At 44.3% G+C, this 139,229-nt stretch overlaps 21 protein-coding genes, 1 long non-coding RNA gene and 1 pseudogene across 23 annotated transcripts in view; 13 read left to right on the top strand and 10 right to left on the bottom strand.

Annotated features, from left to right (window-relative positions):
* The window catches only part of LOC102454723 (histone H3), a 6,803-nt gene extending 935 nt beyond the window's left edge, over positions 1-5,868 (bottom strand). The window contains exon 1 of the mRNA XM_075934928.1: positions 4,993-5,868. Coding sequence (XP_075791043.1) covers positions 5,410-5,820 — 411 coding nt within the window. The 5' untranslated portion in view covers positions 5,821-5,868 and the 3' untranslated portion in view covers positions 4,993-5,409. The remainder of the gene's footprint in view (positions 1-4,992) is intronic.
* On the top strand, positions 3,023-4,993 carry LOC102452489 (histone H1.01-like). The gene has a single exon (XM_006125915.4). It carries the CDS (start codon positions 3,073-3,075, stop codon positions 3,736-3,738), a length of 666 nt encoding a protein of 221 aa, XP_006125977.2. The 5' UTR covers positions 3,023-3,072; the 3' UTR covers positions 3,739-4,993.
* Positions 5,869-10,890: 5,022 nt separating the features above from the next.
* LOC102452232 (histone H2A.J) lies at positions 10,891-13,011 on the bottom strand. Its single transcript, XM_006125914.4, has one exon. It carries the CDS (start codon positions 12,857-12,859, stop codon positions 12,470-12,472), a length of 390 nt encoding a protein of 129 aa, XP_006125976.1. The 5' UTR covers positions 12,860-13,011; the 3' UTR covers positions 10,891-12,469.
* Positions 13,012-13,753: 742 nt separating this feature from the next.
* On the bottom strand, positions 13,754-14,268 carry LOC142830393 (histone H3). Its single transcript, XM_075934921.1, has one exon. The coding sequence runs from the start codon at positions 14,219-14,221 to the stop codon at positions 13,811-13,813; it is 411 nt and encodes a 136-aa protein (XP_075791036.1). The 5' UTR covers positions 14,222-14,268; the 3' UTR covers positions 13,754-13,810.
* A 3,969-nt stretch (positions 14,269-18,237) lies between these two features.
* On the top strand, positions 18,238-18,758 carry LOC102451988 (histone H2B 8-like). The gene has a single exon (XM_006125913.4). It carries the CDS (start codon positions 18,326-18,328, stop codon positions 18,704-18,706), a length of 381 nt encoding a protein of 126 aa, XP_006125975.1. The 5' UTR covers positions 18,238-18,325; the 3' UTR covers positions 18,707-18,758.
* Positions 18,759-23,977: 5,219 nt separating this feature from the next.
* On the bottom strand, positions 23,978-24,733 carry LOC102451747 (histone H2B 1/2/3/4/6). The gene has a single exon (XM_025186055.2). It carries the CDS (start codon positions 24,663-24,665, stop codon positions 24,285-24,287), a length of 381 nt encoding a protein of 126 aa, XP_025041840.1. The 5' UTR covers positions 24,666-24,733; the 3' UTR covers positions 23,978-24,284.
* A 210-nt stretch (positions 24,734-24,943) lies between these two features.
* LOC102451028 (histone H2A type 2-C) lies at positions 24,944-25,454 on the top strand. The gene has a single exon (XM_006125909.4). The coding sequence runs from the start codon at positions 25,004-25,006 to the stop codon at positions 25,391-25,393; it is 390 nt and encodes a 129-aa protein (XP_006125971.1). The 5' UTR covers positions 24,944-25,003; the 3' UTR covers positions 25,394-25,454.
* Positions 25,455-25,898: 444 nt separating this feature from the next.
* On the bottom strand, positions 25,899-26,696 carry LOC102451269 (histone H1.01-like). Its single transcript, XM_075934867.1, has one exon. It carries the CDS (start codon positions 26,651-26,653, stop codon positions 26,000-26,002), a length of 654 nt encoding a protein of 217 aa, XP_075790982.1. The 5' UTR covers positions 26,654-26,696; the 3' UTR covers positions 25,899-25,999.
* A 2,971-nt stretch (positions 26,697-29,667) lies between these two features.
* On the top strand, positions 29,668-30,183 carry LOC102451513 (histone H3). Its single transcript, XM_006125911.3, has one exon. The coding sequence runs from the start codon at positions 29,704-29,706 to the stop codon at positions 30,112-30,114; it is 411 nt and encodes a 136-aa protein (XP_006125973.1). The 5' UTR covers positions 29,668-29,703; the 3' UTR covers positions 30,115-30,183.
* Positions 30,184-41,572: 11,389 nt separating this feature from the next.
* On the top strand, positions 41,573-41,978 carry LOC102450788 (histone H4). The gene has a single exon (XM_006125908.4). It carries the CDS (start codon positions 41,609-41,611, stop codon positions 41,918-41,920), a length of 312 nt encoding a protein of 103 aa, XP_006125970.1. The 5' UTR covers positions 41,573-41,608; the 3' UTR covers positions 41,921-41,978.
* A 5,548-nt stretch (positions 41,979-47,526) lies between these two features.
* On the top strand, positions 47,527-50,840 carry LOC102450562 (histone H4). The gene has a single exon (XM_075934851.1). The coding sequence runs from the start codon at positions 47,573-47,575 to the stop codon at positions 47,882-47,884; it is 312 nt and encodes a 103-aa protein (XP_075790966.1). The 5' UTR covers positions 47,527-47,572; the 3' UTR covers positions 47,885-50,840.
* Positions 50,841-61,698: 10,858 nt separating this feature from the next.
* Positions 61,699-64,135, top strand: LOC102450334 (histone H1-like). Its single transcript, XM_075934838.1, has one exon. It carries the CDS (start codon positions 61,711-61,713, stop codon positions 62,362-62,364), a length of 654 nt encoding a protein of 217 aa, XP_075790953.1. The 5' UTR covers positions 61,699-61,710; the 3' UTR covers positions 62,365-64,135.
* Positions 64,136-70,113: 5,978 nt separating this feature from the next.
* Positions 70,114-70,533, top strand: LOC102450092 (histone H4). Its single transcript, XM_006125906.4, has one exon. It carries the CDS (start codon positions 70,174-70,176, stop codon positions 70,483-70,485), a length of 312 nt encoding a protein of 103 aa, XP_006125968.1. The 5' UTR covers positions 70,114-70,173; the 3' UTR covers positions 70,486-70,533.
* Positions 70,534-71,645: 1,112 nt separating this feature from the next.
* Positions 71,646-72,176, top strand: LOC142830376 (histone H3). Its single transcript, XM_075934798.1, has one exon. It carries the CDS (start codon positions 71,706-71,708, stop codon positions 72,114-72,116), a length of 411 nt encoding a protein of 136 aa, XP_075790913.1. The 5' UTR covers positions 71,646-71,705; the 3' UTR covers positions 72,117-72,176.
* Positions 72,177-72,301: 125 nt separating this feature from the next.
* LOC142830377 (histone H2B 5-like) lies at positions 72,302-73,622 on the bottom strand (annotated as a pseudogene).
* A 144-nt stretch (positions 73,623-73,766) lies between these two features.
* Positions 73,767-74,308, bottom strand: LOC142818228 (histone H3). Its single transcript, XM_075934804.1, has one exon. The coding sequence runs from the start codon at positions 74,243-74,245 to the stop codon at positions 73,835-73,837; it is 411 nt and encodes a 136-aa protein (XP_075790919.1). The 5' UTR covers positions 74,246-74,308; the 3' UTR covers positions 73,767-73,834.
* A 1,109-nt stretch (positions 74,309-75,417) lies between these two features.
* Positions 75,418-75,844, bottom strand: LOC102449848 (histone H4). The gene has a single exon (XM_075934829.1). It carries the CDS (start codon positions 75,775-75,777, stop codon positions 75,466-75,468), a length of 312 nt encoding a protein of 103 aa, XP_075790944.1. The 5' UTR covers positions 75,778-75,844; the 3' UTR covers positions 75,418-75,465.
* A 499-nt stretch (positions 75,845-76,343) lies between these two features.
* Positions 76,344-89,385, top strand: LOC142830382 (uncharacterized). Of its 2 annotated transcripts, none has more exons than XR_012905576.1 (3): positions 76,344-76,587; positions 86,727-86,835; positions 87,784-89,385. It is a non-coding gene; the product is annotated as an uncharacterized LOC142830382 (long non-coding RNA). The 2 variants fall into 2 exon arrangements; XR_012905577.1 differs by lacking the exon at positions 76,344-76,587 and adding an exon at positions 77,791-77,927.
* A 19,374-nt stretch (positions 89,386-108,759) lies between these two features.
* LOC102449374 (histone H1.10-like) lies at positions 108,760-110,460 on the top strand. The gene has a single exon (XM_075934748.1). The coding sequence runs from the start codon at positions 108,806-108,808 to the stop codon at positions 109,448-109,450; it is 645 nt and encodes a 214-aa protein (XP_075790863.1). The 5' UTR covers positions 108,760-108,805; the 3' UTR covers positions 109,451-110,460.
* Positions 110,461-110,878: 418 nt separating this feature from the next.
* Positions 110,879-111,485, bottom strand: LOC102449128 (histone H2B 8). Its single transcript, XM_006125903.4, has one exon. The coding sequence runs from the start codon at positions 111,421-111,423 to the stop codon at positions 111,043-111,045; it is 381 nt and encodes a 126-aa protein (XP_006125965.1). The 5' UTR covers positions 111,424-111,485; the 3' UTR covers positions 110,879-111,042.
* Positions 111,486-111,699: 214 nt separating this feature from the next.
* On the top strand, positions 111,700-112,359 carry LOC102448896 (histone H2A.J). The gene has a single exon (XM_006125902.3). It carries the CDS (start codon positions 111,760-111,762, stop codon positions 112,147-112,149), a length of 390 nt encoding a protein of 129 aa, XP_006125964.1. The 5' UTR covers positions 111,700-111,759; the 3' UTR covers positions 112,150-112,359.
* A 20,137-nt stretch (positions 112,360-132,496) lies between these two features.
* Positions 132,497-134,044, top strand: LOC102448654 (histone H4). Its single transcript, XM_075934790.1, has 2 exons — positions 132,497-133,639; positions 133,822-134,044. Exons 1-2 carry the CDS (start codon positions 133,433-133,435, stop codon positions 133,939-133,941), a joined length of 327 nt encoding a protein of 108 aa, XP_075790905.1. The 5' UTR covers positions 132,497-133,432; the 3' UTR covers positions 133,942-134,044.
* Positions 134,045-135,178: 1,134 nt separating this feature from the next.
* LOC102448415 (histone H4) lies at positions 135,179-136,019 on the bottom strand. The gene has a single exon (XM_075934785.1). The coding sequence runs from the start codon at positions 135,488-135,490 to the stop codon at positions 135,179-135,181; it is 312 nt and encodes a 103-aa protein (XP_075790900.1). The 5' UTR covers positions 135,491-136,019.
* Between the last annotated feature and the right edge of the window lie 3,210 nt (positions 136,020-139,229).

The raw sequence follows: 139,229 nt of genomic DNA, 5'->3' as shown, positions 1-139,229 counted from the left end.
TATTAAATTCTCACTCAGACTGAACCAAACTGTCATTACATGGTATTATAGTACCAGGCAATGTACCATACTGTTCAGGAAATAATATAAACCATGCATTGTTACTGAAACAAAAAAATAGAGATGTGATATTTATTTACATAGTAAAAACATTTGTTATATTGGATGCACTAAATAAATGTGGGGTACATTACCATCTCTCTTCTTTATTATACAAATCATTTATGAATTGTGCATTATTATTATAATATATTGGCTGTAACCATTCCAATAACCCCCTCCCACCCTCATTGGGAGTGAGAAGTCCATGGGATTGGTAACGGACAACAGAATCCTTTCACCTCTAAGTTGCTCTTGCCAAGCGAGCTTATGTTAGTAGCAATGGAAAGCTTCTTCTCTCTGGTGGCTGCTAGCACTCTCAGGGGATTTTGCATTAGCAATCCCCATCCTTATATTGCTGTGGTGCCCATGGAAAGTGGCAGAGTGGAATACCATAAGGAGGTTAAGCGTTTTTGTTTATTTTTTGTGTTGTCTGATCACCTCTGCACCACTAAGAGCCTTTTAGGATAGAGATATGAACTGTGTTACTTTTAGGACCAAGCATGCCAGCTTTCTTGTGCAGAGAAGGGCTTTGGGAGACCTCAGGCCACATCCTCCTAATTGGCCTCTGCATCACAGAGGAATGTGCATTGTTTGAGTTTCTATTTCCATACATGTCAACCACAGAATGGGCAACCTCCCTGTGCTCTGTCTATTAAAGCTGAAAATGCCCACATCTCCTTGTTACACTGCCTCATGACTGAGATACAAGCCATCATATATGCCCACAGACCTGCTGAGTTTTTCCATGACACAAAACAGAACGGCTGCATTTGAAAAAAGACATTGCTGCCTTTTGCACACTTTCATAAAAGAGGAAGTGTTGTCTGTCTATTGGTTTTCCCTCCACTACTTAAGAACCCTTCCCAGCCCCTGCTGTTTCTTCTGAACAGATCATTCATTTATTGTAATAATAAATAACAAAAGTGGAACTTTCCGAATTGGCTGTTTTTTAAGGGATGGGAACACTTATACAAATGTGTGTTTGTCAGAAAAAAGGAGTGTGTTTTGGGGGAGATTTGAATCAACATTGATGAGATTTCCCAAACTGGTTCATTAACAAATATACTCTCTTCCATAGCTAGGCTGGGGGCTCCATTGATGAAAGGAGAGGGGGAAAAGGAAAAAATGAACAAGAAAATAGAGACATGGAAGAGCAGAATGCTTTTAACTAATTGCATTATACTGTGAAAATAGAGGGGGAAATTGATTTATTTCAGTTACACTAACCCAAACCTCCTATACACAACCTCTTAAAAATCCACAGTTTGAAGACAACAGCTCACTTGAGACTTCAGGGCACTCCAAGTGCTTTCCTTACCTAGTTTGATTGGGATAAGAATAAAGAAGAAAAATTCTGCCTTGGTTTAAAGAAACCCTTCTCAGGCCTACTACCATTTCTGGCCCCACAAGCTCAAGGAGTGTTACACATTTCTGAAGAAGCCATTTTGCAGAAGCAAAAATAATAACTGGCCATGCAAATAATATGCACACACTGCTTAGGCATTGAATGAATGCAATTCTTTTAAGCACAGCTTTTGATCCTCATGGATACCACACTACTTTATTACATTACATGGGTCAGGCACTTGAGCCGATTATGAATGAATAAATAAATATATTTTTTTCTTTAAGGAAAGAAGTATGATTAATATTGCTAGTACAATTTACTCAGATTCACTTGAATACAATTATTCAGTTTCTACAGCTTGGTACTATTGACACAGACTTGACCTACAGAAATCTCCCTATTCACTGATCTGAGACCAAGCAAACTGTATTGTCCTGAAATAAGCAACATTTCTCCCTATTTTGGAAGCTAAAGGAGGATAGTAATTGTGCTTTTAGATCATTTTAATAAAAGAGGTCATGCACCACACACTTTCACATTTACCACTTTGTTCAGATTAATGGATGTTTTCTAGTTATTTTACTGAAAATAATCTTTTTTATCTAAAGCATGATTTTTTCTTTGTAATTTAGAATTTCAAAAATAGCAAGTGATGATGATTTAATATTTTAATATCTCCATTGCTCATCAGGCTAACATATGCACCCCTGTTAGGGTTGCCAGGTGTCCGGTTTTGAACCGGACAGTCCAGTATTTGAGCTTTCTGTTCTGGAAACTAATTGAGAAAATATAAATGTCCAGTATTTTGTAAATAAGATGTAATGTCAATTATGATGTAATGTCAGGTGTGTCTGGTAGTTTTGTTGAAACTATCTGGCAACCCTAACCCCTCTCCTATTTTACAAGAACTAGAATCCAGACTTTGAACTTAGAGTAGCCAATTTGTGGGAGATAATATCACAAAGCACACATAATTTCCATATGGGAAGTAAACAGCCCCTCACAGAACTTTAATCTGGGTGGTATGGGAAGCTCCATTTAGTTAACTCAGTACTATTTCCTAGTAGTCTAGGGTTATAGACCTTGGTGAGCAAAGCTGAAATCTAGTTTGTGGGAATTTGTGCTACCTCTGTCCCTTTTAAATCAGTTTATAATGAGCACATTGATACAAACCACTTACTTTCTTATAGGAGGTGGAGAAGACCCTCTAAAGATTAGTACTGCGTTCTTTTTCTGACCTTACTGCTAAAAGGCTATTATTAATTTACAAAGAAAAACAAAACTTTCTCTCTCCCGAGGTCCATCAAGCACTAGGACGCAAGATTTATTGGGTCTTCTTTAACGCAGTATTGTTATTTGCAACAGAAAACACTGACAGATGAAAATGTCCTATTTCAACTTCTCTTGATTGAAAAATGGGGTGATTCGGTGTAAGATATTGTGCAAAAAATACATTTTATTTCCTCCGAAGAAACACAAACTGAGCGGGGAGAAGAGCTCTTTCTGCCTTGCAGCTGGGCGGGCTCTTTAACTCACCAATCAGAGAGCAGCTTGTCTCTATAAATACAAGGCGTCTGAGCCGTGCTGTACTCTTGTGGAGCGTTTGTAAACTGTCTGCGATCATGTCGGAAACTGCGCCCGCTGTTGCAGTGACAGCAGCTGCTGCTGCAGCTCCTGTTCCAGCTTCAAAGGCTCCTGCTAAAAAGTCGAGGAAAGCGGCAGGAGGAACCAAAGCCCGGAAGGCAGCGGGTCCTAGCGTGTCCGAGCTGATCACGAAAGCTGTGTCTGCTTCCAAGGAGCGCAAAGGGGTCTCGTTGGCCGCTCTTAAGAAGTCTTTGGCTGCCGGAGGATACGATGTAGAGAAGAATAACAGCCGCATCAAGCTGGGGCTCAAGAGCTTGGTGAATAAGGGCACCTTAGTTCATACTAAGGGAATCGGCGCTTCCGGCTCTTTTAAACTCAGTAAGAAGCCGGGAGAGACTAAGGAAAAGGTACCCAAGAGGAAGCCCGCGGCGAAGCCTAAGAAACCAGCTGCCAAGAAACCCGCCAGCGCCGCCAAGAAACCCAAGAAGGCTGCTGTGGCGAAAAAGAGCCCGAAGAAAGCCAAGAAACCAGCTTCTGCCGTCAAGAAAGCTGCCAAGAGCCCGAAGAAGGTGAAAGCCGCCAAGCCAAAGAAGGCAGCTAAGAGCCCTGCTAAAGCCAAAGCGGTGAAGCCCAAAGCAGCCAAGCCCAAACCAACGAAACCCAAGACCGTGAAGGCCAAGAAAGCCGCGCCTAAAAAGAAGTGAATTGGTTTGAAGACATTTGACATAAAAAAAAAACCCAACGGCTCTTTTAAGAGCCACCCATCCTTTCCCAAAAGGAGCTTGTAACACTCGATTTACTTACTAATGTGATATGAGTCACTAAAAGGGTAAATAAATGCTTGTGTATAATTATAAAGAAACATAGACGGGAAGGGGAGGAGGTAAAATTTTTGCCTTTTTTAAGAATAAAGAAAACTACTTGTAACAGTTGCAGTTACAGGGAAACTTAGACTTACATGGGGCGGCCCTATATAAATCGTGCTATTGCTGTAAGGGAAAACAGGAGTTTGTGTGGGAGGACATTTATGACCTTAATTCCTGTAACAGCTTGTCTCGGAGGAGAAAGGCTAAAGTACAGTGCGTTAAACTGCGATCGATTGAGAGTACAGTTGAACGAGTTGTAGTTTAAAAAACCCACTCTGTGCGAGGATTGGTCAGTAACAACTTTTTTTCTTAAGGGGGAGTTAGTGTTACATAGATTCTCCTTGACTTCTTTGGGGTAATGTTACATCGATTCTCCTTGGCCTCTTTGGGGTAAGATGAGTAATCTTAACAATCAGACCTTAATACAACTCTCGTAAATATTATAAGGCAACCCCTAAATGGTGGCGGTAATGGTTTTGAATGAATAATATCGGGGTACATTTGAATTAACATATTTTCACTATATTCGGGAGTCAAGTAGTGAGACTTTTTAAGCTTCATTTCCTTTATTTCCGTGGCCGGGTATGGTGACTTGTGCTCTAATACATAGCTATTTAGTAAAAGAGCAGTGACAAAAGTGGCATTCTTCAGCCCGCGCTCATACTAGTGTTCTCGAAAGTGAAACGAGTTATGATTGGCTGTTTGGACAGTAACAATTTTTCAACCTATGGTGATGCAGATCTAACTCTGACCAATAGAGCTGTACAAATTTCCCGATGAGACGGCGCTTACTTCTCACATCCAATAACAAAAGGAAAATGAAACGCCTAATTTGCATAAGGCGTCCATAAGTAGAGGGGTCGTCGCTTTTTAAAAACGTGCTCTTGTTAGGATTTCAGGGATTGAGGCAGAGTATATAGATACAGCGGATACTTTTATCAAAATGTCTGAACCAGCAAAATCTGTTCCCGCTCCTAAGAGAGGCTCTAAAAAAAGCTTGTTATTAAAACTCAGAAGAGCGATAAGAAACGAAGGAAGAGCAGGAAGGAAAGCTACTCTATCTACATGTACAATGTGCTAAAACAAGCTCACCCAGACACCGGTATTTCTTCCAAGGCCATGGTCATCATGAACTCCTTTGTAAATGACATTTTCGAGTACATTGCGAGGGGGAAGCCTCTCGCCTGGCTCATTACAACACGCGCTCAACCATCGCTTTCCGTGAGATCCAAACCGGTGCGTGTACTTCTGCCAGGGGAGACAGGGTGTCTGAGGTCACTAAGTACACTAGTTCTAAATAACCGTTCAGTTTTTTTCAGCAATAACTTAAAAGGCTTACGAGCCACCCACCTTTTCAGTTAAGAGCGATGATCCTGTGAACGAATAATAGGCATAAGACCTTAGAACACATTTCAATTACGAGTGTGCTACAACTCCTTTAAATGTACATTTAGTGGCTCTTAAAAGAGCCTTTGGGTCATTTGGAAGTTGCAGGACAGTGAGCTGCCTTTAAGCCCTCTCACCACGGATACGGCGAGCTAACTGGATGTCCTTAGGCATGATGGTGACTCGCTTAGCGTGAATGGCGCAAAGGTTGGTGTCCTCAAAGAGCCCCACCAAGTAGGCTTCACTCGCCTCCTGCAGGGCCATAACAGCCGAGCTCTGGAAGCGCAAGTCGGTCTTGAAGTCCTGGGCGATTTCTCGCACCAGGCGCTGGAAGGGCAGCTTGCGGATCAGCAGCTCGGTAGATTTCTGGTAGCGGCGGATTTCTCGCAGGGCGACGGTACCGGGGCGATACCGATGTGGCTTTTTCACTCCCCCAGTGGCAGGCGCGCTCTTTCGAGCAGCTTTAGTGGCCAGCTGCTTACGGGGGGCTTTGCCACCGGTGGATTTACGGGCGGTCTGCTTGGTTCTTGCCATTTTAACAGAATGAGATGCTATTAGCTCTGAAACAAAGCAGGAAAAAAAGCAATTGGAGTACTAGCTGTATTTATAGGCAAACTCTCCTGCTTGATTGGCTGATGGAACTAGTCATATTTCATTGGGTAATTTGAAAAGCCCGCCTTTGTAATATTGAAATACGATATTCCCGCCTCACAGACGTCCTCCCAGAATTTAAGGGTTTTCTGAAAGTGACTACATCATCGGTTAATTTCATCAAAATTTACAATTCTTCAGACTACCCGTCACCGAAACCCCCCCCCGTCTTCTCTCTGAAACATCATGAAGTTACAGATTCCACCTTTTCCTTTTCTACACGCTTCAGTTGCTTGTTTGAGGAGGTTCTATGTCTTGCTACTTCGCTTTCAAAATGGCGTTTCTGAATGTCATTCCTGCTCCCTATTTCTCTTACAACCGGACACCCAGGAAGAGCACTCATGCCCAGATACAGGGAAGAATAATAGCTAAACCACAGAACGTATAGAAAAATCTGCCTGCGATATAGCATTTTATGTTTCAGTTTGTGGTTCTACGCCCATTCCCCCTTTACACTGAGAGCACTGTACCCTTTATTTGCCTTTTTTTCTTGCCTGAAACCTTCATTAAATGTATGCCAGATAGAATATGAAATTCTTAAACAAGTAATCAATCACTTGCATTTCAATACTTACATAGTAAGAGTAAAGTTTCATTTTTACAGCTAACTTGTTTTTGTGGATTAAGAAGTAACAATAAAGGGTGGAAAAATAGGAAACAAATAATTAGACCCTACCTCCCCCTCCACACCACCTTTCCCCTTTTGTCTCTGAGGGAACATACACTATGTTAGGAGTATTGAAACCCCCACCTCCACTCCAGACTTGCAGGGGTAGAGACAGTTTAATAGTTATGAATAGTCTTTGGGAGGAAATAGTGGGGAGGGTTATTAACTCATCTGTTAAAAGGTATTTTAAAATTAATCAGTGCATCAGCTCATGGTCCTACTAGGCAGAAAAAGTATTTTGGTCTCTAACTCATCCGCAACTTCATTTCCCTCATTAAGTGTCCTTAGTATTCTTTGGAGGTGGAAATTGCTGTGTGAGGAACAGTCTTTACTAAGGAAAAAAATTTAGCCTGGAAGTGAAAGTGCTGGGCTAGTCTTTCCTAGAGATATAGCTTGCTATGCCTGCCCAAACAGAATTGGTCTGAAAGCACCAAGCCTACCTCAGTTCTCTAGAGATTGTTCAGAGCCAACTATCTCTTATTAAAATAACTTCAAAACTTTAATTTAATTCTATTATCTGAATATGGTATAGATCAGTGTTTCTCAACCTATTTTTAGAAAGTACCCCTTTAAAAATTATAAGTACCCCCCAGCACCTACAATTTTCAGAAACATAAATATTTTTTCTACCATTGCAACACATTTATTTGAACAACTTAAATCGTAGCTGGGCAGGCGATGAAAATTTTGGGTGCACAAAGTACAAAAATAATAAAACGCTGTAAAACTTAAAACAAAAATTCAGTTTTCTCCAAATTTCAGTAGTGTGGACGTACCCCTAGAGACTTCCTTTTAAGGGTACTCGTACCACTAGTTGAGAAAAACTGGTATAGATTAAAAATTAAGTATTACATGTAACAGGAAGGAAATTAATTAGACTTTATGCCTGTGTCTAGACTGGCAAGTTTTTCCGCAAAATTATCTGTTTTTGCGGAAAAACTTGCCAGTTGTCTACACTGGCCACTTGAATTTCCACAAAAGCACTGACAATCTCATGTAAGATTGTCAGTGTTCTTGCGGAAATACTATGCTGCTCCCGTTTGGGCAAAAGTCTTTTTCCAAAAAACTTTTGCGCAAAAGGGCCAGTGTAGACAGCAGAGATTTGTTTTCCACAAAAAAGCCCCGATTGCGAAAATGGCGATTGGGGCTATTTTGCGCAAAATCGCGTCTAGATTGGCATGGACGCTTTTCCGCAAAAAGTGCTTTTGTGGAAAAGCATCCGTGCCAATCTAGACGCTTTTTTCCAAAAATGCTTTTAACGAAAAACTTCTCCGTTAAAAGCATTGCGGAAAATCATGCCAGTCTAGACGTAGCCTATGTGTTTTCTGATTTCTCACACTTCTCAGCTAAAGTTTAATTTTCTGTTTCATATATATAACTAGAGAAGAGATGCTTTCATATAAAGCTTCTCAGATCAAGGACTGCACATAGATTGCTGGTAATGAATACAATATTGGGTGTTATAAAATAATAAACAACTTGAGGTAAAAGTATTTTCCCCCAATTTTGAATAAAGCTATTAAAAGTGATATTTCTTATTGTGAAAGTTTGGGGAGGCTCTGAGAAGGCTTTAGCATTATTGATGTTTTGAACTGATTGGGAGAAGGAAAAAATAAAGCTGCTTAATAAAAATACTTGCATCATGAATCATGTTCTTCAAGTCCAGAAAGAGATTTTATATTCTTAGGTCGATCTAAGCTTTGAAATACCGTAGACATTGTGAACTATCTTCTGATGGCCCTTCAACTGTTTCCCAAACCCTTACTACTGCCACTTTACACTGCAATTTGTGCAATGATTCATCATCACTTGTGATCTGTGGGAGAGGACCTGATTGAAAACTGTCAAGACAAAACAAGGGTGAGGTCTAGTCTGTGTTATCCTCTCCCACTAGCCTCTGACTTCCTGAGGCTTGAATTAGAAGAAAAGTGGCGGGTTATTAGCCTGGTCCTTCTGCTTGTCATTGTCTGAACATTGCTCTGTTTAGACTCTGATATATATAATATAGATCGATAGATTCGATTAGATAGATATTTGGCAGACCATGATTTTGTGGTAATTCCTGGTGTTTCTGTGAATTGTTTAAAATAAGAGCAGTAGTCAAATGGCATTTTTCATTTGCCATTACTGCATTTTGTCCTCTTGAGAATCTTCTGGTAAAACTCCTTCACATTTGTGCCTCTCTCGGTTTCAAAGTGCTCCTTAGATTTTTATGGATTCGCAATCTGCGGTAAAATCTGACCAATCAAGTTTTGTGACACATCACCTTTCTCTTGCTCCCCAACATTTGCTGCCATCCCCCCGGAGTACTCCAAGTGAGAACTAATGTGATGATAAGTGCACATTTACTGTAGATCATCCCAAGATAGAGCAGGGCCCTCCTGTATCATCAGATACTGTTGTCTTGTCTTTCGTTCATTACGGTTGTTCATAAAGGGGTATGTTCCTTTTCCATTATTACTCTTCCTTGCAATACATGCTGTAAATAGCCTGGCTATTGAGGTAAATAGTTATACAAATAAGCCTGCAGAAATCACAATTCATTCATATAACTGATAAGTAGAACTAATTATTTCACATAGGAAAGTCTTAAATTGCTTAAAAGTAAACGAGAAAGAGTACTTATAATTTGTTCTGTATACACGTGTGACAGCAAAAAATCAATATATCTTAATGCTAATTATGTTCTACTATTACAATTTAACGTTGTGTCTGCAGACCTATAGAAAGCATGGACTAAAACAGTAACTAAGACTAAGGGTTCTAAGAAACAGAAAAAAAAGTAATCTTTTATCATTTATTGTCCTCTGCTGCCATCTAATGGGCACTTCCTTTCAAGCTACAGAAGTTTAGAATACTATAGCATTGCAGTATTTACTATTTAACAGTATTTAACAAAAAAAGCCATAAAATCCATAGCAATATATTAATAACTATCATTTGTTCATATCTGTAACTCTCACATTAAGATTATTTGTAATTTGAATACCAGATTATTTTTCTCTGACAACAAGCAAAAAAGAGAACTTTCTTGCAGAAACTCAGGTTTTCCTATAAAGGTACTGGAAAGACAGCAAGTGGCAAGCTCCACTGTAAAAATGTCTAAAATGCAACATACATATCTATTACATAACAAATGAAAACAGCATGTTATACCTTGCCAAAATACAGCCTTGACATAACATTTGAACTGAACAAGAAGAAAAAAAAACTCTTGGAAATATTTTTATTTACTACACACTCTTCAGATCTTCCTCTGAACACAGAATTATTAATTTCTCTTGGTCTTTCTTGCATCACCAAAATATTATAATGCTCCCCAAATAGTACTTAATCTTCAAGAATCTTACTGTGTGTTGAAGTAACATGATTAATCCCATTTGACTGATGAGGAGTCAAATAACACAGATAAAAGAAAAAATAATCCATTAATTTTAGAGTGCCTGATTCCAGATGGCTAAGCCCTGATTCCTCAGAATACTTGTTATTATATATTCAAGCACAACTCCCATTGACTTCAGATGCAGTTATGAGCTCTCAGCACTTCTGGAAATCAGACCAAGTGGCTCAAGTGAGGCTAGAAAAAATAAGGAAGACACAATTCATGACCATCTCACCTAGCATCATATAGAAAATCTATGAGGCTATGTCTATCCTGGTGGCTTCTTGCGCAAGGGTTCTTGTGCAAGAACTCTTGTGCAAGAAAACATCCACATTGCCATGTACGAGCTGTGCTTTTGTGCAAGAGCATCCATGGCAGTGTGGATGCTCTTTTGCGCAAGAAAGCTCTGATGGCCATTTTAGCCATAGGGATTTCTTGTGCAAGAAATCCCTGCTGAGCATCCACACTGCCATCTTGTGCAAGAGCTCCTGCTCAAGAGAGCTTACACCTGTTAAAAAAGAGCATACCTCTTGCACAAGAAGCCCTCTCTTACCACGCCCTACTGTAAATCTTCTTGCGCAAGAATGGGTGGGCAGTGTGGATGCTTTCCAGAAGAACGGCTTTTCTTGTGCAATAACCCGCCAGTGTAGACATAGACTGAGAGAGGTAAAGATAAAATCTAGTTCTCCAGGGTAGTATTCAACCCTCTTAACCATGAGGCCTTCACTCCTCCTCTTGGAAGGGGGAGTAAGGAAGGAGGGACATGGCAAGCGGGGAACATCAACAGGGGAGAAGGTGGGATCCTCTGGTCAGGAGCTTGTCCTGGCTCTGTGGCCCGGTTGGTACTCGGTTGATTGGTAGCTTGACCTGGTGCTCAGAGAACAAAGCGCTCGACCCACTGTTGTGACTTATGGCTCTTGGGGTGGGGATGCTGGCATCTCAGCCCATACATGGGGGCAGAAGGGTCAGTCCAGTTCTGGGGCTGACATGGTGCTTGGGAAGGCTGGTTTCTCAGCACTGCACTGAGCCTTGGGGACTGGCTGCTTAGCACAGCACTTTGGCTCAGCACTGGGGCTCAGGACTTCAGGGTGGGGAGGTTGGGTCAGCCTGCACTCAGAGAAAGGGGCAGTGGGTTGATGATTTGTTCTGGTGCTGGAGCCAGCCCAGTACTCAGGGAGCCAGTTGCTTGATCTGGCTTGGTGCCTTCACCCATCACTGGCTCTTGGAGGCCAGTAATTCAGCCAGGCTTGGCTAAAGGGGTTTCAGGAGAGGCCAGTAGCTCAGCCTGTGCTCAGGGATAGGGGCTCGGGCAGTGCCGTGGTGCAGCGTGGCATGGTTGTGGGGTGGCCTGGTGCTCAGTTAGCTAGTGGATCAGTTCGGTGCTCAGGGAGCCAGTGTTCAGATAAGCACACGGGGAGCCAGTGGTTCAGCCCAGCACTGGAACTAGTCTGGCTAAGCTGGGGAGAGGAGCTTCAGAGGCAGTGGGCTAGTGGCTCGGTCCAGGGTGACTGGCGTGGAGAGGCCAGGGGCTGCTCTGGTTGCAATAAGGGCCTGCAGGGCTCCTCTATTAAGGGGGGATTTTTCAGTGTTCTGGTGTGTGTGAAGGTAGGGGGCAAGGGCCTCAAGCAGAAGGGGCAGGACCAGCAGGTTAACTTCCACAAACAGGGTTCACCTGCCACCCGTTTTGTTACTGAGATTTTAGCTGCACTTCTTTCCATACTGCCTCATCTGGGCACACTTCATCTGTGGTTCTGCAGTTATGAGAGCTCCTCCTGAATCTCCTTCTGGCACTGGCCCAAATGGCCATGCATATAGAATACAGAATATACTGGCATAGGTAATACAGCATACATTGTGTATACATTCTGTATGCATCATATTAGGAGAAAGCTGCATGGAGGGGAGGGTACTCTGCACCTAGGAGGGACCTATGTCACAGAATATACACAGAAAAATCACGAGACCATTAAAAATACTTTTGTCACCCAATGGGAACACGAAGCAGCCCCCAGAAAAAATGTCTTTCACACAGCAGGGCAAACAATCTTGTTTAGAAAGCAAATAGTTGCTTTGAAAGTGTTTTTACATGTTTAATGGGTTTTTTGCACTAACAAAACTACTAAGATACAATAGGAGTGTTGGACCCAACCATCTTTTATAAATTCTGTAATATGCTTGTTTTGACAAGGCATAGGAAAACAGAAGTGCATGAGAAGTATAACGACAATCACTACATTTCAAGATTCATTCTCTGGTATTTTGGTGAGAGGAGGGTTATTTAGAAAGCCTACTTCAGTGTCCCTGGGTTGCTCCTTAAAATTCTGCAGCTTGCTCTTTTTGGAGAAAATTCAACATTATAAATTTTTAGCCATTAAGAGGAAAAAAGTTAAAATGAGCAATAAAACTCTTTTTTGATCTTTGTGTGTGGCTCTAAAAAGAGCCTTTATGAAAGAGGAAAGAACCTAGTTTATTTTCGCCGGATTTTATTTGCTCTTAGCCTTGTGACTCTCGGTTTTCTTAGGCAGTAGCACTGCCTGGATGTTGGGGAGGACACCACCTTGAGCAATGGTGACTTTCCCCAGCAGTTTGTTGAGCTCCTCGTCGTTACGGATGGCGAGTTGCAGGTGACGGGGGATGATCCTGGTTTTCTTGTTATCTCGAGCAGCGTTTCCAGCTAACTCGAGGATCTCAGCGGTCAGATACTCCAGCACGGCGGCCATATAGACCGGGGCTCCTGCCCCTACGCGCTCAGCATAGTTACCTTTGCGGAGCAAGCGATGCACTCGACCCACCGGGAACTGCAACCCAGCTCGCGAAGAACGAGACTTCGCCTTAGCTCGCACTTTACCTCCCTGTTTTCCTCTGCCAGACATTACTAGCGATGTTTAAACGACACCCACCAGAATAGAAAAAGAAAAAGACTATTATTCAACCCACTCTTATATCCTTTCTGTTTGCAAAAGTCAGCGCTTTTTCATAGGCTGAAAAGGGAGTTGATAACCAAACAGCCAATGGTGACACAGATCCAACTTTGGCCAATGGTGGGATTCTATGGCGACCGCTTATGTGCATTCCACCCAATAGGAACTTACTGAGGAAAGTTTTCAAGTTTGCATAAACACTGCGGTAGCCGCGAGAGGTTCATGTATTTGAACTGAATAACAATAGTAGTTTTAGTGAAAGAAACTTGTACTTAAGTAGACGCTGTCAAAATGCCCGAGCCAACGAAATCTAAGGTCCAAAAAAAAGAGAAGTAATTTACATATACTAAGTGCTAAAACAAGTTGTCTCAGATACTGGCGTCTCTTCTAACGCTATGAACTGAAAAACCATCTTTGAACATATCGCTGGGAACCGTCTCGCCTGGTACATTACAACAAGCGCTTGAAAGAAATTCCCGGGCGATCCAGACTGCAGTGCTCTTGTTACTCCCGGGAGAGATGGCCAAATATGCAATGTCTAAGGGCACCCAGGCTGTCACTAAATACACCACCTCTTTGCAAATGTTTTACTAGGAGATCGCTAAAACTATAACCCACAAGGCTCTTTTAAGAGCTGTCAGGCTTTAAAGAGCCATGCTGTTATCAATGGAGCATAATACGGTAGTCTCCAAAACAGATTTCAAGTAACAAGTTCATCCTACAGTGAAAACATACTTCAAAACATGAGAAACGTCTGATTTTTACTGGAAGTGTTTAAAGGCAAACATGTAAATAATGTATCGTACCAAGTTCTGGGCGCATTACAGCTCCTTTCAATGTGAACGTAGGGGCCCTTAAAAGAGCCGTTGGGTCGTTTGGAAGGTGCAGGACAGTGAGCTGCCTTTAAGCCCTCTCACCACGGATACGGCGAGCTAACTGGATGTCCTTGGGCATGATGGTGACTCGCTTAGCGTGAATGGCGCACAGGTTGGTGTCCTCAAAGAGCCCCACCAAATAGGCTTCACTCGCCTCCTGCAGGGCCATAACAGCCGAGCTCTGGAAGCGCAAGTCGGTCTTGAAGTCCTGGGCGATTTCTCGCACCAGGCGCTGGAAGGGCAGCTTGCGGATCAGCAGCTCGGTAGATTTCTGGTAGCGGCGGATTTCTCGCAGGGCGACGGTACCGGGGCGATACCGATGAGGCTTTTTCACTCCCCCGGTGGCAGGCGCGCTCTTCCGAGCAGCTTTAGTGGCCAGCTGCTTACGGGGGGCTTTGCCACCGGTGGACTTACGGGCGGTCTGCTTAGTCCTGGCCATTTTCACACACGAAAAGCTTGCCTCAAAAATAACTAAAACGAGAATACCTCTAACCACAGTTTTCCACCGGATGTATTTATAGGCAAGCTGTCCTTTCTGATTGGCTGTTGGGGAGGAGCCAGACATCATTGGATATTTTGAAGATTTGAAAAGCCCGCGCTGTTGAAGAGTCCTGAGAGCCTTCTTCCTCCTCCACTGTTCTGCTTGCTCGTATCACTGTTTTTTATTTTGGGAAATAGCTTATTCTCTGAAATCCACTACCCTTAGACCACATCAACGTAGGTTTTTTTTAATGTCCTCCCTGTGAAATATCACATTACAAAATCATTCCTTATTCTCACGAACGGATTTTTTTTTACCTCCTCTTACTATTAGTCTTGTAAAATTTCCAGCCTGCAGGAAGTCTGTCTGCCAGGCACACTGTGATGAACTGGTCATACAGACTGTGATGCTGCATGTAAGACACCAATCCTTGTGAAGCTGAAGATTTTCTTACTGCAGAAAGTGTTCTGAACTGCCTGTCTTTCAGTAAAAGAAATGTAATACTGTACTTTTCATCGAGTATTTGCATATATAAAGTAAGTTATAAAGTGTCACATATTTGGAGCCAAATTAGGCTTTTATATATTTTCCTGAGCTCTTCCATGTATTGTTTAGCATTTTAATTGTTTCGAGCCAACAATGTTTTTTCAGACATGTGATGAAGGAAATTGAGAACACAAGTTTCCTACCTTTCTTATAAGTCAATAGACATTTTTGTAATGAAAAATTTAAGTTTAATAAGTGGGTAGTTTTGGTTGGCTGTTATTACTATGGAATGTGTCCAGTAGCTGAAAATCTCTTCTTTTCTTTTCTTTTCTTTTCTTTTCTTTTCTTTTCTTTTCTTTTCTTTTCTTTTCTTTTCTTTTGCCGGAGGGTGAGGGGTGGGGTTGGGTGGTTGAACAAATATACTTCATTTCTTCCCCTTTCAAATTTAGGGGCACTTTGCATTCTCCAGGACTTCTTTACTCTCCTTCCTTCCTGCCTTAAACTTTAATTAAGCAGAGGAGACACTGAAGGCATTCTTACATGGTAATCACTTGAAAAACTTTAGTAAAAGACAGTAGTTTTTCTGTCAACATTTCCATTGTGATATATCTTTGCTGACAAGGTTCTACCTGGATTAAAATGTTCTTTGAAGCAAAAGACAAATAGGACACAAATCAAGAGATACCAATTTCCCTTTCTTCCTCTGCTTTATATCTTATGGTTCTCCTGGTTGGGGCCCAGAGATATGTATGATATTGAGTAATCACCACCAACCTTATGGCTGTGTCTAGACCTGCAAGTTTTTCCACAAAATCATCTGCTTTTGCGGAAAAACTTGCCCGCTGTCTACACTGGCCACTTGAATTTCGGAAAAGCACTGATGATCTCATGTAAGATCGTCAGTGCTTTTCCGGAAATACTATGCTGCTCCCATTCAGGCAAAAGTCTTTTTCCGAAAGACTTTTGCGCAAAAGGGCCAGTGTAGACAGCACAGTACTGTTTTCCGCAAAAAAGCCCCGATCACGAAAATGGCAATCGGGGCTTTTTTTTGCCGAAAACCGTGTCTAGATTGGCCACGGATGCTTTTCCACAAAAAGTGCGTTTGCTGAAAAGCATCCTGCCAATCTAGACGTGCTTTTCCGAAAACGCTTTTAACGGAAAACTTTTCCGTTAAAAGCATTTTCGGAAAATCATGCCAGTGTAGACGTAGCCTAAGAGTATATGGATTATATTTTAATATTTTTTACAGATTAAAAATTTATCTTCACATCCCTCCCTTGCCATTTATACCCTGCACACATGCTTCATCCACTCTCTGATCAGTTCTATAGCCAATCTCCACTATATTACTGATGGCCTATATCAGGTTCACATTTTCCTTAATGATACATTGTGGAATCCTTATTCTCAATCCGTGTTCCCTTCCTAATGCCTTTATAGAGATACAGTAATTCCTCATTTAACACGTGTCCACTTAACACGTTTTCACAATAGCACGATTTTTTTTTTAGGGAACATTTTGAATTACATGGCCATCCCCAGAACAACACAATTTCCCCAGCTGGCCCGTTGCTGGCGGCTGTGTGGGGCTTCCCCCGCCACCCTGCAAAGTGGCAGAGGGTTCACCGCTCGCCGTGCCGTTCCCCGCTGACTCCCCCTCGCCGGACGCCTTGCCCCCTCTCCTCCCTGCTTGCAGGCCAACGGCTGGGTTTCCCCAGCCGGCTGGTCACCAGCGGTTGCGCAGGGCTTTCCCCGGCTCCCTGCAAAGCGGCAGAGGGTTCGCTGCTTGCTGCACTGTTCCCCAGCGACCCCTCCTCTCACTGGATGCAGTGCAGGTCCCAGCAGACCCGTCACAGGGGAATACTCCCAACCTAACCCCCCTTCCCTCTCCTCCCCGTCCCTTCCCCAGAGCCAAACACCTCCCCTTCCTGCTGTAACCCAGTCCCCTTTCTCCCCCAACCTCGTGTCCCAGTCCCAACAGACACCACCGCTTGAAACACAACCCCCACCTTTTCCATTATTTTCAATGGGAAAATTGACCCTGCATAACACGTTTTCACTTAACATGATCATTTTCTGAAACATATCTATAGTATTAAATGAGGGATTACTGTATAGATAGATAAATCATATGAAACTGTGATGGTACCTACAAAGCATGCTACAATGTAAAGGAAGCAGTAAAACGGACGATATAAAGATAAGTGAAACTTCCCACTTGTATTATATCTTGTGCAAGTCTTTAACTAGCTTTGTGTGGTGTTGAATGAGGAACTAGAGTATTTTCAATAGAATGTAGTGCAGTTAAAAGGTAAAAAGCCTGGTAAAAGAAACCATTTTAACCAGTGTTCAAAGCTCAAACATTACTTCCTTTATTCACAACCAATTTAGATTGATAAGATCAATTCAAATAATTTCTTTCTACTGTGATTCGGAGAAACCCCTATAAAGAAAAAAAAATGTCATTGTATATTTGATTTTGTTGATGATAAACCAAAAGGTTCCCTCTTCCCAGGTTTCTCCAGCCCCAGGATATAAATTTTACTGGTTCTTGATTAACCCACCATTAGTCTCTCCAAGGGAATATCTAATCGCTGCAAAATGAAGTAATTTGGTTGTAGCTACTGTGCAAAGGCGAGAGACCGAGAGTACAACGCTCAAGGGGAAATTATGGTGAGCTGTAGAAAAAAAATCAGTTCTGAGCCTGGAGGGAGGGCTTCACGCCATTTGATGTTTTGAAAAGCCCGCGCGGTGCCACGATTGGATAGTGATACGCACACATCTTTTCCTCCCATAACGGTTTCGGCATTACTCAGATTTTTGTTCCTCCAATCAGAGAATGGGACAATCCGAGATGCAGGTTGGGGATATTGAAGTCATTGTTACTATGCCCAACAGAAATTACTTGCGAAGAGATTTTTGTTTCCAGTGGGATTCGTCGGTCATTAGGGATTATTTGTAAAATCTACACACACAGAGAAAACATGCAAAGGAAGGCGAGAGAAGAGAGTAATTTATCATATGGCTAGTACACTCGTTAATATAATTCATTACTTGTTAGTATTCCAATTCACCCGTATCCCAATGGCACCGCTATATGTTGTTTTAAAAATAGGTAACATATATTTATTTACATTAAGGTTTCCGTTACAAGACTTACAAAATAGAATACAATTTTGGTTTGAAACTATGTTATTTCCCTGCTTTCTCCGGCCGGCCAGTGTAAATTGCATTAACAGCTATCCGTATGGGGGAAAAAAGGTAGAAAAAAATGCATCGCCCTTGCCTTCCTTCCATCGTCGGCGAGTTAAATGATTTTCGATAGGCTAAAAAAGATGTGACTGTCTGATCAGCCAATAGTAATTCGGATCTAAATCTGATCAATAGAGAGACAGGCTATGCAATACCGACTTTTCAAGTCCAATAGAAAAGCAGGAAAGAGAGCTTCATTATTGCACAAGGTTAGATAAAAGAGAGACACGACTGAGAGTTTGTTACCATTTTCACTGCTTTTGCTAAGCATAGGCGAAGCATAAAAGAGCTTTAAGAAACAGTGATCTACGTCACAGTCGGAAAATGCCTGAGCCTGCAAAATCTGCTCCAGCTGCGAAGAAGGGGTCTAAAAAAGCCGTGACTAAGACCCAGAAGAAAGGTGATAAGAAGCGCAAGAAGACCAGGAAGGAAAGCTATTCTATTTACGTGTATAAAGTGCTGAAGCAAGTTCACCCAGATACTGGTATTTCTTCTAAGGCAATGGGTATAATGAACTCTTTTGTAAACGACATCTTTGAACGTATCGCTGGGGAAGCATCTCGTTTGGCTCATTACAACAAGCGCTCAACTATAACGTCCCGGGAGATCCAGACAGCGGTGCGCTTGTTGCTGCCCGGAGAGTTAGCTAAGCACGCTGTTTCTGAAGGTACTAAGGCTGTTACGAAGTACACCAGCTCTAAGTAAAGCTTTGAGTAGATTACATAAATTTATAAATCCAAAGGCTCTTTTAAGAGCCAACCACCTTTTCATTGAAAGAGCTTAGCGTCACCAAATACATAATGTCCTTTTAAATTAAATTAGGTATCTGTTAATTACATAGCTGGAGTCGATGTATCTTAAACTGTGTTATCTTAAATTGTGTTTTTGGGTTGTCCACACTAGTGGAAGTCGACAGGAGCAAAGTGTTCCCATCGACTTCCCTTACTCCTCGTGACAAGCAGGACTACCTGTGCTGATGGAGGTGCCCTCTCAATTTGAATTAGTGGGTTTTCACTAGACTTGCTAATTTGAACAGTAGAAAATTGACCTCCAGAGGGTCCATCTTCTCCATAGTGTATACAAGCCCTTAGAGAATTGTATCTCCTCATTCATCTGCCTACACCACAACTACCCTTCATTGAGCTGTGGACAGCTGTTTTGACTGATGCAATGACTACTCCCAGAACATTGAAAAAGCTGACTCTCTGATAGGAACAAAGGTCACTTTGCATCAGAAGGAATAATAAGTACCATGTATAGGCGCTGACTGATTTATACGAGGTGTGAAAACAGAGGTGTACAAAGGGAGGATTTGCAGCTGCCTGGTAACATTGAGCATGGCATAGTGGGATTTAGAGTGTGTTAGTCAAAGGCTCATTAACTGAGTTAATTTAGGGCCTGATCTGATTAGATAGAAACATGCCTTTAATTCAGAAGTGGGTTCTCCCCGGACCCTATCGTATCTGCCACTGGAGGATTTTTTTTTTAGTCTCTCTATAATCACAGACACAGTGGTAAATTTAATCAATATATTATAAAGCATAACAGATAGAGCAATACAAATAATCCAACAATAATAAATCCAAACCCCGTTCCCACTGATATATGAAGAAGACAGAACAGATTAAACCCTGAATTAACAGCTGGATACTATAGTGGCTGGATACTGTAGTGGCTCAGGACCTACTACCTCGTGGCTTCAGTAGCCGAGAGGGAGGAACACTGAGGTGTCCCTGGTGGTAAATGAAGTGACTTAGAACAGTTCAGTCTTTTGGAGAAGCGTGCACCTTCGCAACATTGAATCGAACAGGACTGGCAGCGTTCAGGTCTGACATAGCAGGACAGGTATCTGCTGATTCACAATGTTGGGCATGCACCACAACCATGGATCAGAGAACCCTGGAAGCAGTAGAAGAAGAGCAGGTCTAGAAAAATAGAGATGATCCCGGCCTTCGCCATGGTATCCCGGTCCAGTGTGCCTCTCTTCCTCGTTGGATTGGAAAACTGCCGACTCGATCCTCTTACAGGTCAGGTTATTTATAAGTTCAAAGGCGGAAAACTTATCAGAGTCCTGTGTGCAATATGCAAGGTAACTTGTGCAAAAAGTTCATACCCGGTGCACAGGATTAGTGATGTGCTCAAAGCTTTAGTGCTGAGTGCATAGAGTCTTTTGGTGGCAACTGTCCCTGTCAATCACACAGCTTCCATTTTGACATCCTCACACACATCCTGACTCCATTTTGATTTAACACTATGATGTTAACAAGTGAGTCTGCTATGGGTAACAAGCCCAGATGCTGGCCCCCCTCGTCAAACACTGCATGATGTCAGGATCCCTCTCCTGGGCAATCCTAGTACCAAAGCCAGGAGCCAATGCCTAAGCTTCTCTACATTCCGGAGACTGAACTCCTCCAGCAAGAGCTGCTCTTCTCACTCTCCTAATGATGGAGGCTGACTGAGGTTACTGCAGTAGCTGGAGTTTGCTGCACAAGAGCCCTTTAGACCAGACTATCCAATCAAAAACTGGGTAATGCCAACCCTAGAGCAGAGGTCTGTGGAACACTTATGAGGGAAGAGCTGGGAAAGGAGCCAGAGAGAGGGTCCCCACTGGGAGACATTGACTGAGACAGACTTGTAAACCAGCACATTTCTATTTGCTTAAATAGAGATGGGACAGGGAAAGCACTAGCTCTGGAAAGCCCTGATCTTTGATCCGAGTGCCTCAGCAACTCAAACACTGTCACTTATACTGCTTCGTTTAAGCCTCTATAAATAGGGAACTTGCTACCTTTATCATCCCTGTCAGTCCTAGTAAAATAGCGTTTCCCTTAACCCCATGTCTGAGTAGTTATGAAAGCCACCAAGGTTAGTGCTTACAAGACCTCACTTCTGCTGATGAAGCACCTTCAGTATTTGCATCTGAGTAGAATGGCCACTCACTCATTCCCTGCCCTCACCAATGTATACCCACCCTTTGTGCATGACCTGGCATGCACAATAATTCAACAAATTGGTGGGTGGCGGTTGATAAAAAGGTGTCATTTGGGTTATACAAAGAGTGCTTTGCCTTTGTTTCTCTCCAGAATTTTGTATATGTGTAGATGTAACTAATGCATTGACTGCTCACCACCAACTGATGACTAGGGAGTGGCATTCTGTACCAATGCTGAAAGAAACCTGTTCCTTGGTTCTGAATTTGGCGTTAACTGTGGCCATCTCCTAAAGCTAGCAGTGTTTGTCTGGCATGCTGGTTCATAAGGTAAACTGTGGGCCTGGTTGGTGATCCTGAAATATCTTTACAGATTTTCTCAGAAAAAGTAATGTGCTATGCTTTTATTTACACTGGACATGTTAAGTGGGAAACAGTGACTACCATGGACGTGGTCTATGCTCTAAGACAGTGGTCTCTGACCTTTTTACACCCAAGATCATTTTTTAAATGACAGACCAAGTCAAGATCTACTGCCCCACCCCTTCCTTCAAGCCCCTCCCTCTCTATTCTCCTCCTCTCCATCACTTGCTATCTCCAATCCTTATACTGCTACTTTAAAAAAAATTCCCACCATTTCTCGCAGCTACTCACCTGTGCTGTTGCTCGGTGAATAGCTGCTCCTCAAATGAGGAAATCTAATGTAAATGTACTGTGCAGGCATGCAGTTCAGAGAGGGCTCAAGAGCTACTCTTAGAGCCTCCGAGATCTACCGGTAGATCACGATCTACTGGTTGGTGACCACAGCTCTAAGAGGTATTCTATTGATTCAGCAAATAAAGATTCTTTTCTTTCCCTCAGAAAGTACCAAAATATTAACACAAAAGTTCTTCTCAGAACCCCATAGGCTTCCACTATAAGAAGTTTTTATTCCACATGCTAAACTTTATATGTAGATTGTCCTACCAAACAAAAGTACTTATTAGTTATTTTAGTAAGCAGTAAATTAATACCGTGACCGGTAAGAAACATTGTATGAAAACAGTTTTATTTATGAGCTTTCATGGGCACAGCCCACTTCAGATGACCTCTTCAGATAATGATACTATCTACATCAGGAGTCTCCAACCTTTTAAAGCATGAGGTCACTTTTTGAATTTAAGTGCAATCCAAGATTTACCTCAAATATAAATACCCTTGCCCTCCCTCTCTCCCTCCCTCCCACGCCTTCTCTAAGGCCCCGCCCCTGCTCACTCCATTCTCCCTCTTTTGCCCATCCTCACTCACTCTCATCAGGCTGGGGCAGAGGGTTGGGGTGCAGGCTCTGGACTTGGACTAACAGATCTGTAGTGTGAGAGGGGCTCTGAGATTCTCTTGGAGTAGGCAGTTGGAATGTAGGAGGGGATTGTAGGTGCAGTGTCTGGGGCGGCATTTGGATGCAGGAGTGCTAGGGGTGCAGGAGGGAGTTCATGACTGGGGTAGGAGTTTGGGATGTGGGCTCCAGCTGGGCACTGCTGGTGGCTCCTGGTTGGGGGTACAGTGGGGCTAAGGCAGATGCACCCCTCCTCAGCCCTGGAGCACTCCCTAAAGCAGACGGAAAACTCCATCCCAAGTCCTGTTGTGCCCTCTCTCTGCTCTATGGAGAAAGGATACAGAATGGGAGGGGCACATTGACATCAGCACCCGTTTTCTCCCTCCCCAGCCCTGCCCAGCAAGCAGGAGGCTCCCCAGGGGAAGGGACAGCTCCAAGACAAAGGGCAGGAGATGAGCAGAAGTGTGGGGAGGAGCAGCTGAAGTTCAGGCCCTTGTTAGCCTCTTGGCAAATCAGTCAGGATCACCTGTCAGAGGCTCCAAGATCTACCAGTAGATCCTGATCTACTGGTTGGTGACCACTGATCTACATGTTTTGTTAGTCTTTAAGGTGCTACCAGACTTTTTGTTGTTTAAGTTTATCCTGTACAGACTAGCTCGGCTACTCCTATGAAGTTTTATCTATGTTGCGCTGTAGCTCCATGACACGTATTGGGGTGGGGATGCTTGGAGAGCAAGTCACTAGGTGTAAGAGAGCTCAAGACAGCACAAGCTTGATTACTGGTTAGTTATTTCTATATTTCATTTGCTACATTTTCAAATAATATATTTAAAGAAAAGTGTTAAAAGGCCTTAACGAGAGTCGAGGTTGTTCTAGAAACACTTCCTAAAGCACCCTTTAGTTGGAGGTGGTCTTTGATGTCCATGGAGTAGTTTGTTTGGCCCTTTCCTTCAGCAGCAGTCTCCCAGAGGCATAATCTCCCGGGGAAGGAAAGCAGAGCTCTTCCCCATTCCTGTGAGAAAGCTTATTTTTAGGCTGTTCCATGAATCACATCAGCTCTGGTCTCCAAAGGATGAGGATGAAGATAGCAAGTGAGTGAACAGGAGAGTGGAGAATTGGGTGATTAATGACCAACTGATCTTCTCTGTGTGGCTATTGGGAGCAAGATTTACCGATTGGTTAGTTGGAAAAGCCTGCGCTGCTAAAGGATTGGTTAATAACTTCCGCAGTATTTCTTCTTTAAAAATATCCAGAACTACAAACTCCTGTACAGTGTGTGTGTGTTTTTTAAAGTATTCTGGGGTTGGCATAATAGTAAATTAACCCTAGAATAGCCTGAAACATCTCTTCATCCTCTTTGTGTTTCATGTTTTAATTTGGTGTCATTTAAAGGGTTGCATAACTATCCCTCATCACTTTTTGAAAGAAAAACAGGGAGACAAGGAGTGATATAAAAAAATATATGCCCAACGTGGCAGAGAAAGGAAGGCGGTTTTGTAGAACTGAGTGTTGAGGGGACAGCAGAGGAACACATTAATGGGTAGTTCCAAGATCCTGAATTTCAAACAAAATACCTGGCATGTGGCAACTGCTTTTGAACTGTGCTTTCAGAGTTGGGCTGCTAGTAGGAGGCCAGTAAACCTACTTGCTGTTATATATTAAGGGAAAAGCATTTCTACTACACATAAGCCAATTATTCAGGTAGATGGGATTTTTATTATTTGAAATAAGGTATTCATGCTAGCCGAGTTTGTGATTATTCTGCAAGAGTACTGAAGAGCATATTAGCCTGTTTTCTAAAGTGTTATTTACAGGAAACTAGCAGAGATCTTTACATTGAAAGAGACAATGGAATTCAGAAGAGTCCACTACAGGCATATGCAAAGGTCACAAGTAACCTGAGAATAAAACATTTAAAGTATACAGTACTCTTATAAATTGAAAAACACAAGCAACAACGGTTAGTGATTAAAACTCTTCCAATGAGAAAATAAGCGGCTCTTAAAAGAGCCTTTGGATTATAAATGTAGTCTGGCAAGATATTATTTGGAGCTAGTGTACTTGGTAACAGCCTTAGTACCCTCAGATACAGCATGTTTAGCCAGCTCTCCTGGTAGTAGTAGGCGCACAGCAGTCTGGATTTCCCGTGAAGTAATAGTTGAGCGTTTGTTGTAGTGCGCTAAACGAGACGCTTCCCCAGCGATTCGCTCAAATATGTCATTTACAAAGGAGTTCATGATACCCATGGCTTTCGAAGAAATACCGGTGTCTGGATGAACTTGCTTCAGCACTTTGTATACGTAGATGGAATAACTTTCCTTCCTGCTCTTCTTGCGCTTTTTATCGCCCTTCTTCTGAGTCTTAGTAACAGCCTTCTTAGACCCTTTCTTAGGCGCAGGAGCAGATTTCGCTGGCTCCGGCATTTTTACCCTATTAACGCCAACAAATAGGAATTAAAGAACAAACGTGCAGTAACAAAAGCAGTCAAGGCTGTATTTATTGAACTTTGTGCACAATGACGTTTAACTGTTCTGATTTCCTATTGGATCCCAGACAATAGATGAATTCCAAAGTGTGAAGAAACTTCTCATTGGTCAGAATTGCATCTCTTCCACTATTGGCTGTTGAGACAATTACTACTTTTCAGCCTATCACAATGTTTTAAGACTGCATATAGAGAAGGTATAAAGGCAGGCAGTGGGGTGTATGGAACTCAATTTGTTTGTTACTCGAGTAGTGTTGTTTCAGTTTCTGATTTATAATGTCTGGCAGAGGCAAACAAGGAGGCAAAGCGAGAGCAAAGGCAAAGTCTCGCTCTTCGCGAGCTGGGTTGCAGTTCCCGGTGGGTCGAGTGCATCGTTTGCTCCGTAAAGGTAATTATGCTGAGCGCGTGGGAGCAGGAGCCCCGGTGTATATGGCCGCCGTGCTGGAGTATCTGACCGCTGAGATCCTCGAGTTAGCTGGAAACGCTGCTCGGGACAACAAGAAAACCAGGATCATCCCCCGTCACCTGCAACTCGCCATCCGTAACGACGAGGAGCTCAACAAGCTGCTGGGGAAAGTCACGATCGCTCAAGGCGGTGTTCTCCCCAACATTCAGGCAGTGCTACTGCCTAAGAAAACCGAGAGTCATAAAGCCAAGAGTAAATGAAGTTGATCAGGAAAACAAACCTCTAATCCAAAACCAACCCAAAGGCTCTTTTCAGAGCCACTCACAAAATCAAAAAAGGGCACATTCACACCAATACTTTAGATAGATTGAGAGCTCGAATGGCTAGAACATAGTTATAATAAGTTAACGTATACTATAGGACTGTAATCGCTGCATAATTTCAACAGAATATTCCTTGCTTTGAAACACATGTTCATAGGAGATAACTCAGTGCTTTTGAAAATCGACTTGGTTTCCAATGCAAAAAGGCGGGAATTTTGCAATATAGACCATAGAACGATAACTTTGAAATTTTAACGTGGCTTCAATATGGCCAATCCTTGCACAGAGCGGGTTTTTCAAATTTACTAAGTCCCTCCTACCAGCAAAGATTTGTTCACATACAAACTCATCATCATTTTAGTGGGCAAAAGCAGAGGCCACATATGTACTGACTGTTTCTGACACAGAACACAGTTAATACAAAGGGAATTTGTTGGAAAGCAATGTGAGGTTACCGGTAAGTGAATTTGCTATTTCAGCTCTTTCTTGAAAGGGATAGGTGGCTCTTAAAAGAGCCGTTTGGTTCATGTAGAAGACAAATATTTACTTCTTCTTGGGAGCCGCCTTTTTAGCCTTTGTTAGTTTAGGCTTGGTTGGCTTAGGCTTAGCCACCTTCGGTTTCAACGTCTTGGCTTTAGCCGGACTCTTTACTACTTTCTTGGGCTTAGCCACTCTAACCTTGTGTGGGCTTTTGGCGGCTTTCTTAGCCACGGCAGCTACTGGCTTCTTGGGCTTTTTTGGACTTTTTTTCGCGATGGCAGCCTTTTTGGGTTTCTTGGCTGTGCTGGCGGGCTTCTTGGTAGCTGGTTTCTTGGGCTTTGCCGTGGGCTTTTTTTTCGGAGCCTTTTCCTTGGTCTCAGCGTTCATCTTGCCAAGTTTGAAAGAGCCAGAGGCGCCGGTGCCTTTGGTCTGCACTAATGTACCTTTGCTCACCAAGGTCTTGAGACCTAATTTGATGCGGTTGTTACTCTTTTCCACATCGTATCCGCCAGCTGCCAGAGCCTTCTTGAGAGCGGCCAAGGAGAGCCCTTTGCGTTCCTTGGAAGCGGACACCGCCTTGGTGATCAGCTCGGTGACGCTGGGACCGGAGGGCTTGCGGGCTTTAGCGCTGGCTGCCGCCTTCTTCGGCTTCTTAGCAGGGGCTTTTGTCTCAGTAGCAGAAACAGCAGGCGCAGCAACAGGCGCTGTCTCGGACATAGTGACGTATATACCTTAAACTACCAAGAATAAACAAAAGAATTTATTGGACTGGTCAGGATTAGTTCAGTTGCCTGGTATTTATACACGAGAGGAGTCTTGTGATTGGTGCTTTAGGAATCCGCCCAGCTAGGCAGATAGGACTCGTCTCCGCGCTCTATTTGTGTGGGTTTCTTTTCCAAACAAGTGGTTTTTTTTACCCCAAAGGTACCTTATAAATTTCTTATCTCAGTGACGAGAAAACGCGATATTTTATTAGGTAGATTTCAAATTGAGGAGAGTAAATGCGGGTTTAAAGAAGTTTCAATAAATAATTGAACCTTGGAATTGTAAAGATTTAGGGAAAAGAAAACTTTTTTTTTCTTGTGAAATAAAATGGTATAGTTGTTCATAAAATCACAACTAAAATTAAATCTTATTCTTGGCTCTTTTGTGCACACCAAAGGGTAGAAAGCCTGTGATTTGAATCAATTTTGTATAAAATGATTTTGAAGCTGAAATTTCTTTGAGGCTTTGAAAATGGATTGAGAACTATCTCCATGAACTATATCTTTTATTTCTAATTCTATGACACAAATAACTAGTTAGAGATTTCTGCAGAGATGTTTGTGCTAGAAATACTTATGGGAGTATTTTGTATATCTAAGTATTCCTGTATCCAATATATTTTCATTCTTGTAAAAGTTTCAAATTATATTGTTGCTATTTGAATAAATTACATTCCCTGGACAATCACTTAGTTTCTATACTCTGTGAATGCAATACTAAGAAAGTTCCTAATGTGATTTTCTGTATTTCAGTTTGGTATGAAAAAGGGGTATTTCACATCATGCTTTGTTAAAATATATTGTGTCAGAAATTGTAGTGTAGTTTAGCTTTTCCTGAGTGTGGGGGGGGGGCTGATTTTTTTGGAGATTATGGTCCGTTGTCCTGTCATCTATACGGAACACATTAAACTGAAGGATGGTAATGTAGTCTATGGTGAGAGCCACCAGGACCAACTCTACAGAACTGGTGGCTGTTCTTCCCGCCACCCCATTAAAAGCAAATCAGAGATTCTTCACTTTCCTAATAAGAACTAATATTTTAGTAGCTTCTTCTTTAACTGGGAGGGGAGTACATTCTATATTTTAAATAAAGAACTCAGTAAAAATACTTTTAGTACTCCTACCTGTGTATTGGAAGCTAGAAATTATTCTCAGTGGGCTGGATTAGAAATAGTTGCATCACAGCAGTTATCTTTTTATTTTTCACCTTCATGTCAAATATGTGGGAAAAAGGTGGATCCTTGATAAGTTGAAACTTATTATATGTTTGTGATGAGATTTAAAATGTTAAACCTTTTATTGAGAAAAGGATTTTTCTAAATAATTTCTGAGGTACATAATACTGTAACTGGGGGATATCTGTAGGGCCTTACAAAACATTATTTTGCAAAAACAATGAATAGTCGTGTGGCATCCTGTGGCATCAAAACTAACAAATCTGAGAGAGAGAGAAAGAATCATGAGCCTTCCTGAGCAAAATTCAGATGAGCAGAGTGGAATAAAGTTGAGTGACAGTAGACTCTCATCAACTGGATCCTTGCTCAGGCTAGAAAGAAAGCATTGCTGAAGTATTTAAAACAATTTTCATTTGAAATAATGTTTCAAGAAACAGACTTGTAAGATACATTCATACTCACCTTGTTTGAATGATGTAAGAGCCAACCATTCTGTCTCTCTAAAACGGCCTTACAGGAGAATTGCCGTAATGTAATTGTATAAAGGGGTTAGAATGGTTTTGGACATTCTTTGCACATGGGCTGGCTCAGGTCCATGGTTCAAAGGTGAGAACTGAGTGAGGGAAAGGGGTCAAATTCTTTGTGATTTCTATCTGGGTACTGGGAAAGGTATAAAACCTATGATTGAATTTGAAAATCCCTACCTCTATAAAGATTAGCTAGTGAAAATCCTCTGGTTTTGCTTAACAGAGAATATTAGAAATATATAAACAATTTATAGCATTTGTAGAATGCCTTAACTACTCGTTCAGAATGTACTAGTACTATGTGACTTTCAAAAACAAAACAAAAACATTTCTTCTCCAGTCTTTTCAAAACCCTTATTCTGATAAAAATGAAGAAAATAACATTTTAAAAAAAAGCAATGATTGTATATATTTCGGGATGAGGTATGTAAAAAAAAATAAGCAAATGCCCTGAGCAGTTTTTATGTGATGTTTGATCTATTTGAAAAATAAATGTGATTCTGTTGTTTGTATTAAGAGGGAAGAAAGAGAAAGAAAGCAAAATTTATAACTGAGTTGTGCACTATTTTCTTGCTCCTGAAGGAGCATGTTTAAACACGTGATTTCTTCTGAAAGAAGATAGATCAAGATGAAAGTGCAGATAAAAATGTTTATACTATTTAAACGTTGCAAGAGATTAGTATTTAAAACGTCCCGGGTCGTAATATCTTGGAAGTTTAAACCAGTATGGAAGGACAGTAAAGAGATTATTTAATTAAAAATATTATGCCCTTCGGTATGAAAGGGAGACGAGTAGTCTGGAGTAGTGCTTCATCTTCTGAAAAATCTGCTAACTAAAGAACTAAAACAAAGTACCCAGAGATTCGCTGTTCCTTAAATATTTTGTGATTTAATTCCCTTCTTCTGAGATTGGTGCGCCTGACGATAGATCATCTTGAGAGGACGCGGATGTAGTATACAGATTAACAAACCGTTCCATGTTAAAATAAATATAAATACAAAAAGATAAATCTGGGAGATAAGGATTTTGTATGGCGATGGGGTTTCACCAAGAAAAAAAATTGCAGAAAAACGGGACGCTGGTGTGCACCAAGAATCGTAAATTTCGGACTATCAGGTAATGTTGGCGGGAATAGAGACTAATGATCGTTTTTCTTTTCAAAGCAAGGCGCGGGTTTTACAAATTTTCAAATCAGCCAATGAAGTTTGGCTTCTTCTCAAGCCAATCAAAGAGATGGATTTTTCTATAAATACCTCCGGAGCAAATACTCATCTCAGGTTGAGAAGTTTCATTGCCCGAAATGGCCAGGACCAAGCAGACCGCCCGTAAGTCCACCGGTGGCAAAGCCCCCCGTAAGCAGCTGGCCACTAAAGCTGCTCGGAAGAGCGCGCCTGCCACTGGGGGAGTGAAAAAGCCTCATCGGTATCGCCCCGGTACCGTCGCCCTGCGAGAAATCCGCCGCTACCAGAAATCTACCGAGCTGCTGATCCGCAAGCTGCCCTTCCAGCGCCTGGTGCGAGAAATCGCCCAGGACTTCAAGACCGACTTGCGCTTCCAGAGCTCGGCTGTTATGGCCCTGCAGGAGGCGAGTGAAGCCTACTTGGTGGGGCTCTTTGAGGACACCAACCTGTGCGCCATTCACGCTAAGCGAGTCACCATCATGCCCAAGGACATCCAGTTAGCTCGGCGTATCCGTGGCGAGAGGGCTTAAAAGCTGCATCCCTGCATGATGGCTATGCGAAAACTATTGCAAACACTTCAAGGCTCTTTTAAGAGCCACCACATGCACATTGAAAAGAGCTGTAACACGTCCGTAACTTGTGATTGAAGAGCAAAAATCACAAATTGCGAAAACAATGTAAAACATTCAATAGTAATATATTAATACATGCATCATATTAATGTATTTATTACTATAGTACTAGCATTTAAAAAAAGTGTGGGGAAAAAGCAGAATGTAAGGAGCAAAGAGACAGGAAAGTTCAATTGATTTTAGAGCAGTGCTTCTCAACCAGTGGTATGAGAGAAATCTGGGGCGTAACAACTGAAATCTGGAGAAAACTTAATTTTTGTTTTAAGTTTTACAGTGCTTAATATAGTTTTTCTGCTTTTTACAGCCAAAAATTTCATCCCCACCCAGCTATTATTCACTTGCTTAAACAAATGTGTTCCAATGGTAGAAAAAATGTGTCTGAAAGCCATAGGTACTGGGGGTACTTACTATTTATTGTTTTTTAAAAAGGGATACTTTAATATTAAAAAAAAGGTTGAAACACTGTTCTAGAGGACAAGAGATTTTTCTAGACTTAAGCTATGTTAGAAACTTTTGTGTAATAATGTAGAGATAGTCTTAATATCTTCTCTCCCCTACCACACTGCTCACTTACCAGCCATCTTTTCTTCTTGTGACACCTGACCTTGTGACTGTCCTCTCCCTAGGTTTCTTCCATGGAAAGCCACACACTTTTTAGTTACTCCTTCAGGCTATCTCTCTCATCCTATTCTTGTTGGTGAAGCCTCAGTTCCTGTGAGATTTTTCCTTCTACACCCTCTTCTACTGCCTTTTCCCAAAAAACAAGACCCAGCAAAAGCTCCTGAGTTGGTTCACATTCACCTTATGTTTTAAATGGGGGCTTATATTTACAATTATGTTAATTGAAGGATGAGCTCATACCTACCGATTTCAATGAGGTATGAACTGAAACCATTACATGTTTTCACCCTGTTCATACAGTATAAACATTTATCTTATGCTTCATATTTGTAACTTCCTGGATGGAAAAATAAAGTTTAATTTACATTGAAAGTTAATGCTGAATTTATTAAAAATGAAATACATTGTTTTGTTTTATTATTTTTAAAATTTCCTTGTTCTGTCTCCACGTTGTATCACACTATATTTCAGACAGAGTTTTACAACCTGGTCTGTCCCTGTCACCTCCTTGAACAATATCTAAAATTACAAGGTACTTGACTGAGGTACCGATGTGTCACCTTGATGTACATGGGGGGAAGAAGAGGAGTCATGGCAATAACTAAGAAAATTATGAATAATAAAATGGTTTCCCAATAGTTAGGCCTCATATTTAGCAAGCCTATATTGTGTAACTGAGATTCTACTGTCAATATGTATTCCTCTACCTGGTGGTAGTAGAAATAAATGAATATGTCAAACACAGATAATCCTAAAATGAGACTGACAGAAGTACACTAGAAAATAGCATACTTCATCGCTTGTATACCACCTCCCTATTCCCCTCTTTTTAAGGGAGCCCTGCAGCTATTCCCAGTATCATTCCCTACACCTTCCAGGATTCTGTGTGTTCCCACCCATCTCTACTATGCCAGGTAATCTGTGTGTCAATTATTTCATAATAGGTTCCCGTAATCTGTATTTAACAATAATTTCCGTGTGCCTTCCTCCCATTTCCTCTTCCCTCCATTCCAGGATCTCCCATTCCTTTCCCTGCCATAGTGGAAGTAATCAATGTGCATTCCATTCCAACGCCCCTCTCTCCTTTCCTCATAACAGGTTTCCCCAATCTCTCCTCTGATACAGACTCTGTGCCACCGTTCCCTGGATCCCTTTTCTATTCCTACCCCACCAGGGACCCTATATTGTCCCAATTCCAGGGTCTCCAATCCCTCTCTGATAGCAGGAGCTCCTTAAGTGGTCCTTATTTCCCCTTTTCCCACTCCATCTATTCCATTGTTCCCCCATTTCTCCCTTATGAAAAGAGTTTTGTGTGTACCATTTCCCCTCTCATCTTCTCCCACAGAGCAGCAGACACAATGTCAACCCTTGTTATCTCCTTCCTCTCTCATTTACCTCTTCCCACTATGGCAAGGGCTCTGTTATCTCTTCTTCCGCACCTTTCCCTCCTGTTTAGCCAAGGGTGGGGCTATCAGGAAGGCCAGGGCTGTATAAAGCCTGTGAGTAAGATACCAGGCAGCTAACACGGAATTTCAGGAGGGAGCTCTCCAAGTGAAGGAGGAATGAATATGGGACCCTTGAGGTAAGTGGCTATCTGTAGTGTGTGTTTGTGTTTGGGGGTTACTTGCTAGTTGCCTGAAAGAAACTCTGGGCTGAGCTTGTGTTTGTCTGTCTGTTTGGAGAGTCAAGTGCTGAGCTGTTTGTTTGAAGGACCCTGTGCTGTGTCCGACAGTTGGAAGCTGTAAGCTTCTAAATGAGGATTTGAAATCTAGAACCCTCTATGCATTGGTTGAGCCTTAGCCAGGGGGTGAAGCTATCAGGAAGGCCAAGGCTTTATAAAGTTTGTGAGGGTATGTCTACACTACCCCGCTAGTTTGAACTAGCGGGGTAATATAGGCATACCGCACTTGCAAATGAAGCCCGGGATTTGAATTTCCCGGGCTTCATTTGCATAAGCCGGGCGCCGCCATTTTTAAATCCCAGCTAATTCGAACCCCGTGCCGCGTGGCTACACGCGGCACGGAGTAGCTAGTTCGGATTAGGCTTCCTAATCCGAACTAGCTGTACTCCTCATTCCACGAGGAGTACAGCTAGTTCGGATTAGGAAGCCTAATCCGAACTAGCTACTCCGTGCCGCGTGTAGCCGCGCGGCACGGGGTTCGAACTAGCCGGGATTTAAAAATGGCGGTGCCCGGTTTATGCAAATGAAGCCCGGGAAATTCAAATCCCGGGCTTCATTTGCAAGTGCGGCATGCCTACATTACCCTCCTAGTTCGAATTAGGCGGGTAGTGTAGACATACCCTGAGTAAGTGACCATGGAGCTTTGCCAACAGAGGCAGCTAACGGAGTTTTGAGAGGGAGTTTGGAAGCGGGTGAGGTACGCTTATCACTCTTTAAAACTTTTACACTAAACTAAAAACAAAACTTCCCAATTTAAATAAAAACCCTATCAATAACCTAAGTAGCTGTAGAAGAGAATGCAGGCAGAAGCCCAGCAGCAGAGTAGGGGTTATCCTGTTTATTGCAATCAATGTAGCAGATATGATTACCTGCCCTGTGGACGTTTGTTGTATGTGTGCATTCAGTGCAAGGAGCTCCCAGCCCTCAGAGACTGGATGCAGGCTTGGGAGGCCAGGCTGGCTGAACTGGAGGAGCTAAGGGAGGCTGAGAGGCTTTCCGGGACACTGTAGAACTGTCCCACCCCCTGTGCTTTTAAGGAGGATGAAAGGTTCAGGGAAGGAGAACATTCAACTAGAGCAGAGGGAAATGATCCCATAATTGGGATCCTCCTTCCAGAGGATGTTATGGTAACCTCTCGTACTGAGGATGCATCTCCGGGGGAGGGAACTCCAATCATTAGGAAAAGGCAGGTGTTAGTCATGGGGAATTCAACCATTAGAAACATAGATAGCTGGGTTTGTGATGACCAGGAGAACCGTATGATGACTTGCCTTTCTGGTGCGAAGATTGCAGATCGCTCGAGACATCTAGATAGTCTTATCTGTAGTTCTGGGGAGGAGCAGATGGTCATGGTGCATGTAGCTACCAATGATATTAGGAAGGGTAGAAGAGAGGTTCTGGAGGCCAAATTTAGTCTGCTAGGAAAGAGTTTGAAATCCAGGACCTCTATGGTAGCGTTCTCTGAAATGCTTCCAGTTCCATGCGCAGGGCCAGATAGGCAGGCAGACATTCAGTGTAAATGTGTGGAAGAGACAGTGGTGTAGAGAGCAGGAGTTTAGATTTGTTAGGAACTGGGGAAACTTTTGGGGTAGGGGAGCCTATACAGGAAGGATGGGCTCCACCTAAACCAAAATGGAACCATACTGCTGACATTTATCATTAAAAAGGTTGTAGAACATTTTTTAAACTAAGGGCTGGGGGAAAGCCTACTGGTGCGGAGAAGCACATGGATCGGACAGAGACATTTATTAGGGGAGGTTGTATTAATAGAGATGCTCAGTGTTCTAGTCAGGAGGAGAGGATGGAAGTGTGGTTTGGATCAGATGAAACACAATCAAAAGAAAAAGAGTCTAACCCATCAAAAATGGCAGACAAATAAATGATGATAAATTATTAGAGTGCTTATACACAAATGCGAGAAGTCTTAAATAGTAAAATCAGTGAACTAGAGTACCTAGTTTTAAAGGAGCATATTGATATAATAGGTGTCATGGAAACTTGGTGGAATGAGAACAATCAATGGGACACAGTCATACCAGAGTACAAAATATACTGGAAGGACAGAACAGGTCATGCTGGTGGGGAAGTGGCATTATATGTGAAAAAAAAAATGTAGACTCAAATGAAGTAAAAATCTTAAATGAGCCAAAATGTTCCACAGAATCTCTATAGATAGTAATTCCATGCTCCAATAATAAGAATATGGCAGTATGGGTATATTATCAAATATATGATCAGGACAGTGATAGTGACTATGAAATGCTAAGGATGATTAAAGAGGCTATCAAATTAAAAAACCTGATAATAGTGAGAGATTTCAACTATCCCCATATTGACTGGGTACACATTATCTCAGGATGGGATGCAGAGATAATATTTCTTGATACCTTAAATGACTGCTTCTTGGAGCAGCTGGTTCTGGAACCCACAAGGGGAGAGGTTATTCTTGATTTAGTTCTAAGTGGAGCGCAGGAGCTGGTTCGAGAGATAAATATAACTGGACCGCTTGTAAATAGTGACAATATAATAACATTTAACATTCCTGTGGTGGGAAAAACATCTCAGCAGCCCGACACTGTGGCATTTGATTTCAAAAAGGGGAACTACACAAAAATGAGGAAGCTAGTGAAACAGAAATTAAAAGGTACTGTGACAAAAGTAAAATCTCTGCAAGCTGCATGGAAACTTCAAAGACATCATACTATAGCCCCAATTTAAATCTACACCCCAAATTAAAAAACACAGTAAGAGAATAAAAAAGTGCCACTGTGGCTTGTAAACCAGGTAAAAGAAGCAGTGACAGATAAAAACATATCTTTTAAAAAGTGGAAGTCAAATCCTAGTGAGGAAAATAAAAAGGACCATAAATTAAGTATGAGAATAAAATAAGAAAAGCCAAAAAGGAATATGAAGAACTGCTAGCCAAAACCTCAAAAAATAATAGTAATTTTTTTTAAAAGTACATCACAAGCAGGAAGCCGGCTAAACAACCAGTGGGGCAAACAACCTTGGACACTATCTGCCTAACAACAGCCAGTGAAGGTTCAAACAGCTCTTTTTGTATATTCCTGTCAGGAAGGATACTATCAATTGATTTTGATTCTTATCTGCTTCATTTTAACTACTCAATCTTCAGATACTTACTGTTTCACTCTGCCTTCCTGAATTTTCTATGCCCTCTGCTCCCTGTCTCCCACCCCCTCCTTTTTTTCCTTGCCTCCCTCCCCCTTCTGTCCTATTTATTTTGGGTCTGCACATCCTAAACTCAAAACTCCGGTCATCTGAAGAAGCGGGCTGTGGCCACGAAAGCTCATGATACCATCTACATGTTTTGTTAGTCTAGTTCATGGAGGTTAGGTCCATAAAAGACAATTAGCCAGGGGATAGAAATGGTGTCCCTGGCCTCTGTTTGTCAGAGGCTGGAGATGGATGGCACAAGACAAATCGCTGATCACTGTCTTCCGTCCACCCCCTCTGGGGCACCTGAAGTTGGCCACTGTTGGCAGACAGGCTACTGACCTACATGGACCTTTGGTCTGACCCAGGATGGCCATTCTTATGTTCTTACGTTCTTATAAAGTGCTACCAGACCATTTGTTGTTAATGACTGGAAGATAGCTAATGTGACACCAATATTTAAAAAGGGCTCTAGAGATGATCCTGGCAATTATAGACCAGTAAGTCTAACGTCATTACTGGGCAAATTACTTGAAACTATAGTGAAGAATAAAATTGTCAGACACGTGGATGAATATAATTTGTTGGGGAAAGTGAACATGGTTTCTATAAAGGGAAATTATGCCTTACTAATTTGCTAGGCTGTGTCTACATTGGCACCCTTTTCCAGAAAAGGGATGCTAATGAGACAAGTTGGAATTGCAAATGCCGCGGAGGATTTAAATATCCCCCGCAGCATTTGCATGAACATGGCTGCCACTTTTTTCCGGCTCTGGGTTTTGCCGGAGAAAAGCGCCAGTCTAGAGGGGATCTTTCGGAAAATAAAGCCTTTTCCGGAAGATCCCTTATTCCTGATTTTAGAGGAATAAGGGATCTTCCAGAAAAGGCTTTATTTTCCAAAAGATCCCGTCTAGACTGGCGCTTTTCTCCGGCAAAGCCCCGAGCCGGAAAAAAGCAGAAGTCATGTTCATGCAAATGCCGTGGGGGATATTTAAATCCCCCTCGGCATTTGCAATTCTGACTTGTCTCATTAGCATCCCTTTTCCGGAAAAGGGTGCCAATGTAGACACAGCGCTAGAGTTCTTTGAGGAGGTCAACAAACATGTGAACAAGGGGGATCCAGTGGATATAGTATACTTAGATTTCCAGTAAGCCTTTGACAAGGTGTGACGGACCAGGACGGGTCTGGGCACAGCTGAGGGCGTCCGCTCAGGGTGAATTGCTCAAATTTGGGGCCACAAACCAGTCCCACAGAGCGCTTCAGCTGCCTGCCTGAAGCCTCGCGAGCAAAACCCCACCGACACCCCAGCAATATCCGTAGCCCAGATGGCCCCGGGCCTCATACACAGGTGAGGGGTCTTAGAACCCAATCTCACCTTACCCGAACAAGTTCTGTCCAGTTCCAAGAAACCAGCCACCGATCCCCGATCAATTTACACTCTGGATCTTACCCACAAATCACGCTGAGCCAAGCCTTTAGAATCTACCATCTAAAGGTTTATTACTACAAGAAAGAAAAGCATGAGAGTAAGGTTGCTAAAGTATCATACATTACATGCATTGAATCTCCCAGTTCTCGATGCAGCCTTGCAGCAAAGATGTTATAACTGCTGGCTTAAAAGTCCTTGTTGCACATCCTAGGTCAGGATGGGTCCACAGTTCTTTCCTGCTCTTCGATCCCTGCACTTCTGCCTCTGGGATGAAGTGCTGAGCTGAGTACCAGATGGAGATGGCCACATGGCAAATTTATACCTCCTTCCTGGTTTCTTCCAGGCTGGCTAGAGTCACATGGCCAGTGGCCAGGTGTGTCTTTTGCCTTCAGAGGCCCATTGTTCCCTGGAGCTTCGCTCATTAGCATGTCCATAGGCAAATATTCCTAGCCCATTACTCAAGCACATTCAGAGAGACTTCAGATCCCTAACTTCCATACAGAGTACAGATCCCTAACTCCACACACAGACATTATACAGATATATAAAGAGCAGATACAGAATCAGAAGAAAGTAAGCTTTTGTTTGACCCCTCACATGGGCCCCCTTTGTACCACTTTTGGGGCAAACACCCCTCCATGGGTGCAGCAGTTACCCAGCTGCTCCCCTCACAAACCAATAACGTGACACAAGGTCTCTCACCAAACGCTCTTAAATAAAGTATAGTCCTTTTCTTATGTGTTCATTTTTTTTAATTGTATCCTTTGGTATATATGGTTGTGACAATTTTCTTCCACTATTTGATCTGAGGAAGTAGGTCTGGCCCACGAAAGCTCATCACCTAATAAACCATCTTGTTAGTCTTTATAGTGCTACATAGTCCTGTTTTTTGGTTAAGTAAAGTAAGTTGTCATGGGATAAGAGGGAAAATCCTTTCATGGACTGATAACTGGTTAAAAGACAGGAAATAAAAGGTAGGAATAAATGGTAAGTTTTCCGAAAGGAGAGAGATAATTAGTGGGGTGCCCCAAAGGTGTGTCCTGGGACCCATCCTATTCAACTTACTTATAAATGATCTAGAGAAATGGGTAAACAGTGAGGGGGGCAAAATTTGCAGATGATACTAAACTGCTCATGTAAGCTAAGACCAAAGCAGACTGTAAAGAGCTTCAAAAAGATCTCACCAAACTAAGTGACTGGGCAACAAAATAGCAAATGAAATTTAATGTTGGTAAATGTAAAGTAATTCACATTGGAAAAAAAATAATCCCAACTATATATAGAATATGATGGAGACTAATTTGGCTACAACTACTCAAGAGAGTAGTTGGAGTTGGAGTAATTGTGTATAGTTCTCTGAAAACATCCACTCAGTGTGCAGCAGCATTAAAAAAAAAACAAATAGAATGTTAGGAGTCATTAAAAAAGGGATAGAGAATAAGATAGAGAACATCTTATTGCCTCTATATAAAATCATGGTACGCCCACATCTTGAATATTTCATACAGATGTGGTCATCTCATCTCAAAAAAAGATATATTGGCATTGGAAAATGTTCTGAAAAGGGCAACAAAAATTATTAGGGGTTTGGAACAGGTCCAATATGAAGAGAGATTAAAAAGACTTGGACTTTTTAGCTTAGAAAAGAAAAGACTAAGGGGAAGATATATTACAGGTCTATAAAATCATGACTGGTATGGAAAAAGTGAATAAGGAAAAGTTATTTACTTAGTCCCACAATAAAAGAACTAGGAGTCACCAAATGAAATTAATAGGCAACAGGTTTGAAACAAACAAAAGGAAGTTTTCTGCACTCAGTGCACAGTCAGCCTGTGGAACTCCTTGCCAGATTATGAGGTGAAGTCTAGAATTTTAACAGGGTTAAAAAAAGAGCTAGATAGATTCATGGAGGTTAGGTCCATCAATGGCTATTAGCCAGGGATGGGTAGAAATGGTCTCCCTAACCTCTGTTTCTCCAGAGGTGGGTGACAGGGGAGAGATCACATTAGGATTACCTGTTGTGATCCTTCCCTTTGGGGCATTTGGTATTGGCCACTGTTAGCAGACAGGATACTGGGCTAGATGGATCTTTGGTCTGACCCAGTATGGCTGTTCTCATGTTCTTATGCTAAACGGGGAGGTAGGGGCTATGTATTCCTCTTTGCCCCTGTCCCATACCAAGATTCCCCCAAATCTCCTTCATCCCCAGGGGTTCTGCGTGCCCTGTTTGTCCCTTCCCTTATATCTCCCCTCCATGCCAGAGGCTCTTTGAACTACATTATTCCTCACTCCTTCCTCTCCTCCCACCTCACTCCTCTGTGCCATTATTCTTTCTCCCCCATATGGGTGATAATTACTCTATGGTGTCTACACATTAAATGCTGGTGAGGGAATGGATGGCACTCAGCTACAGGTATTATGTCTGAAAGCATTCCTGAATGCCATCAACTTCTTATTTGAGCTACAGCCAATTGCAGGTATCTTTGAAACTGTGGCTGGGAAAAAGAATGGATCTCCCATTACCTCTCTTGGTTTCCAGTTTTACCCCCAAATATTTATGTTTCTGGATATTGATCCTTATAACAATCCCTGGAATTTTGGAATAGATTTGAAGTGATACTAAAAATGTATCTCACACACACACACACACACACACACACACACACACACACACACACACACACACACACACACACATGCATGCATGCATACTTACATAGAAATACTGTTGAGAATAACACTTAATAAGCTTATACAACAGAAAAATAACTTCAGGGGATAGCCGAGTTAGTCTGTATAGCTGCGTTTCTCAAACTGTGGGTCTCGACCCCCCGGGGGGGGGTTGCGAGCAACTTAGAGGGGGGTTGCAGCAACTTAGAGGGGGATCGCAAGCAACTTAGAGGGGCGTCGTAGTATCACAAAGCTGGAGAACCCCTGCTGTACAGGATAAACTTAAAAAACAACAAATGGTCTGGTAGCACTTTATAGACTAACAAAACATGTAGATGGTATCATGAGCTTTCGTGGGCACAGCCCACTTCTTCAGATGACCAGAAGAAGTGGGCTGTGCCCACGAAACCTAATGATACCATTTACATGTTTTGTTAGTCTATAAAGTGCTACCAGACCATTTGTTGTTTTTCATGTTTAACAGAAAAGTATACTTTGTGGTTGTTTGCAAGGTGAGTTGGTCTTTGGATCTTAGACAGACAAGGTGGGTGGCATGATATATTTTAATGGACAGTTTATACTGTCAAAAGACTGATCGCAAAGAAAGTTTGTCTCTTTCAGGAACAGAAATTGATCCAATAAAAGATATTATGTCACACACTCTGTCTCTCTAATATTATTTTTACATGGTAATTGTTTATTTTCTTGTATTAATTATGATTAATTATAATTATTATCTAATATTAATTATTTATTAGCAGTAAGTACTGAATGATAAACCAATTTTTATGTCTTTTACAACTTGTATAGATTGAAAATGAATTTCCATCAGAGGGCAATAGAGAATGAGAAAGAGGAAAAGACAGATTTCTTTGTGTTTTTGAGAAATGCCTTCTAATCTTGCCCATCCATGCTTTGTAAAGAGCAGCAGATTCATAGCTAAATTGCATTGTTTTGAAATGTCAATGCATATAATACAGTAGTAATTTAAAGTATTTTTCTCAGTTTCTACATTTGCAATTTAGAAACTCAACTCTCCAGAGAAGAAAACAATTTATGCCTGTGAAGAAGAGGAATGTCTTCCTTTCTGTGGAATGGGAAAGGAGTCCTATTTTCTGATTATTTCTGCAGTCGTTCAAATTAAGTAACTCTTTTGTACATAGTGAAAAAAAAAAGAATAAAAATACCTCTAAATGGAAAAAATTACGAAATATGGATATGCCGTATGATAAATTATAAATAACTCTACTTATCAAATTGTGTACGCTCCAAAATGGAGGCAAAACCTGATTGGCCAGTTTTTGCCGCAGAGTACAAGTCACTGAATAATCAGAGAAGTATTGTCCAAAGAAAATATCGACAAATATGAAGCACTGTCATCTGAATACCGCCCAGATAGAAAAACTACAGTAATAGAAAAGAAAAAGTGCAATTTTAAAGAGACTCTTGGTTTAAGCAATTCAGAGAGTAGCAGATATTGTCATAAATTTGGATTCAGTAGATGTAGGAATCATTACAGGTTGGAATCGATAGTGAGTCTTGGTATAAAATATAATTGGAATATAATCAGAAAATTTGCGGAGTATAAATTATGTAACGTACATACAATGGTGAGTGCGGTAGGAGAAAGGAACAAAAGGGGTTAATAAACAGCCTCTCAATCTAACAGCAACAAGAGAGCGGAAGAAGGAAAGAACAATAGACATCGCGCCACTTTTCATCCGAGTTTTCTTTCAGGTCGGCTCATCGAATATATAAGGCGAGTGCAAGTGTTTGTGGGCTCAATCGCGTTGTGTGATTCATCAGTAGCAGAATGTCTGGTCGTGGCAAAGGGGGAAAGGGACTCGGGAAGGGAGGTGCTAAGCGCCATCGGAAGGTGCTTCGTGATAACATTCAAGGTATCACGAAACCGGCTATTCGTCGCTTGGCTCGTCGCGGTGGTGTAAAGCGTATTTCTGGGTTGATTTATGAAGAGACCCGTGGGGTGCTGAAAGTGTTCCTGGAAAATGTAATTCGAGATGCTGTGACTTACACTGAGCACGCTAAACGGAAGACTGTCACTGCCATGGATGTAGTGTATGCTCTGAAACGCCAGGGTCGCACTCTCTATGGATTCGGAGGCTAAATCTTAAGGCAATTTTAAAACGACAGAAAAACACAAAGGCTCTTTTAAGAGCCACCCAAACTTTCATAATAAGAGCTGTTAATACTGCCTAACGAAAGGACAAGTTGCATTGCAGCTTTTTACGTTATGTGAATTGTGTTAGCGTTCTTGTGTTTTGGATACTTGCAGAAAACCGTGCAAGTTCTTTCCTTGCGGTATTTGTGGTTATGGCTAGAAAACAATTAAGCTAAATAACATTTGCTTATTTTGTCGGTTTTTGGGAAACAAGCAGAACATCCTAAGTGCCGGCAGAAAATAGCTGTTAGAAAGGTGTGCAATTCTTATTTCAGAACAGCGGCGCCGCTAATTTAAAATCGAGGTTATAGTAGGAATAATTATTTCCCGTTAGAAGGTGTAAACCAGCCTAGCCAAAACACATGAAAAGGAAGTATTTTGGGCCACTTTTTTATATCGGTCTCCTTGCCAAGGGGACGACAGAACAAGTAAGGAAACGTAGAAATCTAAGGCGATTAAAAAGAATAGTCCTTATACAGTTTTCTGTGACAGGCACACTTACCTTTGTTCAATTTGAAAACCCGCTCCCAGTAGCAATATTCTACAGTTCTAAATAAGTTTTAAGGAAAATGTGCCCACCATTCCTTTGACATTGACTTCGGTATATTAGAAATTCTGTTCCTCGCTTTTTCGCAGACTAACGAGACAAAGGAGAGTATTAAAAGAAAAAGAAAAATGCTCACGAGGATCAGTTTAGAAGGCTGTGTCTCCTTGGTTTTTTCTAATGCTCTTTCGGAACACTGCAGGATACAATCTTGGGAAAAAATCATTACAAAGTAGCAAGGATCCGGTCCCGGTCAATAAGCTGTTAAGAATCTTCACTGTATTTTCACTTTAACAATTCGTATTCATGGTGTTCCTAAAGTTTCATTTTCCCAATCTACATTACTTTGAGATTTCTTAATCTAGATCTGTTAGGTCAGTTGCATAAAAGTATTTCTTACATTTAAGCCACTTCATTGTCTCAGAAACAGTCTTTCCGATCCCAGTGCTCTGTCCACTTAGCTTTAAACTTCTATAATCTTCTAGTTAAAAAACATCTAAAAGGTCAGACGATCTGAAACAGTTACCTGGCATGAGAAGCAAGCTGTTACGTTAAATCACCGATCACTGGTCATTTTCATTATCCTAGTCTTTTCTGCGACTGAGAACCACACAAGCTAGTTAGTCTTTTACAGTTTCGAAAATCACAATACAGTGTCTTGCATCTCCGGAAAGAGTGCAGACCATAACTATGTCCATGGCTCCCACACACTTTCTTTTGACATTCTGCATACGTGTCAGCACCCCGCTCTACCTAGCTGGATTTTCATAATAAAGTAAGATACTGTAAAAGTTTCTTAAATGGAAGGATAACTTTTTACTCCAAACCCTAAATTTTACATTCCTGAAAGAAAAATTACCTTTGTTTCCTCTTATCAGCCTATATTTGAAGAAAAAACTTTCCCATTAAATTAACTTTAAGAATAAGCTTCTCAAACAGCTGCGTTTTGTTCAACAACTCCCTTTAGGCACTTGTCAAAACGTTAAGTACTGAATCTTAAATAAACAAACTTACTTTGGCTATATTGTTGTAATATTAATCATTAATTTGTAGCGTGTTTAGATGTTTGACTGATTTGGGCTATTCAAAACACTTCGTTGAGTTAAAAAAACACATTTAGTTGGGAGCGGACTTAGCCTCAAAAGAAAAAAAAATATGTAGCACTTCAAAGACTAACAAGATAGTTTATTAGGTGATGAGCTTTCGTGGGGCAGACCCACTTCTTCAGATCATATTCTTGTTAGTCTTTAAAGTGCTACATATTTTTTCCTTTTGTTTTACCAAGATCAGACTAACACTGCTACCTCTCTATGGGTATGTCTACACTACCCTCCTAGTTCGAACTAGAGGGGTAGTGTAGACATACCCTTACTTAGTAGTCTCAGACGCAGTGTTTCTGGCCAGTTGCCTGGCCCCAGCAGCAATATGGATCTCTCGAGAATGGATACTTGTAACTGAAGGCTTTCCTGCTCTGGATACAAATTTCTGTTGTCGAGGTACCCTTAATACTCTCAATAGTGACTGATATTCTTTTGAGATTGTGAGTTATAAAAATAAAAGTGAAGTTGCATTTTCCTAATTAGAGCCAAGCATTGTCCCTTATGCACGCCGCAGCTGGAGTGAGCGGGAAAGGACACAGCTTTATGAGGTGGTGAAAGTTATCTGTGGCCGTGACATATCAGCTTCATTCTCCAAAAGGCAAACGCCAAGACAGTGAGAGAAGCAAAGCTGTTGATGAGTTATAGACAAAACCTTTTGCATCCGGGAGGTGGTGACCCTTTCGTAATTTGAAAAGCCCGCGCTGTGCAAGGATTGGACAGTGACAAACCATTCTATGAGTTTGAAAATACCCGCGCTGTTCAAGGATTGCCCAATTCTAACCTTTTTATTTTACAAGTTACAGGCACTACCTGAACGCCTTTGTAGTCTCTCGAGTGGCGTGGATACGATTAGGTACCAAACTGCTCCCCCGGTTTTCCTATTTCATTCATAAACAGATTAGACTTCCATTTGGAGACCTTTGTTCTTCTAGTTCTGATCACAAACATCTTGCTAGAGAACTGTGTACATGACACGAGACGTCTAGAGTTAAATACTGACTCTTCTTAGTAAAAGTCATGCAGTGGAGAATAGATGACTATGCATTAAATCTAAACACCACACAATTTAAAAACTGAAAGTGATCTACACTGATGCCAATTTAATCCAATGTTAATAGAAAGGAAGAAATGTCACTGCTCTTGTTTGAACATAGTTCCTGTTTGAAAAATAAAGGGAATCTCTTCAAGCCCCACCCTCAACCAATGTGGACCTGGCACCCTTGGAACAAAGGACAAATAAGGGGGGGAATCAGAATATAGGGAGGCTGGGGGGCCCTCCAGTGGCACAGCAGCTCCACTCTTGAAAGTGAGATCAGAATTTGCATATCCTCTTTTAAAACTTCAGTGTAGTCTAGACAAGCCCATTACTGAAGTCACTGAAAACCGTGGTCGTTATTTTTATAGGATAAAGAATTCAGTTTCCTAATGGCTCTTTAGAGATAAACTAACTTTTCTTTAATCTTGAAGGTGGCTCTAAACAGAATTTCTGGATTGATTGTGATATAGCCTCTTGGTTGCAAGGGAATATCTTGTCTACATGCAGGTCATGCTTTTGCCCAATAAAACAGTGCCACAAGTCAAAAAACAAGTAATCATCCAATCGCAAAGCTAAAATCAGGTTGATACAACATGATGGGTTAACTTGAGGACAATGTAGATCACTTTCAGTTTTTACATTTTGTGTGGGTGTTTAGATGTAATGCCTTACAGAGCTTTGAAGAGCTATAGATAGCGGGGGATGATCCTGTTTTTCTTGTTGTCCCAAGCAGTACCATCTGTCAAGCAGTTAAAAAATTTCAGTGACCGGATATGTGACATCCATGGCCATATAGATCAGGGCTCTAATCCTGCACCGATATGCTCAGAATAATTGACCTTGCAGATCAGACAGTGAACAAAGTTTAGTTTAGAGGGAACCGCAGCCTGCTCTACGAAGAGCCAGCTTTTCCCATCTACCTTAAGATATTTGATGCTTTAGACCTTAATGCACATGGATGATGTAAACAAATTTTCATTTCTCACTTCAAAGTGGTTTCTTTGGCTCAAAAACTATGTAAACAAAGGTTGTGAATTTTTCTAAAATTAATGAAACTCTGGATTTAATTTTAATTTAAAATATTTACGTGGCATGATGAATGCTCCCTGCCCCTTTATTGTGTCACCTGGAGCATTGGGACAGGTGAATCACAGATGCACTTCCATCTGAAGCTCACAGCTGTGCTGCCTGGAGCATTGGCACTGGTCCTCCTGCCTGCCACCCACCACCTGGCCTCAGCAGCAAAGTGAGCCTCTGCTCCCTGGCCCCTGAATACTCCAAGTTCCAGGCCAGCCCCAGTACTGGGCCAACTGGAGCTGCGGGCACTGCTGAGTGCCAGGCTGGCCCCAGTGCTGCCAGAATTGGGCTGGGCTCAGCAGTGGGCCAAGCTGGAAGCCTCCCTGAGTGACGACTGCTGCCATGAAGGACTCCTCCCTCATGCTGCTGGCCCCAGCAGCACCTAGCCAAGACTCCTCAGCCCACTGGCTGCTGGCTTTCCATGTTGCTCATCACTCCTTCATCCCAAAAGGGAGGGATGTGATGAGCAGCAGGGGCCTTTGGGGATGGTGGATGGAGTGGATGAGGCAATGGGATTCTCCAGGAATTGGGGTACACTATGGCCAAGGTGTCTGTTGGCAGCAGTGCCAGGGAAGGTATTATTATACCTTTTATTTTTATTATTTTTATTTTTTATTATTTTTATTATTCTCCTCTAAACTCTCCAATCTGTCCATATCATTCATAAAGCGTGGTACCCAAAATGGGACACAATACACCACCTGAGCTTCACCTTTGATGAGTAAAGGGGATAATTATTTCCTGTGTTGTTCATAGAACAGTCCTGTAAATACATTACAGAATATTTGTCTGTTTCCCAATTGACTTACATTGTTGCTTCTCATTCAGTTTGTATTCCATTATAATTCCCAAATAGCATCCAGTAGTATTGCCACCTAGACAGTTAATCCCATTGTGGAGTTGTGCATGTGATTGTTCCTCCTTAAGTATAGTACTTTGCAGTAGCTATTGATTTTCATCTTAAGTTCAGACCAATTGTCCAGTAAGCACATCAGAAAGGACAAAGAGGGCACTTGGTCCTGTGTGAATTCCAATGCAGATAGTAGGTTCAGAATGTCACTGAGACTATACAAAAGCGTTAGAAAAAGACAAAGCTCACATATTCCCCCAGTTTCTATATATAAAACTAATATCAGATGCTGAAAGCGGAAATAACAGCCATTTTAGCACATCCTTTGGATGCAATTAAGGTGTACTTATATTAGCCCTCCCCTCCTTACCATTCTTTCGAAAAATGGCAGTGAATGTGGGGTGGAAGAAAAGAAAGATGTGTCCAGAAACTTAATTGGTAGCATTTTGCTGCACACAGGAAAGTCTTAAAAATCAAAGGAACTTTTAAAAAAGAAATAGTGAATGTGAAACACTTTTTTGGGGAAGATCCCCAGGAACACATTTTTCAAAGTGGTTCTTATTGTCAAGAGTTCAGAGAGACCAGTATTTCTGGAAAATATAGGATTTCAATATTTATAACAATTAGGTAGGACTTAGTAACTTATACAAGTAGAAAATCTCAGGAAATACTACCGAACTAAATATTTATTATTTATTAAATTTAAAAAGTTTGGATCTATCTATCTATTTACCTCTCCAAACTTTCTGAATTTTAAAAGGATGCTTTTACTGACAATGGCGGCGGGGGTGGGGAGGATTGATCTCCCTCGCTTTTCTTCTCAGTAAGCAGGCTCGGGGGGGGGGGGGGGGAGTGGAAGAAAATTGACACGCCTCTTTACGGTTTTCAATTAGGTCGGTTAGGTGCATATATATGAGGGGATCACATACGCTGGTTATTCACTTTTTTCGAAGTCATTTTGGGTGTTAGTGCTGCAACTAAGAACCCAGTCATGTCTGGACGTGGTAAAGGTGGTAAGGGACTTGGAAAGGGGGGCGCTAAACGACATCGGAAGGTGCTTCGTGATAATATCCAAGGTATTACAAAGCCCGCTATTCGTCGCTTGGCTCGTCGTGGAGGAGTGAAGCGTATTTCGGGGCTGATTTATGAAGAGACTCGCGGAGTGTTGAAGGTTTTTCTGGAGAACGTGATCCGAGATGCTGTGACTTACACAGAGCATGCCAAACGTAAGACTGTCACTGCCATGGACGTAGTTTATGCTCTGAAACGCCAGGGTCGCACTCTGTACGGATTCGGTGGTTAGCAGGATTTCCTCTCTAAGTCTTAATAACAACGGCTCTTCTCAGAGCCACTCACGTTTTCACAGTGAGAGCTGTATCAGCCTAACAACCACGGGAACATGTACCAAAGAATAACTAGTGCGGGGAATTTATGATCTGAGCAACCAGTTCACAACCCTATTATAATCTACATACGTCTGTTTCAGCGCTAATTCATGGAGAGGTGCGGGGTTGAACCATGTGAGTCTGAAAACAAGTGAAACGGTGCTGAAGGGAACACGCAATAAACCCTAACTAGGCTCGTACCGTTTGTGTTAATTCAGATTTTGTTTAAACTATTTAAACAATAGTTGTAAAGCACTGAAGATACTTGATAGTAGCAACCGCTTGCAGCAAATGACCATCTAGCTGTAGATAGTGCTGTGCGCGCAGGCGCAATCTCGGCAGTTCCCCTAGCAGTCAGAAATACAAAAATTAGATTTACGAGGAAGAGAAACGCAGTCTATAAAGCATTATAGGGGTATTTTAAAAAACAAGTCTTGCTAATATTCTTTTTGCTATTCTCCGCTAAATCTGTTTGCAGGATGCATTTGAGATAAAGGGGATTAGTGAGATAATTAGTGTATAAATGCTGCCTTTAGGGGAATGAACTAAAGTATCCCTAAGACTACAGTGTAAACGCATACCGACCTAGAGCCTGAAGGAGTGTGGATGAGGACGGCTGGAGAAAATATTGGCGATTTTAGAAGTAAAAATCTGTTCTTCGGGCGGTGAGTTAAAAACCGATTTCTCTGTTTGAAAAGCCCGCGCTGCGTAAGGATTAGTCAATTACAAACCCGTGAGTTTGAAAAGCCCGCGCTGTGAGATGATTGTCCAGTGACAGTCTGTTTTTGTTTTTGTTTTTTTTACTTCTTCACGGAGATACCTAGACGCGTTCCTTTGCTCAGTCGGAGTAGGGCATTCGGCACAAAGTTACGTCCGAGGATTTTCTATTTGATTTCAAACAAATGCACCAGTCATTTGGAGACCTTTATTCTCGTCAATCTGACAATCTGTAAAATAAAGTTTAGCGTGGGACGTTTCTATTCCATATGAGACGGAAAAACCGTGCTGTTCCCAATTGGCACATTACACTTCACCAATGGTCACAGTTAAATCTGCTTCCCCATTGGCTGTTCCCCAAGGCAACATTTTATCGCAAATGGTTTGACTTGGAAAAAGGAAAGGCAGCTCAGCTGCTGGCCCGGATGTCTCTTGGCTTTGCCCTGAATTTCTTTTCCCGAGCCAAGCGTGCACAAGCGAATTGTAAATGTCAGGCCGGTAAAAACAAGGAGATAAGGGGAGAGCTAAGATGAAGTCGGCACCCCAGAGCCCCGGTCTATATGGCCGCCGTGCTGGAGTATCTGACCACTGAGATCCTCCAGTTTGCTGGCAACGATGCTCGGAACAACAAGAAAACTCCAATCATTCCCCGCCATCCGTAATGACTAGGAGGTCAACAATTTGCTGGGGAAAGTCATAATCACTCAAGGTGGTGTCCTGCCCAAGAAAACCGAGAGCCATAAGGTCAATAGCAAGTAATACTGACAGAAATGAACACTTCCACTTTCAAAGTAACCTAAAGTCTCTTTTCAGAGCCACCCACGAGGTAAAAAAGGGGCTGATTATCTCCAAAGTTGGTAGGTATTGTGTTTATGGAATCCTCATTTTACAATACTAACTTAACAAAACATTTTTAAACGTCATTTACATAAGTGGGGATAGGATTCTGCCTTCATTTTTCTAACAGGAACGACCCTTTTCCCCCTTTCCGTGAACAGTGGATTAATTTGGACAAAATGTTTGAACTACATGCTGTTCACACATGCCTTTGCAAACCTAGTGGAGGGGAAACTTGGCTGAAAGTGACATGCAAAATTAAATATCGAATACACAATAGTTTGCATAATATAAGAGGAAGTCAGTATTTACAACTCATTTAACAGGTTATTTGTTATCAAATGCACAAGAATAAAGATCTCCAAGTGGGTAATGAAGTCTATTAGAAAATCCCAGAGACATAGGGGCAGCACTAACCTGACAGTTAATATCATCGGGTGCTCCAGTTGGATGGGTGTCTTTGGAGAAAATGGAAGATGGCCACCATCATGCTTCCACTGCTGGCATCTGGCAGGGCCATCCCTATGGTGACCAGGGCCCAGGGCAACTCCCGCCCCCCACACACTGTACCCTAGGTACAGGGGCCCAGGGCAAACCCCCTGCAGGCCCTGCCACGGCTCCACCCCATTGCTTAGAGCCCCCTTCTATGCGTGACACAAACTGAGAGATTACTGGGGGGGCTTGGTGCGAGCTGGCAGCAGAGGTCTCCTCCCCCCTCCATGCACTTACCACAACAGGAGGAGCCATGGTCTTGGACTGTTGATCATTAATGTCATGCTGGATTGCAGGTGCTATCACTGTATGTGGAGTTAAGAAGCATTGCTATGTGTGTGTGTTACTGAAATCTGTTGTGATATTGGTAGTCCCCACAACTAGGCTTTCAGGTACAACAATGAAAAACCTAGACAGTCCTAATGGCCCCATTAAAGGGAATCCACGTGACCATGGACTATCTCAGAAATTAGTTGCAATGGGGACTTCCCAGAGGGAGCATGTAGGCCATGGAGGATGCTTGACTGCAGGAAAGGGGGGGGCAGACCACAAACATCCACAAATTAGAAGAAGCTATGAAAGAGGTGAAGTTACAACATCACTTGGCCTCACTCCTAAAAACACAGCATCTGAAAACAGAGATTGAATTGGGGAAGGAGGTGCCAGGCAGGAAAGAAGAACTCTTGTCTGTGCACAAAAGCAAAAAAAAAGCTTGGTGAACTGTTTATACCAGGGGTGGGCAATAGTTTTTGAAGGGGGCCACTTTGTGAATTTCTGAAGTGGTTGCCAGCTGCCCCCAAAGGGGTGGGGCTTCGAGTGGAAGGGGTGGGGCCAGGAGGCTTAGTCACGTACAGACCCCAATTGGCTTTGAGGTGGGGGAGCAAGTGAAGTCTTAGCTCCCCCTGCCCACACCCTGCCAGGGGTGTGCAGTGCCTAGAGAGGACCACTAGATAGTTCCTTCTGGTACTATGTGCCCCTGGCAGGGGGAGGAGATTTCACACATTGCCCTGTCCTCAGGTTTCGATTGGCCTGAGGGCGGGGTAGTGGCAGGGCAGCAGGGGGCAGGAGCACTTTCAACATCTGCTATTGAAAGGGCTCTCAGCTCTGGCACCAGGAGCTGCAAGCCCTTTAAATAGCAGCAATCGAAAGGTCTTGCGCCTCCACAGTGGTTCCTAGGTTCCTTATTAGAGCCAGATCCAGGAGCTGTCAATGGGCCAAATCTGGCCTGCTGAGAGCTTCTTGCCCAGCTCTGGTTTGTACTATCCAACAGGGTGAGACACTGCTTCATTCAAATCCTGTCTCGTTTATAAAGCTTAGACTGCATTTTTATTTATTTCTCGGGTAATCTACTTTGATCTTATAATCACTTAAAACCAATCTTTCTGTAGTTAATAAATAAATTTTGTATTTTTTTACCGAGACCAGTGTATTTTGCTGGACATGCTTGGAAAACCTGCTCAGGAAGAAAAATTCATGCATTATCCTCTCAGCTTTGAAGGATAATAAACTTGTACTGGCCAGACTTCTGACCAGGGCAAGATGGGACGGCTCTGTGAACCTACACTTCGGAGCTGGGGAGAAGATTCACAGTAACTGTATCTGGGTGCATCCCTGCCTTTGTATAGATTTGTGTGAGTGCAGGGTTGATAGCAATCAACACCTTATCATAGTGTGAAATGAAGCCCAGGCGTATGATACAGAGAGCTCAGCGGTACCCCAGTTTGAAGTTGCAACTGAGAGCTAGGGGCCTTCAGAATTATAAATAAATTCATGCATCTTGACCCAAAATAGTTCTGTAATACAAAGAACAAGGTGTAGCCCAGGCTTTAAACATTAGGAAAAACCAGAATTAAGGTTACATGTACAACCTTAGTGCAGCACTGTTGAGCGTGTGTGTTATGACAAAGACTCACAAGTGTGGCCTTGAGGTCAGTTCCCTTCCCCTCATTGCATTGATTTCCTCCAAACTACCAAAGGAGGAAGTGGAGTTTTCTCCATGTAAGGATGCAAACAACTTGCCGACTATACAAAAAGCAAATGCTTATTGGATAGTCGACACACTAGTCGACTAGTCGCTTCCCCCTCTCCCTTGCTCCTTTTTTCAGAAAGAGGCAGCAAAGAGTGGGAGAGGAGAGGGTGCTTCAAAGCAGCAGTGACTGGCATCAGGCTCCATGCGATGTTTCAAAGTGTCAGCGTCGCATGGAGCCCGCGGTCAGTGGGGGAGTCCTCAGCTGGCCCTGGGCTGCACGCAGCTACGTATTGCACTGCCGCTTTGAAACGCCACAGTGCTTTCATCTTTGAAGTGTAGCAACAACCCTGGGGCTGTTAACACCTCTTTAAGGAGCACATTTTTACCCACACACTCCCCACAGATCACAAGGACATACTAACCCAGGTTCAGGACAGGGTCTGACAACCTGATGGATAGAGATACATTGATCAACCCACCAGGAGGAGCATACACACATGGCCAAACAATTATCATCAATGGATGGAACAAGAGACCTGTCAGGACACAATCACAGGGGGAGTGTCCTCATAGTCACTCCCTTCACCCCACCAAGGATGTTAGAGTAGGGAGGGATGCTGGGTCTGTCTCCTTCCTGCTGAGGTGTTCATGGAAGATGGAACCAGCCCCAACATGAAACACTTATCAGCATTATTTAGGCACTGTCCCGGGTGCTCCCCTGAAAAGCTCTGCAATCCCTGAGTCAGATATTCCCCTTTGAGCGCAATGTCCCAGTGCCTGGCAGATGGGGAGGGATTAATTTGCACAGCACGTGGATTTGCCCACTGACCCTGACCTTCCTCTCTCCCCCACAGCAGGTCAGCTTTAGGATGAGGCCCAGAGCATTCCAAAGGAGACAGCCAGGTTCAGAAGATGCAGCCCAGCCCAGCTTTGATTCAGCATTGCTTTCCCTGAATATGACCTCTGGTCCAGCTCGCCAGTTTAGGTGGGCTGGCTCTGATGGGCTGCAGGATCTGCTGCTGCCAAGGCTGTGGGTTAGGAACATTCCTATTGGAGAGACAGAGTCAGAGAAGGGAATGAGGTAGACTTGAGTCAAGTTCTTCTTTTCTTAGTTCAGTGGTACGCTTGGGCCTTCAAAGGGACCATGATCCAGTCCTTGCTCCAGCCAGATGTGTGTCTGGACTTGGATCCCTTCTTCTCATCCTGGAGCAGCTGGGGAAAAAAGTCCTCCTGAAAGGGAACACCCCTCATCCCTTTCCTCCAGGCTCCAGTGGGAGCAGAAAGAATTAAGAATCTAGCTCTTGCTCCTTCCCCTGCCCCCCCAGCATCTCTGGCAGAGGGATTTGGGGGAGAGAGGATCCTCCTGGCCCAGGGGACATTGGAAGCTGACAGTAGAATGGCCCCTATCTTCTGCCTTCCTTTAGAACTCAGAACATCTCACCAAGATGGGGAATGTCATCAGCGGCTCAGCCAAGGACATAAGCCAGAACACCAGGGAGTGTATTTACCAGCTCCATCAGCTAATTCTACAACAAGAGATAAGGAAAGCCAGCTGGAAAATAGGACTTAGTAGAAGACTGAGACTGATGGAAGTTGGGCAATGGGATTCCTAAAGACATCTACCCTCTCCTATCTGGGAGTGACCACAACTGGGTGATGGGACCCTTGCTCACTCCTGCCCACTCCTCTGAGATTGATCACATCTGTAGGATGAGTCTCTCTCTCTCTCTCTCTCTCTCTCTCACACACACACACACACACACACACACACTCTCTGTCCTGCAGGGCTGACAATACATGTTGCCAAAGGTCTGTGGTGCTGGGATTGACAACAGGAGAATGGGCTACAGGAACACAGCCAGGGAGGGGGAGGGGTAAGGATTCTGCCAGGGACTCCCACACTCCATGTCACAAGAGCTACCAGTTAGAGTTGCCCCTGTCATTGGCAGCTTCCTGGGGCTGGGGACAGACTGGGCCATGGCAAACTGACCAGACAGAGTTGAGGCACATGGGATGGGGAGTTTTGCTGATGGCCAGACTAGACCTGCTCTGGGAAGAACTGAAGAAGTCAGTCTTCAGGGGCTGTCCATCAGCCCAATTCACTAGAGTTGCCATCTTACAGCTTCTTCATTTGTCACTTGGGGAAAAGGTTCAATCTCCCACATTACTGCTGCTAGAAACCCCCCTGCCCTCTCAGCTGCAGCCCTCTCCCTGTCCTGCTTGGGTAGAGGGGGTTGAGGAGGAGAGATTCTGAGCATGTGAGCTGCATCTCAGTTGGGCTGGGAGATGGAACAGCTGTCAGAGGGAGGCTGAGGGATTGGAGGCCAGAGCTCACCTTACAGTGGTGATATGTAGGCGGGAGAGGGAGAGGGAGATAGCACTGACTATCTCTAGAGGGGAAGAGTGCCTCCCAGGGGTCAGAAGTGTAAATCTGTCCCTAAGACATAGGAAGGTGCTATGGAAATGCGGCTGTTGCTGTTACTGTTAATACACCCCTGATTCCTAGGGGCATCCAAGTCTCCTTCCTCTCTTGCAGGAGGAGGACATCACTGCCATGGGAAGACACCAGCTGTACACCAGCCATTCCTTTTGCCAGGTGCCTGAGGCGCTGCAGGGGTGCTCCTTAGGGCACCTATGATGGGGTATAGAACCCCACATTGGGCCAGAAGGGGTCAGATAGCAGTTCTGGGTCACTGGGGTCCCACCCCATTGCCACTACAGAACCCGCTGAGGTGAATGAGGAGTCTGGTGAAGGAGAGAAACTGGCCAGTAGCACAGAAAGGGTTAAGGAGAGCCTTTGGGCCCACCTAGACCTGTCCCATTAACTCTGCAGTCCATACCAGGCCTGAAGGGCAAAGAAAAGGAAAGAGCCGGACTTATTTTATGAGTTGGCTGATGAAGAGTCACAAGGAAGCTGACCTGCTACCAGAGAGGAAGATCACTAGCTTGCCAGCCAGGGAAGCCACCAAGAACCTAGTGCTGTCTCTGGGTCAGAGGAGAGGAGAAAGAGGCCTAGGAGCATATTCAGGGGTCAGACAGGCACCAGTGAGAACAGCTAAAAGGCCTCACCTTGCAAATAGTGACTGTGACATGGTCTGCTTGCCCCACACTGACCCAGGAATAAGGTGACCACACTTCTGCTTTTAGATTAGAACACCCGCTCCAAAAGGAATCCTGGTGGCTCCAGTCAGCACCACAGTAGGGATGGTAGTTTCCTGTGAGCCACTGCACAGCCCACAGGAAAGCATCCAAGCCAGCATGTCCAGCTCCTAGTGTTGGGGGCTTCCAGTGTGGGTGTGTGACCTTGTGCTGCCCTACTCCTGACCTGCAGGTGTAGCTCCCATTGGCTGGGTCAGGGCAGGGGAGGGACTTTTCCAGGGAAGCATGGTGAGCAGGAGCTACATGGTGATCCAGCTACCCATGGAGTCTAGCCTCCTGGCACTTCCCATTCCACCCCTTCCCCACAACCACAATTATACCAGGATGTGGTAGCCACAGTGCCAGCCCAGATGCTCCGGACAGCATAGTCTGGAAGCAGGGAGTAGAGGGCCTGCCAGGTAGGCTGCAGGGGTGGGGGAGGGGCAGTCAAAGGGTTGGAAGCAGGGGAGTTCTGGAAGAACAAGGAATATGAGGGGGTTGGATTGAAGGTAGGGAATCCCAGGGAGTTGGGCAGGGAGTGGAGCACAGGGGGGTTTGGATAGGAAGTGGGATTCCTGGGGGTAGTGGTCAGGAGGCATGGAGCAGGAGGTGTTGGATAGAGGGAAGAGGGGTCCCAAGGAGGCAGGGTATGTCTACACTATCCTCCTAATTCAAACTAGGAGGGTAATGTAGGCATACCGCACTTGCAAATGAAGCCCAGGATTTGAATTTCCCGGGCTTCATTTGCATAAGCCGGGCACCGCCATTTTTAAATCCTGGCTAGTTCGAACCCCATGCCGCGCGGCTACACGCGGCACAGAGTAGCTAGTTCGGATTAGGCTTCTAATCCGAACTAGCTGTACTCGTGGAATGAGGAGTACAGCTAGTTCGGATTAGGAAGCCTAATCCGAACTAGCTACTTCGTGCCGCGTGTAGCCGCGCGGCACGGGGTTCGAACTAGCCGGGATTTAAAAATGGCGGCGCTCGGCTTATGCAAATGAAACCCGGGAAATTCAAATCCCGGGCTTCATTTGCAAGTGCGGTATGCCTACATTACCCCGCTAGTTTAAACTAGCGGGGTAGTGTAGACATACCCGCAGTTAAGAGGGCAGGGAGCAGGGGGATTGGATAAGGAGCACGGGTTCCAGGGGGCAGTGAAGGGCTGGAAAGCAGAGCTGTTTGGACAGAGGTCAGAGAGGGGTTAGATATAGGGCTAGGTTCAAGCCATGCTTGGCTGGTTAGGGAGGCACAGCCTCAGCACAACCCTGCCCTGCTTGGCCCTCCATATGATTTCTGTTCCTGAGGTGGCACTCAAGCCAAAAAGTTTGCCCTCCTGAAGTAGTACCACTCCAGTGCTGAGGCTTTTGAGTGGTCATGTTGAGGAGTCATATCCTGCTGCTTCCTGCGTCTCTTCTCATATGGCAGGGTTCGAGCTAAAGCATGTGCTGTCTGTCACCCCACCACCAGCATCCAGGAGCTTAAGGTATGTGTATCCCTGTGTTTGAGTGCTGGGATGTGGAGGGATTCAAAGAAGGATATGGGAGCAGAAGCTGGGATGGGGAGGGATGCAGTGATGGAGATGGGGTCTGAGATTGGGAGGGATGCAGTGAGGGGGATAGAGGTGGGATGGGGAGTCATGCAATGACAGGGAAATGGAGTGTGAGGCAGGTTGGGAGCTGGAACAGGGAAGGATACAGTGAGGGGGATAAAGTACTGTAGGTTTTTTTTTTCATTCCTTGGATCTAAGGTGCAATTGCACTGAAGTAAATGACTGGTCTTTTGGGATTGTGAATAACCCAAATGTTGTTATGATTTGTGATAGAAGGAATCATCTATCACAAAGGCAAGCTGAACTTGGTGGAACGATAAATTTCAGTACACATGGGAACTCTCTGTGACTCCACTGTAAAACACTCTTAAAAATCTGACTCAGGTGTGGCTTATTGGTGCAAGAAGTTCACAACCACTGCTGGGTCATTTGGCCAAGGTACCCCCAAAAGGGGTTTCTAAAGGTCTATGGTAGCTTTGCTCCTCTGGTATCATTATCCTATTCACCAGTAAAGATGACATGCAAGTTCAGGAGATACGTTTTTAGACTATGGAATTCACTTCCACAAAGAGTTAGTTAAGAATAGCCACGGAATCTCACCGATTTCAGAATTCAAGACAAAACTAATTTATTCCCCAAATAAATTAGAGAAAGAGAGAGAGAGAGGATCAAGCAACAAAACCGAGCTAAGAAAAAAAAAACCCCAAGATTTTGGTTTTTTGAGACTGGAGATAGAAGGTTTTACATATGTATGTTGGAGGTGCTTAGATTTCAGTGGATATTTAGAAGCTAGTGCAGGTTTTTTGTTTTGTTTTTTTTTCATTTGGACCTGGAGTGTATGTTTCCCCATCTTGTTGGAAAAGATAGACTCCTCCATTTGACTATGTAAGGCATGGTCGTCCATAAGATCTGGATAAAAAAATTACCAGTGTGATGTTGATTGCTATAAATTATACTTTCCAGCAACTTTCAGCTACAGCTCAGTAATGACTCCTCAAATTCATATGTACATTTTGATTCTAAATGTTTGTAGTACTAATATTGAAGTTGGAATATACAGTTTGAGAGTTTCAAGCAACATATTATATACCATGCATTATTAGGACATACTGTTAGTACACTGTGTCATGTGATTCAATTTACTTTAGATTGAAGAGAAACCAGGACACTGCAGGGAGACTTAAGCACTTTCTTATTTATTGCAAGCTTTAAGCAGTTAACATAGTTTAAGTTTCACAAGCCTTAAAAACAATTACTCTACAATTTAAACCTTAAATACTTAAACTCTACAAATTCTAAAGCAATTAATACAGTGCAAAGCAATGATTCTATACTCAGGGAAACCATGAGCAGTGGATCTCTGTCACTGGATGAAGAAAAGAGGTAGGTTGCTAAATGCTTCTAATTTCTTTTAGAATGTACAAATGCCCCCTATGTATAACTCCCTAAGCCCCGGTCTCTGCTGGGTTTTACAGGTGGATATGAGCATGGATGCTGACTCCATGGCTAGAGCAGCTATGGGGAAAAATTGTGGGTGCTCAGCACCCACCAGCAACCCCATAAAATCTTCACATAAATGTCTAGTCATTGGCTGTGCTTACACAGCCTCTCTTCCCATGACTTCTACATTGCTGGAGATAGGAGCATGTTTAGTGGCTCTCTGTCTGCCTGATTAGATTTTTACAAAGCTTGGTAGTAAGCAATGTTCTAACTATTTTTCAATCCATATGTGGAATACATTTTATGTGCACAGAGGTATGTGCAGATGTGCACCTGCAGTAGGAACACATGCTATGAACTGAGGTCACTCTGCTAATCAACTGGGCAGCATTTAAATTTCTCCTGCATTGCCACCCACCACTCAGTTTTCAGGAAACACTGGTAGTAAGTGTCCTTGGCTAAAGTGGGCAAACAGGAAAAAACATTTCAAAAACAGTATCTTGTGGTGGGTTCAGAGTCACTGTGTGACAGCTTCTGGAGGAACGGTGGAGGAACGGTAGACTCAATAGAAGTAATAGTTTGTCTATACTACCACCTTATTAATAATAATTTGTCCCTGTGTCTACATCAGTAGCATACAGATTTAGGTGTGTAAGCATGCAAAACTAAACTGAAACAAATGAAGTTAGGAAGACATAACTTTAGTGGATAGATTAGGCTTGGTTCTCATCAATTCATTTCAAACAGATTTAAATCAAGTCACTGGAGACCTTTAATCATTGAAATATAAGCACAAATAACCTACAGGAGTAAATGGATTATCGTTTATATTTTCTGATTAATAAATTTACCTTCAGCAAACTGATTACTGGTTGCAGGCATCACTCCTTCCAGGGAAGAAGTCTGAGTGCCTGGTGCTTAAGAATTGGGAGTAGAAGGATTTGAGGGGACAGGATGGGAAGGGCTGTTGAGGTCACCTGCAAGGAGTAACTTGTCTGCTGGAAGACAGGGTGAGACCTTTATGGTTGTATGCTGACTACTGGTGTCAAGGCTGAGCCATAGAAGCATAGGGTTAGGCATTTAAAAAGTTACAAGGCAGGTGTGATAACAGACCCTTCCTTGGTCTGGGTTAACACTGAAATGTCACAACAACTTCTCTCCCTTTAACCTGGTTTTTGATGACATACACCTATTATTACTTTTAACGAATATTTTAGGGCCCTATCCACAGCACAACCTGTGTCTCTTGTGCAGGAAAACAACTTATATTTATTAAATAACCAGGGGAGTTACAGAATAGTAAATATTTGCTTATTACCTCTTATTACAGATTGGTCAAATATTAGATTAGATTTTATAATATTAATATGTTTGTTATTTAGTAATTAGTATTAATTATTAATAATAAACATGGTACTATATTACATTCAATATAAAATTAGGCTTCTTCACTATTGTTTAGTAGCTGAGTGGGGCCTAGTTTTTACCTAATACAATCACAAATAAGAGCTACCTCCCACTGTAGAAGTGAAAGAAAAGCAATTTCTTCAATTGTTTGTGACTCTAAAGTAATTTATTAATAAATAAGCCCCTTCCCTGTAATTTGACAGTCTCTTTAAAAAGAATATTTGGTTTAGTTTTGAAACTGTTTGAAAGCCCCCCAAAAATAGTGAGTTATCTCATTCTGTTTTTGGTGGAAAACATATATTACTCTGTCATACTATTAACTTTGATTTTCCTCACCACAGAAGCCAATTTCATGTATTATATTAATTCTATAGAAAAAAACCACTGATCAGATTTTGATACTTACTTCTCCATATGGTTTAGTTTTTTTATTAAAACATTGCTTCTGACTTTCTATTAGTTTTAACAGAATGTGGTTAAACAAAAAGGCTAATAGTTCTTTTAAATTTTAATATTTTAAATATTTTAAAGTAAAGTTCAGAACACTAAAATTAAAACTGGTTATTGTTTTTAATGAAAAAGGTGACTTTCTTGGAATAGTATTAATTTAAAGAGCAATAACATTAATTATATTTAATGTATTTGATCAGCTCTCTGTGGACAATTCTACACTGCAGCGTTATTTTGAAATAACAAAATGCACATCTACACAGTAAGCTGTTATTTCAAAATAATTTCGAGATGGAGGACTTTTTACTCCGATTTCTGTAACCCTCATTTCACGAGGAGTAAGAATATGTCTACACTGCGGGGCTATTTCAGGATACCTCCAGTATCCCAAAATAACTACCCTGCGTGTACATAAGCCTGTTATTTTGAAATATTTCTTAAAATAAGGGGCGTGGTATTTTGCCATCCTAGTAAACCTTGTTGACAAGGGTTAAGGGATGGCTCGAAATAGCACATTATTTCAAAATTTGGTGCTGTGTAGATGGACCAGATTTCAAAATAAGCTATTTCTAAATACATTTGAATTAAGATTCACAATTTGCATAGCGCAAATTGCACATTTTATTTTGAGTTTAGATTGCTGTGTAGATGCACCCTAAGGGTACGTCTACACTGCAACACTATTTCCAAATAACTAGCGCTATTCCGAAATAACTTAGTCCGGGTCTACACTGCAGGCAGTTATTTCTAAGTAGTGTCAAAATACTGTAAAGCTGGAAGACTTCTTACTCCAACTCCTGTAACCCTCATTGTATGTGGAATAAGGGAAGTCAGAGGAAGAGTGCTCTATTTTGAAATAAGTGCTGTGTAGATGCTTCCTATTTCAAAATAAGCTATGTTGAGCTACGCAATTGACATAGCTCAATTTGTGTAGCTTATTTCAAGTTAAGCCCTGCAGTGTAGATGCACCTTAGGGAAGTCAAAAGAAGAGTGTTCTTCCTTGGACTTCTGGCTGTATAGACAGTGCCAAAAGCTGAATTAAGCTATTTCAGCTTCAGCTATGCAATTGCAATTGACATAGCTGAGTTTACATATCTTATTTTGACTTTGTCCCTGTAGGGTAAACACGCCCTGTAGTTTTCCCTTTTTTGTTGTTGACAGAATTAAGTGTTTTAGGGGGTAGAAGATATGGTTAAGACAGTATTTCTTTCATCCATATTCAAAGTACAGAACTTGTGTTACTTTCTTCTTCTTGAAACCATTTTATACCGGCAACATCACATCAAATAACTAGCTTTATACCCTAAATTAAAGAAAACATTCTCAAAAATAAGATTTAATTATAATTATGATTTTATTGATAATTATATGGTTTTAATTTACAACGAAAAAGAAAAGTTTCCCTCTTCAAAGCTATTTCCAGTTACAGGTCTCACGGTTTATTGGCATTTTTAGCTCATTTTTAGTCTCTCCTAAAGTAGACGACTCTAGTGAAAGAAAAAACCCTGTCTCCCCCTTCACGCAGTTAAAAAATAGGGTGACTTGGTGATAGATATTTCGCAAAAAATACCCCTTTTTAACTTCGAAGAAACACAGAGAGAGGAGAAAGACCATTTTGCTTTCAGCGGGGCGGGCTCTTTAATGCGCCAATCACAGAGCAGCTTGTCTCTATAAATACCAACCATTTGAACTGCTCTTGCTCTAGTTTTTCTCTCTCTCCTAAAATTTAGAGATCGCTTGTCGCTATGTCGGAAACTGCGCCTGCTGCAGCTCCTGCTGTCTCCGTTCCTGGGGCGAAAGCCACTACTAAGAAGCCGAAGAAAGCGGCAGCCAGCGCTAAAGCGCGTAAGCCCTCCGGTCCCAGCGTGACCGAGCTGATCACCCAGGCGGTGTCCGCTTCCAAGGAGCGCAAAGGGCTCTCCTTGGCTGCTGTTAAGAAGGCTTTGGCCGCCGGAGGATACGATGTGGAGAAAAGTAACAGCCGCATCAAGCTGGGGCTCAAGAGCCTCGTGAACAAAGGCACCTTGGTGCAGACAAAAGGCACCGGCGCCTCGGGCTCCTTCAAACTGAACAAGAAGCCGGGCGAGACCAAGGAAAAGGCACCCAAGAAGAAGCCCGCGGCGAAGCCTAAGAAACCAGTTGCCAAGAAGCCCGCCAGCGCCGCCAAGAAACCCAAAAAGGCTGCGGCCGTGAAAAAGAGCCCGAAGAAAGCCAAGAAACCAGCGGCATCCGCGGCCAAGAAAGTAGCCAAGAGCCCGAAAAAGGCTAAACCTGCCAAGCCCAAGAAGGCAGCTAAGAGCCCGGCTAAGGCCAAGGCGGTGAAGCCCAAGGCTGCCAAGCCCAAACCAACCAAGCCTAAAGCAACCAAAGCCAAGAAGGCAGCGCCCAAGAAGAAATAAGGGCTGGACCAAATGTCTTGATGAGAAATCCAACGGCTCTTTTAAGAGCCACCCACCCCTTTACCAGAGGAGCTGAAACACTCCGTTCCCGTCAGTAAACTCGTGCTGTTTTACAGGTGGCGCGAAAAAAATACCTTTCGAAAGTAAAGTAATGGAAATGTGGGACAAAGAAATGTTTAATTTCATACACGTCCCTCTTGTCCCCCTCCCGCCCCAAGCAACGCTTTTAATACGTGACGTTGGCTTATTTACACTAGAGGGGAGTTGTATTTAAAAATAGATTTCTTCTGCCCACCCAACCCTCTTTGAAGGGAGGGAATGAGCCTTTAACAATCTTTCTTACTGCGCGCGTACGCACAGGCTCAGGCACAGCCTTCTCTTTCTCTGCTGAGTTCGCCGTGGTGGGATCAGCGTTAAGCCCGTTGGTGGGTTTGAAAAGCCCGCGCTGTGCCAGGATTGGCCTGTGCCAACTCGTACCCGCTTCTCTCCTTGGAGTTAGGGGGAGGGTCGCAGTGTTAAATCTGGAGTTTCGCATGTAATGTAACCGAGTAATTTGCGTGCATCGAATCCTGTCCATTTACAAAGTACAAGCTATCACACCCGGGGATTTTTATTTCTCTTCAGATCAGATTGGTTGGGTTCTTGGAAACCTTTATTTTCTGAAATCGGAGCACCATTTATGGGACTGGAAGAGAAGCGTTTTTCATTTTGTTCTCCGCTTTCCCTTGATTAATTTCTGTTCAGTCTTTCCTCCATCCTCACCTCCGCTTTCTATCTTCGTTTCTCTCCTGGGCAGCTTTCAGTCTTTCACCCAATACTCCAGAAATAATTTCCTCACTGATACCTCTCAAAATGACCTTCACCTGAATATAGTAGGAATTCCCCGAGGGTTGGGACATTTGTAAACCTCAGCCAGTTTGTCCAACTGGTAGCAACGAGCACAGATGGCTATTCCATATGTGGATTCTTTCTCGGGAAAGAAAGAATGAATGAAACACATTTGTTCTACAGGGCTTTAGGGATATTTTCTGACAACAGATGATAGATAGTTGATATTCGGGACTCATCTGTTTTATACCAGACTCTGGAAGGGACTGTTTTGTGATAGTTACAGACCCTTTTGCCTTTTCCATCTTTACTGTAATCCCTTTTATACATACCTATGTGCTAGTCGTTGCCTTTCACCATTTCCTGTCCGGCTCCTTTACCAAGCACCTCTCCTCTCTTTATTCCTGTTAGAATATATGGTTCTTATTCTGTCAGGGTGCAAAAAGTGAGGGCATGTAAACTACAGAAGACATAATCCCTGTTTTCATTCCAGGTGCCTGAAACTACAGTGATCCTTTGTAGTTGTCAGGAGTTTTTGCAGAGAAAAAGTTCTGCTCAGCTGTCTGATGGAGGTCAGTGCAGCCAATCTTGAAACATTTGAGGCACCAAACAAAAATGCTTTGCTTAGCATATGTGATGATTTTGAGAGGCTTGTAAACTGGCCAGATTGGAATGGATTTTCATGAGGATAACAAAAAATATACCCCTGATACTTGTGTGGTCAATCTGCTTAATGTCAAGTATGAGCCTAAAGCATGGAGGAGCTTGAGTGTCTCCGTTGAGATAATATTTTAATGTGGTCAATACAGTGTATTTCCCTTCAACTTCCCTCAAGTCAAACTTTTTCTTTGTGGCAACTATACTGACATAAGTCACATTGCTCTGGCGTAAACTATGACTGTTACAATGTACATTGGATGAACTCTACCACCATTAAAACAAGGTTGGGGGTTGATAAGCCCATTATTACGCATCCTTTAATTTTTTAAATTAAAGATATAGAAAAGAAAAAAGCAGTTCAAATATTTGAAATGTAAGGTATTAAATGGGTTTCATTTTAACAATATCCTTGGTTCTCTTTCCTTGTAGCTGGGGAGAGGTTTAGAAGGAACACCTTGCAGCGGTATCACTGATGGCAATATATGTCCTTTTGGGGAGAAGTTAGTTGACATGGGCTGGAGCTGTTCTTGTTAAATTCCTATCCCATTTTATCTAGTGTGGTGGTGTTATGGTTATACAAAGCACACAAGACCTTTTATAGAGGGAAAGGCATTACACCGCATTTATTGAGAATACAACCGTAGCATATGCTTTTCAGTCACACACACACCATGCATACAGTCCCGCCAGTCAATGTTATAGTTACCAGTCCAGAGTCTGAATCAATCTAGTGGCCAGCCAGATTGCTCGCAGAGGGGAGCTGGGCATTGTCAGTCGCAATCCGATGCTCCTGGAGTTGGTGGCAAGATTAACCCAAAGTTCCATGGCAAAGCACCCTGCTTTTATAATCCTCTTTCCCTTTTGATTCTGGTTATCTTTTGATGTTAATAGTCCAAAACACCTCCGAGAGGTCATCCTGTCCTGGATTGTTTAATCAATTGTCTTTAGGGGTGCCAGCTCCACCTTGGTGTAGTCAATCTGCCAATCCCTGATCATGGATACGCACTGATGGTTCTCTGGCATCCTGGAGTCTCTTCACCCCCTCTTCTCTTGACCATCTGGTTTTAACAATGGCCTTCACACCTTATCTCTTTCTGATGATACATTCCTCATTCACACAGCCTTTCAAAAAGATACAACCAGCAGTGTTTTATATTGAGCAAAAGCAAAAAGCATTGTAAATTAAACCTTACTAAATCTTGTAATCAAAACAGTTCACATTGAAGGCCCGGGCCTTCAATATTTCTAATCTCATTAACATAGACACAATGCAAAATCCTGTCTCTCAATTATTAAATCTTAATACAAAAATATGTATATTTAACTAAATGGCCTAATGAGGGTCACAAGAAAAAAGAGTGGTTAGCAGGATGAAATTAAGTCATACATTACTATGCTATTAAACCTGAAATACAAATATAAAAATCCCACTCCCACAGTGTTAGGAGTTACAATAGAGTTGATACATATGGCAATTTTATCTGGATTCCTGTCTCTTGCCAACTCTGGCAAAGTCATCACAGTTTCAGGATTAGGATGATGAAGACCAAGGGTCATAGGTGATATTGGGAATGATAGCCAGGATACTGAAAATTGCTTCAGTAGCTTCTGTGTGCTCCATCTCTCCCTCCCCTCAAGTCTTTTTCTTTAAGGCCTAGTCTATACTAAGGGATAAGTTTGAATTAAGGTACGCAACTTCAACTATGTTTATTGCATACCTTAAGTTGAAGTATCTTAATGCAATTTTTGACACTGTCTACACTGCAGGAAGTTGAAGGGGGCACACTCTCCCTTCAACTTCCTTTACTCCTCATAGAAGCAGGAATACTGGCATTGATGGGGGCGCCCTCTCAGTTTGAATTAATTTATCTTCACTAGACCCACTAATTTGAACCCCAGAAGATTGACTGTGGCTGCTTCAATCATATCTGTAGTGTAGACATGGCCTGAGAGCCCAAACAGGAATGGTGACTAGAAAAGACCATGCTATCATTATTTTGCACACCAATTAGGCCTAATATCTGAAACAACAATTTGGTTCATGAATTTATGGATCCACATTCTCTTGTTTACTAAGGAAAATCTTAAAAGAGATATTAAAATGTGTCAGGAGACCTTTTTTGTAAGCTAATCTTTTGGTCTCCTTTTCACACCTTATCCAATCAACATTTATTATAAGTTTACTGTCATAGCTTATTAATATCTGCATAAATTTTAGAGAGCTCACACTTACGTACATTTCTTGACCTAATTCTCAAAATACAGCCATCTTAATTTTAGTGGAGCAGCTCATTTTTTTTCATTAAAAGTCGATATACTTCTTTTTTTTAAAAAAGGCAAACAATACGAATAAATCAATTATAAAAATTGCATTCAAAATGACAAAATAAAAATAATACAAAGCCATTTGTAAAAGTAACTATTCAAGAGTCCTTACAATGTTCACCTCTACAGGAAGATCTTCTTTTACTCTCTAATAATTAGAGATCAGTTTTAAGATGTAAAATGCTATGTTTTTATATCTTTTTCTTCCCAGGCCCCACTAAATATTTTACAGATGGAAATTCTTTTTATTGGTGTAAATGTTCAGTCATTTCTTTCTTAATTTGAAGTCAACACTACACTCCATTTGAACACATTCTATAGTGCAACCACCTGTTAAGTTTATATCCTTTAGTCTGTTTTAAATTTGTAATCTCTCAATTTTATCACCAGTCCAGTTATGCTTATTTCATGAGACAGGGGAAACAAAAGCTCCTGACCTGCCTTCTCTATCCAATTCATTAAGTTTCTATTCCTAAGGCTATGTCTACAGTAGGAAGGTTTGATCACAAATGTGCTATCAACATGCAAAAGTCGGCAAAAGTGAAAACCAGACAAACTTCTTTTTCTGCCTCCCATTGTTGACATTTCATGAACATATTGTTAGCTCCCCTGTTGATAGACAGAGCAAAACAATGTGGGTACTCATCCTATAGTGCAGTGTTGTGGGAAGGCAGAGCTGATCCCTGCACTTCTTGGGATGCTCTCTAAGTTCTCCCGCAGCATTCTCAGTTGCTGGGAGCAGCATCATGAGTAGCTCTGTGAGCTCTCTGTGCTGAGGAATGTCAAAGCAACATAGCAGTCTTTCCACACTTCCCCCTGTAGAAGCAGTCTCCCTGCTGCTGTTTTTCTAGTGGGGTAGGATTCTAATGATTTACTCTTTTTGTTTGTTTCCAAATGGAGCAGCTCACTCAGTTGTCAGATACTTCCTGGAGCTTTGATAGGGGAGTGGGCGGGGGGGGGGGGGGGCGTGCCTGCGGGGCAGCAGAGATCACAAAACACTGAGCAAAGCCAACAAGGCAGGCACTGTGGGATACTGGTAGAAGCCAAGTTCTCTGAACAAAACAAACAACAGAGTCTACACTAGCTCTTTGTTGACAATAAAAAGAGGGGGAAACACAAAATCTCTTGTGGAGGTAGAATTTTTTAATTGCCAAAAGTGGGTATTTTCTGGACAAAAGTTGCATTGTAGTGTGTACGCTCTCACTGTTTTATCAACAAAAGACAGGTTTTGGTAACAAAACATGCCAGTATAGACAAGGCCTTAGTCTTGTGAACTCTTACCCAGAGCTTCAAAGGTACCAGATTTCAGTCTGAAGGATGCCTCTTCTGCTATGCTGCTGGCAAAATCTCAGGTAAAATTTCACAAATCTAAGGCCTGACAAGTTACAATGCAGTAAATCACTTTCCAGTGCTGTACTTCCGAAGGCAGGTGGGGGGAATAATTTTTGATGGGGGGGCCCACTTTCAAAATTTGGTAAGTGGCCAAGAGCTGTGTTCTTCCATGATATTAATGGAGGAAGTGTGGGGTCTGAGATGAAGGTTGGGAGGACAAGGGAGTTCAGCGTAGGGGACTGGGATGTAGGAAGGGATGTGGGGTCTGAGAGGGAGCTTGTGTGAAGGAGGGGATTGTGATTAGAGGCAGGTGATTGAGTTTTAGGATCTGGGAGGGAGTATGAGTATGGGTGCACAAGAGGATTCTGACCTGGATGAGAAGTGTTGGAGGGGATGCAGGGTTTGGGAGGGGGTTGTTACCTGGGGCAGGGGTGCAGGAGAGGATTCTGACCTAGAGGAAGGATGCAAGATCTGGGAAGGGTTTGTGACCTGAGGCAGGGTTGTAGGTGGGAGTGCAGAGTTTTTAGTGATGACCTGGGACAAGGGATCGGGTAGGGTGCCAGAGGCAGGTTCTGGCCAGCAGGTGCTTACCTAGGTGGCTCTGAGCCAGCAGCCCAGCGGGGCGTCAGGCAGGCTCCCTGCTTTCTACACCACACAGAGCAGAAGTCAAACTGGTAAAGTGTTCTCTGTGCATTGTGTGTCCGGGGTAGAGGGCAGACTTCATGTTCTGTCTTTACCACAAACACGGCCCAGGCAGCTCCCATTGCCTGGTTTCCAGCCAATGAGTGCTGTGAGATTGTGCTGGAGGATAGGGTAACCACAAGAGGCCTGCCCTTCCTCCCTCCCGTGCCTGGAATGCAGAAAACACATGGCTCTGGCTACAGGCTGTTTTGGGTGGCATGTGGAAAGCAAGGGAGCCTTCCTAAGGATCCCGCTGGGTCAGATGTCAGTTTGATGGACCGGATTGAACCTGTGGACCATATTTTGCCCACTCCATTCAAAGATGTCCATACTGATAAGGTACCTGGTGTGCACGAGCTTCGCAGTTGCTGCAGTCTTGAGTAAACCACCTTGATGAGAAACATAGTGCTTGTTGTGTTCTGGATACAGTACTGGGGTGCCAGTGTGGACACCATGTTGTACTACAGTGCTGCGACAGGACTCCATTACGTGTACCACAATGCCATTTCTTGCCTCTCTAGTTATTGGTTTGAACTCTACTGCCCTCCCGTCAGGTGACCAGTTTTCAGACCTGCCCTTTGTAATCCTTTTGAATTTGTGTGCTCTTGGTACATCTTTCCAGGTGACCATGTCTGCTTCGCACACCAAAAGATCTACTTGGAGCCACATCAAGGTGCTTGATCTTGTCACTGTTTGGGGAAAGGAGCCAGTTCAGTCCCAGCTATGCTCCAGCCATGGCAATTATGATACCTATGGGCAGATCTTTAGATGGATAACTGAAAGGGTCCATGACCAGGATACACTGCAGTGCAAGATCAAAGAGAAGGAGCTGTAAAATGCCTACCACCAGACATGCCAATTTGGCACTGTGCCCAGGACCCAGAGCTTATATAACGAGCTGGGTGATATATTTGGGGTGACCCCACCTCAGCTCCAAAAATCCCTATAGATACTTCATGGTCTCAGGGACAATCCCAGAGTGGACAGAGGCAGGAGGAGAAAATCATGAACAATATTGCAGAGGGGGACACAGAGCCAGAGGACAAGAGCCAGAGGACGGCTCTGAGGCCACAGAATCCTGCAGTCAGGAACTATTTTTTATTATAGAGGAGGTTAGCCAGTTACAGTAGTTGAAGTAAGAATAAGAGCACGAGTAAAAGACTGCATGCCACCAAATGAATAAATGTATCGAAGGTGTCCTGCCTGCTCTGTTTTCCGATGGAAATAACTGTGCGCGTTTTACATTAAGCTCCCCGTAGGAGAGTTAGAACCTGGCGAGGGGAGGCGGCGACAGAGGAGTGGGGAAAACATGTGTCCGAAAATCTGATTGGTCGGATTTTGATGCAGTCCGTGAATACTTGAAAACCAGAGAAAGGTTTTCAAAAGAAAATGGCTGCAAACGTGAAGACGGCTTTTCCGGAGAACCCTCAGTTACAAGCTAAGGACAAATTGAACAGTACAGCTTGAAAGTAGCATTTCCTTTGCACATTTCACAGAGCCAGGCCATAGCGCCAGAAACCGCGAGGTTTCATTGCAATCCTAATTATAGCAAGCACGACTTTTTCATGGATTCCAAGGCCGGAAAGGGTCCTAGTGATCGTCTAGCTCTGATAGTGTATCTCGATATTACAAACGAAGGACTTATCCTCGATCGCGTCGAATCTATCTATTTTATCTCTTTTTTAAAAACTCAAATCTTGGGGAGTGTCACTTAGAGCAGCGCGCCAACAATGGCGAGTGGAGAAGGGAAGGGTGGGGAAGAGAGCAGGCTGAACAGCCCGCCTTTTTTCTTGTAAAACTCGCCCTCCTCAGGCAGCCGGAGGCAGGGCGGTGAGGTGGAAAACAGGGTCCATGCTCCGCCCCTTTCCTTCACGGTTCTCAATCAGGTCGGCTCCCAGATAATATACAGCGAGTACAGCGAACTGAAGCCACTTACTCTGTGCTAGGTTTTTATTTGTGGTGCTTAAAGCCTATAGCGTAAGCATGTCTGGTCGTGGTAAAGGCGGCAAGGGTTTGGGAAAAGGGGGCGCTAAGCGCCACCGTAAAGTGCTCCGTGATAACATTCAAGGAATCACGAAGCCGGCTATTCGCCGTTTGGCGCGCCGCGGTGGCGTCAAGCGTATTTCGGGCTTGATCTATGAAGAAACTCGCGGAGTGCTGAAGGTGTTTCTGGAGAACGTGATTCGCGATGCTGTCACTTACACCGAACACGCTAAGCGGAAGACTGTCACTGCCATGGACGTGGTCTATGCTCTGAAACGCCAGGGTCGCACTCTGTACGGCTTCGGCGGCTAAGTTTTTCCTCTCACACCAAAACCATAAAAGGCTCTTTTAAGAGCCACCCACACTTTCACAACGAGAGCTCAATTACTAGTGGTGTCTTCTAAAGCTGTTTAAGGGTATTCTATTTCCTCACGTGACCTAAATCATACATTATATAAGGACGCATTTATTTTCTTTCACGGCTGAAAGGAGAGGACTAAGGCTGGGATGACGTTTTTGTTTTCCCCTGAGAACCTGTTTCAGCTTTCTGGCTAACAGGACCCGGGTTTCCTACATAGTCCTTTGCCTGGCAGCTTATGAAACGCCACGAGAAAGCTGCAGTAAAGTCCCCTACAACCGGGAACACTAACCTCCGATTTGTGCCGCCCTCCCCCCGTTTGTTGGGAGGGGAGAGACTTCCCACGGTGTTCCCCGAGGCCATATGTTTCATGCACTTTCAAATCTTGTAGAGAAGATACGGAGGGCATGAGATGTCAATAGAAAACCTCTTTGAGAATTACAACTCGTAAGCATTTAAGATATCTTGTCTCCTCTGAAGCTTAAGACAGGACTGAATGACAAAAAGGTTCTTCATGAGGAGGCAGCGCTCCTCGTTCCGAGAGAAATGAATTGTTGGATACTGGTAGCAGTGAGTGTCACCTTCTAAAAGCTATGTATGTAAAGAAGGCACGCCCAGGAGAACGAAGCGACTTTTCTATGCAATTGGCATATCCTGTGGCTTCGCTCTTACCCTTCGGGGATTCGTGCCCCGCTCATGCTTAATTAAGGTTGCTCGTATGTAAGTTACGGCGAAGATGGGGGAATAATGTTTGGTCTCAAGAAACACCCGTTTGGAAGCGAAATAACAAGGTGCCGAAACATCACTTTAAATGGGGGGGGGGGAGAGGGGGAACTAGACGGTGAGGGAGTGGGAGGCGGAGTCTCGGAGAGAGGGAACCGTAAGAAACCGACTATGGGGAGATTCACAGAGCGCGAATTTCAGCGACCTGACCGTTGAAAGCCGGTTTAGAGACTTGTCTGAACTGAACAGGACTGGGAAAAGGCGTGTCCGATTTTTGCTGCACCAGGCGCGGGCTTTTCAAATGTTCAAATCGTCCAATGATAGCTGGCTCCATCTCAACAACCAATCGAAAAGGAGTGCTTGCCTATAAATACCGCCTGAGCCGAGGGGGTTTTATCTTAATTCTGTCTATTTGCCTGACAGTTGTAAGTGAGGGTCAGGGTTGCTGAAAATGGCCAGGACCAAGCAGACCGCCCGTAAGTCAACCGGTGGCAAAGCGCCCCGTAAGCAGCTAGCTACTAAAGCTGCCCGGAAGAGCGCGCCTGCCACCGGGGGAGTGAAGAAACCTCATCGGTATCGCCCCGGCACTGTTGCCCTGCGAGAAATCCGCCGCTACCAGAAATCTACCGAGCTGCTGATCCGCAAGCTGCCCTTCCAGCGCCTGGTGCGAGAAATCGCCCAGGACTTCAAGACCGACTTGCGCTTCCAGAGCTCGGCCGTTATGGCCCTGCAGGAGGCGAGCGAAGCCTACTTGGTCGGGCTCTTTGAGGACACCAACCTGTGCGCCATTCACGCTAAACGAGTCACCATCATGCCCAAGGACATCCAGTTAGCTCGCCGTATCCGTGGTGAGAGGGCTTAAAGGCAGCTCACTGTCCTGCAACTTCCAAACGACCCAAAGGCTCTTTTAAGAGCCACTAAATGTACACTTAAAGGAGTTGTAGCACACTCGTAATTGAAATGTGTTCTAAGGTCTTATGCCTATTATTCGTTCACAGGATCATCACTCTTTAACTGAAAAGGTGGGTGGCTCGTAAGCCTTTTAAGTTACTGCTGAAAAAAACTGAACGGTTATTTAGAACTAGTGTACTTAGTGACCTCAGACACCCTGTCTCCCCTGGCAGAAGTACACGCACCTCAGTGTGGATCTCACGGAAAGCGATGGTTGAGCGCGTGTTGTAATGAGCCAGGCGAGAGGCTTCCCCCCTCGCAATGCACTCGAAAATGTCATTTACAAAGGAGTTCATGATGACCATGGCCTTGGAAGAAATGCCGGTGTCCTGGGTGAGCTTGTTTTAGCACATTGTACGTGTAGATAGAGTAGCTTTCCTTCCTGCTCTTTCTTCGTTTCTTATCGCTCTTCTGAGTTTTAATAACAAGCTTTTTTTAGAGCCTCTCTTAGGAGCGGGAACAGATTTTGCTGGTTCAGACATTTTGATAAAAGTATCCGCTGTATCTATATACTCTGCCTCAATCCCTGAAATCCTAACAAGAGCACATTTTTAAAAAGCGACGACCCCTCTACTTATGGAAGCCTTCACACTCCAAAAGAGCTGTACCACACTCGTCTTTTCAGCAAGATTCCTGTCAGCTCATCTATAAGGTTTTGTATTCTGCTCATTCTTTCCAGGTGGTGGGAGTTTCAGAGTATTCTTTCAATATTTTATTTTTCACACAGCACTATTTTACCGACGAAAACATCTTTTGCTCCTTTGCCATTTTTGAGATAAATGCATATAATGTGTTTTCATAGGGGAAACCCATTTAATCTGATGGTATTTCTTCTTTAAATTCATGATTGTGTGAGCCATATGAAAACTCGTTTTTAAAGTTAGGCGAACACGACTATCCTTAAAACAGGTACAGGTTAGTAAATAAAAAAAGAATTCAGAGGCCCATATGCAAGAACAATATGCCTAAATTTGTTACACGAGTCCATCAGCACCATTGGAAACACGAGACTCCCTCTGCTTATGTATATAATCATGGTGCTACGTAGATTTACTCCAAATCTTGTTACTAAAAAAATGATTTTAAGTTTACACTTCTCCCCCTGGGAATGTGCACTGCTACCTTCCTTTAGGTAAACTGTCATGTGCCCTGCTTAAACCACAAAAGCGATAGAGGCAATAAAAGGAGATAAGAAAAAATTAAAGGTACTTCACGACCCAGATAGAATATGGAAATGCTTATGGAGGAGGCTGATGAACAATATGTTCTTTACAGAATGAAGCCTGTTCCTGGTGGCTGGAGCGGGTCTAGTCTGAAATGTATACACTGACACACAACATAGAGCTCACAAAAGAGCCTCAAGCATAGTCTCCCAAAGTTGCATACAGAGTCACAATAACTTCATAGCCGGCTAGTGAACAGGAGGGGCTAGCTACACTGCTATAAATCAGGCCCAGAAAATATGAATATTGAGTATGAAATATACATAAGTCACTAACTTAACTGGACAGGAATGGTGCTGAAAAGACGAGTGTGGTACAGCTCCTTTGCAGTGTGAATGTAGTGGCTCTTAAAAGAGCCTTTGGATCTTTCGCGATAGTTTTCTTGTTGCCAAAAGGAGTTAAGCTTTTAAGCCCTCTCACCACGGATACGGCGAGCTAACTGGATGTCCTTGGGCATGATGGTGACTCGCTTAGCGTGAATGGCGCACAGGTTGGTGTCCTCAAAGAGCCCGACCAAGTAGGCTTCGCTCGCCTCCTGCAGGGCCATAACGGCCGAGCTCTGGAAGCGCAAGTCGGTCTTGAAGTCCTGGGCGATTTCTCGCACCAGGCGCTGGAAGGGCAGCTTGCGGATCAGCAGCTCGGTAGATTTCTGGTAGCGGCGGATTTCTCGCAGGGCAACAGTGCCGGGGCGATACCGATGAGGTTTCTTCACTCCCCCGGTGGCAGGCGCGCTCTTCCGGGCAGCTTTAGTAGCTAGCTGCTTACGGGGCGCTTTGCCACCGGTTGACTTACGGGCGGTCTGCTTGGTCCTGGCCATTTTCAGCAACCCTGACCCTCACTTACAACTGTCAGGCAAATAGACAGAATTAAGATAAAACCCCCTCGGCTCAGGCGGTATTTATAGGCAAGCACTCCTTTTCGATTGGTTGTTGAGATGGAGCCAGCTATCATTGGACGATTTGAACATTTGAAAAGCCCGCGCCTGGTGCAGCAAAAATCGGACACGCCTTTTCCCAGTCCTGTTCAGTTCAGACAAGTCTCTAAACCGGCTTTCAACGGTCAGGTCGCTGAAATTCGCGCTCTGTGAATCTCCCCATAGTCGGTTTCTTACGGTTCCCTCTCTCCGAGACTCCGCCTCCCACTCCCTCACCGTCTAGTTCCCCCTCTCCCCCCCCCCCATTTAAAGTGATGTTTCGGCACCTTGTTATTTCGCTTCCAAACGGGTGTTTCTTGAGACCAAACATTATTCCCCCATCTTCGCCGTAACTTACATACGAGCAACCTTAATTAAGCATGAGCGGGGCACGAATCCCCGAAGGGTAAGAGCGAAGCCACAGGATATGCCAATTGCATAGAAAAGTCGCTTCGTTCTCCTGGGCGTGCCTTCTTTACATACATAGCTTTTAGAAGGTGACACTCACTGCTACCAGTATCCAACAATTCATTTCTCTCGGAACGAGGAGCGCTGCCTCCTCATGAAGAACCTTTTTGTCATTCAGTCCTGTCTTAAGCTTCAGAGGAGACAAGATATCTTAAATGCTTACGAGTTGTAATTCTCAAAGAGGTTTTCTATTGACATCTCATGCCCTCCGTATCTTCTCTACAAGATTTGAAAGTGCATGAAACATATGGCCTCGGGGAACACCGTGGGAAGTCTCTCCCCTCCCAACAAACGGGGGGAGGGCGGCACAAATCGGAGGTTAGTGTTCCCGGTTGTAGGGGACTTTACTGCAGCTTTCTCGTGGCGTTTCATAAGCTGCCAGGCAAAGGACTATGTAGGAAACCCGGGTCCTGTTAGCCAGAAAGCTGAAACAGGTTCTCAGGGGAAAACAAAAACGTCATCCCAGCCTTAGTCCTCTCCTTTCAGCCGTGAAAGAAAATAAATGCGTCCTTATATAATGTATGATTTAGGTCACGTGAGGAAATAGAATACCCTTAAACAGCTTTAGAAGACACCACTAGTAATTGAGCTCTCGTTGTGAAAGTGTGGGTGGCTCTTAAAAGAGCCTTTTATGGTTTTGGTGTGAGAGGAAAAACTTAGCCGCCGAAGCCGTACAGAGTGCGACCCTGGCGTTTCAGAGCATAGACCACGTCCATGGCAGTGACAGTCTTCCGCTTAGCGTGTTCGGTGTAAGTGACAGCATCGCGAATCACGTTCTCCAGAAACACCTTCAGCACTCCGCGAGTTTCTTCATAGATCAAGCCCGAAATACGCTTGACGCCACCGCGGCGCGCCAAACGGCGAATAGCCGGCTTCGTGATTCCTTGAATGTTATCACGGAGCACTTTACGGTGGCGCTTAGCGCCCCCTTTTCCCAAACCCTTGCCGCCTTTACCACGACCAGACATGCTTACGCTATAGGCTTTAAGCACCACAAATAAAAACCTAGCACAGAGTAAGTGGCTTCAGTTCGCTGTACTCGCTGTATATTATCTGGGAGCCGACCTGATTGAGAACCGTGAAGGAAAGGGGCGGAGCATGGACCCTGTTTTCCACCTCACCGCCCTGCCTCCGGCTGCCTGAGGAGGGCGAGTTTTACAAGAAAAAAGGCGGGCTGTTCAGCCTGCTCTCTTCCCCACCCTTCCCTTCTCCACTCGCCATTGTTGGCGCGCTGCTCTAAGTGACACTCCCCAAGATTTGAGTTTTTAAAAAAGAGATAAAATAGATAGATTCGACGCGATCGAGGATAAGTCCTTCGTTTGTAATATCGAGATACACTATCAGAGCTAGACGATCACTAGGACCCTTTCCGGCCTTGGAATCCATGAAAAAGTCGTGCTTGCTATAATTAGGATTGCAATGAAACCTCGCGGTTTCTGGCGCTATGGCCTGGCTCTGTGAAATGTGCAAAGGAAATGCTACTTTCAAGCTGTACTGTTCAATTTGTCCTTAGCTTGTAACTGAGGGGTCTCCGGAAAAGCCGTCTTCACGTTTGCAGCCATTTTCTTTTGAAAACCTTTCTCTGGTTTTCAAGTATTCACGGACTGCATCAAAATCCGACCAATCAGATTTTCGGACACATGTTTTCCCCACTCCTCTGTCGCCGCCTCCCCTCGCCAGGTTCTAACTCTCCTTCGGGGAGCTTAATGTAAGACGCCCACAGTTATTACCATCGGAAAACAGAGCAGGCAGGACACCTTCGATACATTTATTCGCTGGTATGAACTCTCTTACTGTTCCTTTCACAGTACATGCCATAGTGTGACTGATGCATAAATGGAAACAATGGCTCAGAAAACCAGCCTGATTCCTCATTTCTGTACCTTCTAGGCAGAAATCAAAGTTTTATGTTGGGAAGGGGTCGGCTTCTAAATTGTTGATATGAAAACGGAGTCAGGCAGGGACAATACTTCGAAAAAGATGTTATATGTGCCTACATGCCACACTTCCAATTTTATATGAACCTGCAGACAGATCTTCGGAAGGCAAAGGGGGAACTGCCATCTGAAGGGGGGGGTTTCAGAGGAGGATCTCTTGCACTCTGAATACCACAAAACAGGGAGCTGTCTTGTGGCACCTTAAAGACTAACCAGGTTATTTGTTCCTGTTCAGACAGAGAGGACTACAACTTGTCAGCAGAACTTCAGTTGTACAAAAATGTTTGCTATGTAGAGGAGATCTAACTGATGGGAAACATACAGGTTTTGTTCCTACCTTTGCCTTTTGTAACCAGAAAGGTGGGAATGATAGTTGTCCTCCATCAGATTCAGAAAAGACAGGTATATACCTTCCAAGGGCCATTGAGCAAGCTGTGCTCCTTTACTGGAAGATCACTATGTAGCTTTGTGTCTAGAAAGACTCAGTCTGCAGGAAGCTGGTTTTTCTGATCATTTAATAGTTTATAACAACATACTGAAAATATTTGGAGCGGAGTTTCCCATACTTTCATTTGCATGTATGTATTCTCAGAACATCTACAAATCAAGTCCCAGTTGTTTTGCCCAAGGCCCTAATTCAAAGGAGAAGTGCCATATTAGAGGTCACCTGTGGGAAATGTTGCTTTACATGAGGCAGCTGGAGCTTGACTTGTAGAAGCTGAGCTATTTGCACTTAAGCTATTTGGCAGAGACAAGGATAACACTAGTTTCCTAGGGACACACTCAAACCTCTTAACACTGAGGTCCTCCTATCTCTTCTGGCAAGTCTACTTTTACATTCACCTTACACATTTCAACTTCTGCTAAAAATGACACTGAGGTAACCTCAGTGAGGCACAAAACAGCCTCATGCACAACACTGCCATGACTCATTAGTTGAGTTCTGCCCACTTTGTACATTGAGTGAGGCAGAGTCATTTAGCAGAAATATAGTATGAAATCATTACACTGGGCTGCCACAGTTTAGAGGGCCAGGAACTCCATCAGGGCTGCAGCAGCTTGCAGAGCAGAGAGTCTAGTGCCCCCTCTGCCCAACCTTATCTAATCCGGAAATCTCCCTTTTCCATAGCCAGTCAGATCCTCAAGATACCAGACAGGTTGAAAGTATGGGATATACTCAGGTAAGCAAATCCAGTAAGAACTGGCTGAGCTATGGCAATAGCCAGCATGGATCTATTTAAAGAGCTGGAGTGGACCTGGGTTGTGATAGGACAGAAATTAAGAAATTTAAGTTCCTTTCACATTTGGTGCCAGACCAGGGAGGTCCAACCTGTAATTTTAATCAGGTGTAACATGGATATCCCTTTGCATTCCCCCTAATTGTAATCTTTCCAATTTGCCAAACTGAAAATTGTGTACTAATAATACAGCTTGATGAATTCAGTGAGACATTGAATGTGGTGGGGATTATTTTCCCTAGGATGCGTCCCTTCCCCAACTTTGATTTACAGCCAAATGTTCAGTTTCTCTTCCCATATGAATATGTTACTGAGAAGAGAAATGTAACTGCTCCAGCCGATAGTAAAGTTCTGTACCAAATAGGGATGTGACTGGTTAATGAGTTAACCAGTAAGCCTCATCTTTAATGGGTAAGGCTTACCGATAACAGATAACCAGTGGAGGCTGCTCCAGCCCTTCAGGGCCTGCACAGGGAGCTCCCATTTATGGCCGGGGGAGCCACTCCAGCCTGGCTGTTTTGCCAGGGACTGCTCTTGACCAGCTGGGCTGAAGCACCCCATCTGCGTCCACTGCAATGTAATCTGTTAACCATTTAAACATAAAGTTTAAGCAGTTAAGTAATTACATGGAATTTTATATCCCTAGTACCAAACAGCACAACAAACAATCCAATTCAGTTAGTGACTCTGATGTATATTTCATACTCACTATTCATATTCTCTGGGCCTGATTTATACCAGTGTAGCCCCTCCTGTTCACTAGCCAGCTATGAAGTTATTGTGACTTTGTATGCAACTTTGGGAGACTAAGCTTGAGGCTCTTTTGTGTGCTCTATGTTGTGTGTCAGTGTGTGTGCATCTCAGACCAGACCTGCTCCAGCCACCAGGAACAGGCTTTATTCTGTAAAGAACATAGAACAGGATTACTTTTCATCAGCCTCCTCTCTGCTTGCAGCCTATGTGCTCCCAGCTCAGTCAATGCTGAGACCTTGCCGGTCGAGCTGAGGGTACATCCTTGCAGGAACTAGGAAGTTCTTCCAACAAACCACAGTTTGTAGGTCACAACTTGTAGTTCCCAGGGCTGCTTCTGAAGCACACTGGCCCGGGGACTACACCCTTTCCCCACATATTGAAAGAGCAACCTTATCTCTTTTCTTAGTCAAAACCCTCTCCAGTGGAATATCACATGTCATACACTTTTCATATATTTCCTAGGGCTTCCTGCTGTACATCATCTCACAGCAGTTCTGGCCAAAACCCCCATTTTACTCCTCCTTCATCAGGCAGCCCTTTGTTCTAGATTGGGCAAAACAGATGCTCTGAACTGTCTCGTTGAGCACTGCAGAGCTGGTGGGCTATCTCTGGGCACCTCTTTAGTCTGATCCCACTCTGTCTACCTTTCTCCCATCCAATTATGTTTGTTCAGATTCTCCTTGATTTGGTTGGCTTCCTCCATGTTCCCCATGGTCTGGTAAAGCTCCTATAGGTCAAAGTATTGAGGGTCTGACTCAGATTGGTCTGGGTCTGGTGACTCACTGCAGTGTATCCTGCAATCCCCCTGCAGGTTTTCTTTCCCCTATAGCAGCCTGGTCTATCGATAGAGTTCCCTGTGAGGTCCTTCCTTACCCCTGCCTTCAATGGGAAGTATCCCTCACGTCCTGGCTTGGCTCCCTACATTTCTACTTCCCTACATACTGGTTGATTGACTCAGCCAAAAAGTAGAAACATGTCTGGTGTAATTTGGTAATGGTATATCACCTGTTCTCTTCCTCCTGATTCTGACTGTAGGATTAATCTCTGTATTAATCATAAATCTCTATATTAATCATTTTCATGTGAATGTGGATCAACTTTTCATATAACCTCTATATTAAGTTTTTAACTTTGTAGCAAGTCCTTTTACATAGCTTTGTATTACATCTTTTTATATAGAAACATTGTATCTTTTCATATAGAACATAGAAACTTTGTATAAAGTCTTTAGTCTTGGTAGGATAATCCCTAAAAATGAGTTAGGTAAAGAGAATGTCCCTATTGAATGAATGAATTGTGAATGGATAAGGCCAGAAAGACAAGCATTTCAGGGCAATGGATGGAGAGGGGATGGAAGCCAGATCTAACAGCAATGAGACCTGTGAAGTAGGGATGTAATAGGGATGTTAAAGACTATCCAATAATCATTTGCTTATCTGAGTGGACTAGTTGATTACCCTCTTCCCCCTCCCCCGCTGACTCTATAAGATAGAGGCAGCAAAAGGGGAGTGAAAGGGTACTTCAGATGTGCAGCACTGCTGCTTTGAAACCCCAATGCAGCATTTCAAAGGGGCAGCTGCTGCACAGCTGAGGGCCCTTGTACATTTTAAAGGAGGAATACGAAAGTGCCTATTGACTAGTCAATGGAAATTCCATCAACTAGTTGACTAGTCAATTAACCGCATTTTATCATCCTTAGGATGTAATAGTGTAGTGGTCCATGGGCCGCATGCAGCCTGCGGCCCTTTTGTTTGGAGCCCATAGTGCAGTTGGATTTACATGGTGCTCAACATGTGGCCTGTGGGTGGGATCGTTTGAACAGAGCCTCCACTGGGAACATACTCCACAATGGCGAGGCGTCTCCCAGATGGGTTGAGCATTGAAAGGCATGAGTGGACAGGCTGGCTGGAAGTTAGGTACAGGGTGTCGGTGTTTCTAGCCCCCAGGGAGGAGGTGCCAGGAGTGCCAGGGTATTGTGTGAAAGAAGCTATTTGCGTATATTTGCATATATATTTGCATGTGTATGCAACCACACTTAAGTTATGAGAGTAACATTGTGGCCCCCTGGGCTTCCAAAGTTGAGTAGCCCTGGTGCAGTGGATTAACCAATTAACCAATAAGCAAAAGCTTATAGGTTAATGCTGTAGACCAATGGTTCCCAACCTTTTTGAGCATACAGACCTCTTTTCAATCTATTAAAACTTCACGAACTGCCCCCCTCCTTGGGGGAGAAAAAAAAGAAAAGGAAACGAAAAGTAAAGATCGGGGTCACCACATTTATTTTCAACTTATTTTTAAACTTTCCATGGACCTCCTGCAATACCATAGTGCACCACCAGAGGTCCACAGACCACAGGTTGGGAACCACTGCACAGACTACTGGCATTTCCCTCCTCCTACCCCACCAGTACATTTTTTAGCAGGCTGGCCAACAGAATAACTCAGCCCTGGCTTGCAATGGGTCCGGGACCTATTCCTGCTGCAGCTCTGCATTTAAAGTGTATTAGGAGCCGTGCAGGTAGGCATGACTCAGAGCTGTGTCCCCTCTCTGCTCTGTGGAGATAGGATACAGGGTGAGAGAGGGGGCATCTTGACATCGGCACCCCTCCTCTGTCTCCCCTGGCCTGCATAGAAAGCAGGAGGTTCCTGAGGGGACAACTCCAAGGCAAACAGCAGTAGATGTGCATCAGTCTGTGAAAGGCAGCTGAAGTGCTGGGCTTGATAACCTCTTGGCTAAGCCAGTCAAGATCCCCTATCAGAGGCTCCAAGATCTACCAGTAGTTGGTGACCACTGCTCTTCATTCTTTTCCTGGGCCAGGTGAAGCAAGTCTCCTTGCAACTATTGTAATGTCATGCTGCAAGGCCACACTGGTGCCAACCTGTTCCTCACTTCTTGGTCCCAGATGCCCCCCATAAACTACTGTGTCAATTTATAATCCCGATCAGGGAAAGGTTGGCCCTGTCGGAGCTTCTCCTCTACTGCCTGCAGTAAGGCTTCTAACTCAATGGCATAAGATGAGGCTGTCTCTCCAGGGCATTGGCACCTCTCTTAAAAGCCTACCGTGGGGTCCAATGATAAATGACACTGTACTCTGCTCTACGCCCTTCAATAGCTCAGATTGGAAGTGGCAGATTAAGGACTAATTTACAGGCTCCCCTGTTTAGGTATTTAATGAAGGTGGGGAACTTCAAAGGTTCAGGAATGCCAGTGGCTGCTAGCATGGATTGTATATCTGTTATCCAGTCCTTGATACCTACCCTGCAATCTGCACCACCACTGAACATAGAATCCCACATACCCCAAGATTTACTCCCAACACCTTCACTCTTAGTAGCAGGAGTCTCCTGACCTCAACAACCCTTGAAGAGCTCTATCTTCACTGACACTAAACCAGAGTAAACCCTGGGCTCCCCCTGGACTCCAAACTGAATCCATGCTGTCCTTGTTCTCTTGTGTGGCACCTTCCTGCTTGTGTGGAAAAAAATCAAACTTCCCCTATCCAAGTCACAGCAGCAATAACTAAAAAAATGTAGCGCCTCCTGTTCACTAGCCCTGTATGAGGTTATTTTACATAGTGGAAGCCTTGTGACTTTTTACACAACTTTGGGAGACTAGACCTGAGGCTCTGTTGTGTGCTTTGTGTTGTGTGTCAGTGTGTGTGCACCTCAGACCAGCCCCACTCCAATCACCAGGAACAGGCTTTATTCTGCAAAGAACACAGACCAAGATTACAGTTCAGCAGCCGCCTCTCTGCTTGCAGCCTACTTGCTCCAAGCCCAGTCAGTGCTGAGACCCTGCTAGGAGAGCAGGGGGTGCATCTTGTCAGGAACCAGGAAGTAATCCCAACATGCCACAACTAATAGTTCCCAGGGCTGCGCCTGAAGCACCCTGGACCTTGGGCTACACCAGGGCTGCATCTAGATTGGCAAGTTTTTCCACAAAAGCAACTGCTTTTGTGGAAAAACTTGCCAGCTGTCTACACTGGCCGCTTGAATTTCCGCAAGAATACTAACGATCTCATGTAAGATTGTCAGTGTTCTTGCGGAAATACTATGCTGCTCCTGTTCGGGCAGAAGTCCTCTTGCACAAATGCTTTTGCGCAAGTGGGCCAGTATAGACAACGCGGTATTGTTTTGCGCAAAAAAGCCCCGATGGTGAAAATGGCGATCGGGGCTTTCTTGCACAAAACCACGTCTAGATTGGCACAGACGCTTTTCCACAAAAAGCGCTTTTGCGGAAAAGTGTCCGTGCCAATCTAGACACTCTTTTCTGCAAATGCTTTTAATGGAAAAACTTTTCCGTTAAAAGCATTTGCGGAAAATAATGCCAGTCTAGACATAGCCCAGGTGTTTTGAAAGGGACTGAAGAAGTTCTGGAAGGAACTCAAGAGGAGGGTGTCAGGGCAATGGGGGGAAGAGTAAAGGGAGAGCATGATGGAAGAGAAAGGCAGGAGAAGAGAGGAATGGAACATATAGGGGCAGGATGGGAGGGAGGAAGAAGAAGAATACCATAGGCAGCATAGAATAGGGATGTTAAATTTCAATTAATTGACTAATCAAATAGTCCATGCAATTTTCATCGACTATTCGATTAGTCAATACAGGCACCTTTGCCTTTGAAATGTAGCAACAGCCTTTGGTCTCTTGATATACTTCAAAGGCAACAGTACTGCATGCATGGGGCCAGCTACAGACTCAAGCAGTCCTCCTCTGGTCCCATGCTCCTACAGTGTTTCAAAGCGGCAGCGCTGCATGGAGACCGGAGTCAGCTGGAAACTGAGTCCCCAGCTGACCCTGGGCTCCATGCAGCCCTGCCACTTAGAAACACCATGGGGCGCCTGACCCCGGGCTGCATGCAGTGTTTGAACGTGGCAGCGCTGCATGGAGCCCAAGGTCTGGCCCCAGGCTCCACGTGGCACTGCTGCTTTGAAAACCTCCCTTCTCTCCTCCCCCCCTTTGCTGTCTCTTTCTGATAGAGGCAGCAAGGACTGGGGGGGAGGAAGCGACTAGTCAACTAGCATGTTGACTATCCATTAGGCATTTGCTTATTGGATAGTCAACTAGTTGTTCACATCCCTAGTGCAGGAGTCTCTTGTTCATGTAGCTTGGTATCCCCTCTTGGTCCTCTCCACAGCTCCATTGGCCTACACAGGGCACAGCTACATCTGTCAGCTCCTATGCACTTTTCCACAGCTTGCAGTGTAGAAAACTGTCTCCTGCACTTCCAGCACTTAGGATGCCAAAACACCAGACTATGAGAAAGACCCCCAGTGGCAAGACATGGTAACGAAGAATCTCCCATTGGCATCAGTTTTAATTGGGGCCTTCAAGTTCCTACAGATCAACATAGAACTGCACAACCCCCGGGTGATCTCTTTGTTGTACTTTTGTTCAGATCTGAACAGATAGATCTTGTTTAATCAAACAAAAGATTCACATTGATCTAGCAAATTAGTCATATTGCCAAATGTTTCATTATTTCCTCCACACAAATACAGGATCAAAGGCACTGAATATGGCTAATGCACAAGTTTAAATAAAGACTAACACAATCATTTCACCCTTATGAGATCACTTTGGGTTGAAGTCTTCCCTTAACTCCCCTGCTGGAGCATTTGATAAGAACAGAAATTCCCAAAAGTCAAAAGAGAGAAACCAAATAAGAAAGTTAGTCACGGTAACTGGATAAGTTTGTGTAAGCAAGTAAGGCATAAGATATAACAACTTGGAAGTATACTCGCAAGACATTCAGTTTGCTGCTGGCTATTCAGCTTTCTGATGGCTATTTAAAAATCTTCCTATTTCCCATGGATTTTGTAACAGATGAACATTCTTGACATGGGACTGAGCTAGAAACTTTATAAAATATTTGAGCCCTTTGCATCTTGGCAAGTTCTCAAAGTCTTCAAAAGAATAATTTTTTTCAGCCACATCTCTGCAAAATCTTGAACAAATATTATCTTATTTTTGTGGTCTCCCACAAAATTGTTTTCCCCCACAGTCTAGTTGCCTTATTTTTTTCTTTAACGGTAAATCAAAGACATTTGACAATCAAAGCATGAGCTTTAGCAATTGAAGCCATCATAGAAGCCAGGAACCTCTGTCATGTATTTTTTTAATCGAATTTAAAATCATCTGACTGGCTTAGTGATTCTGTAAGGAGCCAGAGAACAAATTTTAGGGGTTTGCCTTTCTCTGCTACTACAGGTACTTCTATTATTTTCAAATGATTATAACAGTGTTTCCCCATTTTATTTGGCCATGGAACCCTTTTCAGCTTTTCAGAATGTCAAGTAACCAGTAGGTTTGTGAAGCAAAAAAAAAAAAAAAAAAAGGAGGGGGAGGGGGACCCACCGGTGCATGAAAATCACATTCCTTCCCCAAGACCCCACCCCTTCCTTGAGGCCTCATCCTCTCTGTTCCCCTCCTCTCCATCACTTGCTATCCCTAGCCCTTATACACTCTCACTGGGTTGAGACAGGAGGTGCGGGCTCTGGGGTGGGAATGAGGGATTTGGTTGTGGGAAGGGGTGAGAAGTGCAAGCTCTGAGAGGGAATTTGGATGCAGGAGAAGGGGAGGCTGGCTCAGGAGAGGGCTCCATGCTGGGGAGTGTTGGGCTCAGGTGGAAGGTTGGGGGTACTGAGCCAGCCACAAGCTTGTGGACGTGAGGGTGCAGGAGTTTGGGTTGAATATATGAGGGGCTCAGAGCAAGGAGGTTGTGAGTATGGTGGGCTCAGGACACAGATCTGTGATGTGTGGATGGTGCAGGGTGTTGTGGCAGAAGACTGAGGATGTGGGGATGCAGGAGTTTGGGGAATGTAAGAGGCTCAGGACAGGGGATTCCAGTGTATGATAGGCTCAGATTTGGGGTCAGGTGGTGCAGAAGTGTTATGATGTTTCAGTGAGATGGGGGTTTGGCCCCAACTGGGGGCTTGTTGACCAGGCTTCATTTTGAAATAATATATTATGTGAAACGCAAAAGGTTTTAGCATTGTCTTCATTTATGAGAGGGGCGGGGAACCTGTTTTGAGTCAAGGGTCACTGACCCACAGAAAAGTCAGTTGGGGCCACACAAGTGAGATGCAAAAAAAAGCCCTCCCAAACCCCCAAGCCTCACTAATGTGGTCCCAACTGTGCTGGTAGGGGCAAGGGACAGGGTGCTAGTGGGTGCTGGGGCTGGGAGAGGGTGCTGCTGGGTGTTGAGGTAGGTGGCAGGATGCTGGCACAGGTGTCTGGGTGCTGGGGCAGGATGCTCGGACAAGGAACAGGGTGCTGCTAGGTGCTAGGGTGGATGGCAGGGTGCTGCTGGGTGCCGGGGTGGGTGGTTGGGGTTGGGGACAGTTCTGCTGGGTGCTGGGGTGGGTGGCAGGGTGCTGGAGCCAGGAACAGGGTGCTGCTGGGTGCTGGGGACAGCGCTGGTGGGGGCAGGGGACAGGGGAAGCAGGGACCAGTACCTGCCAATCCTGCAACACCTCTGGGTGACTGCACTTCCCCTCCTCAAACAGCTGGCGTGCGCTGCCTGAACAGCAGGGGCTGTTGCACTCCAGCAACTTACTTCCACGATGCCATCCTGCGGGGGGTAGGGTGTGGGGAGTCCCAGGGCAGAGTGTGCTGCCTGCACAGTTGGAGCTGCACAGCCCCGGGTCTCCTGTCCTCCCGTCCCCTCACCACACAGAAAGGCTCCAGAACTAAGTTACAGGGTGCCACAGCCCCAGCTCTTCAGGCAGCACGCACCGGCTCCTTTGGGAAGGGAAAGTGCTTCCTCTCTGCTATGGGTCACGTGGGGTCACCCCTGTCCAGCATCCCCCTAGTATGCCAGATGGGAGCAACTGTTCCCTCTGCCCCCGCCTCGCTACAACTCTGCATCACCAGGGTGGAACGGGAAACAAGTGTGCTGTTTCTTTAAGAAGCTGGCTAGCCAGCTCTCTCTCTTTCAGAGAGACGTAAATGTCATTCCTAATTTGTCCTTGATGTCTGTTTGTCTTTCAGCTATTTTCAGAGTCCAAAGTAGGCAAATATTTGCCTGCTGCCATTCTAGAGAAGTCGGGATGCTGTGACGGCGCGTTGGGGTTTTCCCGTCTCCTGCACCCCCGTAATGGTACAGACAGACTCCACCAGCCAGTACAATAGAGGAAGTTTATTGCTTCTCCAGGATACAGCACAGCACAGATGTAATCTTGTTACAGGGCAGGTCTAGGATGCCTCAGCACCCCCTTGAGATGGGGAAGCCTGGGCCCCTAAATCCCAGCCCATTGCCTAGGCTGCTTCCTCCATGATACCATCCAGAAACCTAACTAACTCACTTCCAGCCCTGCCCCCAGCCAGGGCTCCACTCCCCTTCTTCCCATTGTTCCACTCCCTGGGAGATAACTGGTCAGACAGGTTCAAAGCCCCCTTGCATAATGACTCATCCCCTGCTTTGCTGGGCTGTGCTGCAGACAGTTGAGGTCACTCACAACCCAAGCCTAGCAACCAGCAAGGTACCCACACTATGTCACAGATACTTATTTCTTTGGGGAGAAGTCAGTTGAAGACCCTGGACTACAGAGGGAAATGGGCACAATTTGTGGATGGCTCTAGAGCTCAAGGAATCTCTTCCCCAGGCAACCTGGCTGTGTTAAGGAAACTCCAGAATTTTAAAAATGAGTCCTTATTATATTGTTCTTTCCAGCATTTTTTATTTTGTCTTACTCAAGGGGCCTGATAGTATTGCCAGGCCCCTGAGAAAGGTGTGGGGACAGCTCCCTGCTCCCAGAAAAGGGGGAAGGAAGAGAGGCTCAGGAAAAATGACAGAGTGGGGGCAGCCAGATCGCAGTGCTGCCTGGAACACTTCCCCTTCCCCTCTCCCCAATCCTTAGCACTGCCTGATACACTCCTTGTGAGGATCAAGTGCAAATTTAAAGAGCCCAGGGCTCTGGCTACCACCACTGTTGCCTGGCTATTTTGAATCACCAGGCCCCAGGCCAATTATCTCCTTTGCCCCAACCCTGTCAATGGGCCTCCTCTTACCTCTTTTCCAACTGTCTTACTGTTGTCTGCTTCATAGGTGTCCAGCTCAGTAAATCACAACATATGTACTCAGGTCGCATTCCATGGGAACAAGAGTGGCAAGCTGGAATAATGCCTCAGCAGCTGAATTTCAGTGAACGTTTCTCATGACCTGTACTATCCATTAAAGTTGCATATATTGTGTGATGTGTCCATGCACCTTCAGCAACTAAACTGAAAGTGGAAGAGAAAGAAGTTCACCCAGTTCCCTGCCCAATTCCAGTTGTTTGGTTTGTGGCTTTGCCTAGTTATATCTTGAAACAACAACAACACATCTCAGAAACTTGGAAGCAGAGTTTCTTCCCTTTTAGAAAAAACCTCTCGCAAAATAATTAATTAATGAACTGAGTTAAAATTTAAAAGTTCTAAAATAAATAAGTGCGTGATCTGCAGATTTTCTTTTCATCTCAAGACAGATTGTAGCAAGAGCCAACTTCATATTATTCCTAATAAAATAGTGAGGCATGGGCACATTATAATGCAGCGCTACTCAACATGTGGCCCGTGGGCCACGTGCAACTTGCAGCCCATTTGTTTGTGGCCCACGGTGCGGTTTGGGTTTATGCGGTTTGGGTTTGGCTCAACACGTGGCCCACCGATGGGATCCTTTGAACATGGCCTCCACTGGGACCATGCTACACAATGGCAAGTCAATATAATGGTCTTCTGTTGATATGCGTTTTAGTAGTTACATTCCTGGACTGTCATTGCTCATTAAAAGTGCTGTTATATGGGTGGAAATCAGGTAAATATTGCATTTGGTTAATATCAGCAGAACTGACTTAATTGGGGCCTGCGTGTTGTGTCGACTTGACTTCATCATTGTATTCATGTCCATCAGCGTGAAAGAAGCTATTTGCATTTATTTGCATATATATTTGCCTGTATGTGCAACCACACTTAAGTTGCAACCCTCGGCATGTGCTGTGAATATCATCGTGGCCCCCAGGGCTTCCAATGTTGAGTAGCCCTATTATAATGCCTAGTATAATAGGCTCCTATCCAGGTTGGAGTCTTTAAGTGCTACTAGAATATAACAGTCATAGTGGCAGTATAAAAATGTGGGGCATGAGTTAGGAAGGTTCTTATGGGAAGAGTCATGGTGCTGGGAGCAGGCACTGCTCTGACACCTTCTTTCCCCACATTGTGGAAAGTTGGGGCCCAGCAGGGAGCATATGTTTTATAGGTGTGTGACGAAGGGCCTCCGTTAACTTAAAATTGTATGATGTGAGTTATTGTGTTAGGATGTGGTATTGAACAAAAGTGTACGAAGACTATGTTCCTGACTGAAGACAAAAATACAATAACCAAAGGTAAGTTAGGGGCTGAGGGGAGGTGTGCACAGAGAAAAAGCTTGAGTTTCGATGTGAAGGATCATGGGATGGCTCCTGTGACTGGAGGGAGCAGAATGTCAGAGGAGGCTGGGCAGGCTGTGATCAGAATGGGAACCACTGCTGAGCTTTCAGGTTAAGATTGGGTCATGGTTATTTTCAGTAAAAGTCACTGACAGGTCATGAGCAATAAACAAAAAATTAACGGGAGTCCTGACCTGTGACTTTTACTAAAATTAGCTGGGGTGGGGAAGGGCTTGGGAAGGAGAAATGACATTTGGAGCCTCAAGGGGGGCTGACAGCCTGTGGTTCTCCCACCTTGGCAGAACAGGGTCATAGCCCCAGCAGCAGCTGTGGGGCAGGGGAGGCTCATAGCCCCAGCTCTAGCCGCTGACAGCTGAAGCCAAAGAAGTCACCAAAGTCTGATAAAGTCATGAGATCCATAACTTCCATGAGTAAATCATATCCTTAAAGATGTCTTTCCCTCTGGCACTAAGAATGTAGCCAGACAGACCCCCCCCTCCCCCATCTCATCCATCTTGCTTGCCCTCTGAGATGTCTGTATACAGGGCAGAGAAGGAAGGATAAGGAAAATCAGCATAGCCATTAAGCTTTGATCTGCTTTGATGCGAGATCAGGATATGCGAGTTTTCTCTGACTCTGAGTAAGCTGAAAACATGGATATGAGGAGAGAACGATTAAGGCAATAAGCTGAGCTCGAGGCTCCAAGAAGTGCCCGGCTGGCACCCATGTTGATACGAACACACACAGCCGTCCCTGGGAGAGGAATCCCCCACTGAGAAAAGAATGCCCAGTACTTCCAATTTAATCCACTCAACTCTCTCTTACAAGTGTAAATTAAGTTCACAACTCCCTTGTAAGAACTGGTCTCACAAAAGGCAGACCAGCACTATTTGGCATCACAGATGAGAAAGAGAAATACGTGACCCCATGGGTATAAAGATGGGTACAGCACACACTCACTTTTGAGTGTCAATCTACTCTCTACCTGCTGGTCGGGTTAGGTGTTTGACCTCCCGAGGTTCTATGGGGACGCCCACCTCGTATTTTCGTCTTTCCTAGGAATTGAGGGACCGGCCCTGGCCTGACATGCTGGAGTCGAGAGGCACAGAAGGGGGTAAAAATTGTACCTGGATGTGGTCCTCTGTCTTAAGTGTACACAGACTTAGAGCTCTTTAAAGATTAAGCTGTTACTTGGTACTATTATTTCTGTTTTCCTATCTTTATCTTCTTTGTAACCATTTTTAAGATTTATATTTTGCTAGCAGTTAAGAAATAGAGCAATAGTCATTGCAACCATACGATTTATAAGCTTCCTCAATAAACCTGTAACTGTTTAAGCTTTAACCTGACTCCTTCAGTTGCTGTAACAGAACCAGGCACAATTTAAAAGAACTTCAGCCGGTCTTAAGGGACAGATATAGGGAGAGCTTGGGCGTTTGGATTTGTGTCACTCCCAGGTGGCAGATCCGTTGGGGCACTTCTCAGCCTCCCCCAGGCTGCCCGCTGCGAAGGAATCACGGATTCTAGCAGCTAAAATCTGAAGTGTAATAAACTCTCCCTGTAAACTTATTGGGGCGCTCGTCAACCTCCTCCAGGTTGCCCGCTGCAAGGGACCCCGGTCTCAGCAGTTGAAGTCTCGGGTGTATAGCACACACACACACCACTCACTGCCCTGACCGTCGGCTGACAAAGTAGTACAGGATACACTTCTTGGCAGCAATATCATGTAAGAGCAATGGTGGCTGATAAGCACCAGTTCCTGAGGGAACTCTCCTTACTGTGAATTGCACATTCAAAAAGCCCCGAGTAGACAGGGCCATTTGTTGGAAAAAAACCCTTTAACACAAAATCCCTAATTCCTCAAAAAATGAGGTTTACAGGATCTTGCGCAAAAGGGGTTTTTTTTTCCAACAAATGGCCCATCAACACGGGGCTTTTTAGCCTCAAAACCTCTTCCGCAAAAAGGATTGGCAGAACATATGCAAATGAGAGCGCGATTTGCATATCATCTGCCGCACAAAAGCCACAGTGTAGACGTAGCCTCAGTAACGGCAACACACCTGCTTCATAAGAATATTTGTGACATCACATCCAGGGGTGTGACTGGAGTGGAGCATGTGGAAGTGTTGCCTCTGTTAGAGTGGTGTTATAATGTTGATTTGTTTATAATGTTCATAATGTAATTGTTGTAAATAGGATGTGGGTAAGGTGCACACTTAAAGGAGCAGTTGCTGCCATCAGTAACTGAAAACAAAATGGAGTTTAGGAAAATAAAATGGAGTTTCTGGAAATACAGTTAAACTTTTCCCACCTCAAGTGTCTGCACTCAGTACCAAAATTGCACCAGGCATGCAGATCCTTTGCACCCAGCCCGAAATTGGGCACATCACCCTATACAAGTTTACAGTTTACCTACCAAAGGTTCTAAAACAAGAAAAAACACTGCACCCAGGGGTGGGTGGTCAGTGTTCTGGTCTGTGTAGACAGCACAGCGCCACAAAGGGAAAAGGCACAGGGATCATTACAACTGCGGTGGGTTCTCACACCACGCTGTGGCAAAGGCTCAGCACTGGTGATCTGGGATACACCAAGCAGAGGTGTTTGGTCTCTACCTGCCTCGGACCATAACATTGTCATCATCCCTTAAACACTCCGTTGTGGTGAAGGCTCAATGAAAATCATCCCAGAACTGCGAGGGATCACTTGCGGTTCCTCCCTAAGGGCTAACTTGAGTCCAAAGGTAGAAGGTTGCAAGCAGCAGTACCACCATTGGCGACAGAGACTTTGTAACGTATAAATACCTTACCTGTATTGGGGACCTTTCTGTCTTCCTTCTCTTCTGTTTTGGGGTGGGGGTTGGATTTGTTGGTTGTTTTTGTTCTTGTTCATGCACTTGTCAATTTAAATCCTTACAATATATTAGTGAACTTGAATCTGGACTCCAAGTGAGTTTTTTTGGGGAGAAATCACCGGTGATCAGATATGGTGTCAGGGGACTCCCTTCTGGTAACCAGAGCATTTAACATCATCAGTCAGATCCCTTCTCCTAAATTCTAAATTAATTCAAAAGATTATGCTTGTTACTGAGACTCTGGGGTAACACCTCCCCGCTCCCACACACACACACATATTTCCACTCTCCTCCTGACCCTGGCCCTTCAGCGCAGTTCCAGGGTCCTAGTAGGAATTTAATGTGGTTAGAAATGCACTAAAACCAAAATGGAGATTGTGACTAAAGGGACAATCCAAAATGGAGTTGTGGTGCATGATGGGATTTTAACATGGAACCCCACAGACTGAGAGGACTTTTGCAGCCAAAACCACCCTCTGCACATGGCACATGTCCATGCACACCACACCAGTTTGCACCCAGCACCGTTCTCTGCACTCGGCACTCCAGCTGCTTTTCCCGTCCAGAGGCATTTATAAACTCGGACCCTGAGAGAGTTCGGGTTCCTGATTTCTCGGGTTCCCTCATTCCTGTCTCTTTGTGAGTTCGTCGTTCGCCTAGCTTTCTGTCTCCAGAACCATGATGAAGGCTGGGACATATCCTGATAACAGACCAGCATCTAGCAGGGTGCTTCAGCCCAACACTGGTGAAAGCCCTGTGCAAGTGGACTCTAGCTACCTGTCCTGACGAACCGGACACACCGCCTAACTCCGATTGCTGTGGTGAATGCCCTCTATTCCAGAGCTGGGAAGACAATCTTATGTGTATTCTACTCACAAACTGACTGTCACACCATTGACAGAGCAACGACAAGGACTTCTCAGTGTTCCTCCCCCAAGGCTATCTGAGCTAAAGGGTTGTAGGTCCTGAGCCTCAGCTGTCAGTTACCATCTCCAAACTCACTGAGTATAATTTCCTTTGCACACTGCATAACACCTCATTATTTTTAAAGGGGGTAGGGTTGGTTTTACAGTGTTGTGTTGTGTTTATTCAAATTTATTGGTTACCTGTTGTATTCAATACATTTTTACATCTTTTAAATTTGATACCAGCATCTGTGGTTTTTTTTCCATCTGAGAAATCCGCTGGTGATAGATACAGTGGGTTCCAGGCTGGATCTCCTTCTGGGACAAAGGCATTTACCATCTAGTCAGCAGCCCAGTCTAAATTAGTTAATTAGTGCGCCTTTGCTGGTAACATAATTGGCGACCGTGGCAGGGCCTGGAAGGGATTTCTCAACCAGGTCCTCTGTTCAAATTGGCTCTCCCAGACTTGTATGGGACAAGCCACTATAATACAACAGATAACACAGTGAACCAACACTGTATACGGTCCATTGACTCAGTGAGGATTTTTGTTTTGTTTTGTTTTGTTTCTAACTACTTGGTTCAGTAGTGAGTTGGGGACGCCTGACCACTGCTGTGCCCACTGTTACAGCCACCCGGTATGGGCACGGAGGCCCATCGTTAGGCGCTAGGCCTGAGCTGTGGTTTTCACTGGGCAACTCAAAGGTAGAACTCCAGCTGGACCAGCCATCCTCCTCAGGAGTCCTTTCTCTACCGCTAGCCTGCCTGTGCTCGATTTGAATCATCTGGCTCTGGGTATTGGGGACTGGTTGTAATTCTACACCAGAAGCTTTATTCACAGGGTTTTGGGGGTAGAGGTTTTAACCTCCCGTGTTCAACTGTGGTTCTATACCACATAAACATAGCCCTTTATTTTATTATTTCCTAATTCTGATATTGGGTAAGTAATATCGAAAAACAGAAGATGGCCCAGAAGCAGACCAATAAAGGATGGACCAATCAGATCAATAAAAGTAATCTGGAGTCTGCAATATCTGTGTTTGGGAAAGGGTCCAATCCTTGGAACATCGAATCATTTACGGGGGAAGTAACCTTACAAAATTTTTCTACCTTGTGGGAACAATATGTGTTAGCTAAGCCCTCTCCCACACGTAAATATCGTAAGCGAGCATTGATATACGGTCTTACCATGACGTCACGTGAATTGGCCACCTGCGTGAAAAGGTTAAAAATACAGCTAGAACAAGCTGCAACTGAAAATGATTTGTTGCAGAAACAAAATGGTGATTTAAAACGAGAAAATGAAAATCATGCCATTTTGAACACCAATTTAAATAGCCAGGTTCTACAACTGGAAAACCAGTTGAGAGACATGAATTCAAAGATGGTAGAGGCAGAAAGAGTAGCCTCCCTCACCAGCACTGAGGTGCAAGAGACTCAGGCAGCAGTCAGGCAGCTACTCAAAGAGGCTAAAACCTCTGAGGAGCATGTAAGCCTCTCTGCCTGCCAGACAGAAATTGCCACCCTAAAAGCTCAGTTGCAAACAGCAAAGGGTTTGGTGTCAGCAATAAAACCCAATAGTTACCGGGAAATAGAGGAAGGTTCCGGGGAAATTTCCAGACATCCTAGTGCTCCCCCAACCAGAGGGGATGCCATGGCCCCTATCACAATTTCATACACTACCACTGACGGGAGCAATCACCTAGTGGTAAAGAGAGAAACTAAGCCACTGTCCCCTGAGCAAGCCAGAGCGCTGGGAAAATCATTAGGGGTATGTAACAGAGATACCGTTTTAGACTGGCTAGCCAAGGTTGCCACCACTCCTAACCTTGTGCATGAGGGACTTAGTATTATTATTGCGAGAATGTGTTACGGGAGAAGACTATAATATGATGCCATACTCAATGGTAAACAACCAGAGTATTGGGCTGGATAAAGTGCATAAAAGTATTCATAAGGTTTATTTCCCATATGATAATCTGATGGGAAGAATGTACATTGAATGCCAATGTGAGGGTGAAAGACCCGAAACTTATACTATGAGGAAAAAGCTGTTGTTTTGGATTAATGGTTTTGGGGAATTGAGGGGACATGTATTGTCATATGACACCCCCAAACTTAAGGAAGTTTATTTCCAAGGTTTGTTGCCTGCCATCAAATTAGCTCTAGGGACAATCGACATTAGAAGCACACCATTGCATGTGCTGGAAAATAAGGTGAAGGAGACATTTGATCTCCACCAACAAGCTCACCCTAGTAACAAAAATCAAAATAAAAGAGTGGCAGCTTTCTAAAACCTTGAAAATAAACCTTATTCTAATAAAAAAAGGCCAGGTGGACCACCCAAACTGTTTAATGGGAGACCTGAGGACATTAACAGCATGAGAAGGCTCCTCTGCTAGCGGTTAAGTAAATATGAAAGGTGGGAAAAATTTAAAAACGTAACTACTGACGAAATATTTCAGAAACTTGCCGCTCATGAAACAACGCCCCATGACAACATGGCACCTGTCCGCCATTTTGGAAAAGAAGGGAGTCAGCCATATTGTACGGATAATGGAAGTCGGCCATCTTGCAACGTGGATTTACAGCAACATTGTAACAAAGAACAGCAATGAAGATGCCGGGCTTCCCAGCCCCTACCTACTGTATACCAAGACCAATGGGAAAGACCTTGTATCCAAGTAACACTCACGGGAAGTTTTGGATCTACAACATAGCGAATGCTAGTAGATACGGGGGCATCTATTAGTTTGATGTGCACAACTGCTATTCCTGATTTTAAAAGACTAAGGATTGATGATGTTAAATCTCTACAGTCGTATAATGGAAAGATCACCAGCACACCCTTCATAAAGAACATCCAATGTACCATCGGGCCAGTTACCAAGACGGTTACTATAGGATTTCAAGCTTTAGACGGAACTGGAATACTGGGTATTGATTTACTGAAGCAATTCTGAATCATTGTGGACGTTCCGAATTATGTGATCAGATCTGAAGAAAGCAAGAACAATTATCAATTTGTGATTCTGTCTAGTCACCAGATTGGAGCTATCAAAACAACAGAGGAGATAAAGATTCCTGCATGGGATCCAGACATTGAAGCTGTTACCAACAAGCACCTTTCTGTCTTCGCTCAACACAAACTGAGCTGTGGAAAAACCGATACTGAAATCAGAGTCATGGGACCTGACCCGAAACCCCAACGAAATGGAATCCGTAGCACCATTGAAGCCTTATTGCAGCAAGGAGTGATAATACCATGTGAGAGTGTCTGCAACGCACCCATTTGGCCAGTACAAAAAGCGGATGGCAGTACATGGAGGCTCACTATTGATTATCGCCATCTAAATCAAGTGACACCAAGAATGGCTCCGGTAGTGGCCAAGTATCCAGAGATAATAGCTCGCATCATAGAGGGAGCATCATGGTTCACAGTTCTGGATATCTCGAATGCATTCTTCTCTATTCCTCTACATCATGGTTCCTATTACAAATTCGCTTTCACTTACAACGACAACCAATACACCTTCACCCAAGTACATGCCATAAGATAGTGGCATCATTATGGAAGAATTCTGAATATGCTCCATACATCATTAGTTATGTAGATGATATTTTAATTGCTACCAAGGATCGGGAGACAAACCTGAAGGCATTAAGTGAAGTACTTCAAATCTTGCAAGATCACGGATTTCTGATTAACCCAAAGAAAGCACAACTGGTGCAACAAGAAGTCATGTACCTCGGAGTTAAGTTGGGGACACAGGGAAGAAATCCAGATGAAGATCGAGTGAAATTAATTTCCAGAATTCCTGCACCCACAGACGTGACCAGTTTAAGATCGTTTTTAGGTTTAGTAGGATTTTGTCAGGACTTTATTGAAAAGTTTAGTTTAATAGCCAAGCCACTGTACAACCTGCTGTGCAAGACCCAAGTATGGAAGTGGGAAAAGCCTGAGCAAGAAGCTTTTTGTGCCTTAAAACAGCTCTCATGAGTGCGCCTGCTCTTGCGTATCCAGATCCATCAAAACCTTTCCATCTGCAGTTAACAACAAATGGTCCAGCAATAGGAGCAGTCCTTCTCCAGCATAATGGGACGGCAATAAAACCAGTGGCATACGGCTCAAGGTTACTCTCAACTGTAGAAGAAAAATTTACATCATGTGAAAGAGAAGTACTAGCAATGGTATGGGCAATGCAGCATTGGGAGTATATCATAGGGATGGCTCCCATTGTATTAAAAACAACGCACACTCCCATTCGATAAGTTATATCCCGGATGAAACAATGAAGGAAGAGTCAGCAACCCCTGACTGGCCAACTGGACATTGGCTTTACTAAATAAAGACATCAAAAGAGATAAAGTTAAGAAACCAAGTGTCATCCCAATTCTGTTGTTCAATCCAGGAGAAATCGATCATGAGTGTCCAATACCACCAATACACTCGGCCAAATATGAGTCACTGTTCACCTTGGCTCAAAATTATGAAATCTGCAAAACCAACGTCCATGATAATCTATGGGTTGTAGATGGAAGTAATTACTACCTTGAGGGAAACATCAAGACAGGAAGTGCAGCATTGCATGTTCCTTCCAAGAAAGAATTCCTATATGCAATCAAAATGCATTCAGCACAGGCCGCGGAAATAATAGCCATCGCTATAGCTCTAGAAAATACACCAAGTGAAGACGATGTGATGACATGCACCGATTCAGATTGGGTTTTATGGGCCCTTATTAACTGCATGACCGTATGGAAGGAGAGAAACATGCTAACCACAGATGTAAAACCAGTAGCACATGCTGAATGCCTAAAGCATGTGTGGAAATTGGCCCAAGAAAGAGAAGGAAAGACCTACCTTTTTAAAGTAAGAGCCCACAGACGTAATCAAGCTGACATCTCTGCATTACATAATTATGTGGACCAACTGGCGAAGAAAGCAGCCTTGTTAGGACAACAAAACTCAGTGCTATAAAAATCAACAAACCACCAAATTCTCAAGACATCTTACACCTCCAAGAACGTGACCCAGAGATACAAAGACTGTTAAAAAATGGAAGAAACAAAGATTACTCAATCATGAAACATCCATCAGGACTGATAATGGCCACTAAAATCAACAAAAATCAAGATCCAGATCAAGATTCAACACCTGTTCTGGTCATTCTGACTTGTTTACGGCAAGAACTGATTAGTTTATCTCACAGCCAAGGACATTTTGGTTTGGAGAAAAAGGTACAACGCCTTTCCAACGTGGGATGGTGGCCGAACTTAAATAATGAGGTAGAGCACTTTATCAACAATTGCCTCCCTTGCGCCCACAACAACCCCGACGCCAAAATACGAAAAGGTCCTCTTCTCCATCAAAACATCATTGGACCATGGGAAAGAATACAGATCGATTATATAGGCCCATTGCCAAAATCTGGGTGAGGAAATAGTTATTGTTTAGTCGTCGTAGACCCGTTCACAAAGTGGGTGGAAACATTTCCAACGCAAAACTGCATGACAATAACAACAGCCCGAGTGTTGCTGAATAACACATTTGCCAGATTCGGCCTACCAAAGATGATTGACTCCGACCAAGGAACCCACTTCACTGGCGAGGTTACCAAACACCTGTGTATCGCCTTAGGCATCCGACAGAAACTCCATGTTGCAGGTCACCCTCAGTCGTCAGGTTTAGTCAAAAGAACGAATCGCACCATAAAGACCGCTTTGAGGAAAATAGTAGACGCGTTCGGGAAACAATGGGACCAATGTCTCCCTTTGATTCTGATGGCATTGCGTTCTACAATGGGCTCGCATGGATTCACCCTACACGAGGCTCTTTTCGGAAGGCCTATGAGAACACCAGAGATGTGGTGGATACCAGGAGGGGTGCCACCTGATGAATATCAGCCATGGGTAGTGACAGACAAATTCATCAAGTCCTTGCTACAAACGATTTCAGATACACAAAAGGCAGTAATGATCAATTTGAAGACCAATGTGGCAAAAATGGATCAAAGACTGAATGATAATTTACAATTTGTGGAGTGGGAAATTGGAAATAAAGTTTTGTTGAAATATTTCTCTGAAAAGGCACATCCACTAAGCCCTAGGTGGACTGGTCCTTACCCGATTATAAATACAGCTGGGCCCACTGTGAACCAACTAGAATTAACATCTGGGAAAAGAAGAATTAAAAAGAACCTTGCAACCTCCATAACTTAATACCTTTCTCTTTATTCCCTTAGGGTATATCTACACTACAAAGTTAATTCGAACTAACAGACGTTAGTTCGAATTAACTTTGATAGGCGCTACACAGGCAAACCGCTAGTTTGAACTTAATTCGAACTTGCGGAGCGCTTAATTTGAACTAGGTAAACCTCATTCTACGAGGACTAACACCTAGTTCAAATTAAGTAGTTCGAATTAAGGGCTGTGTAGCCACTTAATTCGAACTAGTGGGAGGCTAGCCCTCCCCAGCTTTCCCTGGTGGCCACTCTGGGCACCACCAGGGAAACTCTTCTGCCCCCCTCCCGGCCCCGGAGCCCTTAAAGGGGCACGGTCTGGCTACGGTGCTGTGCCAGGTGCAAGCCTGCCAGCATCCAGCCAGCAGACCCTGCACCAGGCACAGCACGAACCAGCCACCCGCTGCCACCCAGCCCTCCGCCTCTTCCCGGGACCAGGCTGGCGGCTCCCGGGAGCCTGCCCAGGTCCGCAAGAGGCGGGCGCCCACCAGGTCTAGTGCGGAGATCGTGGACCTCATCCACGACCTCCGCACTAGGCACAGGAAAATGGACGTCTAGGGCAGGATAGCTGCCAGCCTGGCCACCCAGGAGCAGGTTTGCATGAAAATCAGGATGGTTCAGTGAGACCCCCGACCCTGAGCCCTGAGCTTAGAATGGCCGTACTGGGTCAGACCAAAGGTCCATCTAGCCCAGTAGCCTGTCGCCGACAACGGCCAACACTAGGGATCCTGGAGGGGATGGACCAAAACAATGACCAAGCCATTTGTCTTGTGCCATCCATCTCCAGCCTTCCACAAACAGAGGCCAGGGACACCATTTCTACCCCCTGGCTAATAGCACTCCATGGACCCAACTTCCATGACTTTATCTAACTTCTCTTTAAACTCTGTTGTAGTTCTTGCCTTCACAACCTCCTGCAGCAAGGAGTTCCACAGGTTGACTATTTGCTTTGTGAAGAAGAACTTTCTGTTATTAGTTTGAATCCTGCTACCCATTCATTTCATTTGGTGTCCTCTAGTCCTTCTATTATGGGAACTAATGAAGAAATTTTCTTTATGCACCCTCTCCACCCCATTCATGTTTTTATAGACCTCTATCATATCCCCCTTCGGTCTCCTCTTTTCTAAGCTGAGAAGTCCCAGTCTCTTTAGCCTCTCTTCATATGGGACCTGTTCCAAATCCCTGATCATTTTAGTTGCCCTCCCCTCTCCCACCGTCTCTCTTTCCCTCTCCCACCTCCTTTTCCCAGTCTCCCCGAGTTTTGTTCAATAAAGAGAGTTTCTATTTTTGAACACGTGTGTCCTTTATTTTGTACATCAGGAAGGGGGGCTAGGGAGGGGTAAGTGGAAGGAGGTGAGGGAGGAATGGAGTATGAGCCCCCAATGGGGAGGACTGGGGTGGCTCTTCGGGCTCCTCGGGGTGGAAGCTCTCCTGCAGCCCCCCGACTGACACTCCCCCCCCGGATGGCAGCCTGCGACATGTGCAGCCGGGCTGATGGCCGAGTCCTGTGATATGCCGAGTGTGGGCATTCAGGGCACTCCAAGCCAGGACTGCTTTGCTGTCCCTCATCAAGTTAGACAAGCAAGCGGGGAACCCCTGAGAACTGTCTGTCCGGGGTGGGGCTCAGGTCCCTTTAAGCACAGCCCTCGGCTAGCCTGAGACAGCAGCTCCACGCTCTAAGTCCTAATCTGATGCCCTGCCGGCACTGCTTCCGGCCAGCCTTAACCTCGGTTCAGGGTCCACTCAATGTGGACATGCTAGTTCGAATTAGCAAAACGCTAATTTGAACTGGTTTTTAGGTCTAGATGCACTAGTTCGAATTAGCTTAATTCGAATTAACTAATTCGAATTAAGTTAGTTTGAATTAGTGCTGTAGTGTAGACATACCCTTAGACTTACAAAGATGAAGACCTGGATATGGACACCTGTATTGTACAAAGTTATGTTTGGAACAAAAACCATTGATTCGTTCTTTTTTAAGGAAAATGAGCACTGGCAATGTGTAGTTGTTGGTCAACTACTCTCCAGATGGGAAATTCCATCACAGTCCCAGGTCTGGCGGAAAAGGAGAATTTCGATTGAAGATACTACCAAGTCATCTAAGCCCTTTCAACAATCTATCATTATGTATGGGACAACAAATGTTATTTTGTCGTGCATTGGGCTAGAGGAGGTATTGTGGAACTAACATTCTCCATACTTGCTAAGGACGACCACATATTTTTAAGAACAAGAAATTGTTTTGACATGGGCATTGAGGCAGGAACATGCAACTGGATGGTGGATGTGGATCAGGTTGATTGTATGAAGAAAACCCCAGTGAAATGCATCATTAACTGCGAGAAAATTTCTAATCAATGGGATGCAAACAAATGTATTTACCTTAAAATCGACAGCTAGTTCGAACTAGCGGGGTAATGTAGGCATACCGCACTTGCAAATGAAGCCTGGGATTTGAATTTCCCGTGCTTCATTTGCATAAGCCGGCCGGCGCCATTTTTAAATGCCGGCTTGTTCAAACCCCGTGCCGCGTGACTACACGCGGCACGGGCTAGATAGTTCGAACTAGCAAGCCATTCCGAACTATCTGTACACCTCGTTCCACGTGTACCGGTAGTTCGGAATAGGAATCCTAGTCCGAACTACCTAATTCGAGCCCCGTGTAGCCGCGCTGCACGGGGTTCGAACCAGCGGGGTTTTAAAAATGGCGGCTCCCCGCTTATGCAAATGAAGCCCGGGAAATTCAAATCCCGGGCTTCATTTGCAAGTGCGGTATGCCTACATTACCCTCCTAGTTCGAAGTAGGAAGGTAGTGTAGACATACCCTAAGAGATGGACTGAGAGGAATAGTACCTATTGAGATGAGGATTAGCTACTAAGTCAGTCCAATGACTTTGAGAGAAACTATCAAAATTGTTGGTAGGTAGTTAACTTCATTTATGAACCTACATGGGATCAAATTACTATGGACGTATTAATGCTATCAAGAGTGGCATTGGAAGAAATCATACACCCCATAATCTATCTGGGAGCCAACATCAAATCATGATACCAATCGAAGATCAAAGATGGGTGCACCTTCGAAACAACTCATATTATACCATCAATCTACAGGCATGTACTGAGCAGAAAGAACTGGGCTACACCTGCACCACTGGTGTTTGGGAAGAATCACATCTGTGCCTAAAATCAGTGACTGGGGAGTGTCAATATACTTTACATGCACCCTCAATAACCAACCAAAACAATTCTGTAATTGCACAGACTGATAGGTATTGCCTATGTATTAGAAGTAGATGCCCAATATTTTTAGTTAATCAATTTTATCATGTAAATAATCCATCAACCTCGAACCTATGTCTGTGTAAAATACATTCTATCACAGGATGTGATATAAATGTCACACTACATGATATAAACCAAACCACTGTGTTCGATGATTTTAGAATGTTCAAACATTTAGCCCCTATCCACGAAGGATCCAATTTAGAATTGGTAAAAAGTTTAATGAAACACGAGAAATTAGATTAATATTTGAAAGAACTACAAGGGAAAAGTGAACATATGAGAATTGAGGTACAATATGCTGTTGACATGATCAGAAAGGTAATCAAGAGGGTAGACAGTAATAACGAGAACTGGTGGAGTAACATCAATATACACTCATGGTTTTATAATCCTGTTGCATTATGTATAGTTTTACAAGTTATTGTTATCATATATCGGATCAGTTTAAGCTTATATGTATGTCCCTGCAAGCCGGGAAAGGCAAGCAAAGCCAAGTTTGACTTATTGAATACAATGTAGCGCATGTCAGTTTTTGTATTGTTGAAAGTTTTTAAGTAATATGTTGTGTTTCCAACTGTGTTGTACTTAGCAATATTGTAACTGTTGCATTTCCATGTTCAAGTTGAATAAGTTGATGGTCATGTTCCAGCTTACCACCTGACAACAGACCATCAAGGAGGGGAATGATAGTAGGAATTTAATGTGGTTAGAAATGCACTAAAACTAAAATGGAGCCTGTGACTAAAGAGACAATCCAAAATGGAGTTGTGGTGCATGATGGGATTTTAACATGGAACCCAACAGACTGAGAGGACTTTTGCCACCAAAACCACCCTCTGCACACGGCACGTGTCCATGCACACCGCACCAGTTTGTCTGCACCCAGCACCATTCTCTGCACTCGGCACTCCAGCTGCTTTTCCCGCCCAGAGGCATTTATAAGCTCGGACCCTGAGAGAGTTCGGGTTCCTGATTTCTCAGGTTCCTTCGTTCCTGTCTCTTCGTGAGTTCATCGTTCACCTAGCTTGCTGTCTCCAGAACCATGGTGAAGGCTGGGACATATCCTGATAACAGACCAGCATCTGACAGGGTGCTTCAGCCCACCACTGTAGTGCAAGTGGACTCTAGCTACCTGTCCTGACGAACCGGACACGCCGCCTAACTCCGATTGCTGTGGTGAATGCTCTCTACTCTGGAGTTGGGAAGACCATCTTGTGTGTGTTCTACTCACAAACTGACTGTCACACCATTGACAGAGCAACAACAAGGACTCTTCAGTGTTCCTCCCCCAAGGCTATCTGAGCTAAAGGGTTGTAGGTCCTGAGCCTCGGCTGTCAGTTACCATCTCCAGACAGACTGAGTATAATTTCCTTTGCACACTGCATAACACCTCATTATTTTTAAAGGGTGTACGGTTGGTTTTACAGTGTTGTGTTGTGTTCAAGTTTATTGGTTACCTGTTGTATTCAATACATTTTTACATCTTTTAAATTTGATATCAGAGTCTGTGTTTTTTTCCATCTGAGAAATCCGCTTGTGATAGATACAGTGGGTTCCAGGCTGGATCTCCTTCTGGGACAAAGGTGTTTACCATCTAGTCCACAGCCCAGTCTAAATTAGTTTACTAGTGCGCCTTTGCTGGTAACAAGGGCACACAACCCCGTTCTCTTGCCCTGCCTGAGAGAGCTGCTATGGAAAGAAGGTGTAGAGGGAAATTTGCAGGGAAGATCTGGGAGAAAGGAATGTTTGTGGGGTAAAGGGCACGTGGGTTTGCAGGAAAAGTGCAGCTGGAAGGTTTCTTTTTCCTTTTCTCATTGTCTGGTTGGTAGACAGTGGTGGGAGAGTTGATATTTTGCAGTATTGGGGGCCCTTCATGCACTTGGTTGGTGGGGCAGCTCTGGCTCCATATTTCAGAGTGCTATGGTAACCTGAGTGAGGGCAACCAGAGCACTCTGAGACACAAATGTTTTGCTGTCCCTCAGTAAGGCAGGCAAGCAAGCAGGGACACCTGGGAACCGGCTGCCCGGTTGTGTGTGTGTGTGTGTGTGTGTGTGTCTGTCCCTTTAAGAACAAGCCTCAGATAGTCTCAGGCAACAGCCATGCAAAGACACCCCTGACCTAGTTCCGACCAGCCTTAAATCCAAATCAGTGTCCATTCAGTGTGGACGCGGTATTTCGAATTAGCAAAACGCTAATTAGAACTGCATTTTGTGTGTAGACGTGTTAATTCAAATTAGCTTAATTCAAATTAACTATTTCAAATTAAGATAACTCGAATTAACACTGTAGTGTACACATACCCTTATTGAATCTAGTGGTATGCCTCAGTGAGGCATGCAATTTGATATTTGAACCTATGGCGTGACCTCGCACATATGGTGTGTGCATGGTCACACTATGTGTATGTTTTACAAAATGGTATCCTCCATTAGTGTTTGAGCATGGGATGGAATTGTCATAGAGGCACAGACACTCATGAAATCAAAGTCAAGGCTTTCATGGCCAAACAAGGCATGTGGTGCATACTTTGACTTCATGACACTGCTGCTCTCTGTTATGTTTATGTTGTGTTTACCCTAGTTAAATAATAGTTTTGTGATTTTTGAATCCCAGATGTTTGATACATAGTCAATAAGTAGGTTTTGAAGAGATGTGCAGAGCAGTTGAAACAGAATTGAAAAACAGCCAGAATTGCCTGATAAATCATGAAAGTATTCTGTGAGGAAGCTGAAGGGACAGCAGGGCTACAGAAGTGATGACACAACAGTTCTGAACATGGTGTATGCCTAGAAAGAGAAGTCCAGGAAGCTAACAGAATTTCCTAGGAAGGTTCCAGGGAGTATGTCTAGACAACGGGACAAAGTCAAATTAAGATATGCAACTTCAGTTACGTTAATTGCTTAGCTGAAGTTGAAGTAGCTTAATTTGGCTTCTGGCGCTGTCCACACTGCAGGAAGTTGAAGGAAGGAAGAACACTCTTTCTTTAACTTCCCTTACTTCTCATGAATGCGGGGTTACCAGCATTGACCAGAGTACCCCTCTCACTTTGAATTAATTGTTTTAACAAGATCGCTGATTCAAACCCTGGAAGATTGACAGACACAGTTTTGATCTTCCTCTGTAGTATAGATGTGTCCCAGGTAGAGGGCCCTTCTCTAGTAGGGCACCTATAATGAGTTGGAGAAGATGTCGAGGGTGCAGAGTGCCCCAGAGGTATGGAGCTGAGCAACACTGGCAGGTGGCAGAGAGAGTCACAGGCAGGTTTGCAGCTTCCATTTTCCAAGACAGTGAAGAGAAATTAGTGGCAATAAGAGTGAACAGTGGTATGGGTCTACTCCTAAACATTACAGAAACCACTTGTGCCATCTGAGGTGCAAGAGTGACGAAACAGGAGCTCATAATAAGGAGTGGTTCTTTTCCCTCCATTCTTTTCAGTGGCTTACCCTGTGCAATACACCAGTTGAGGTGGCAGGGGAATGAAATATCCTTTTTTGCCTTTTTTGTTTTTGTTTTGTTTATTTACTCTTGTTTATTGCTATTTTTTTAAGCAATCTTTTTTCCAATTGGCTGCTGGGAACAAAATGTATGGTATAAGCAAGTTTGAGAAACCTATGATGCGTAAGAATTGATTGGTGAACTAGCTATTCCCTCTAGGAGCTTGCACTAACAAAAACTCCATTACTAGGTATAAGGAGGCCTTAAGAGCTAGTTCCATACAAATAGTCTGTTCCAGATTTCTTCAGATTACTTCAGATAGACCTAAATCAAATCATTGTAGATCTTTGTCCCCAGAATTCTGTGCCCAAGTAACTGGAAACAGGAAATGGATTCTATATATTTGTCTTGATTAATCATTTTAATTCATTTGCCTTCAACTTCCATATTTCCCATTTAACTCCTTCATCCATATTTCACATATTTTGCTTCGGTTTTATAACCAGTCCTCTAAAATACATCCTTATGGTCTCTTTTCTGGGTGATATTTGCCTTGATCAAACATTATAATGCTCACATTTATCCCAGTCACTCATATTTTTTTACATGCAAATAGAATAGAATAAAACCAAGATATGGGTTTATGGTTGCATGGTATGAAACACACAGGCTATGTCTAGACTGGCATGATTTTCCGCAAATGCTTTTAATGGAAAAGATTTTCCGTTAAAAGCATTTGCGGAAAAGGGTGTCTAGATTGGCACGGACGCTTTTGTGCAAAAATATTTCTGGAAAAGGGCTTTTGCCCGAATGGGAACGTCAAAGCATTTGTGCAAGAAACACTGATTTCGGACAGTAGAACATCAGTGCTTTTGCGCAAATTCAAGCGGCCAGTGTAGACAGTTGGCAAGTTTTTCCACAAAAGCAGCTGCTTTTGCGGAAAAACTTGCCAGTCTAGATGCAGCCACAAGGAGAAGGTTTCACTATTTATCTTTACAACTTCCATTTACTCTTTCTACCAATATCCTCTTTATAGTAAAATGATTTTGTTGCTTATATTTTTTAAAATTACAAATGTGTTCTTTTAGGAAGTAACTAAAACAAATAAAATTATTTTTCTCACTTCACATTGGCATTTCTTTAATGTACATATATTATTTCTTACTGGTTTAGGGCTGTATCCATAACATAATGTGAATGTGGTGTGGAAAAACTTAATTTTCTAAAACAACCAATGGAGATTCTGCATAGTAGCCTTTGCTTGTCACCAGTTACAGTCTTGTCAAATATTAATCCCTATCTTTAAAATTTTGTATTATATTACCACATTTTCAGGTTTCTTCATAGTATTTTAGGGACTGTTTGTGGCCTAGAGATTAAAATGAAGGTACTTTAAAGCAACCTCTGGCTACTAGCGGCGAGGAATTCTGTGGCACCTTATAGACTAACTGAAGTGTTGGAGCATAAGCTTTTGTGCATTTGACGAAGTGGGTCTTTGCCCACGAAAGCTTATGCTCCAACACTTCAGTTAGTCTATAAGGTGCCACAGGACTCCTCGCCGCTTTTGCAGATTCAGACTAATACGGCTACCCCTCTGATACTATTGCTACTGTTACAGAACAGAAAGAGAAGTTGCAATTCCTCACATTTTGCTGTGCCTGTATCATATGATAGTGATAATTCATTTGGTTGTTGTTGTTTTTAATTTTTCAATTTTCCATGCTAAGAGTCTTTGAATTAATTTAGAGGTTCTGTTACTTCTTGAGAAATATGAATGACCAAACAAACACCAAATTAAATCATATTTTAAATTACTGTCATAGAAAAGATTAACGTTCTCTCAGGTATTTTTTCTTCAGAAAATTGTGGCATATACAGTATCACATGAAGACAAAGTACAATGCAGATACAATTTGGATACAGTTAGATAACTTGAGAAATTAATTATTCAGTTTATAGAAGATAGCTTCGCAAAGTAGTAAATTTACATAGAAAATGGACTTTTATGTTTGTTATTAATTATTATTATTATTACTATTATTGTTGCTATAAAATAGTTTGGGGCTTATTTTTAAATCTTAATGATAATATAAAAGCATAAATATTTATTTTCTTTCATACTAAAACAACACATACATTTCATTAGATGTTAATTTTGCTAGTGTATTTCATGCAAAGAAGTTATTTATTTTAATTTTGTTTTATTAGAAACAATGAATTCAGAGCATCAAAATTACCGATCTGTACTATTTGAACATCTAGACAGATACAATTATTTCTATATACATGCTTGGATAATAAATAAATCTTTAATCAGACTCCTGTGGCATTGCATGTGGGACTATTTCAGCAGAATTTAGTATTTTTAGGGGATAAAGGATTTGGAGAAGGGAGACAGTTCCTAATCCATTCTGCCAGTTCAGGGATGAGCTTGTGTTACTTCCTTCTCTTCAAAATCAATTTATATTGACAACATTAATTTTAATAACTGGCTTTATACCCCGAGTTGGAGAAAACCCTCTAAAGAACAACATTTCTTTGCAGTTATGATTTTATTGCTAACGGTAAAGTTGTAATTTACAGTGAAAAACAAAAGTTTCCCTCTTCAGAGGTCTCTCCAGCACTAAGTATCAGGGTTTATTTGCTCTTCTTTACCCCATTTTTATTCTCTCTTACAAGAAACTCTACTGGATGAAAATATCCCCTTTCCTCTTCACCCGTCTAAGAAACAGGACAATTTGGTGATAGATATTTTGCAAAAAATACACTTTTTTAACTCCAAAGAAACACAAACAGAGAGGAGAGAAAAGCCCTTTTTGGCTTGCAGCTGGGCGGGCTCTTTAACGTACCAATCACAGAGCAGCTCTTCTCTATAAATTCAGGCATCTGACCTACTCTCTTCAGCTCAATTACTTTTGATTCGTAGAAAACGTTTGTCACCATGTCGGAAACTGCGCCTGTTGCCGCTCCTGCTGTTTCTGCTCCTGGGGCAAAAGCCACTACTAAGAAGCCGAAGAAAGCAGCAGCCAGCGCTAAAGCGCGTAAGCCCTCCGGTCCCAGCGTGACCGAGCTGATCACCAAGGCGGTGTCCGCTTCCAAGGAGCGCAAAGGGCTCTCCTTGGCCGCTCTCAAGAAGGTTCTGGCCGCCGGAGGATACGATGTGGAGAAGAACAACAGTCGCATCAAGCTGGGGCTCAAGAGCCTGGTGAGCAAAGGCGTTTTAGTGCAGACCAAAGGCACCGGCGCCTCGGGCTCTTTCAAACTCAGTAAGAAGCCGGGAGAGATCAAGGAAAAGGTACCCAAGAAGAAGCCCGCGGCGAAGCCTAAGAAGCCAGCTGCCAAGAAACCCGCCAGCGCCGCCAAGAAACCCAAAAAGGCTGCGGTGGCGAAAAAGAGCCCGAAGAAAGCCAAGAAACCAGCAGCTTCTGCCGTCAAGAAAACTGCCAAGAGCCCGAAGAAGGTGAAAGCCGCCAAGCCAAAGAAGGCAGCTAAGAGCCCGGCTAAGGCGGTGAAACCAAAAGCTGCCAAGCGCAAGCCAACAAAGGCTAAAACGGCAAAGGCTAAGAAAGCAGCGACCAAAAAATAGAATTATAGTTTTAGAAAAGGAAATTTCTGACCCAACGGCTCTTTTAAGAGCCACCCACAAGTTTCAAAAAAAGAGCAAAATCCTTGTGTTCGTGCTTCACGCTCAGAATCCCAAAGATTGTTTTGACAGGTTCGAGTACTTGGTTTGTTTTAGGGCGGGGACAAGGAATGGCTTTCCGCGCAGTTTTAATAAAGATTTAAAATGACCGAAGTGGGTTTTGTAGCGCTGTGCAGCCAGAGAGTTTCCAGTCCCCGCCCTGGCGATGTTTTGTTTACCTAGATATCAGCTGCTCAGTGGCTTGGTACTAAGCTCTCAGTAGATTTTCTAGGCTTGCTTAGTTCCCAGCCATTTCGACCAATAGCTACCTGCCAACAAAACAAGGCAGTACAAGAGAACCCGGCAAGTTCTCTGTTTCGTTTGACCATCTCCTGTGATTGGTTGGTAGTGAAGATTAAGATAAATCTTACTGGACACTTCCAACGTTTTGAAAAATCCCCGCGCTGTGAGACGATTACTCGGTATACTCCCCCTTTCTCTGGTTTATCACAAAAGCTGTCCTCACTAAGGACTCGATCCTTCAATCCCTCGCTCCGGGAAAGGACCCTGATTTTCCTATTTCCAGTCCTATTGCCCTAAAACACCCTTTTAAATACCTCCCCGTTTTCTCTACTCTCTAGTTTGGTGGAGAGATATTTTAAGCTTGCATTACACAATAGAAGCTATACCCTATACCTAACGCCCATTTTGTGTCTCTAATATCGCGCGACTCGCAGGGCTACAGAACTAGTGGCATTTCCCACGTACATCGTTATTGCCCGATTTCGATTATTGCCCGGCCCCGTCGCCCACTATCTGAAATCTGTTTTTTTATGTATCTGTCACTTGCCTCGCTGTTTCATTTTCAAACTGGCCTTATTTATGATTCCTGAACATTCGAATGCTAGTCCCAGAGAAAAGGTACGGAAATAGACCACATTTTTGTGTATTTCCATTCTTACATTAATGCGAGATCATTTTAAAAGAAGAGGACGAACTGAACTTTTTTCCCTTCAGATTGTTTGAATACTGTATACCATGCAGAACCCCTCAATGTTATTAATCTTTAACATGTAGGTTAAACACAGATGGAAACTATAGATTAATTTACGATATTTCATAAACAGTGTCCTCGGATTTTTATTTCCAAAACAAATGTAACCTAAAACCAAGACGCTTCTCAGAAGTTCTGTATTAGATGGCGTACTTTGTTTTGTTAATGCAAACCGTAGTCGCTAGAAGAGGTATTTTAAGTAGGACACAATAGTTCATTAAACGTTTTGAGTGAAGAATGTGTAAATTTTTAAATACGGTTTTACATCCATTACATTACATTGCATCTGGGGAAAGTCATGTAAGGAAAAATGACAGATAACCACTGCAAAACAGAAGTAATAAAGAACATTTATAATCTGTAACAAAGGACGAATTAAAAACGCAGAATAAAGTCGGTAACAATTCAACACATGCATTAGTGCTAAAGCTCTTTTACGGAATAGGTGGGCGGCTCTGAAAAGAGCCTTTGGGATAGAGATGTTAGCATTTTCAGTAGATCTTTACTTAGAGCTGGTGTACTTGGTAACAGCCTTTGTACCCTCAGACACAGCGTGTTTGGCCAGCTCCCCTGGCAGCAGAAGGCGTACCGCAGTCTGGATCTCCCGCGATGTTATAGTCGAGCGTTTGTTGTAATGGGCCAAACGAGACGCTTCCCCAGCGATTCGTTCGAAAATATCGTTCACGAAAGAATTCATGATGCCCATGGCCTTAGAAGAGATGCCAGTGTCCGGGTGAACTTGCTTCAGCACTTTGTACACATAGATTGAATAACTTTCCTTCCTAGTCTTTCTACGTTTCTTATCTCCCTTTTTCTGGGTCTTGGTCACGGCCTTCTTAGAGCCTTTCTTTGGAGCAGGAGCAGATTTAGCCGGTTCAGGCATTTTAATAACTAGGTAGATGCTCACACGACAACAACGAAGTCAGGAAAAAAAGCCCGTGTTCCTCCCTCTATTTATAGGTTAGCTATGCAAATGAGCAGCTTAAGTTTTCTAGTGTTCTATTGGAACGTAGACAAAACATATGTGTCCCGTTTTATGCTGTAATTGGTCAATATGAGATCCTTGTCTTCATTGGTGGCGCAGACAGTGACATTTTTTAACCAATCACAATTCACTAATCCGTCCAGGAAAAGGGATAAAAAGGCAAGATTCGTTGCGTCATTATGCTTTCCCGATTTGTTTCTGTTGCGTGTGGGGGCATTGATAAGGAGAGTTGCAATGTCGGGTCGAGGAAAACAGGGCGGCAAAGTGCGGGCTAAGGCAAAGTCTCGTTCTTCTCGTGCTGGCTTGCAGTTCCCGGTGGGCCGCGTTCATCGGCTTCTGCGGAAAGGTAATTACGCTGAGCGAGTTGGAGCTGGAGCTCCTGTGTACATGGCTGCCGTGCTAGAATATCTGACTGCTGAAATTCTGGAGTTGGCTGGTAATGCTGCTCGAGATAACAAGAAAACTAGAATCATCCCCCGCCACCTGCAGCTGGCTATTCGTAATGACGAGGAACTCAACAAGCTGCTGGGGAAAGTCACCATCGCTCAAGGGGGTGTTCTGCCCAACATCCAGGCTGTGCTACTGCCCAAGAAAACTGAAAGCCATAAAGCTAAAAGCAAGTAAAGCCGGTGTAGAAGAAACGAGAAGTCAGAATTTGCTTAAAATAACCCAAAGGCTCTTTTCAGAGCCACCCACAATATCAGAAAAGAGCTAAATTATTTGTTTTTAATCAATACAGTAACGTGAGTATTCATATTAACTATGAGCAACCTTTTTTCATAATATTTCCTATATTCTATATAAATGAATGTGCCTTTCTAATTGGCAGATGTATTTCAATAGATTTCTCTGTTATAACTTAATATTTCTTTTTTAAGAACAAAATGCTATTGTAATTATATAATAAAGGGAAATGTATAAAAGCTGGAATGGCATTTAAGTGCATAGATGTTCCGTGTATTACCCACCTTCCTACTCCTTTTATTGGGGTTGCTTTGTCTCAAATGGAAGGTCACTCTGAAAAGGTATCTTCACAAATTAGAGTGGCAGAAATACAAAAATACCAAGATATGTGTAGAATATAATAAATTACATGTATTAATCAGATAAAAGCTAAAAGCAGCATACATGTTTGAAAATGAACCACTAGAACACACTTAGAGGAGCAGAATGTGTTCAAATTAGCCCCTCAAGTCACTGGACATGATGCCAAAATATTGAAGTTATAGAAATTCCCCAGAGGAAATGAGCAACCACCTGCTGCACTGATCTATTCTTGCTTTGGGCGGGCTTTTCAAATTCAGTAGTTGTCTGCATTTCCTGCCTAGTCAACTGTTCTGTTTTCCTTCCTTCTATCTTCCCTTCTACTTTGCTGTACTTCAAACATGGACATGGACATGGACACCAGTGGTCTCCAACCTTTTTTACACCCAAGATCATTTTTTAAATGTCAGGACAAGCTGAAATCTACCCCACCCCTTCCTTGAAACATCACTCTCTGTTCTCCATCACTTGCTGTCCCTAACCCTTACTCACCACTCTCACTGGACTGAAATGGAAGGTGAGGGCTCTGGGGTGGGAATGAGGGATTTGGCTGTGGGAAGGGGTGAGAGGTGCAAGCTCTGGGACGGAATTTGGGTTCAGGAGGAGGGGAGAAGGGGATGCTGGCTCAGGGAGGGGGCTCCCGGCTGGGGAGTGTTGGGGTCAGGTAGAAGGTTGGGGTGCTGAGCAAGCCATAGGCTTGTGGATATGGGAGTGCAGGAGCTTGGGTTGGAGTGTGTGAGGGGCTCAAGACACAGATTTGCAGTGTGTGGTTGGTACAGGAGTGCTGTGGCAGAAGACTGAGGTTGTGGAGGTACAGGAGTTTGGGGATGTGTGAGTCTCAGGAGGACGAGGTTCCAGTGTATGACAGGCTCGGGTCTGGGGAGTGCAGGAGTGTTACAATGCTGCGGCCAGATGGGGGCTTGTTAGTCAGGCTTCATTTTTAAATAAAATATGTCCAGCACAAAATGTTTCAGCATTGTCTTTATGAGAGGAGCAGGGAACCTCTTTTGGGTCAGAGGTCTCTGACCCACAGAAAAATCAGTTGGGGCCACACAAGTGAGATGCAAACAAACTACTCCAAAATCCCTCAAGCCTTACTAATGTGGCCGCAACTGAGACACCTCATTCCCCTGGCACTCCAGCCCCAGGCCAGATTAACTCTTCTGGGTTCCAAGGTTAGTGGAATTTGTGGGACTCTAGAATCGGAGGTGGGGCCAAAAATGAGGGATCCAATGTGTGGCACAAGGCTGCCAGTGAGTGGGAAAGGGATGGGGGTACAGAATCTGGGTGGAAAATAGGGTACACAGGAGCAAGCTGGAGGTAGTTGTCTGGCCAGGAGGGAGGGGGCAGGAGCAGGGTGCTGGTGGGAGTCTGGCCAGGGGGCAGGGGCAAGGTGCCGGTGAGGGTTTGGGCAGGGTGCAGGGGAGTCTGGCCAGGGGGGCAGGGTGCTGGTGGGGGTCTGGCCAGAGGTAGGTACTGGTGGGGGTTTGAGCAGGAGGCAGGGTGCTGGTGGGGGCTGGGGCAGGAGGCAAGGTGCTAGTGGGGGCAGGGGGACAGGGTGCTGGGGCAGAGGGCAGGGTGCTGGTGAGTGCTGGGGCAGGGTACTCGTGGGGAGGGTCTGGCTGGGGGAGGGGACAGGGACAGCTCGGGCTGGTACCTGGGAATCCTGCAGGTGCACTCCAGGTCCAGGTGTCAGGAAGCACACGGGCTGCTCTTCCCCTCCCCCAAAGAGCACACTTCCTGAAACGCTGGGCGGGTCTGTTGCACACCGGCGACTTCCTTTCCCCCTGCTGCTTTCCTGCATGGTGGGGAGAGTAGGAGTCCCGGGACTACACTAGCTCCAACTGCTCAGGAAGCGCATGCCCTGCTCCTCTGCTCCCCTCGACAGTCACACATTTCCTGAGCAGTTGGAGCTGACGCAGTCGTGGGACTCATACTTCCCCACACACAAACACTCAGGAAGGCAGCAGGCGGAAGGAAGTCACTGGCACGTGACAGACTCGGCTTTTCAGGATGCGTGCCAACTGTTTGGGAGAGGGGAAAAGCAGCTTTCTAAAGCTCCGGGACATCCCCCCCATGCCGCAGGAAGCCAGCACTGCCTCCATTGTTGCTGAAGGTAGCATCAGCAGGGGCTGCTTCTTGGGGATGAGAGGAAATGCGGGGGAGGGAACAGAACGCCTCACAATTGACTGGTCATACCTGCCCGGTCAACCCATCGATCACGATCGACGGGTTGATGACCACGGGTGTACACCCTGAAGAATTAAGTTAAGAGGATCTCAGGGGCTATGTTTACACAGCATAGGAATAACTGATGTTATTTCAAAATAACCATCCATATCTACACAGCAAGCAGTTATTTCAACTTAATGCTGAAATAATAGCGATCTGGAGAACTTCTTACTGACTCCTGTAACCCTCATGAGAAGTAAGGGAAGTCCGAGGAAGAGTGCTCTTTCTCAAATGTCCTGCTGTATTGACAGCGCCAGAAGCTGAAATAAGCTATTTTGACTTAAGCTACGCAATTGACATATCTCAAGTTGCGTAGCTTATTTTGGCTTTAGCCCTGCAGTGTAGAGGTGCCCCAGAGGATTACAACTCTCCGCTCATGTGTCCGCGAGGTGTATAGAATGCTAAGGACTTCAGGAAGCACTGTTTCAGCGTCATCAAGTGGTATCGAGCTTACTATGGGTGCCCTGGTTTTTACAAGGCAATAGGTGAGGAACCTGTTTTTTATGGGGAGCATAGAGTCTGAGTAAATACATTGGTATTTCCTGTCTGGACTCCCAGCCTATACCAGGACTGCAGCCCAGAAGGATTCAAGTTCCTGAGTAAGCCAAAACGAGCTATAGAGGAATCTCTCAAATGCTTATCAGACCATCACAAGTCCCTTCTTCCAAAATCCATTTTATAATTTATTTCCATAATGTTTGATGCACTTTATTTAATCAACTCCTTATGCAGCAGGGATGATAAATAACCCACATACCTACACTTAAGGAAAGAATGCAATTTTGAGGGGAGTGAGCATGGAAGTCTGAGGCTTGGCCAGGTAGTTTTTAACTGATACTGGGTGACAGGGACTGGTCTTATGAAGTCATTTTAAAGCTTTCCCCCCTTTACATCTCAAGCCCCAAATAAATGAATTCATTTTCCCAAAATGTAGCCCTGAGAGGAAACACAAACGTTCTTCAGCCAGATAACAACTGTCTCTTCAGGCTGAGGTAAAATATCTTTCCTTTGAGTTTCATTGAAATTAGAATGTTCCTTACTCTGTGCTAGGCTCTCTGTTTAAAACATATTATTAAAGCTAGTGTTTGAAATCAAGTTCATGTTACATAGTTTTAAATGGAAGGCATCTGGGGTCAAGTTTGGATTATGAAATATAAGAATCAGTTACAAAGTTCACAAGACACATAGGCTACATCTAGACTGTCATGATTTTCCGGAAATGCTTTTAATGGAAAAGTTTTCCATTAAAAGCATTTTCGGAACAGAGCATCTAGATTGGCGTGGATGCTTTTCCACAAAAGCACTTTTTGCGGAAAAGTGTCCGTGGCCAATCTAGACGCACTTTTCCACAAAAAAAGCCCCGATCACCATTTTCGCAATTGGGGCTTTTTTGTGGAAAACAAATCTCAGCTGTCTACACTGGCCCTTTTGTGCAAAAGTTTTGTGTAAAAGGGACTTTTGCCCAAACGAGAGCAAAATAGTATTTCCGCAAAAAGCAGTGATTTCTTACAGTAGGAAGTCAGTGCTTTTGCGGAAATTCAAGCGGACAGTGTTAGACAGCTGGCAAGTTTTTCCAGCAAAGTGGCTGATTTTCCAGAAATACTGGCCAGTCTAGACACAGCCATATATAGGGTACATAACCAGAATTATCCCTGGTTTGGGTGCGTGAAAATTTGTAAGTGTCTTGAGAATAAGTGTTCTCGGGTATGCACCCATAGACTATAGAGTCAGTGGCTGTGAAGCAGACAGGTACATGGGTAGAGTGTCCCCCTTGGTCAGTCTGGTGGTCCTTCAAACTCACTCTTGCTTTCTCTCTTCTAGTCACTATTTCCTTCTTACAGCCTCGATCATACATCATGTTGCTCCCCAAATATGTGAACTTCTTTCTTTACATTCTCTAGTTTGATCCCATCTACGCTGATCTTCCTTCCTATTCCTTATCTCCAAATATCATTGTCTTCATTTTATCGATATTCATAATCAGTCCATACTGCTTCCCTTCCTTGTTTAGTACCTGCACTCTTCTCACTAGCTTCTCTTCATCTTCCTCAATGATAACTATATCATCTGCGAACATGGCATAAAACCCCTAGAGGCTTCATGGTGGAGTTCTGGTGGCCACTATGTCCACAGTAATCACAACTCCATAGTTCCTGTCCCCAGGCACCTCTTAAAGCTGCAGGCACCCTGAACAAACCTTGCGGCAGGAAACCAGCCTGGAAGCAGCACCTGACCACGTGGCTTTCCCTGCAAAAGGCCTGCTGACCCATGGCAGAACCACAAGACCTCTGAAATCCTCTTGGCCCTCGCAGGGAGCAGCCCCAGGGGTCCCAGGACCCACCCAGAAGGACCAAGAGGTGGGCACCCTCCTGGTCCATAATGGAGATCCTATCCCTCCTCGAGCTGTGGGGTGAGGAGACATTGCAGGATCTCTGCTCCAAGCACAGCAACACTCATATTTTTGAGCACATGGCTGAGTCTCTGGTGGAGTGCGAACACCCATCCCCAACCTTGGAACAGGTCACCCATCATCGCCCGGCCGGAGGTCATGGCGGAGGAAGAGGAGGACCAGGGACAGCAAGAGGAGGAGGAGGTAGACAAGATGGACACCGTCATCCTGTCCCTGGAGCCAGTGCCAGTCAGCCGGGACATCTCCCAGGCCTCGTCTGACACCAGGGAGGGAGCTTCAGGTGAGCGCTCTCAGTTTGCAACACACACAGGGCAGGGGAGGTGGGCACAGAGGGGGCAGGGTGTGAGCGTTGCTGGGCCGCTTGGGCTGGACATTGTGCTGCAGTCTGTGCACATGAGCAATAGTGTGCACCATGCAGACCCAGCAGGCAGCCCCTGAGCACGGGTGGGATCCTGCTGCCAGGCTCAAGGGAGGGCCACACACATCCAACCCTGGACCTCCCAGGACCTGCCACGGCTGGAAGCAGACTAGCCAGAAGAGTGCAGGTACAATCCCGCACACCCCGAGGAGTGCCGCACACAGCATGTGGGCATGCCTGAACATGCGAGGCACCACTCGTTCCCACGGACAGTGCTGCCAGGTGCAGGTGTACATGTGGACCCCAGGGAGGCCCATGCTACTCCCGGCTCCTCTGCCACCCAAGGGATCCCACTGTGGCCGGACACTTCCCTTGCCTGCTTGTCTGTGGGCTGGGCAGAGGAAGGGGGAAGTGGGCAGCATGGTCCCCTGGGCACCTTGGGGCCCCTGTGAGGCATGGCCTGCTGTTCAGGCCACACATGGCCTTGTTCCTGGGACATCCCCCTCCTCTGGCTGGAGGACTGTTGGTTGCTGCTCACAGAGGAGAGCATGGGTTCAGGGACAGTGTCTGCATGGATCACTAACTGCCTCTTCCTCTTTGTGTTCTCCACAGCTGGCCCATTTGGGACTGTGGGGCAAGCCACACCACCCGTGGCAGCCACCAGAGCCCGGGGCTCCCGAAAGCGTGCCAGCATCCAGGAAGACCTCATGCAGCAGCATGTCAGCATCCTGCACAACATGCAGCAGACCCTGGTGCAGAAGATCCACGAGGACGCTGAGTGGCAGAACCGCACCTGGGACCAGCTAATGCAGTAGTGCGATAGCATGTGTGCTGTCACGAGAGAAATGATGGCACATCCACCTACTGTCACTCCTCCTGCCTTACCACCCTCCTGCCCTCCCTGCTATGTCCCCTCCCGCTGCCCCGCAAGTGATGCCTCTGGTAATTTCCCAAGCAATGCCCATGGCCCCTCCCCCTGTCCTCCCTGCTGTCCCTGACATCACTTCACCCTCTCTCCTGCCCACCCCCGTGTTCCCTGGACCCACTCAACCCCAAGGCTCATGAGGTCCCCACATCTGAGGTGGCACATCCAGCTGCCCACCCCCCATGCCACTCGGAGCTCCCCTCCCGCTCCAGGTTATGAGACCCCCCCCCCAGCTTTTTGTAATGAAAGATCAATACAGAGTTCATTTTGTTGAAAAACTAAACAGGTGTTTTTATTGAGAGGTCAGGGAAGGGGGTGAAGGGAGGGGTTGTGGTGGGAAAGGGATGGGGTAGCAAGCCATAGGCCCCTATTGAGAAGGCCCTGGGGAGACTTACTGAGATCCTTGAGAGAAATTCTCCCTCAGTGCCTCCTGGGTGTGCACCCCAGCCTGATGAGCCTGTAGGATGGCAGCTGTATGCAGCTGCTTAAAGGGTCACCCCTCATGGCCCTCACCCCGGGAGGAAGACCTCCCCCTTCCACTCCACAACGTTGTGGAGGACATAACATTCTGTGACTGCCTCAGGGATGTTGTGTTCCCCTATGTCGAGGCGGATCAGCAGGCACCTGAAATGCGCCTTGAGGCAAGGCAGCCTGTCATGACCATAAGGGATGGGAACAGCCTGGGGACTAAGGGTTTAACTGTACCTAGCCAGGTAGCTGTCAGTGTGGAGTTGGTGAGATCGGGTTTTATAATCCCTCACCTGTGTGTGAGGCCTCAGACTGATTGTGGCACAGGGAAGCAGGAGTGTCTGAGGAATTTTGCTGGGGAGGCTTCCTGCAGGCCAGAGTGGCAGCTGAATTGCTATATGTAACTGGTGGGGTGCCTTGGAAAAGGTTCCCCAGTTGAGGGCAGTAAATAGCCCTCGTTTAAAGCAATTCACCCTGAGCTGACACAGTCAGCAGTGACAAGACCGGGCCTGGTGTGTGACAGTGGTGTATTCAACAAGATGCACAGAACCTGGTCAATTGAGTTTTGATTCAGGACCCCACGCTATTCTAAATTTGATTTTGAGACTGAGAGTTTGGTTGGTTAAAGGGGCAGTTGAAATGAGTCAACAACAACATAGGGCCTTGGCAAAAAGGCCCTGCAAAAGAAAGGCTCTACAAGAAATTTACTTAGGACTCTCTCTGTATGTCAGTCATAGTACTCCACAGATGTGGAAGGGTTTTGTTTCCTTTTCATGTATTCACTAGTCTAGTCAAGTGTGAATATACATATTTACTATGTTTTATCCCAGACCTCCAAGAAGAAATCACAGCCACTGTGTCCAGAAGCTGTCCAGCACCGTCTGCGATTTGGGGTATGTGTCATGACCATAAGGGATGGGCAGCAGCCTGGGGACTAAAATGTTAACTGTACCTAGCCAGGTATCAGTCAACCAATAGAAATGCAAGTAGGGATTTCAAACTGAGACAAAGGAATTTGGGGGTTTTCCCTCCTTTGTCTCTGGTCAGTTGACTCTCCAGATACATGTCTCTCTCCAAGAAAAGACTCTTCACCATCTGTATGTGGGGTAAAGTTTAGATAAATCCATTCGGTTTTGTTTTATGGTTTGGGAATGGTAATCTGATGTCTGTGCATTTAAAAATGGGCTTTCCTCTCCTTTGTAACTATGTTTTTGGCCCATGGGAGTCCCCGATGAGTATATTAATTGGTGACTTTTCCATCTAGTCATTATGCTTGTAATAGGAGTATGGTGGGGATAATAAAAGTTCTTGCTTTTTTATTAACCTGGTATTGGTTCAGTTTTGTGTCCTGGTTTTACTTTAGGGCTAAGATTTCCCAAGTGATCTCTTGCCTAGTTTTCTTACCATTACGTGGGCAGTGTCAGGAGATTTTTATCCCCAAAATCTAGATTTTTTAGGATTTTGGATGGAAGTTTTATACCAGAGCCTGGAAAGATAAGGTTTTGGGGTAGTTTTTTCAAGCTCCCACTTCTGCATTCCTCATGCCAGAGTAGGGAATCAGCCTTGACATGGCCAAAGGCACACTCGAGCTCAATCCTGGCCTAGTTCAGGCTGGCATTGAATTGGTCCCTGCTGGGGTCCAGTTTAAAGCTTCATGAGCCATGGAATCGGGGTAGGCCACATCACCCACAATACACAATGAATGGCATTGGCACATCCCCAACTGCTAATTCATGGCTGGGGTAGAATGTGCCCACCTTCAGCTTCCTGTACAGGCTAGAGTTCTGAAAGATGCAGGCATCGTGTGTCCTGTCTGACCACCCAACAAAAATGTCCATGAAATGTCCATGGTAGTCAACCAGCGCCTGCAGCACCATAGAGAAGTAGCCCTTCCTATTAATATACTGGGCCGCTCGATGTTCAGGTGCACGGATCGGTATGTGGGTCCCATCTATGGCACCAGCACAGTTAAGGAACCCCAGGGCAGCAAATGCGGCCATGATTGGGTCCACGTCTCCCAGGTGGATGACCCTCCACAGCAGGATGGAGTTGATGGCCTTCAAAACCTGCAGAAGGAGACAAACAAACACACAAAACAGAGAATGAGAGCAAGAGTGCCTGAGCCCTTGAGAGGCGTCCGTCTCCCTCCCATACTCCCTTCCCCAAATACCCCAGGCACCACTCCCTGAGGCCACCCCTCAGAAGCAGGTCTGTGTGAAGGTGGGATAGCACAACCTCCCAGGGATGGGACTTTCCCTCCACCCCTACTCCACCGTCCATGCTTCCCAACCTCCCTTTCCCAAGGATTCCCCTTTTCCTGGACTCTTCCCCCCCTCCCCATGCAGGGACTGCAGCCCAAGAGTGCCTTACTTCCATGATGGTGGACTTCCCTATGCTGAACTGGTTGCCCACCGACCGGTAACTGTCTGGGGTGGCAAGCTTCCAGACGGCGATTGTGACCCGCTTCTCCAGGGAGATGGCGTGTTGCAGGTAGGTGTCATGTCTCCAGAGGGCAGGGGTGAGCCAGGCACATAGCTCCAAAAAGGTGGCCTTCCGCATGTGGAAGTTTTGGAGCCACTGCTGGTCGTCCCACCACTCCAGGACCAGCTAATCCCACCAGTCCAAACTGGTGCTGAACCACCAAAAACGCTTCTCCACTTTGGGGTGCGGTTGCCACAGTGTATCTCCTGCACCCAGGGAGAGGTCCCAAGAATGAACTCGGGATTGAGCTTGGGCAGAACCAGGAAGGCAGCCGGCACAAATTGCTGCAGAAATTGCAGCATGGCCATGTGGAGCCATCGCATGCTCAGGGGCAGCTCCGGCTCCATGGCACAAAGGAAAAAGCTGTGGCATCCAAAAAAGCGGGGCAACCTCAGCAGGCACTGCGAGAGCTTTGCTGTCCCTCAAAGAGGTAGCAAGCCTGCAGTAGAAGCAGAGAAACGGCTGTCCAGGGAGGGTCCCTTTAAGCGCGTGTCTCTGCAAGGCTCTGGCACCAGCACTCGGAAGCAACTGGTGACTTAAAGCCCTGGCTGAAGTGGTTCTGGGTGGCCTCTTATGTGAGAGAGCGTCCAATCACTCTGGTTACAATTTCGTCTTCACTAACTGTTCCTTAAATTCCCATGTTGTTCATTACTCTTAATACTGATGAAGGCCATGAATCCAAACCAAGGTCACAGCAGCCCAGGTTTCTGACATCACAAACCCAGGGTTTAAATAGTATCATTGTGCTGCTGCAGCACTTCAGCATTGACAGGTATCCCATCTAGTGCGCTGATTGATCAAGTACTGCACAGAGCCAGTTGCTCAAGAAGTGGGACTAAGGCGTTTGCTCATAATTGCTTTATAAAAGCTCCACCAGAAATTTTACTCACTGAGAAAAGAACATAAATATTCACCTCATCTTATCTTTAGGTAAAGTGAACTGGAAATAGCATTGATTCCCAAGGACTTCAGGCATGCAATGTTATCACATAGTCCCAGAAGGCATTTTGAAATTTCCTGCTAGGGTTGCCAGGTGTCCGGTAGTGGCCCGGACAGTCCAGTATTTGCAGCTTCTGTCCAGTTAAAGAACCCCAGAAAATACCAAACATGTGAAATGTCCAGTACTTCCTGTTTCCGTCAGACGGAAACCCGGTGGGGACAATTTTCCCCTGCCTCGTCTGGCGTGGGCAGGGGAGTGAGGAGCGCAGCAGAGGCATAGCAAGGGGGGGGGGGGTAGGAAAGGGCACTTTCCCACGGGGCGCCACCTAGGGGGGCGCAGGGCTGGGGTGGGAGTGGACTGCACGCTGCTCTGGCTCATGTGACGCTTTGAGCAGAGACCTGGGAGCTGGCCACGTGCTGCCTCCCTCTACACACTGTGAGCTAAGGCAGCTGGGCCGGGTGGCAGGAGTGGTGACTTTAAAAGTAAGATTTCCTTACCAGGCCGTCCTGTTCCTCCGGTGCCTGGCTCTGCAGGGGAGGGAGGAGGGAGGATTTGATTGGGGCGGGGCGCTCCGAGTGCTGGGGCACCTGGCTCTAGGGAAGGGGTGAGTGCACTGGGTTGGGGCATGCTTAGCGTGGGTGTGACGGACCCGGCAGGGTCCGCACTAGGGGCGGGGGAGGCCCCCCCGCTCCGGCAGGAAGCGGCGGCCAGGGACGGCCAGAAGCCGCTCGGCGCGGCGCCGCCGGCCCCGCAGCGGCTAAAGGTGGGGGCGGGCGCGCGCCAGAGGGGACGGGGGAAGCACCGGGGGCTCGGGAGGCGTCCGGCGCGGGCGCCCCGGTTCGCGCCCCGGGCGGAAGCCGCGGGCACGCTCCGGCCGGAGCCGCGCGGGGATCCGCCGGAGGGGGCGGGGCTGGCGGCCCCGACGTCACCCGGCTGCGCCCATAACAGGGGCACCGGGACGCCCAAGGGGGGGGAAGCGAGCGGGCAGCCACCCTGGCTTCCCGGCACCCCAAGCACCCGGCTTTCCGGGCGACCAAGGGAGACGACCCCGGCAGTTGGAGGCTCGCATTGGGACGAACCCGGCGGCTACGACGGGGTAAGTGACCCGACTCTGCACCGGCCCAGGGGGCCGGAGCATCGGGGGTGGAAGGAGTCCGAGGCGGGGCCGTTCTGGCGCCCGTGGGCAGGCGAGTTTCGGGCGGCTGCCCCGCCTGCCGTGAGGGGAGCGCCTTAAAGCACCCATCTCACTTAGGGCCTCGGGCTGGGACCCGGTGGTGAGGGCGGGCCCGGGTCCCCCACTCCCCCACACCCGACCTCGGCGTAAGCCTGAAAAGGCAGCGACGGTCGAACGCAACACCCCTCCCCTTCCTCGCGGAGAGGGGCAACGAGGCAAGGGGACAAAGAGTAGAGGGACGGCTCAAGAGCCCCGGTCGGGCCCCCGGCCGGGGGCCGCCCGGGACGTTACAGGTCCGGGTCCGCTGAGCCCCCTCTGCCCTACTCGGGGCGAGGGGTGATCGCACCCGAGGCCAGACTCGCCCGCGAACCCCGGGGGGCGGGGCAACAGGGCATTTGGAAGGCGGTGGGTTCGCGGGGCCCCACCCCACCCCGCCGGCTCAGTCCGGGGGGATTTGGGGGTGCGAGGCTCGCACCCTTAAAACCCGCCACAGTGGGTCCATTTAAAGGTGCAGCATCCCCCCTTTTTTTCTCAACAACTTTGGTCTCCCCCTTTTTTTTCTCAACAGAATTTTTTCCTGCTTTTTTGGGGGAGCTGGTTGGTATTTTTTGTTAAACCATCTGGCCAACCCTATTTCCTACAACCAACTGCTTTGGGAAACTGTTCCAGGAAGTGTGGGACAAAAGGTGTCAAGGGCATCTGTTACAGTACTGTATATTAGTAACAATAATGGTGGCAAACAGCTCCCAAAACAGCATGTATACGGTGGATAAACTACATTATTGGTACTTAAACTAGTGTAGTCCAACTTCTTCAATTATCAATCATTCAATCCTCCAATGAAGACACAGATCATTTTCTTTGCCCAAGATTTATGCATTTGTAAATTGTCAGCAGCAATTACTTTTTGCTTCATTTTAATTGACTAGATTTAGAAACAAATCTAACAAATAACTAGATTTAGAAACAAAAATAAGGGAGGCTAGACAGAACTATGAATCAGATGCAAAACACAGCACACATCAATTATCTATTTGGGAAATCACATGTATGCAATATATTAATACAGGTTAAAACATATATTCCTCATATTTTGGACACATACAATCTCAATTTTGCCAATAACATGCTTTATTATTTTGCCAAAGATGCTTTGTAAATCAAAAACTTAAATATACATAGCTACAAATATACAGACTCATAGAAAAGAAAGGCTGGAAGGGACTTTGAGAAGTTATCAAGTACAGCCCCCTTTCTTGAGATAAGACAAGATAAACTTAGACCATCCCTGATAGATCATTGTGCAACCTGTTTTTAAAAACTTCCGGTGATGGGGAATCCAAAACCTCCCATAGAAGCCAATCCCAGAGCTTAACTATCACTACAGATAGTAAAATGTTCTTAGTATCTGATCTAAATCTCCATTACTGCAAATTATAATTCCAATACTTCTTGTCCACTTTCAGTGGAGATGGAGAACAACTGATCACAATCCTTTTTATAACAGCCCACACAATATATTTGAATACTGTCATCAGCTCTTCCCTCAGTCTTTTCTCAAGAAAAAAAAATGCTCATGTTTTTTAACCTTTCCTCATATATCAAGTTTTTAAATAGTTACCTATTTGTTTTGCTTTTCTGGCCTCTCTCCAATTTATTCGCATCTTTCCCAAGTGTGGTTCTCAGAACTGGAAATAATACTCTCACTGAGACTTTATCAGTGCCAAGAGGAGCGAGATAATTAGCACCCATATCTTACATAAAACACTCATCTGAAAGCAACCAAAAAGAATATTAATCTTTGTACAAACATCATATTGTTGATTCATATTTAGCTGGTGATCCTCTATTACTCACAAATACTTTTCAGCACTACTGCCACACAGTCAATTATTCTCTAATTTATATTTGTGTGTTTGATTTTTCATTGTTTTCTCTTGATGCTCATGTAAATTTTAAAGAATTTCTTTTTGACTTGTATGTCCCTTAGCAGTTGTGATTTTTTTCCTACTTGCTTGTATTATTCTTTTGTACTCCTTCTTAGTAATTTGCCCATGTGTTAGGAAGGTAAAATTATGGTTAAACAATTAATCGGTTAATGTGATCCGAGGGAAGGGAAAGGGCTGCTCCAGCCCAGTTCAGCAGGAGCAGCACTCACACATAGGGTTGCCAGATGGTTTAAACAAAAATACCGAACACCCCTTCCCCCCCAAAAAAACCCCACTGGGGAAAAAATTCTGTTGGAAAAAAAAGGGGGGGGGAGACCAAAGTTTTTAAGAAAAAAAAGACCCCGAGAGTTAAGGAAAAATAATAAATTTAAAAAAACCAGCATGGCCCTTTCAGAGCAGGGACTGGGCTAACAGGCTGCAGGGGTAGAGGCAGAGTGAGGGCAACAGTAGCTCTTACTGAGCATCTTCAGTTGCACTACACATGCTCAGTAGCCCTAGGTATGATTTTCTGAGAGGCAGCTGTTTGTGACTCAATGGCAGCCATCTTATCTTCTCTGCCTTCTTTCCCTGCTCCAGACCAGACAATTCCCCTGTAGAACCCAGGGGGAGAAAAGGAAGCAGGCGGGCTGGGCCCGGTTGCTTAGGGTTGCCAAATGCCTGGTATTGACCTGGACAGACTAGTATTTTCACTCCCTGGCCAGGAAAAAAATCAGAAAATACCGGACATTTTTAAGTGTCCAGTATTTTCTGCATTTTTTTTACTGGACAGGAGGCGAAAATACCGCACTGTCTGGGTCAATACCAGACACCTGGCAACCCTACCCCACTGCAGTCAGGGGTCTGCTCTAGCTTTGCCCGGCCCCCCACATCACTGCACAAGTGGGGGGCTGTTCCAGCTGGGCTGGAGTGCCCTCTGCCTGTGGCACACCAGGGCCCTGCCAGCCCCCTTCTGAGGCCAGAGTTGCTACTGCGATGCGCCCAGGCCAGAATCTCACCTGCCCTCACATGGGGAGCAGCAGGGCTGGGGCTGACAGCAGGACTGCAACTGCTGGGGCTGGGAGTCCTGCATGCCCCTTCCCAGGGCCAGAGTGGGATTGGAGGGCTACCAGTGTGGCCTCCTACCCTGTTCAGGTTCCCACCACCCAGCCCAGTTAACTAGTTACCTGTCTGGTAAGTCTAATCCTTACTGGGTAACTGGTTAAGCAGGTAACCTTTTACATCTTTACCATATGTCACTTTTTCTTGGATTCTTTTTTTGATATTTAGGTGATTAAAGAGCTCCTGATGGAGCCATATTGGCTCTTTATTATTTTGTCTGGGAAAGCTCATGATAATATATATATGTTGGTTAGTCTTTAAGGGCACGTCTACACAGCAGAGCTAAACTGAAAATAAGCTACACAACTTGAGCTATGCTAATTGCATAGCTTAAGTTGAAATAGCTTATTTCGACTTTTGGCGCTGTCTACCCAACAATTATTTCAAAATAGAGCACTCTTCCCCCGACTTCCCTTACTCCTCATGAAATGAAGTTTACAGAAGTGGGAGTAAGAAGCCCATTATTTTGAATTTATTTTGAAATAATGGGCTTGCTGTGTAGATGTACACTATGTTATTTCAGAATAACTGACATTATTCTGAAATAACACTGCTGTGTAGACACAGCCTTAGGTGCCACAGGACTACTCATTGTTTTTAAAGCTACAGACTTAGCTCTGGTCTGCACTAGGGAGCTATTCTGAAGTAACTCTCCTTATTTCAAAATAACAAGTGGAATATCCACACTACCAAGCAATGGGGGACTGGTTATTTTGAAATAATAACTCCTGTTTTCCACAAGGAAAAACACTTATTTCAAAATAGTTATTTCAAATGAATGTACTAGTATAGAGTAGACATGCCCTAACACAGCTACCCCTTTGAGATTTTTTTCACTTTGGGACAGTTCACAGTTGTACCTTTCATATTGTCTCCTTAAGAAACTGCAAACTCTCCTGAACTCCTTTTTCCCTTAGATTTGCTTCCCATGGTAGCTTGCCTACTAATTCTCTGTGTTTGTTAAAGTCTAATTTTTAAAACTATAATTTTCCTTATTCGGCTGGTCTCTCCCTTTCCTTAGAATCATTAAATCTATCATTCTCAGAGGAGTAACCCTGGTAGCAAAAACAACAAGGTCTCCTGTGGCACATTAAAGAATAACAGATTTAGTATACCAAAACAGAGAGTTACTTTCAAGTGTAGGACTAGTGTTAACAAGGCCAATTCAGTCAGGATGGATGTGACACACTCCCACAAGTTGATGGGGAGGTGTGAATACCAAGAGAGGGAAGGTTGCATTTCTAGTGGGAAAACCATTCCTGAGGCCTTCTGCACATCTGGAAGGATAAATAAGAATACCTGCACCCCTGCCTCCTTTGCCTTAGCTTCCAGGATCTGCTCAGGACCAGACCAGAAAGTATTATTAATGTCCAAGTTGATAAGCAATGATCAGAGGGACCAATGAGCCTGAACAACCTTTTCATGGATGCGAGCGCTAGGCAGCTAGCACACTTTCTGTGCCATCATGTCAGGTCAGTTGATAAATAACTCCATTCCCTTCAGAATGGAGTCTCCAACCACCAGCACTGTGTCTCCTTCTATCAGGTGTAGTGGTCATAAGTAAGGCTGCAAGTCTTTCATAGTGGTCACAGAAGCCACTGTTCCATTACTTTCTGGGACCTCTGACTTCTACAACATCTGGTGCAATTGACCCCAGAGCCACCTGACTCTAGCCACCCTCCCTCTCTGAATTGTAGATCCCCTCTCTAAACAGCTGGGGTGGCCCTGGAACCAGCCCCACCAGCCACTGTGTAGGGATAACATATTAATGTATTGAAAATGATTCCTCCAAATGGAAGTGACTCCCCATAATTTGTTCCCCACAACTTAGTGTTTAGATTTATTATTAATTCTTCTTCTTATTATTATTATTATTTGTTAAGATTGTTAAATGTTTAGATTTATTATTATTATTGTCCCTTTGGAATATAATATATTAGGTCATGTAACTTAGAACTGTTAAAAATATAATCCTAACTGTTAAGAATATAATCCTATGTAGCCAGAAACAGCCCCCTCTCCCCCCCCCCCCCCCCCCCCCCCCCGCGCTCCAGGGCATACTCAAGCTTGTGCAAGGGGCTGCTTGAAATTGACATTGCAGAGATACATTGTAACAATGCATTGTCAAGCCACTAACTCTGCTATGGGAGCCAAGCCCTGTAATTGACTTAAGGGCATTGTTACTTAATTGAGGCCTGTTCTCTTTAAAACATTGTAACTTTATTCAGCACTCAGAGAATGTTTTAAGCAATACCATCCAGAAACTTTCTGTAACTACAACTTTTATTATTATACAAAATACTGTATGAATGTATGAGAGAGTGCTTGGATGATGAGTGAATGGTTCTGAGAGGTGCCAGCCTGAGAATACAGCAACAAAGGGCTGAAGAAGGCGTCAGGTGCCAGTGCAACCAAAAGGTGTCAAGTGGAGAAACTGGAGGTCCACCCGATGAGATCACTGATGAGCACCTGGCAGCCACCCTGGAGACATCAGCATGATACAGCAATTTCCATAGACTGGCATAGGAAGAAATTCCTATAAGAACTGGACTAAAAAACTATGGAATCAGAGTCCAAGGTTCTGCTGCCAGCCTACCAGGAGCTTCAGATGCGCATCTGATCAGGACTTCGCTCCCCACTACCATCACTTGTGTACAGAGTACCTGGCCAGTATCCTGTCACAAGCAACTTCCAGGCTGGTAACTATACACAGAACTTGAATGAATGGATGTATGAATGAATGGTTATATATATATATATAATATATATATATAAGTGTATAAGGGTTAAGTAGTGTTAGGAATAAGTAGTTAAACAATGTTGTTTGCTTCTATCTTTTCTTTATTTTTCATTATTATCTTTACAATAAATGTGGCTTTTTGCCTTATCCCCCTCATAAGATCCTGCTTGCTTTTATTTGGTACAACAACTGCTCAAGGCAGCTGGTCTCCCCAGAGCTGTGGTCATGTAGCAATGGTCTGGGCCCCCACCCCTGAGCAGCAGTAAAGGAGAGCTGAATCACCCTCTTCCCTGGAGCAGCATCAGAGTTGGGGCTCTGGGGCCACTCCTTCAGCATCAGGGGCAGAACACAAGGCTGGCTTCAATCCACCACTTCCCCAACCCTAGAAGGCTTATGGCTACGGCTTTGATTAAGTCACGTTTTTTTAAATAAAAGTCATGGACAGGTCATGGGCAATAAACAGAAATTTCTGATTGTTGCCCATGACCTGTCCAGACTTTTATTTAAAAAAAACAACAACGTGATTTAATCATAGCCGTAGCCATAAGCCTTCCAGGGTTGGGAATAAATCACTTCTCCTCCTCCTGCTGCTCCTCATCCATTGAGGTCTGCTCTTGTTGTCAATCCTAGTTCTTTATCTGGACCAATGGGGGACCACAGTGGAGACTGTCTACTGCTCAAGCTGTTCCTCCTCACAAAATGGCCAGTTCTACTTTCTCCTCTGGTGCTGCTGCAATTAGCTGTCGTTTGCAAGCATCCTCATCCCAGGTGTTTCCATGTACATCCTCACAATGAAGTTCTCATGCTCTTGGATGATCTATAGATAACACACTCTTGCTGCAGCTCTTTTTCCTAATTCCTGCGGAACTTCACTAACAGACACCTCCTATACCTACCTGGTGGTTTCCCTTCCTGGCTTTCATTGTCACGGCAATGCAGGCTGCATTCCCAGAAAATGTACACAAAGGCCTAGATCATGGTCTCCAACCTTTAAAGTATGAGATCACTCTTTGATTTTAAGTGTAATCCAGGATCAACCGCAAACCCAAATACTTTTGCCCCATCGCCTTCGTGTCCCTTCTTCAAGACCCCACCCCTGCTCACGCCATCCTTCCTTCCTCCCTTTCATCAGGCAGAGGCAGAGGGTTGGGGCGCAGGCTCTGGTCTTGGGCTAAGGGATTTGGAGTGTGAGAAGGATTCTGAGCTGAGCCTGGGGCAGGGGTTGTGAGGAAGGAGAGGGCGCTGTAAGGGAGTTTGGGTCTAGGGGGGGCTCAGGGCTAGGGCTGAGACTTGAGGTACAGGACGGAGTATTTGACTGGAATAGGGATTCAGGATGCAGGCTCCAGCTGGACACTGCTTACCACAGGTAGCTCCTGTGTAGTTGATTTAGTAAGGCTCACCCCTGCCCTGGCCCTGCACCACTCTCAAAAGCAGCCAGCAAACTCCTTCCCCATCTCCCCATTTCCATTCTGTGAAGATAGAATACAGGATGGGAGAGGAGAACAGCTTCAAGACAAAGGGCAGGAGTTGTGCAGCAGTGGGGAGAGGGGCAGCTGACATGCATCACTTGATAGCTTCTTGGCCAAACCAGTCAAGATCACCTGTCAGAGGCTCCAAGATCTACCAGTAGATCCCAGTGGTTGATGACCACTGGTCTAGATGGAAGCCTTAAAGATCAGGATGCCTGTCTGACAGAGACCCCACAGGTGGAGTCTGAGGAAGAGCTAGAAGTGGTGATGGTGAAACATAGTTTTCCTCCTATGCAGGTTTTCCCTTTGAGAGTGCTTGCAATTTAAGGAAACAAAAAAGAAAACCAAAGTATAAGCTACACAGCCCTATCTCCCACCGCTGGCAAGTTCAACAGGGTCCCTTTGTCTCCCAGCTGTCTTCATTTTACCATCTACCACTGACTTACATTCAACTTGTGAGCCATTTTAACAATTATATAATTTTTAGCAGTACCACAATCTACCAAGGCATTCTCCAATTTTTAGCTCTGAATTAGAGTTGCCCTTGCAAAGTAAAGTATTTTGCACTTGTTTTATTGGATTTCATCTAAAACCAATTCTTTAATTTTTTTCAAAATCAGTTTGAAATCTAATCTTGTCCTCTAAAGTGCTTACAACTCCTCCCAGCTTGTTTTCCTCATCAGATTTTATTAGCACACTCTCCACTCCATTACTTAGGTCATTAATGAAAATACTGAATAGTAACAGATGCAGGAGTGACCCCCTGTCGGAAGCTACTAGTCAGTCTAGTGCACCCTCCCAAGCTGACAGAAAACTATTATTAAGTACTCTTTGAATAATCTTCCTCCCAGTTATGTATCCACCTTATACTGAAAGTTGTTAGAGATTTCCTTATTTTGTTACTTCAGAGCTGACTACATTTCCTAGATGAAATTTAACATCATAAAACAAGTTAAGAAAGGGGAAAATATTCAGAGACATCTATTCTTCCATTTAAATAAATGGAAGGCATACAACTCATTTACAATTAAGCAATATAGGACCTTGCATTAACATGTGAAGTAACAGAGGTAAATCCGCTCACTGGGAATTAGTATGAACATGACAGACAATACTTTTGAGATTTAAAAAGGAACATCAACATAGTGAAATTAAATAAGAAAAGGATATCTAGATGTAAACTAAAAGATTAGCAGATTTTTGATGGGAGCATTTCACGTGTTACTACAGTGAAATATCCTGTAGTGTGCTCCATTCTTTTTTCATTTGAGAAAATAAGAACTATCATTTGAAATCTTTTTTCACCTCTTCCTCACACCCTTTATTTTAAGAAATAAAGATTAGCACAAAACGTATTAATACAGTGTTGCTGTGGATGATTGGTAAATATGTTGAATTTACATACATATGTGTACATATTTCAAATAAGAGACTCACTTCTACAGTTATATTTGATATTTAATGTTTCAAACAAATCATCCAGAATCGCTAGATCATTGTTTCTCTGGATAGGAAAAGCAATCCAGTATTCAACGTATAAGTAATTGTAGATCCAGAAATTAACAACGATAAAATACTAAAAGTGAAAACAGAAAGATGACATTAAAAATCTCAGCCGATTACAACTAATTAATCGAAATAGCCAGTAGATGGCAGCAGAGGCCAAATTAGAAATGGATGATGCATTCCTTCACCTTTCCCTTCTCAATCCTGTTTCTCAATTATCTAAACTAATTATTCATAATTGTTATATTGTAATCATGAAAATAAGTATCTACATAATTTTCGTATAAGAATACGGTATAGAGCGATTACCCCTTCCACACAGAAGGAAAAAAATGTTTCCACCTTTAATTTACAGCTTTGGTTTTTTCGCCTCGCTGGAATAGAGATGAGTTCTCTCAATGTCATTTGCGAGCGATCATTCATAGCAAAGCTCACAATCTCAAAATATTTTTATTTAGAATAATCACCAAAGCAGACACGTCAATCGCAGTGACGAAATGAAGAAAGGGAAAGACACAGCACCGCGGCCCACTCCCGCCCGTAGCCCCCTGGTTTTCGCAGCCGCCCCCCGCCGACTCAAGCTGCGGCAAATGGCGACCAAAACAGGAGAGATGGGCCGAGGAGGGGGAGGAACGGGCCCGGAAACCTGATTGGTCAGATTTTGCCGCAGCCTCCAAAATCTTTGAAACCCAGAGAGGAGCCTTCTCAACCCCAAACAGCCGCCAAAGCGCACCCCAGGGGCACAGAGACTAGCACGGCGGAGCGTGACCGCGGCTCGTTATTTTAAACAAGGGACAGAGGCGCCCAATAGAGCAGGAAAACTGGGGGCTCCACTCCGCTTCCTGGAGACAGGCTTGAGAAGGACTCTCCGCACCCTAGAACTGACAGGCAGGGTTCCAGGCATCGGCTGGCCGCGGCGATTTCTTATTTATTTTACTAGAAAGCCTCGGGGTGTACAATTCTCGCAGTGAACAGAGACAGGCGGGTGGGGGAGGGGAAGAGAGGCGGGCTAAGAAGCCCGCCCTTTTTCTTTTCAGTTCTCAATCAGGTCGCCAAGCACACACACTACACGTCGTCTCGGCTCTGCTAAGGTGCCTTGAGTCTGCTGTCACCATGTCTGGTCGCGGTAAGGGCGGGAAAGGGCTGGGGAAAGGGGGTGCTAAGCGCCACCGTAAAGTGCTTCGGGATAACATCCAAGGGATCACCAAGCCGGCTATTCGTCGCTTGGCTCGACGTGGAGGCGTGAAGCGTATTTCGGGATTGATTTACGAAGAGACCCGCGGAGTGCTGAAAGTGTTCTTGGAGAACAGTGATAGAGATGTAACCGTGTTAGTCTGGGGTAGCTGAAGCAAAATGCAGGACAAGGTAGCACTTTAAAGACTAACAAGATGGTTTATTAGATGATGAGTTTTCGTGGGTCTGGCCCACGAAAGCTCATCATCTAATAAACCATCTTGTTAGTCTTTAAAGTGCTACCTTGTCCTGCATTTTGCTTCTTGGAGAACGTGATTCGGGACGCTGTCACTTACACCGATCATGCCAAGCGAAAGACCGTCACGGCGATGGATGTTGTTTATGCCCTGAAGCGACAGGGTCGTACTCTCTATGGTTTTGGCGGCTAAAGCGTTCACTAAAGGCAACAGAACAATATAGGCTCTTTTAAGAGCCCCCCCCCCCCCCCCCCCCACGCTTTCACAATAAGAGTTACTTTCATAATATGAGGTTTTACAAAAAATGAATAGCACGCATATGACGAAGTGGGCTCCAGCACACAAAAGTTGATCCCCAAATGTTAATTTAACGTACCACCAAACTGCTCGTTGAATAATTTTTTTCTAGTTCTGTAGGCTTTTATAATGGCCATTTCTGTTGTAAATGCGAACAGCTCTACAGATAAAGTACCATGAGTGCTTGTACAGCCACAAGTTTTAAACAATTAAAACTTGGTGCCAATAAGTTTAACGGGTTGCAAAAGACAATATTAGCGAAATTCTACATTTTGTTATCTTTGCAACACGTTTCATGAGTGCTTCTATAACTACGTGATTAGGCGCAGTTTTTCAGGGCGTTTAGTCTGTTAAGGTGGGTCCATAATTATGTTTTTTATAGAATCCGATAAGAATACAAAGAATGTACTTATTTTTATTTGCAGAGCATCCTACTAAATAGAAGAACCCTACCATCCACTACTATCTTCACTTTGTAATTGAGCAATAGAGATACTAAAAATCTTTTCAGATACCAGTACTGCCAAAATCTACTCCCGCCCCCAAGAAACGCGAACCTGTGATTAAGGCCCAGAAACAGGGCTACAGAAACAAAGGAAAACTAAGAAGTTACTTCATCTTTGCTTACAAAGATTTGAAGCAAGTTAGCTGTGACCCGGTACCTTCAACAAACTCATGGGAATCATTTAACTGCTTTGTAAACATTTTGAGCTCATTTCCAGAAAAAAAAAGCCATAGCTAAGCGAGTTCGCCAACATGCTGCTCGGGAATGCATAAAATCTGTCACAAACTACACTAGGTCAAATTAAACTTTCTCCTAATACAATAATTAATACCGATAGCTGGAAGGCAGCTACTCATGTTTCACTTATTTTCCCTCAAGTTAAAATACTACCATTCAAGGACGTAACCACTAATTGTAATGTTGAAAAGTACACATGCTATTTTAACTAATGCCCCATACTCATTTACATAAATGTATTTAGTGTAAAGAAGTATTTAGTGTCCATTCAATATTTTTGTATGTCTACTTTTCACGTGAGAACAAAACACACTGATCGCAGCTCTTATTGAGAAAGCGTGGGGGGCTCTTAAAAGAGCCTGTATTGTTCTGTCGCCTTTAGTGAGCCCTTTAGCCGCCAAAACCATAGAGAGTACGACCCTGGCGCTTCAGGGCATAAACAACATCCATCGCCGTGACGGTCTTTCGCTTGGCATGTTCGGTGTAAGTGACAGCGTCCCGAATCACGTTCTCCAAGAACACTTTCAGCACTCCGCGGGTCTCTTCGTAAATCAATCCCGAAATACGCTTCACGCCTCCACGTCGAGCCAAGCGACGAATAGCCGGCTTGGTGATCCCTTGGATGTTATCCCGAAGCACTTTACGGTGGCGCTTAGCACCCCCTTTCCCCAGCCCTTTCCCGCCTTTACCGCGACCAGACATGGTGACAGCAGACTCAAGGCACCTTAGCAGAGCCGAGACGACGTGTAGTGTGTGTGCTTGGCGACCTGATTGAGAACTGAAAAGAAAAAGGGCGGGCTTCTTAGCCCGCCTCTCTTCCCCTCCCCCACCCGCCTGTCTCTGTTCACTGCGAGAATTGTACACCCCGAGGCTTTCTAGTAAAATAAATAAGAAATCGCCGCGGCCAGCCGATGCCTGGAACCCTGCCTGTCAGTTCTAGGGTGCGGAGAGTCCTTCTCAAGCCTGCCCCCAGGAAGCGGAGTGGAGCCCCCAGTTTTCCTGCTCTATTGGGCGCCTCTGTCCCTTGTTTAAAATAACGAGCCGCGGTCACGCTCCGCCGTGCTAGTCTCTGTGCCCCTGGGGTGCGCTTTGGCGGCTGTTTGGGGTTGAGAAGGCTCCTCTCTGGGTTTCAAAGATTTTGGAGGCTGCGGCAAAATCTGACCAATCAGGTTTCCGGGCCCGTTCCTCCCCCTCCTCGGCCCATCTCTCCTGTTTTGGTCGCCATTTGCCGCAGCTTGAGTCAGGGCGGGGCGCTGCTACAGACAATGCGGCACAGAGGCCATGGACGGGAGTGGGTCACAGTGATGTGCCTTTCTCTTCTTTCATCCCCTCACTGAGATTGGTTTTCTGCTTTGGCCGTTTATTTGTGCTATGTGTGCATAAGCGTGCGTTGTGAGCGTAGCTGCGAATCGCTCCAAAGCTGTTCGCTTGGGAAATCACAGTGAATTTCACATAGCGCATGAGTTCTGCTTACGCCTCTGGCGTTTGGATATGGAGAAACCTCCCCCACTCCTGTCTCTTTCTGACAAGTCTTTTAATGGTTCTCCACCTGTGCCCAGTCTTTTTTGTTAATTGATGATATGAAACAATATACAGTTTGCACCTCTATATACCGGATTACTCTAGTCCGGCAACATGTATGGGATGGGGAGCAGTGGTTGTGGAGAGTGCAGGAGCCAGGGGGGGCAGAGGGCGGTTCCTGGGGGACTGGCCTGAGCCAGCACTGGCTCAGCTGTGCTGGGAAAAAGCCGGGGGAGGGTGCAGGGCAAAGGGGCAGCAGCAGAGGGCCATAAATGACCTTCCAGTCTTGGGACCAGTAAGATCTCCAAGGTGCAGGACCAGGGAGGTCCAACCTGTATTTCTGTAGTAAGAGTCTGATAGTTATTACAAGAATACAGGAGCCAGACCCAGATGACATGTGGTGGTAGATGCATTCAACAAAGGGTGAGGGTGTTAGGTAGGGCAGGAGAGCTTTTTTCTAGGGAGGGGTTGAGGAGTGGAGGAGTGAAGATAGAAGGCAAGATGCTAGCTGAAGATTCAAGTTACTAGACTTTAACAATATTATTAATAACATAATCACAATAATAATTCTGTGTCTAACACTTACCAAGCAAAACTGAACTGCATTTTGTTATCCCCGGGTATGGGCAACAATGACAGTTCCTTTACCAACTCAAGACAGAAATGTTTATTCTAAACATCTCTACATAAATGTTGACAGAGACATTATTTCACTTTTAAGGTACATAGCAAGTGGATCACCTTAGATTCATATAATGGTCTGAAGTATGATAGTCTGTAACCATACTAATATTTCATATATATGTACAGTACTGTTTAGATGATTGCAAACTTTAATCATATATTTTGGCAAAATGGTTCTGAACTCAATAGGGAAACAGGATAGTCCCATTTTACAGAGGGAAAAACGAAATAGAGGAAAGGAGTCTTTTAGTCAAGGCCAAAAGAGAAGGAAACACTTTCAGAGCAAGAGTGGAACTCAGATGTTTTTTTCCTGACTCTTCCAAAACAACATTTAATTCGGTGCTAAAACAATGTTCATTTTTCCTACTTTGTGCAATTTCATCTAGATACTTCATGAACATATTGTTAGTAGAAAAAAATTTAATTCCCATAAAATATTCTCACATTCATAGATCTTTTAACAATTAAAACATTTCTTATGAATAAAACATGATCATAGTCGTTTACAATGTGGCACTACAAGGCTGAAGAAAATGTTCTTAAATAATTTATAACATTTTACAGAGGATTAATATTTTCACTTTTAACTTAATTTCAAGATAATACTGGGGGAAAGGTGATGCATAAAATAATTACATAGTCAAAGACGTAAGTTTATTAATTGAATTGAATAGTTTTCAGAAAGCACAAATAAAATCTTCTGTGTTCATTTAAATTCCCTCATTGTGCATATACATTCAAATATTTTCTTTAAATTTCTGATCACAGTGGACCAACGAGAAGTGTGATTGAATGATAGCTTTGATAGGTGAATATAGGAGCAAATTAGCTTTGACTTGTTTTACCTGAACAATATTTAGGTAACTATGTGTTTGGGGGAGGGAGCTAAGTAGATGCATTCAGGACATAGAGTCTCAGTTTTGTGGCCAAAAGACAGGTTTTGGGAACAAAACATGCCAATGTAGACAAGACCTAAGTCACCTGAAAAGGAGATCAGGGTGTCAGAATAAGGAATGGGAGGCAGTGGGAAGGGCTTGTGCCCTCCCACTGTATACCAGTGCTAAGGGGAGCTATGCCAGTGAGAAGCAAGAAGGGGCAGAGGCACAGGAAAAAGCAACAGTGGAAGAATGAGGCTTCAGGGAGGGGGAATGGGTAGCATGAGGGCAGAGTCTCAGGGGGAAGGAGCTAGGTGAGGGCCCAGGCACAGAAAAAAGGGTGGTTGCAGGGGCAGGACTTGGGCGGGGGGGGCAGCATGGCATGCAGTTGCCCCTCCCCCATCCCCATTTTCAGGGTGCTTCCATGGCTCTTGAATGAGAGAGTCTCCTAGGTTACTTAGGGCATGTCTACACATGTCCATTGCATAGCTTAAGTTAAAATAGCTTATTTTGGCTTTTGGGGCTGTCTACACAGCAGTAAATCTGAGAAAGGGCACTCTTCCTCCAACTTCCTTTATTCCTCATAAAATGATATTTACGGGAGTCAGAGCAAGAAGTCCTCCAGCCTGACATTATTTTAACATAATGTCAAAATAACTGTTTGTAGTTTGAATGCGGACTATGTTAATTTAGAATGACGTCAGTTATTCCGAAATAATACTGCTGTGTAGACATACCCTTAAGGTGCTTCTCAAACTTGTACAATTAGTAAATCACATCCTCTCCCTCCTTGTTTTAGGTCATTTTACACAGATTTATTTTAAAATGGAAACCTTACTATAATTTAAATAACAAAATTTAAAAATCTGCTTTAAATGGAAATAAATAGTTTTGAAATTATACATTATCTATCTATCTATCTATCTATCTCCACTCTGCTTTTGCCCAATCTAGCTACTGTAATGCTCTTAATTTAGATCACAAAATGTTGCTAGCATGGTTAAAATACTCAGCATTTCCTGGGGTGCACCTACAGAGTAGGGCTTAACTCAAAATAAATTACACAAACTGAGCTACAGCAATTGCTTAGCTTATTTCAAAATAGCTTACTTTGAAATTGGGAGTGTCTACACAGCACTTATTTCAAAATAGAGCAGTCTTCCTCTGGCTTATCTTACTCCTTGTACAATGAGGGTTACAGGAGTCTGAGTAAGAAGTCCTCCAGCCTGACAGTATTTCAACATCATTTTGAAATAACTGCTTTCTGTGTAGATGCAGACTAAGTTATTTCAAAATAACTACTGTCCTGATAGACTTCAGGGCTGTGTCTAGACTGAATTCCTTTTCCGTAAAAGGGATGC

This window comes from Pelodiscus sinensis, chromosome 1 (genome assembly GCF_049634645.1).
Source record: "Pelodiscus sinensis isolate JC-2024 chromosome 1, ASM4963464v1, whole genome shotgun sequence".
NCBI classification, from domain to species: domain Eukaryota; kingdom Metazoa; phylum Chordata; order Testudines; family Trionychidae; genus Pelodiscus; species Pelodiscus sinensis.
Note: the sequence above shows the minus strand (reverse complement) of the source record. Positions and strands in the feature narration are given on the sequence as shown.

Coding starts and splice junctions, on each gene's coding strand:
- LOC142830393 (XM_075934921.1), bottom strand. CDS start 14,221: ATGGCCAGGACTAAGCAGACCGCCCGTAAGTCCACCGGTGGCAAAGCC.
- LOC102448654 (XM_075934790.1), top strand. CDS start 133,433: ATGTCTGGTCGCGGTAAGGGCGGGAAAGGGCTGGGGAAAGGGGGTGCT. Junction 133,640..133,821: donor TGGAGAACAGTGATAGAGAT/GTAACCGTGTTA, acceptor TGCTTCTTGGAG/AACGTGATTCGGGACGCTGT.
- LOC102449848 (XM_075934829.1), bottom strand. CDS start 75,777: ATGTCTGGTCGTGGTAAAGGCGGCAAGGGTTTGGGAAAAGGGGGCGCT.
- LOC102450562 (XM_075934851.1), top strand. CDS start 47,573: ATGTCTGGACGTGGTAAAGGTGGTAAGGGACTTGGAAAGGGGGGCGCT.
- LOC102451988 (XM_006125913.4), top strand. CDS start 18,326: ATGCCTGAGCCTGCAAAATCTGCTCCAGCTGCGAAGAAGGGGTCTAAA.
- LOC102448896 (XM_006125902.3), top strand. CDS start 111,760: ATGTCGGGTCGAGGAAAACAGGGCGGCAAAGTGCGGGCTAAGGCAAAG.
- LOC102451747 (XM_025186055.2), bottom strand. CDS start 24,665: ATGCCGGAGCCAGCGAAATCTGCTCCTGCGCCTAAGAAAGGGTCTAAG.
- LOC142818228 (XM_075934804.1), bottom strand. CDS start 74,245: ATGGCCAGGACCAAGCAGACCGCCCGTAAGTCAACCGGTGGCAAAGCG.
- LOC142830376 (XM_075934798.1), top strand. CDS start 71,706: ATGGCCAGGACCAAGCAGACCGCCCGTAAGTCAACCGGTGGCAAAGCG.
- LOC102449374 (XM_075934748.1), top strand. CDS start 108,806: ATGTCGGAAACTGCGCCTGTTGCCGCTCCTGCTGTTTCTGCTCCTGGG.
- LOC102450334 (XM_075934838.1), top strand. CDS start 61,711: ATGTCGGAAACTGCGCCTGCTGCAGCTCCTGCTGTCTCCGTTCCTGGG.
- LOC102451269 (XM_075934867.1), bottom strand. CDS start 26,653: ATGTCCGAGACAGCGCCTGTTGCTGCGCCTGCTGTTTCTGCTACTGAG.
- LOC102450788 (XM_006125908.4), top strand. CDS start 41,609: ATGTCTGGTCGTGGCAAAGGGGGAAAGGGACTCGGGAAGGGAGGTGCT.
- LOC102452489 (XM_006125915.4), top strand. CDS start 3,073: ATGTCGGAAACTGCGCCCGCTGTTGCAGTGACAGCAGCTGCTGCTGCA.
- LOC102448415 (XM_075934785.1), bottom strand. CDS start 135,490: ATGTCTGGTCGCGGTAAAGGCGGGAAAGGGCTGGGGAAAGGGGGTGCT.
- LOC102450092 (XM_006125906.4), top strand. CDS start 70,174: ATGTCTGGTCGTGGTAAAGGCGGCAAGGGTTTGGGAAAAGGGGGCGCT.
- LOC102451028 (XM_006125909.4), top strand. CDS start 25,004: ATGTCTGGCAGAGGCAAACAAGGAGGCAAAGCGAGAGCAAAGGCAAAG.
- LOC102449128 (XM_006125903.4), bottom strand. CDS start 111,423: ATGCCTGAACCGGCTAAATCTGCTCCTGCTCCAAAGAAAGGCTCTAAG.
- LOC102452232 (XM_006125914.4), bottom strand. CDS start 12,859: ATGTCTGGCAGAGGAAAACAGGGAGGTAAAGTGCGAGCTAAGGCGAAG.
- LOC102451513 (XM_006125911.3), top strand. CDS start 29,704: ATGGCCAGGACCAAGCAGACCGCCCGTAAGTCCACCGGTGGCAAAGCC.